Source organism: Leuciscus leuciscus, assembly GCF_965113295.1.
Source record: "Leuciscus leuciscus genome assembly, chromosome: 14".
Classification (NCBI taxonomy): Eukaryota; Metazoa; Chordata; class Actinopteri; order Cypriniformes; family Leuciscidae; genus Leuciscus; species Leuciscus leuciscus.
This window is the reverse complement of record NC_138738.1, coordinates 40,893,331-41,005,830: the sequence shown is the minus strand read 5'-3', so window position 1 is coordinate 41,005,830 and position 112,500 is coordinate 40,893,331. Positions and strand designations below refer to the sequence as shown.

General features: G+C 40.1%; 3 protein-coding genes and 1 long non-coding RNA gene across 9 annotated transcripts in view; 1 reads left to right on the top strand and 3 right to left on the bottom strand.

Annotated features, from left to right (window-relative positions):
- zglp1 (zinc finger GATA like protein 1) overlaps window positions 1-5,549 on the bottom strand; it is a 13,846-nt gene extending 8,297 nt beyond the window's left edge. The window contains exons 1-3 of one of the 2 annotated variants that reach the window (XM_082136199.1): window positions 5,262-5,549; window positions 3,681-3,866; window positions 727-1,501 (exon numbers count right to left, since the gene is read on the bottom strand). In XM_082136199.1, coding sequence (XP_081992325.1) covers window positions 727-1,501; window positions 3,681-3,866; window positions 5,262-5,316 — 1,016 coding nt within the window. In that variant the 5' untranslated portion in view covers window positions 5,317-5,549. The remainder of the gene's footprint in view (window positions 1-726; window positions 1,502-3,680; window positions 3,867-5,261) is intronic. The other variant, XM_082136200.1, reaches the window with a different exon arrangement.
- A 141-nt stretch (window positions 5,550-5,690) lies between these two features.
- Window positions 5,691-10,863, bottom strand: fdx2 (ferredoxin 2). The gene is made up of 5 exons (XM_082136254.1): window positions 10,677-10,863; window positions 10,543-10,597; window positions 10,356-10,462; window positions 9,624-9,715; window positions 5,691-7,674 (listed from the first exon to the last, which is right to left on the bottom strand). Exons 1-5 carry the CDS (start codon window positions 10,849-10,851, stop codon window positions 7,522-7,524), a joined length of 582 nt encoding a protein of 193 aa, XP_081992380.1. The 5' UTR covers window positions 10,852-10,863; the 3' UTR covers window positions 5,691-7,521.
- Window positions 10,864-20,714: 9,851 nt separating this feature from the next.
- On the bottom strand, window positions 20,715-98,011 carry LOC309473880 (NLR family CARD domain-containing protein 3-like). Of its 5 annotated transcripts, none has more exons than XM_082136124.1 (10): window positions 61,510-61,608; window positions 50,595-50,647; window positions 40,111-40,379; window positions 39,767-39,811; window positions 37,706-39,521; window positions 37,243-37,410; window positions 31,693-31,866; window positions 28,852-29,025; window positions 24,861-25,055; window positions 20,715-22,007 (listed from the first exon to the last, which is right to left on the bottom strand). In XM_082136124.1, the coding sequence occupies exons 3-10, from the start codon at window positions 40,364-40,366 to the stop codon at window positions 21,947-21,949; spliced, it is 2,889 nt and encodes a 962-aa protein (XP_081992250.1). In that variant the 5' UTR covers window positions 40,367-40,379; window positions 50,595-50,647; window positions 61,510-61,608; the 3' UTR covers window positions 20,715-21,946. The 5 variants fall into 5 exon arrangements, with proteins under 5 accessions (XP_081992250.1, XP_081992251.1, XP_081992253.1 ...); XM_082136123.1 differs by lacking the exons at window positions 20,715-22,007; window positions 37,243-37,410; window positions 37,706-39,521; ... (2 more) ...; window positions 50,595-50,647; window positions 61,510-61,608 and adding exons at window positions 22,325-22,628; window positions 91,912-92,085; window positions 93,673-93,837; ... (2 more) ...; window positions 96,657-96,922; window positions 97,620-98,011; XM_082136125.1 differs by lacking the exon at window positions 50,595-50,647 and having other exon boundaries at window positions 61,457-61,625.
- Window positions 28,849-32,483, top strand: LOC309474015. The gene is made up of 2 exons (XR_014197180.1): window positions 28,849-28,922; window positions 31,743-32,483. It is a non-coding gene; the product is annotated as an uncharacterized lncRNA (long non-coding RNA).
- Window positions 98,012-112,500: the final 14,489 nt, after the last annotated feature.

Genomic DNA, 112,500 nt, shown 5'->3' with positions numbered 1-112,500 from the left:
TCGTTAAAAGATCGTGATTTCAATTCAAACACCCACACGTTGATCTAATTCCTAAATGACAGCGATTCGGTAATGTCTACAAAACCTTTGACAAGTACGATCACAGCGAACATTCAAATCTGCGTTGTCACCCAGAGAGAGCAGATGTCATGTTTAGGTATGAAACAGCTTTTCAGTCTTTTCAACCACACAGTATCATTATTTCTGTCTTACAATAAATCAAATTATCACAGAAGTACTGGGATAAAAGTTTATAGTTCGGATATAAACACTGATGTCTATAGTAGTGATCAAAATAGAGCAAATCAACTTTTGAAAGTAAATTGATGCTTCAAATAAAGACTGTATAAATTACATTGTTACACCAGTAGGAGGCGATGTTTAAAAAAAAAAGTATTTGTCATTGAATCATTCATTCAAGAACGCCGATTCATTCAGTAATAACACAAGTGAGATCTTTATGCGCGAGTCATTGAATTATTCACCTAATCTACTAACTCTCTTGTCTGGTTTTTTTGTCAGACAAAATGGTAGATTCGGTGTTATGATTAGTCAGATCGCCTGTCAATCAAACTACTGGAGAAGGGTGAATTAACACTTTGTAAGAACCTCTAGGAAATTACATCTTATTTTGTTTAGTTGTCTATTTAGAATCATGGGCAAATCGTGATATTTATTTCAAAAAAAATTTGTGATTCTCAATTTATCCAGAATCGTGCATCTCACCTGTAATTGGAGGTGATGATGAGTCTGCTCTGATCCGTGCCGATTTCCAGTTCGGGACACATGCTGAACGTGACGCCCTGCACATCCGGGTCCTGCGGGTCGGGGCTCCGGGCGGGTCGAGGCTGTTTCCTCTGGGTGCGTCTGTGGGCGTCCCATGATGCCGTCAGAACCGCCTGCGTATCGTGGATCTCTTTATTCGGACTCTGGAGATTATTGTTGAGGTCTAATGAAGATGCATGTTCAGAGGCGTTCAGAGCAAGCCATGCACTCTCAGCATCTCGATCAGACACCAAACAGGAAGTGAAGTCAAGAGGACAATCACTTCCTGTGAACCTGACAACAGATTCGCCCGGATCCAAACAGCCCTCGTCTCTGGGCTCGTTTTCAGTCAAACAGTTTTCACTGACGTCACTCATGCTGGTCTTTATAAGCTCGACATGCATGTTTTCCGTCAAACAGTTTTCACTGACGTCACTCATGCTGGTCTTTATAAGCTCAGCGAGATCATCGCTTTCTTTAGTTTCCTCCACATCCATCGCAGGCTCTGAGCTGTAGACTGAGAAACATGCATTGGACGGGACGCTGCCGGAAGAAACAGCGGGACGCTCGGGAGGTTTGGACATTATAACGGTGTCTGACGGCTCGAGATCAACCGGACCTTCGGACTGCAGGAGCCGCTCGCACTGCTGGTTGATCAGACGCATCACTTCCCATGCGCTGCTGCGGTCCGACTCTCGCATTATAGAGAAAGAGCCCATGAACTCCGAGTCCCCTACTGAAAAAAAAAGGGTAACACTTTACAATAAGGTCCATTAGTTAAGTAAGGGATAATGTACATCCAGCCGGTTGTTATCTCAGAATAAACCCGACGGGTGATCAAGGTCAGGGGCCTCATTTATAAAACTTTGCGTAGGATTTGCGTCAGAAGTGGCGTACGGATGAAACATAGGACGTGCGTAGGCACAGAAATATTCGGATTTATAAAACCGTGCGCACGCACATCCTACGCAGTTTTCCCTTAATAAATCACAATCAATTCTAAATGTAGCGCAGCTTTTGCGGCTTCATGTCACGCCCATAAATAGTCTGTGAAACGCCCACAAGTTAATATTCATTGATTGCGAAATCATGGCAAACACAGAGAGGAAAACCAAGAAACGTAACTTCACTCAATGTGAAGTAGAAATGATCGTTGGCGAGGTGGAAAAGAGGAGTAAAATGCCAGTGTGGGCATTACTAATGCCAAAAAGACACTTAAGTGGCAAAAGGTTGCAGACGCCGTTAATGCTGCAGCCTCACAACCTCGACCGTGGCCGAAATAAAAAAGAAATGGTCGGACATTAAAGTCGATGCAAAAAAGCGTCTAGCGCTCCATCTCCAGAGTGTGTGTCTGCCACGGGTGGGGGAAAGGGGACACCGGAGCTGACCACTCTTGATGAGAGACTGGCGGCAATTATTGGGAAATCCCTATTAAGTGGAGTGGTGACTGAGGCGGAGGGGGACACTGACGCACCAGATGCACCGGATGACATAACATGCCAATATTATTGCAGAACATATTTCACTTTTCTTTTTGCAAATATGTGTTAATTTGCATTTCTGTTGTAATCTTCGTTTGATTTTGTTTGTTTTACACTGCAGATCGATCAAACGGGTGTTCGTGTAGGCTGTTAATTGTAAGACTTGCTTTGTGAAGTCTTCATGTTATTTATGAGAGGCAGTATTGCCATTTCTTTTACACAACGGTCTACAGTTTCACACACTTTCACGTGTTTCTTCCATCTGCCGACAGTGTCGCCATTTCTCATTTCACCCGTTTGTGTGCGTACGCCTGGGTCAGAGTTTGCGTGAAGGACCACACATTTTCCCGTCAAGTTTGCTTTTTATAAATACCAATTATTGCGTAGAGAGCGGCGTATGCCTTCTTTTGTGCATAAGCAACGTTTATAAATGAGGCCCCAGGTCTCCATCAGCCTGAAGGGGTTTATTCTGAGATAACAACCGGCTGGATGTACGTTATAATGATGGTTATAACAATTTAAACACTTTGTTTTAAGATTAAAGACTGTTTGTGGAACCGATGTTTATTCACAGAGCTGAGTGACTGTAACCAGCTAACGTTCTCAGAAAGTTCTTTCAATGTTACAGTACCAGTCAAAAGTTTGGAAACATTACTATTTTTAATGTTTTTGAAAGAAGTCTCTTATGCTCATCAAGCCTGCAGTTAAAAAAAACAAAAAACTTTTTTTCTTTTTAACTTTTTATTCATCAAATAATCCTGAAAAAAGTATCTCAGGTTATAAAAAAAAAAAAATTAAACCAGCACAATTGTTTCCAACATTGATCATAAATCATCATATTAGAATGATTTCTGAAGGACCATAAGACACCAAAGACTGGAGTACTTGCTGATGAAAATTCAGCTTTGCATTACAAAAATAAATTACATTTTAAAGTATATTAAAAAAGAGAACCATTATTTTAAATTGTAATAATATTTCATAATATTACTGTTTTTTTTGTTTTGTTTTTTTTTAACTGCAGGCTTGATGAGCATAAGAGACTTCTTTCAAAAACATTAAAAATAGTAATGTTTCCAAACTTTTGACTGGTACTGTATATAAGCAGACATTCTTCCAGTAATGTTAATAGAACATTTGTTCAGTTATCTGGTCTTTAATAAAGTTCTCAGAACGTTAGCACAACAACATTTATATACTGTTCATGGAACCTTTTCTTTCTGACGTAGTCGTTCGTCCCAACCCACACCAAAAGTAGTACGTTTACATGACAACAATGCATTAAAAAAAAACACAAATTTGTGTTTTTGTAGTTTACACAGAGACAATAACTGTATCGTTTAAAAAAAAACTTGCACTTTGAAACCCATTTTCAAAAGTTTGCATTTTCAGGCCCCAAAACATTGTTGTCGTGTAAATATTGTTTTTTTATACCAGAGTCTTTCGGGCCGGAGCTGCCGTCTGGATTCTCTCCCGAACTCGAGATCCCGTCATCCACAGGCGGATCGAGATTCGTGGCCTCCCGGAGCAGGAGGAGGATCGTGGACTGCGTGACCTGAGCATCTTCTGCAGGGTCACGAGGAGAACGTGCATGAGAGCTCATGTTCCCTCGTCGGCTTGCTGGAAAAGAGAAGGACATGAACTGAGATACAAGCCTTTCTGAAGCTTTTCAAATATGGAATAATAGTATTAAAGTATTAGTTCACCCAAAAATGAAAATATTACTCACCTTCAAGTTGTTCCAAACCTGTATGAATTTCTGTCTTGTGCTGAACACAAAAGAAGATATTTGGAAGATGGACCCCATTGACTTCCATATAATTTGTCGTCTTCCATACTATGGAAGTCAATGGGGTCCATCTTCCAAATATCTTCTTTTGTGTTCAGCACAAGACAGAAATTCATACAGGTTTGGTACAACTTGACGGTGAGTAAATGAAGACAGAATTTTCATTTCTGATTGAAATATCCCTTTAAACACAAATCACAAGATGTCTCTTATGCTCACCAAAGCTGCATTTATTTAAATAAAATACAGTAAAAACAGTAATGTAGTTATATGTTTTCTATGTAAATAGTGTAATTTATTCCTGTGATCAAAGCTGAATTTTCAGCATCATTGCTCCAGTCTTCAGTGTCACATGATCCTTCAGAAATCATTCTTATATGATGATTTGATGCTCAAGAATTTTTCTGGTTCAGTTCATTTTGCGGAAACTGATTTTTCCAGGATTCTTTGATGAATAGAAAGTTCAAAAGGACAGCATTTGGCAAATATAAATATTTTGTAACATTATGTGTTATGTCTTAGTCACCTTTTCAGTTTAATGCGTCATTGTTGAATAAAAGTATGTTTTTTTTTGTTTTAAGATTAAAGACTTTTTGTTTGGGACTTTTCCCCAGTCTTCTCAACAGCCAAAAAAAAAAAAAAAAAAAGTGTCCCAATCAACCACTATATTCCAGTGCTTTTCCCCCAGAGTGATGTATTTTGAGAGAGTTATACATCCGTTCACTACAGTAAAGATTGTGGAGTAAACTGAAGACGCATCTCGCCATCGTAAAAACACAGAAAAGACTGTCATACAGGATTATCCATAAGGTGCTTTATATAATAGATATGCTTCAAAATATATTTTATAGACCCACTGTAATGGCACTCTTGAATAACGGGGTTTAATCAATCTTATTTACATCTGAACTGATGCACAACTGCCAAAAATACAATATATGGAAACTGAAGATAAATTCCCTCGTAGTTTAGTTCTGCACTCGAATATTTCAGACACAGAGTAAAATTGGTCAAAAACGTCAAAACTTACAATGTAACAGATCAGCGAGTTTTCTCTCAGGAGTCGCAACAAAGTAACAGTAAAACTCCCGCGCACGGCGCGCGCTCACGTTCCTCAGCAGCTTTGAGCTGATTCAGCAACGCAAGATGTTCAGGTGGGTGGGTGGGTGGGTGGGTGTGGGTGTGTGTGTGTGTGTGTGTTTATGAACAGATGTAAATAAACTCACCACATGAGAACAAGCCGCTGTGACTCTGTAGCAGAACTGTGAGGAACGAAATCATTTCACATGTAATTCCGACTGTCACGTGACGTGATGATGAGCAGGTGTTCCGGATCTCACCTGTCCTTATTTGCAAACATGAACTAAAAATGAACACTTTCACAGCATTTATTAATCTTAGTCAATGTTAATTTCAACATTTACAAATTCAAAGTTGTATGTATGAACAAACAAAAGTTTTACTAACATTAACAAATTGTTAATATAAAGTATAATATATGCAATATAATAAATTAGACCTTATTTTAAAGTGTTTTGACTACTTTTTATGTAACATTTATTTGAAAGTGAGTTTCCACTAAAGAACACTGTGTGAAGTGGATCTTGGATTCATTGTGAAGAAGTTGTTTGTTCATCTCAGACTCCAAACACACGTAATATGACACATTACTGTTTATTTCATACATCAAAAAAATCAAACATGATTTTTATTATTGTACAAAGTTTCAACAGATTTGTGGTTTCTTAAGTCTGATAAATAATTTCATTTGTGCGCAGAATGACTTGAGCGGAGGCGGGAGAAACGTGTGTGGCGTTTGACAGGTCTGTGTGTTCAGGGTTTATTAATAATGAAATGAACTTCAGAACAGCGTTTACTGAAAAGCTGATTCATGAACTGATCATCAAACACCAGAGCAAACGAGGAGAACTCTCTCTCTACAGTTGCACACAGAAAGAGTCGGAACATGTTAATATTTATGAAAACCAGAATTCATTTGTAATGTGGAATGCTTCTGTATTCTTTGGTGAACCTCATGAAACATGTCATACTTCACCCTGGAAAAAAAAAGAAGTTATATTTTGCATGAATAAAATAAAGCCTGTTTTTAAAATGTATTTATACATCATTGCACTGCCTTTTAACTTTTACTTACACTACCACCAAAAGTTTCGGCAAAATTTTTGTTGTAAGAAGTCTCTTCTTTTCAACAAGGCTGCATGTATTTAATCAAAAATACAGTAAGAAATGTGAAATATTATTACAATGTAAAACACCTGTTTTCTATGTGAATATATGTTGAAATGTCATTTATTCCTGCGATCAAAGCTGATTTTCAGCATCATTACTCCTGTCTTCAGTGTCACATGATCCTTCAGAAATCATTCTAATATGATGATATAATAACAGCTGTGCTACTTAATTTCGTGTAAACCATTTTAACCATGTAAACAGCTTTTTCAAGATTAGTTGTTAAATACAGCCCAAATCTTTGAAAGATAGTTTACACTACCGTCCAAAAGTTTGGGGTAAGATTGTTTTTTAACAAATTAATATTTTATTAATCAAGGATGCATTATTTTGATCATAATTGACAGTAAAGACATTTATAATGTTACAAAAGATTTCTATTTCAAATAAATGCTGTTCAAAGAATCCTGAAAAATAAAATATATCACAGTTTCCATAAATATGAAGCAGCACAACTGTTTTCAACACTGATAATAATCATAAATATTTCTTGAGCAGCAAATCATCATATAAGAATGATTTCTGAAGGATCATGTGACACTGAAGACTGGAGTAATGATGCTGAAAATATAGCTTTGATCACAGGAATAAATTACACTTTATGTTCACATCGGCTGTTTTACATTGTAGTAATATTTCACAATATTTACTGTATTTTTTATCAAATAAATGCAGCCCTGGTGAGCAGAAGAGACTCTTTCACAAACATAAAAAATCTTCCAAGACCCCAAACTTGTGAACGGTAGTGCATATCAATAAAATTTGGAAAAACAAATAATTTTCCTGCAGTACAGTAAGCCATCAAGAAAAATGTCAGAGTCATGGGAAACATATGAGCGTAATTATCATAAAAACGGTCACAATGCCAAAAAACGTAATGGTCTTAAAATAGGCTAATTTTATTCATACAAAGGAAAAGAAACAGAGAGAAACAGGTCTTGGATTTTGATGTGTTCAGTGCATTTAAGCCAAAAATATACCATCTATAAATGTTCTGTAAATCAGACTGGTGGTTATATGAAGGATAATGAACGATCACACCGGAGTCAGTGTGGAAATGCCTGTGGACCAAACTCAGCAGGAGCTCAAGAGTTCTCGAGAGATTCCCCAACGGGCCGTCACGCAGCGAACAAGCCTTTAACGACTATAACCTGCTCACGTTTAGTGTCATATCCCACAGTGCTTTGCGATCTGTACCCCTGACCTCGCTTGACCTGTCCTTCGTGACCCCGGCGCTCAGTGAGGTTTGGGCACGTGACCGTCCACGTAGAAGTTCCTGGTGACCTTGGGCAGTGTGAGCTCGATGCCGTCCAGCTCCGGCGTGAGGATGATCTGGCAGCCGAGACGAGAGTTCTCCTGCAGCAGCGGAGCCATGTCCAACATATCATCCTCCCTGCAGGGACACACACACACACACACGTTACATGAATTCACATGTTTTAATAAATCCAACAGACAGGAATCTCTGAACTGCAGCCCAAACAAACATGACGGCGCCCATCTCCCGTTACAGATCGAGATCATTTAGGTTTTTAAACGACATAAACTCACTTACACGTATTTGAGAATTGGAATAGAAGATAGATGATGGTAAGCAAGTTTGTTAATATTTAAAAATAAAAGCGCTACATCTGTCATACAGCGCTATTCTGGCTGTGGTGAATCACATGACGCGTCACCATGGAAACATGGGGGGAGGGGGGTCTGCGATGCCGGCTCAACATCGTGATGTCTGTTAGCCATCGCGATGGACGATGGTATCGTCTATCTGCCCTACCCTAGAACAGACGGCTCCGTGTGTCATAAACCGATCGGTCTGCGCAGCGCCGCTTCAAGTCGAACACACCTTTCACTTGTTTTATCACTGGATGAATCAGCGTTTTTAAATTAATCTCTTGAATGAATCATTCAATGACTCACTCATAAAGGCTTTTTTAACAGTCACTTGTCGCCACCTACTGGTGTAACAATGTAATTATACAATATTTATAAGTTGCTTTCAAAAAGTGATTTACTACATTTTGATTGCTACATTAGACATCAGTGTCTTTATCTAAACTATAAACTTATAATCCCAGTATTTCTGAGATAATTTGAATTACTGTAACAGACTTAGCCAAATCATTGTCATGTAGGAATAAGAGTGCATGGGTGTTTGAATAGAGATTGCGATCTTTCAATAGGGCTGAAACGATTAGTCGACAATAAAAAATTGTCGACAAAATATCTTGTTGTCGAGTAGTCGTTTGATCTCACGTGACCTAATGTAAGGGCCTGCAATATCGCGATGTGACCGCTACGGCGCTGTAGCGCTAGAGTGTAATGCAGCCGTTACAAATGCTATTGCGGTAGAAGAAAACACAGCGCGAATTATGACGGAGTGCAAACGAATCCGAACTAGCTAGGTGTGTGAAAGTTTCACAAAACTTCAAACCAAGAATGCTGTCGTGTGCAATACATGCAAGGCGGAACTTGCTCTTCACGGGGGCGCAACATGCATGTTAAAGCACTTAAAGAGGAAACAAGAGGAGCCGGTGAGAGGTGAATGAGCTAAATAACTAGCAGTAAATCTCTTTATTAGAGAATGCAATACTACTAATAATAGCAATAATATTAACAAATAATAATATAATACAGTAATGTGATGATTTATTTTTGCATAGAATAAAGCTTGATCGAGTGTAGGACTCAGGGCTGTTTTTATTATTGTAACACTATTAGGTATTACAGTTTTATCACTTGCCTGTATTTTGTTCCATATTCATGAAGACTTACAAAAGGAAATGTTATGAAGAATATCATGTCAGTTACTTTTTCATACTGTAAATTAAAAGGCGAATGAGAATGTCTCTGTCAGCTCAGCTCAATTGTCATGTCAATTTTTTATTTTTTTATTCTTATAATAATTGTTTGCAGATTAAGTATGTCTGTAATGCAGCTGATTAATTTTTGTTTATTTTTTTTCTATTGAAAGAGAACAGAATTTTTAAACAATGCTTAGAGAGCATTTGTGTGTGATTTGAGTTGGACAGAAATCTGAGAACTTAAAGAGAATGACCTGTTTAGTTGGCTCAAAGTTCATTAAAAAAACATTTCAAAAGCTAAAGTGATTATCTTTTTTTATATTATAGTTAGAATATGTATAACTCAGTGTTTTAACTAATTGAAAAAGCTGAATAATCGTTCCAAACTTACTGATTAGTCGGCGAAATAATTGATGATTAGTCGATTAATCGTTCTAATAATCGTTAGATTAATCGATTATCAAAATAATCGTTTGTTGCAGCCCTATCTTTCAACGATTAATCGTGCAGCTCTACCATAATGTTGTATTCTACTTGCCTTTCTTCAGGATCTGGAAGTTTATCGCAGTAGTCGCTGTTCACGTACACGTGACACGTCGAGCAGGCCAGAGACGCTTCACAGGCCCCTGAGAACAGAGACACACATCTTCATTATCTTTCAAATTCTAAAAAAGGAAAATAGAGCAATAAAAACAAAATGGTACAAAAAAAGTACAGCACATGCAACAACTGTGGTAACTGGGATACTATGACAAAGATATCACTTTTTTTCCCCATGAATAAATGATTGACCCTTTAGAATGAAAGCTGTATCATATACTTGGATAATTATATGAGCAATACCTTGCTCATAGCCATGCGAAACGCCTCTATATCTCTATCAGACGGGCTGCAGAGTTAATTTTGCGTGGATAAAATCAAACACTAATTTCACATATATTGTCTTTCAATAATTCAAGTTCCTTTTCATAATTATGGCTGTTTTGAAGGGGTTTCAAGCACTTTAAGCACCTTGCACGAACCCTGCAAGTTGACAAAAAGACTGAATCCAGTATTTAGTGCTAGTATAGGAAATGTATAAGCAATTTAAAAGGCCGGTCAAGGATTTACAGCTCAACACAACAGTAATTAAAGGCTTTTTAGATGACATGCAGTCAAAACTCTATCACAAAGGCTTTTATGTCCCTTCAATATCGAAATCAAACCTATGCCCTTGCATATTATGAATATGAACCTCAAAGACAGAGTGAAGATATTTGAACTCACCTTCAAGATCAACGCCATGCTTGTGCGCCAGGTAAAGAACATTATCGCCAACTTTCCCCTTGACTGGAATCCTCTGTCCAGAACGGTCGATATACACAACATTAACACTAAAGTAAAGGATTAAATACATCAGTCAGTCCAGCAGGGCAGTTTAAGTGTATCGACACAGCAGGGTCTGTAAACTCACACATGCTCGTGTCTGTCCTCCTCAGGTGAGCTGCTGTCTTCACTCTGACACACACCTGACGCACACAAACACACAGTTACGCAAACTTCTAATACGCCATCAGCGGCTGATGTGTGTATGTGTGAAGGACGCACCGATGCTGGTCTGCAGGCGCCTGTTGGGAGATGAAAACCCGTCGACAGCTCGTCCAACAGCGACTCCCGTACAAACCTTTAACCGGTGAAGAGGGCAGATGCTGCAGACCGGAGAAACTCGGACGAACCGCTGAGTGAAACTCACGCCCGCCCGGACCGCTGCGGACGCCGCCATGACACTGTTGTGATCACGTGACCTGTGCTCGCCAATAGCAGACGAGACGTGATGAAGTCACGGTGTTATGTGGATGTTAGGATGGAATTATGTTAAACATATGAAATAATTATTGTTTTCTAGTAAATGGACAATGAAATAATTAAGAACTGCTTAGAAAAAGTATACACTTGTAACCACATTGTATCAAGATTTATCCGTTTGCATAAAGGAGCTAGAAACAATAGATCATCATTTTCTTTTTCTTTTGGGTTTTCTGAAGAGTAAATTTAGTATTTAAATTTTCTCTACTTCTCTTGCTGTTTATATTGATTGCAGAATTACATATTTTGATATAATTATTCATATATATAAATATAATTTATATATATTTTGTTTAAGGTTTGGGCTCTTCCTAACAAGTATTGGTAAATAAGGTCAAAGAGATTTCTTTTAAGCTCATTCATCGGTTAAAACTTTCATTGTGTCAAAATGTAAAGTATAGATGTGATTTGTACTTTCTGTGATTCACAACCAGAGACTCTTTTGCATCTTTTCTGGCATTGTGATCATACAAGAAAACTTTGGCAAGACATTTGCCAGTTCATTGTAAAATATATATATATATATATATAAGTAAAAAAAAAAAATATATATATATATATATATATATATATAGACTGTGAGCTTTATTTCAAGTGTGTTTTGTTTGGGTTTTTGATTTTTGAGAAGCATGAAAATGTTTATTTTCTTCCCAACTTAATTATTTTGATTGCAAAATACTTTATCCACAAATGTAAAACTATGAAAGTGACCCCCAACATTTCTCACTTTTAAGAAGACGTTAAGGTCTATATTAAATCCTTGTCTACCTCCTGTTACAAAAAGGCTACTAAAACTTTGAATGTATGCTCACTTTTTGATGTTTTTGTATAATCTTTATTTAATATTATGTGGGGAAGACTGTTATATTTATGTGATCTGTTTAATCAATATTTCCACATTTATTTATTTCATTATTTTAAATTTTAAATTTATCTTTTTTTTTTCTCAATTCAAATGTGATGTCATATTTGGCTGTCCATGAACCCCTGGTTCTTTTGTATTCTGTAAGTAAATGTAATAAAAAATAAAAAAAGGAATTAAGAAATACACAAATTAACATACCAAAGAATTATTGTTTTCAAATAAATGGACAATGAAATCATTAAGAACTGCTTAGAACAATTATACACTTGTGACCACATTTTATAAAGATTTATCAGAAAACAGAAACAATAGATCATCATTTTATTTTTATTTTGGGTTTTCTAAAGAATTATTTAGTATTTTATTTACCCCTACTTATCTTGCTGTTTATATTAGTTGCAGAATTGCATATCTGATCATTTATTTTTGTTATTTATTATTGCATATACATAGAATAACATTGGGCAAATCTTTCAATATTTTTTGAAAGAGTTTGTAAATTAAGAAGTAAATGGAATTGGGTTTCTTTGGTTTAGTGAGTTTCTGCATCTCCTCTTTGTACTAATCTTTTAAATGTTTTCCTGTAGCTCAGTGGTAAGAGCATTGTGTTAACAACGCAAGGTTGTGGGTTCGATCCCACGGGATTGCACATACCTATGTATAAATGTATAGGATAATGCAATGTAAGTCGCTTTGGATAAAAGCGTCTGCCAAATGCATAAATGTAAATGTTGAGTTTTATGACAAATTGTTTATGATGTTCTCAATTTAGGCCTATAAATCACTTTAGATAAAATACAAAGATAGTGTCTGCTAAATTAATAAATCTAAATGTAATAAAAAATATAAAATTGACATTAAATACATTTGAACATATTTGCAAATGTAATGCATTTTTGTTTAATTCATTGATGTGTTTATTTAGCCTGGATGCCAGCCGAACTTAGCCCCACCCACAACATTTGAGGTCGGGAAGTTCGGTCTGGACATGATCCGTTGTGGAGCAACTATGCTCGAACCAGAGCTGTTTGGACCAATCAAATTGTCAGGGCGGGCTTTATACGATGATGGATAGATGATCAACAGTAACGTATACATCCACGTCACCAAAGAGCGCTTGGGTTGCGATAAGATTTGTTTGCTGTATTGTCGAGTTCTAATCCTAAAAGGAGAACTTGTTCGTATATGCATTCACCTTTACTATTCCTCTCAAAAATGATGATCGTTTTGGTAAGTACTCTGTGTTTCCTTAAATTCTTTTTACAACAAGATTGTTTACACTCATCTTCTTCTTCTACTTCTTCCAGCGTGCGTGCAGTTGAGTTCTGTTGACAACTATGCATCGCTCAACATACGTCCCTTACTCCGTTGCTCTGATTGGTTGTAGGTCTATCCAATTGAGTGCAGAGCATAGACAGTATATAAACTGGACACAGCGACCCCATAGGTTTCAACGGAGAAAAGTGAAGTAAATTAGAAGCACTCTCTTCCTGATGGCTGAGCGTACTGCGCAGACTCAAACTGAGCTTGACGACGTAGATGTGACGTGAGCAACCCGTCTGTCTTCTAGTAGCTGTGCCAAGAGAAATCTGAATCATCCCCTTCCGAAACTTGCAGAGACGGAGAGTGTGAGTAGGAGCTGTCCATGAGCTAGGAGCAGGAGCAACTTTTGCTAAGTATTCTGATTAATTACTTTGTCATTCTGCCTCCATGTCCCCCTGATTGCCTGCGGGCTTCTCCTCCTGTCCATACGGTAATCTCTCTACTGTGCGACAGAGAGTCGCGTGGTTATGACGCAATCGTTAGCCTATTTTTACAAAAACTGCTTCCACGGGGCCATAACGTAAGATACAAGGTAATGGAGCCTTTTATACACTTTCGCGTTTCTTTCGAAATAAATAATGGACAAATGGAGTCTTTAAACGCCTCAGATGTAAAGTTATTCGCTGTCAAAGTGACGCCAAAATGAATGGGAGTCAATGGAATGCTAACAGCAGGTGGGGGTCCGCTAATCAATGGCGGCGCCCAGTGAAGCTTCAATGTTTTCCGAAACCCTGCCCCCCTGGTGCAGAGGCATTTTCTTTCCTGGTTCGGTTGAAACACGCCCCTTAATCTCAGCCCAATGGAGCAGTATCAGACCCATATTCTGACTAGAATCTGAGTATGACGACGTCAGGCTAGTATTTATTTAATTTTTACTATGAAATACAAACATTTTCTCGGTTTTCTTTCTTCATAATACTTAAAGCTGTCCGTAGTTTTTCTTTTTCCTCTTTGTCACCATCTCTATTCGAAATCTGCAATTGCAGATATTCACGGAATTTTCAGCTTTACGTGGGTTGTGCCTGTTGTGGTTAATTATTTCTTTTCAGGGAAATGACTTCAGAGATTTTCGATACCAGAAATATTAGACTTTATTAACAAACAAAGCCGAGAGACCCTCTGCAGAAAGACCCCTGCAGAAAGATTGTCCAGCAAACGTATATACCTACATCCTTCTCCCAAATATGGTAATACATTCTATAGGTATTTTGAGAAATAGTTTGTACCATGTGACATTACTGAAATAGAATTCTCTGCTGTAACCACACAGCTCTCAGGTTCCAAAGTCACCCAAAGACATACACAGACGGAAAGGAAATAATAGTGTACAAAAAACAGTTAAATTACTTATTTTCTAAACAACAAAATCTTCAACATGCCTCGGCTCGGCACAGCGCGGATGAATCCAATGTTTTGAGGAGAATGTACGGTTGTCAGACGCCGCCGGTGTGGATACTGGCATTCGCAATCACAGATTATACTTTTTGGAAGTATGACCAACATAGGAATTTTCACCGGAAAATGTCCTCTGAACAAGTAACATCCACTTTTGTTCTGACCAACTAAGGGGAAAAAAGCAGTAAAACATGCCGATTAAATCTATAAGGATCGCTTATTTCTTATTTGTCCAGCAGAAAAATAAGCCGTCTCTGTGTCCGTTTTAAACCCCTTCAAAACATGTAGTTCACGCCACCTTTCAAAAGCCCTTTCCGATATTATCCTTGTTTTAGCATGGGCCGGTTGCAGTCTCTTTTTTTCTGTAGCCACTCCGAAGTCCAAAGTCTTTTGCATTTTACAATGGGTGAATCTCCAGTTGACACTGGTGATTGTGGTTTGAACCTTTCTGGATCCATCATCAAATTGATAAGTTTAATTATATCCAGTGCAGTGAGAAAAGGCAATAAATCTCCACCTCCAGCATCCTCACTCATAGCCTGCTAGCCGAGACTCTTCTTTATGTGCACAGATGTGACGTAATGACGCAAACACATGCTTGAATTTCCCGCGGAAATCCACCAGTACCACAGGAATTACAACATTATTACAAGATTACAGTTTTGAGTCAAGCTAAGGCAAGCAGAGAGTTTTGAAAGGCTGGTTATGTACTTGCTCAAAAAATTATTTTGGATAATTTTTAACCCAACAAAGTTACGGACTGCAGCTTTAATTGTCATAAAAAAGTTAGAATGAGACAGAAGTTGCACTCGTCTTTTCTTCTCTATTTTGCCGTATATCCGAGTGAAACGCTTCTGGAACAAGAATAAATGATGTTTTATTAACAAAGTTCGGGAGGAGCAGGTTCAGATAATGAACCAAATTATGCACAGCTGGAGATTAATCAGTAATCAACTCAATGACAGAGTATAAATTCACAGCAGACCTATCTCTGTTCATTGAAAGTTTGTCAGCATTTGGCTGCGCCCTATCTTCCCAACATGTCCGAATCAAGCTCTCCCATCTGATGAAGGAATTTTCCGTCCTTTTGGAATATTTACCAGAATTCTCGGGTGTTATATTGCGGGCGTCAAGCCAAATAAACGGGTCCTCTCAACCCCGTTGGCTGAACTACGCGAGCGCTCCGCTCCGTGGTTAAATTTCGCATCGCATTCAGTTGTTCAGTTATAATGAGGGGAACACATTTTAAATGGTGTCGGTCCAAATTATTTTCTGTCATTAACGCGCTGCTTTCTTGTGGCTAAAACTCACAAGTAGGCCTACAGTAGCTCGCTCGCGGCCTCGTGCATTACGTGCTGAACGCATGCGTCCTAACCTAACTTATATCGTTAACGATGTCCTGCAATTTATCTGCATAAATCGCGTAGAAACTTAGTTATAGCATAAACGTTTTTATATATGGGTACAAGCAATGTGCTTCACACCAATAGTTTAGTGATCCTTAAATGAAACAAAATTAAACAAACACAAAGTGCCTAAACTAAATTCATGCAAAGCGTCGTCTTTTACGTAAGCTGTCTCCTTAGAAACGAGCAACAGATAAACGAACAATCGTTATCTAAATCAGAGTTTACTTTGACGTTGTTAATCATCAAACGTTCAATAATTGATCTTTCAGCCCTGCACAGTTTGGCTAAGCTCTGGATTCCAAACGCAGGTTAAAACCATGGGTTCAGCCTCATCGAATCCTGGCCATTAATTTGAACACAGTTGATCTCCAGTCCTCACGGCAAAAAATAAATAAATGGGACTTTCGGATCTCGTCCACCTCTCAGACAGTCAATATCGTTCTAAGCAAACTGTTATCTGTGCTCGGCCACTTAAACAACAGAAATGCATAATCCTGCAAGGATTTCATCTCTAACTTCCTCTTCATCGCGTCTTAGATTAACGCACAAAAAGATGACCATCGGCTCTCCAAGCCCCACTCTCCTCCTCCCTTTGCTCATCCACACACTGCAGGAGCTCATTTCCTGGTTTCATGTTACTCTGGCTATTTTTTCCTCTGCCACAGCAGTGATGTTTCCTCTGCTTCCACAGGTTCTCTGTAACTCTGGCTATTTGCTCCATTGCCGCAGCAGTGATGTTTTCTTCTGCTACCACAGGTTTTATCTTACTCCGTCTTTTTCTCCATTGCCGCAACAGTGATGTCTCCTCTGCTCCCGCAGGAGCTCTGTTCCCTTAGCTAATCTTGTTTACTGCCACTGCAGTGTCTCCCCTGCTCCCACAGGATTTATGTTTCTCTCGCTATTTTTCTCCCCTGCCACAGCTGTGATGTCTCCTCTGCTCCTGCAGGTTTTCTGTTACTCCGGCTATTTTCTCCACTGCCACAGCAGTGATGTCTCCTCTGCTCCCACAGGTTTTCTATTACTCCGGCTATTTTCTCCCCTGCCACAGCTGTGATGTCTCCTCTGCTCCTGCAGGTTTTCTGTTACTCCGGCTATTTTCTCCACTGCCACAGCAGTGATGTCTCCTCTGCTCCTGCAGGAACTGTTTCTCCGGCTAATTCTCCACTGCCACAGCAGTGATGTCTCCTCTGCTCCCGCAGGTTTTCTGTTACTCTGGCTATTTTCTCCACTGCCACAGCAGCTATGTCTCCTCTGCTCCTGCAGGAACTGTTTCTCCGGCTTATTCTCCACTGCCACAGCAGTGATGTCTCCTCTGCTCCCGCAGGTTTTCTGTTACTCTGGCTATTTTCTCCCCTGCCACAGCAGTGATGTCTCCTCTGCTCCTGCAGGAACTGTTTCTCCGGCTAATTCTCCACTGCCACAGCAGTGATGTCTCCTCTTCTCCCGCAGGTTTTCTGTTTCTCCGGCTAATTCTCCACTGCCACAGCAGTGATGTCTCCTCTGCTCCCGCAGGTTCTCCGTTACTCCGGCTATTTTCTCCACTGCCACAGCACTGATGTCTCCTCTGCTTCCGGATGAACTCTATTTCTCTGGCTAATTTTCTATACTGCTGTAACAAGGCTGTCTCCTCTGCTCCCGCAGGAGCCCTGTTTCTTTAGCTAATCTTGTTTACTGCCACTGCAGTGATGTCTCCTCTGCTCCCGCAGGAACTCTATTTCCCTGACTAATTTTCTATACTGCTGTAACAATGCTGTCTCCTGCTCCCGCAAGAGCTCTGTTTCTCTGGCTAATTCTCTACTACCACAGCAGTAAGGTTTTCCTTCGCTCTCATGGGTTTTCTGTTACTGGCTATTTTCTCCCCTGCCACAGCAGCAATGTCTCCGCTCCTGCAGGAACTGTTTCTCCGGCTAATTCTCTACTACCACAGCAATGAGGTTCCTTTGCTCCCTCAGGATTTCTGTTACTCTAGCTACTTTCTCCACTGCCGCAGTAGGGATGTCTCCTATGCTCCCGCAAGCTCTGTTTCTCTGGTTAATTCTCTACTGCCAGCAGTGAGCTTTCCTTTGCTCCCACTGGATTTGTTACTCCAGTTTCTCCTTTTCTCTACTGCTAGCAGGGATGTGTCTGCTCCAGCAGGAGCACTGTTTCTCCGGCTAATCTCATCTTCTGCTACAGCCTTTCTCCGTCCAGCGAGCTTCGGTCTCCCAGAGGATGCACTGTAGCATGCATCTAAGTTTTCTCTTCTGTCCAGCGAGCATTGGTCTCCCAGCGGACACTGCATGCATCCATTTTTCTCTCTTCTCTGTCCAGCGAGCATTGGTCTCCCAGCGGACACTGCATGCATCTATGTTTTCTCTTCTCTGCAAGCATCGGTCTAACAGCGGAGGCAGTCCTTCCGTCTAACCTCATAGACCGCCAAAATAATTCCAAACGCGAATTCTTCTCGCCGCTCGGACACCTAAACCATGCTATACACATAATTCCGCAAGGCCGCCCTTTCATCACACACCTCCTCACCCTAAGTTTATGGATAACTTACTCTAATCAGTGGAATGGCTTAACCTTTTTCTACGATTACATCTCTCCCCCTCGATTTAGCTCATTTCAATCGTCGTCACGGCTTTCCCAGGGGGGAAAGTGGTCAACTAACAGAATCCTGGTCCATCACGACAAACTAAACTATGCACTGCATCAACAAAGGTCGTTCTTACTCACCTGCGTTAATTGCCACTCCTCAGATGCCTCATCTGGAACTCCGCTTGATCAGTTCGTAATAACGGCCAAACACGTTCCAGGAGCACAAAATCAAATCGCTGACTCTCTCCCATTACTCTTTCCAGAAATTCAGGACGTTGGTGCCAGAAGCATAAAAAGCTTAATAGAGCTATCTAACCAGCATTCAGTTTTCAATAAATTTAGTCTACGGTAAGCCCGCCCCGTCATAAATAAATCTCAAACATCCCTGCTCATTAAAGGATTCAAGAACTTATCCCACTCGTCCGGATACCAGTCAATCTATTGCAATTGACATACTCACCAATGTATTCCAACACTCCGTCTCGCATACCATTCCACCAACTCCGTCTGCACACTGGAAGCACGTTTGTCCTAGCTGTCTTCGGTTTTCTCCACCGCTCCGAATTGGCTATCACATCTAACGTCGACTCAAATACCCATCCTTCAATCTCAGATTTACAGATCGTAGATATCGAAACCATATTTTCTTCATTAAATAAGTAGTAAACTGATCGAGCAAAAAGGTCACTTCGTTATATTTTCAATCCGCCAACCCCCATCCAACTGTACCACTCTCGTTTGATTAACTGCAGTATAAACGTTCAATGTTCAAATCCCTACTCGGCCCACATCAGAAGCGTTCAAAACCTACATCAGATCCAGCCGCTTCCACATCAAAACGCTCACCAAGCCATTATTAAATCATTAATTTCCATCACCTGCTGCGCTCCATCCATTGTCACTCGCAGTACCAAGTTCCAACCCATTTCCAGTATAATTTGGTTTGCTGCGTTCAAGCTCGATACAATAAACATCTACACTACAGCGTATTTGTTACAAACAATGGCAGGCTCCCCCGTTCGCACGCGTAACGGCTCCTCGTTCAAGGGCTGGGCTCTGTCCCCCTTCCGAAGCGCTGATTGAGCCCTCCCATTCGAATCGCAGTGAGAGTCTGCCCGTCTTAGTCGTCGTGGGACGGCCGCGCTCGTGTCGCTGTGTGGGCTCCCCATTCGTCGGGCCGCGAGGGTTCTGTTCCCATGTCCCAGCCCCCTTCGAAGCGCTGGTCGAGCCCCCCGACAGAGTCCAGCGGGCGCCCTCCCTTCCGCTGGCGAGGCCTACCCATCCGATGCCGTGAGCATCCAAGTTCCCGTCGGACGCTGCGAGGGCCCTCCCAGTTGAATGGCTAAACTCTCTCAAATCACGCTCGTAAAAATCTTGCGTCATCGAGTTGACAGTTCAACTGCTGAATGGGCTTATCCGTTCGATGCCGTGAGCATCCAAGTTCCCGTCGGATGTCGCGAGAGCCCTCCCGGTCGAACAGTCAAGCTTGTTTTTTGTAAATACCTGCTCATGCCCTGCACTTTTTGGGGGGATTAATTCCACATTTTACGATTGCTGTCCTGCGCTCACCTGGGTTTTATGGGGGGAGTACTCTGGGTTCGGGCCTAACTCCGAGCTCGGAGCCCTCCCCCCGGACAGCACGCCAAATACGCATAAACTTATTGTACTAATTATATGTAGATGTGAACTCGTGAAATGATGTTTTATTAACAAAGTTCGGGAGGAGCAGGTTCAGATAATGAACCAAATTATGCACAGCTGGAGATTAATCAGTAATCAACTCAATGACAGAGTATAAATTCACAGCAGACCTATCTCTGTTCATTGAAAGTTTGTCAGCATCCCTCCTCCACCCCATCTCCTCACTTCCAGTTCCATCTACACTTCCCAACTGGGGGGAGTACTCTGGGTTCGGGCCTAACTCCGAGCTCGGAGCCCTCCCCCCGGACAGCACGCCAAATACGCATAAACTTATTGTACTAATTATATGTAGATGTGAACTCGTGAAATGTTGGATGGTTGTGGTTTGCTATTGGCTGATCTCATGTGAGTGACAGGTTGCCCTGCCCTCATCATCAGAGAAGAGATGCTGCAAGAGGACATTATTCTGATTCAAGATTATTAAAACAATAATGGTGTGCACTGATAAATAATTTATAATAAACACTACAATATTCCATAAAAAAACAAGAATTGTCCATTTTAATTTCACAGTGACTTTATAGTTTACAAGTCTAGCTGTATTTACAGCATCATCCGCTAGAAGGCGCAGAACACAAAACAGCCAAACGTGTGAATGAAAGAGCAGGAAACAGATTTTCATCACTATTAACACACTCACTATAAGCTTTTAACCTCTGGTTTACTGTTCCCCATCTCACAAGCTCTATATGAGCAGTCACTTTGCTACTTTTGTTCTTTTTAGGCATGCCATGGTTTACAGTAGTGGTTAAACTTGGTATGAGGGACTCTGGTATGAAATTTGATATAGTTTTATAAAAATTAAACTTTATTGACAACAATAGAACAGCCTTAACTTATGCTTAGTCACCTAAAGAGCGTCTTACGTATACCATAAGCTTTTCGTGAGATCTTGCTGCCTCTTACTTTCACAGAAGAACTATTTTAGAGGCTATCTTGAAAACATTGAGAACATGATGAGGGAAATCAGCAACAGTGTGTATTATTTTTCTACATGTTGTTTTAGATCAATTACAGATCATTTTGTATTTTTAAATTATACAATAATTGTCAATAAATACATTTCCTCACACCAATACATTCAATTTTATTGATAAGTATTTGTAATATTGTAACAAAACTTTGTAATGTATTTGTGCCCATCTCTAATTACAAACCATTTCATTTTCAGACCAACTGGACCTGCTCAAATTTTTCTCATAAATAACATCACTTTTTTTTATCCACTCTTTAACTTTAACCCAAACTCATTTTGTAGTTCATTAAATTAACTTATAAACCGGTTCTAAATTATGACAACCACACTCTTTGACCTTGAATTCAACTCTGCACAGCCGCTTATGCACACACACACATAACTCTGCAACACTCTCCATCCTAACACTCACAGTACTACAGTGTCAATACTGTAAGACATCATATAAATGTTATTTTCATTGTATTATAAATACAGTTCATATGGGACAGTTACATAATTGCCTATATATAAATAAACAAAATAATAAACCATTCGATGTAATAAATTAGCTAAATACGTCAAACAATGAGGCAGGGTAATTGTATTATTATGCATATTACACAACAATATGTAACTGATATTCATTCACAGACTCCAATCAGCAATTCAGTAACAGCGTTCAGTCAGAATTTCTCTACACAAAACCTGACGACACTCATCGGATCTATCTGGATGATCAGGATATGGTTGATCCTCAAACACGTGTGTCATATTTCTGTTCTCCTCAGACAGAATGAGACGAGTGTCTGCTGTGTTTGGATCCAGTGTGAAGTACTGTATCAGTACTAGTATCTGAAGACCAGAAGAGAGAACAAATCAACATTAACCACAGATATGTGTGTGTGCTAACATACCTGTGTCATATTCCAAGATTTACACTATAAAAACACACATTTACTTAACAAGGATAGTAATTATAATAAACAAATTATAAACGTTACATTATTAATACATAAAGACATATCAGATTTCTGTGGTTTATAGATAAAGCTAATCAAGCAATATAACATGCATTGGATTGTTTTGTAATAATCTATGTTTATTTTGTATCTGTCCCTATTCAAATAAACAACAAATAAATAAAATAAAAATAAACATGAGCAAGAGTGAAAAAACAGCGAGGATCACAATGATCAAAGACGCCTGTCTAATGTTTGTTTATAAGAAATAGTGAAGACGAATGAAAGAACTGTGTGTGTAAGACCCAAAACGTGTGTTAACTTGTCAAAATGATCCCTTGATGCCGAAGACAATGGAGCTTAAGAAGAAGATCCAGAGTCAAAACATGGAAGTATTGAATGGGAGTATTTTGGTTTTAAACACTATGAAGGATCTCAATAAAAAATTCCATGTAAAACCTGTACAATAGATCACGTGTGGCCATTCAAAGAGGAAATATAACACACCTGTAAGCACAACATGACCAAATATAAAAAAATAAAAATAAAGCCTACCCTTTCTTAAAGGGACAGTTTAATAATAACTTTAATAATAATATAATAATTAACTTTAACTTTAATTATAACTTTATTTATATAGCACTATCAATGCTTCTGAGCACAAAGTGCTTCACAAAAGGCAAAAAATGCCTTACAAACAAAACCAAGATAAAAATATATAATTTTGATACACACAAAAAAATTATTCTGTCATAATTTACTCATTCTCATGTCATTCCAAACCTGTATGGATTTCTTCTGCCGAGCAAAAAAGATGATATTTTAAAGTTTTGGTGACCACTGACTTCCACTGTAAGGGAAAAAATCTTCTATAGTGTTCCACAGAATAAATAAAGTCATACAGGTTTGGATGATGTGAGGGTGAGTAAATCAAGTTTGTATTTATTTATATAGCACATTTAAAAACAGCAAACATGGCTGACCAAAGTGCTGAACAAAGTACAAGATAAAGAGACAAGGACAAACCACAAATTCATGACAAAAACTCACAATGAATTAAAAGCTAAAGAAAAAAGTAGGTTTTAAGAAAAGATTTAAAAATAGTTAAAGACTGTGCCGATCTGATGTAAACCGGAAGGCTGTTCCACAGCCTAGGGCCGGCAATAGCAAAGGCTCTATCTCCTCTATGCTTTAACTGTGATATGGGTATAGACAAAAGTCTCTTATCACCAGACCTCAGGTTTCGTGTGGGATTGTGTGGAGTAGCTCAGACAAATAGCTTGGTGCCAGATTATTTAAAGATTCAAAAACAAAGAGAAGAATTTTAAACTCAATTCTAAAATGCACAGGTAGCCAATGCAGCAATTTCAAAATAGGAGAAACATGATCAAATTTAAGTTTTCTTTTGAGGAACCTTTAAAGGAACAGCAGCATTTTGTACTAATTGGAGACGACTCCAGTAGAGTATTTGGACATGCCATAGTAAAGAGAGTTGCAATAATCCAAACGCGATGTAATGAGCGCATGGATTGCAATCTCTAAGGTTTTCTCAGAAAGAAGATTTGATCTTAGAGAGAAGACGTAGCTGGAAAAAACAAGAACTAATCACCGCATTTATTTGTTTTTCAAATTTGAGGTTCTGATCCCAGAAAACACCTATGTTTTTAATGCAGGATGAGGTAGAAGGTGAAAGGTAATATAGGTCAATGTTACTTCTCTTAAAGTTTTCATGGGGGCCAAAGACTATAACCTCAGTTTTAGATTCATTCAAAAATAAGAAATTTTGATAAAACCACATTTTCACTTAATCTAGGCATGCAAAAAGAGATTTCAGAGCAGCATGTTTGTTGCATTTCAGAGTTAAATAAAGTTGGGTATCGTCTGCATAGCAGTGAAATGATACACCATGCTTTCTGAAATTGGAGCCCAGAGGAAGTAAATACAGGGAAAAAAGAATGGGTGCGAGAATTGAACCCTGCGGCACTTCACAGGAGAGTTGAACAGGCGAGGAAGAAAAATTACCCAGTCTAACAGAGAAACTTCTATTCATTAAATATGATTTAAACCAACTGAGGACAGTTCCCTGGATGCCCACAAAACATTCTAGTCGGGATAAGAGAATTTTATGATCAACTGTATCAAAAGCCGAGTTTAGGTCTAACAGTATTAGGATCACAGAGTCAGTCGCTAACAGTATATCATTAGAAACCCGTAATAAAGCCGACTCGTGCTGTGCAGAGGCTTGAAGCCAGACTGGAAAGTTTCAAAAATTTGATTTGAACTAAGAAAAGACTGGAGTTGAATGAACTGGAGTTTTCTCAGATGCTTTAGTGATAAAATGAAGTGTCAAGATAGGTCGAAAATGATTAAAATCCCTATCATCAAGTGAAGGTTTCTTGAGAAGAGGTGTAAAAGTAGCTTGTTTTAGGCTATCAGGGATGGTCCCTGTGCATAAGCATTTATTCAGAAAAGACACCAAACATGTTCTAACCAACTTCAAACTTGAAACTTGGTGAGTAAATAATTATAGACATTTAAATTTTTGGGTGAACTATATTTTTAAGAAGGCCTACTCATTGAGATTGATATTGTAATAAAGAAAATAAGTAATCTTTTCCTTCATGCAGCTCTACTTCAGACCCTTTCGACATTTTACTCCACTGTACACTTGTAGATGGTAAGACTGTAAAACAAATACAAACAATCACAGGATGAGATGAATCTTAATGCTCAACATACTTGAGTTTGTTCAGTGTGCAGTTTGGACACTGAACAAGTAGATTAGACTCCTTCAGTAGATCAGAGAGCATTTTGACTCCTGATTCTCCCAGGCGATTGTATCTCAGTCCCAGCTCTCTCAGGTGTGAGGGGTTTGAACGCAGAGCTGAAGCCAGATAACAACAGCCTTCATCTGTCACCTTACAGCGACACATTCTACAAACATAGACAGAAATAAAGATATATGAGACATTAGAACATTAAATCTTTTGAATAATTACCCATCCATTTAATATAAACTGATAAGAGTTCAATATTTTCCATTTCATAAACTATAAGTTCTGCTGAAAGGAAAATATGGTTCTGATCACCAGTTGATCTATACAGCCATCTACCAGATACAAAGGATCATAAGCAAATAGATTTGTATCTCCTAAAAGAAATAGAACCTAAAACACAAACTTACTCGATCACGGCTGAGTAAATTAACCCTCTAGGCGCCACGGTCGAGTTTACTCGACAAGATGCGGCACTGAATAAAACGGCCGATTTTGTCAAATAGGGTGTCAAATTTCGTTCAACCTCCCCTCCACTAGATGGCAGACATGTGATACTTCATCCACGACTCAAAAAAACGTCATGCTTCTATATAAAATCTACGAGCTAGAGCGCATTGAATCAGTGCGAACAAAAGCGGAGCTAGTGTGCGAGTGAGCCATTTTATCAGAGCAATATTGTCAATGTCAGCGAGTATTTGCATTAGATTATTATTATTATTATTATTATTATATAATGACATCAATAAAGCTTACCCACAATGAAGTGTTGGGTGTTTTATTCGCGGACCCTGATTCTGAAGGGTAATATTTGCCTTCAGAAGATGACGGTGATTCTGAAAGTGAAAGTGTAGCCCTACACCAAGCACAAACGGTGAATCCTTTGCCCACTGTAACTTTAGATGGTCCTTTTCCCAATGTCAGTGGTGGGAACAATGTTTCCCGGGGTCGGAGTGTTCATCGCGAAGTTAGCAGGCGTGTTAGTGATGTGGGGAACGAGGTGGGAGATTTTTACCGCGCTAGCCATGTAACTTCCCGCGATCGCGGCGATCGCGGCGGCGACAGTATTGTGGTGGAGACTTTGTCTAATGCCACTGGGTATGTTAGATGAGGTCAAAGTATTCATAGGACAGTTAGGGGGCAACGTGGAGGCAGGGTGGAGAGTCGCAATGACAATGACAGTAGTCCGAACCAGGCGCGTCGTTAGACATGGGCATCCGGGGCTTCAGCTTCAGGATGGTTTTTTTATAGCCCTGAATCTCAAAAAAATTTATTTATTGATAATTATTATTAGGCAAAGTGGCAAGCAGCACGAGTCCACGAGCCGTGAGAGCAGGGCGTGGACAGTAGCGCGAGTGTTAATGAGTCACCTGAGTTCAAGTTCAAGCACCGGTTTCAAGTTTCTCACGGATGAACTTCGGGGGCGCGCGCGCCGCACCGGTTTAAAAAAAATAACGCAGTCAGCACCGCCGCACAGTCTTCAGTCACACCAGATGTTGTCAGGCTATATGTCAGTAAAACTCAGAAAAATGAACTTACTTACGTCGTGCCAGCCGTTTGCTCGCGGCTCAATCACGCGCAAATGCGGCGCGCCCTGTATCATGCAAAATAAACTAGCATGTAACGTCGTGTTCTGTCATCAATTAAGTATTGAAATAACCAAAAGGGAGATTAAAGCTGCGTCAAAACTCTATGTCGGGGCTTTTGTATTCCTTTGTAGGCTACATAAATGTTACACATTTTGGCGTAGCCCTACTCAATTTTCATTATTAATATTCTAACATTTGATCAATATTGCAAAGTCATCAAAACTGACTAAATATTTTGTGACCAAAAATGTGAAAAATAGGCCTACATCTAGCCTAAATGATCGTTCATGACATTCTTTTAACTATAAGCAACCCAATTTGTCTAGATCTGTATTATTTTCTTTTGTATAATGTGCTTAAATATTGCTGCGCAGTCGTGTGATTTAGTCTGCTTGATTAACACTATTACAATGTATTCCTATTTAACTCTGATATGTAGCCTATATATAAGGTCCTCGAATGTGTTCGAATATTTCACCAGCATCAGCCTTTTCACAGTTTCTATCACTCCGCTTGTCTGTGTTTGCACAACTTGCATCATTAGGCCAGTAATGGTGACAAGTGACTGTCTTTATGAGTGAACAATTGAAATTTAATTGAACTGATTTAATAGTGCCAAAAACATTGATTAACTCAAGAAAGAAACAAGTTGCTGAAACCAATCTTTAATGCTAAAAAGTTTACATCTATGCAAAATAATCCTTGAAAGATTTCTCATTTAAGGCCATTCCTGTTTGGAATATGTGGTTGTGTATTGTCAACAATAAGCAGAAACATTCTGCATTTCCATTTTATAGTGTGGATCATTCATTTCAACATTTATCCTCATTTTCATGTTTAAGAATCTGTTATCTGCTTGACAAATAATTTATGCTACTGCCCACTGACATGCTTTTAAAGCTATTGTTATCAAAAAATGTTGGCCTTCAAACACCTTAAAATGCACATATGTAGGTCTGAGAAATCAAAATTTTCTCATAGCATGCCCCCAAACCCCCCTAACTACCTCACATTTGAATGTGTGTGTCTGTGTGGTAGTATGGCCTGGTGTGGCTACAGTGCCAGGACTGAATTTTTTAACCAGTCTGCCCCCGTGCATATAGGCCTAAAATATACATTATTCTCTGTATCGAATCATGTTATCTTGTTACCCACCCTAGCCCCTGACGTTTCGGGCTCAGCCCCTGATGTTTTTAAAACCTAGAAACGCCCCTGGTCCGAACTGTGCACACTCGGCGCGCGCGCGAGGCAGATCTGGCCGCGCCCGCGCTGCTCGTAGCAGGAGCAGAGGCGGTGTGACACGGGGCTATTATGCATAGTCTATTGCAAGCTGATGGGAATGCCGGCTTTGAGTACTTGGCCAATGAGTCTGAGTACCAAAGTTGGATCACACACTTTGATCAGCCAGTGGGATATCTGGGGGATAGAGAACTCTCCAATGCCAATTCGCCCCTAGATTTTTGTATCACTCTTTCTCTCTGATTTCTGGAATTTAGTTGTAAATGTCCTTGTGATGTGTGCGTCTTTGTCAGCTAAAAAAAAAAAAAAAACCAAAAAAAAACATCAACAAAAGCCACAAAAAAAAATACTAACATTGTCTCTCGTCTTGTCTCGTCTGTCTCTCGTCTTGTCTCGTCATCTCACTCATGATCTGTGTCTTGCCGTGGCGAGTGAGCTTTTGAACTAAACAGGTCTTGTCTACTTGTGTTTGTGTGTCATATGAATAATATGTATGTGCCCCATACATGGAATCAGAGTGCCTACTGTATGTAGTAAATGGAAAATCTCTACAGCAAAAGGCCAACCGCTACATGCATTCGGTTTGTTTCTACCATTTATTAGTAATGATTTACACAGTTTGTTTACTACTTACTATTTACCTGAGCATTCAGTATTGTGCAATATAGCATACAGAAGGTGAGGGACATTTTGGGGGGAAAGAAGTGCTGCATTTTATCATTTAAACATGTGACTTTTCATGAAAATTCTATAATCCAAGATGGCCGCCACCATATGACGTCATAATATGCACATTAGATGGGAAAATGTAATCCCTACATAAACTTTGGGTCATCCTTAATATTTCTCTCATTTACAGAAAGTCTCTATCTTTTATCACTTTTAAGATATAGCCTTTTGAAATTAAGATGTCAAAATTTAACGTTTTAGGAAAAAACCTCTGGCGCCTAAAGGGTTAAGTGCTGTTGACACTCACACATTCTACACAACAATATCCTTCTTTTCATTTAGAGAGATTGACTCTTTTACATACATATACAAAATGAATGCATTAAAGAATTTACTTAACATTAAATATATCGTTATAATTTATAATACTTCAATATACTGAATGAATGAATCTCAAACCTCAGTATCTCCAGCTGACAGTTTGGGCTCTTCAGTCCATCAGAGAGCAGCTTCACTCCTGAATCCTGCAAGTCATTGTCACTAATGTCCAGCTCTATCAGACGGGAGTTTGATGATTGTAGAACTGATGCAACAATTTCACAGCACTGATCAGTGAGTTTACAGCGTTCCAACCTGAACAGAATAATAAAAAACTGGATTATTACAAATTTATTTTTTATTTATTGACAAAATTGGGATGTTGTTACGGATCTGTGAAGGAGGACTCAAATGCAGGATGACAATTAACAGCTTTATTGACAAACAGATGACACGACGAGGTGGGAGAAGGTAGCAATCCAAACAATTGGTAGAGATGAGACAGTGACAACAGCAGAGCAGCAGATGTAATGAGGTATCCGTGGGCTGGAGTGAAGATATGGCAGATCAGAGTGAGACCAGAGGTAACCAGCTAAAGCCAGACAGGAACTTCTACAGCTTGACTTCTTACAGCTTGACACTCAGGTATCTCAGGCTCAGAACAGGGCTGCTTGCTGGACAGGACAGGACTGGAACAGGGAAACAAGACAGAGCCAATGGCAGTAAACAGAGCACTAACAAACTTCTACAACAAAACACTAACGACTTAAGAGGAACGATACTGAGACACAGTAGTACTCTGAAGTACAACATTTAACGAACTGGCAAACACAAGAGGGAAAGAGCAAACATATAAAGGGAGCTAGGAACATGAGGAACAGGTGAGCACACTCAGACAAACAAGGACTTAACGAGACGACAGGTGCCAACACTCAAACAAGGACTCAACTAAACAAGGGGGCGTGGTAACAGGAAACAAGGAAGGGACAGAGGAGCACATGGCAAACATAAACAAAGACACAACCATGTGTTAAAACACAACGTAAACATAGAAACATTAAACAGAGACAAGACAGACAACGCTGCCAGGGCAGAACCCTGACAGATGTATCATTTTTTAAAGATACTTGTTATTTTGAAAATAAAGGTGAATTTTGATTGTCAGCAAAGTTATCTCTACAGCCAGATAAAGTAGTAAAGATGAAAACTTATAAATGTTAACATTAAAACACAATGTTATAAAACAGTTTAAACATAGTTAAACATAAATGTGTAAACATGAAACTGTAGTCTTATCCTTTGAATTTAAACCTCTTGTTTTCCGGTGAGGGACTAAATCTTGATACACACGCATCATGAAAAATCATGCAACACATCTAAAAGAATATACTAAAGCAATAAGCCCTACAAAGCTATGGTTTGCAGTTTTGCTTTTCTTAAATCACTGTTAACTGTGGCTTCACTGGGCTTATTGCTTTAGAAAATATCAGATCATCTGGCCCCAGTTGTTCAAAAACTTTCATCTGGATCAGAATTTATAAATTTGGAAATCCCATGTTTTGCTATCCAGTCATCTTACTTTTGGGCAGGTTTTTCAAAGGAAAATAGGACTGGATCAACCTGATCCAGATACACACTTTTCAGATTACCAAATCTGGATTAGCAGGGCTCCGAATGGGGTTGAATTCAAAATGTAGGCTACTAGCTAAAGAACAACAGGTGGAAGAGAATATATGGGTCACTTTAAGTGTTTTATTTGAAGAGAGATAAAACAACATATACAAACAAATATCCCCTTCCATTTTGGATTTGGATTTAAATAATCAACCCCTACGGAGGCACTAAATGGACATGGTGATGGGGGAAAAAATATGAAATTTGAATACAAAAACACAAAAGTTTCTATTACATTTTTATTCCTGAAATCCACCCTTCTGCTGCACCCTTCCCTTCACCCTTTTTTTTTTTTTGGATCTGGATCCAAGATATACTAGTCTTATTAAATGTTTTGAACAATACAAACCAAAGATTTTTTCTTTTGAACAATTGCCAACAATTAAACAAACAGCTGCCAACAATTAAAAACAATTTTAAGATTTGATCCAATTTGATAGCCGAAATCCTGTCTGATAACTTTTGAACAACTGGGCCCAGCTCGTTAGGAGAGACTCCGTGAACTGAACGGAGTGTGTCAGATGAGAAAGAGACACAAAATGTGCACAGCAGTGGGTCTCCAGAACCAGAGATGAGAACCACTGTTTTTAGAATAATTTAAAACAGCTTTAAACATGACTGGGCCAACTATAATCAAGGACCAAAAAAAAAAATAAACTTTTTATAATAAACACATAAACGTATAATTCTAGTCATGTCTTCTGATTGGTCAATCCAGTGTACCAGTGGTGATCTAGTTCAGTGGTTCCCAAACCTGTCCTGGAGTACCCCCAACACTGCACGTTTTCTTTGTCTCCCTAATCAAACACACCTGATTCAACTCATCAGCTCAGCTCATTAACCCATGTGATAATGAGCTGATGAGTTGAATCAGGTGTGTTTGATTAGGGAGACAAAGAAAACATGCAGTGTTGGGGGTACTCCAGGACAGGTTTGGGAACCACTGATCTAGTTACAGCTTTGATGTGAAACAGCTGTTCAGCTGCTACTGTGTTTATCCCTGCACAGCATCATAGAGATCAGCTATTAACCTTAGTGTAAGATGTCACCACTAGATCTACTAGCAGACACTTCATGGATTTGACCAGGGATGGGCAACTTTGGTCCTGGAGGGCCACTGTCCTATAGAGTTTAGTTCCAACCCTGAAAAAATCACCTGCCTGTAATTTTCTAGTAATCCTGAGGATCTTGATTAGCTTGTTCAGGTGTGTTTGATTAGGGTTGAAGCTAAACTCTGTAGGACAGTGGCCCTCCAGGACCGAAGTTGCCCATCCCTGGATTTGACTATTAAAGGAATGAATCTCAAACCTAATTTTTTTCAGCTGACAGTTTGGGCTCTTCAGTCCATCAGAGAGCAGCTTCACTCCTGAATCATGTAGGTCATTGCAACTCATGTCCAGCTCTATCAGATGGGAGTTTGATGATTGTAGAACTGAAGCCATAACTTCACAGCACTGACCAGTGAGTTTACACCACGCCAAACTGAACAGAATATAAAAAAACAGAACAACTACACATCCATTAACAGGGGTGTAAAGTAATTAAGTACAAATTCTTTATTTCTGTACTTAACTATACTCCAAATGCTCCAAAAGTGTGACAAAACAGCGATTAAACCACGCAGCTGCAGCGCTAGAGCAGAGAGAGAGAGACAGGCCTCTAGTGCAGCAATGATGAACTTGCTCTCGCCGGCCGCTCTAACCAGTGATAAACACAACGAGAAGTGTCCGACCTATTTTAATTCAAAACTCCTATAATATGGGAACCTTAAAAGCTTCTAACACTAGAAATACTGTAGATATTACTTTTCTTTTCTTTTTAGAAATCATTTGGCAAAATATCTTAAATATCTTCATTTTTAATAAACTTTCATTGAATTAAAAAATAAATTCAATAAGGAAATGCAGTTAAGACCCTGATGAAAGATCAATATCTCTTAATGTGTTAGAATTAAACACTATATAGATTACAGGAGTTCAAACAGAAGTTCTACAATTTCAGGAATCAGGAATTTTAAGTATAATTACAACTTAAATTTCAATTATAAATCATTTCAAATTTGTGGTATTTACATTTACTTTGTGTTATTGTATTACTTTTGTATTATATTTTAAAAACAGATATTAATATTACCAAGCATTACTATCTGAACCCCTGTTGGCCACGGTGGGTCACATGCAATCGCTTATTTTGCTTATTAGGTAGGGCCGGCACTGACTATGCTTGCCCATGTTGTCCGTGTTCTATATGTGCAATGTTGCAAAGATATGTCATATGTAGTCTAATAATTCAGTGAAATAAAATATTAATAAATAGAAATAAAAATACCATATAATACTATATACAGACCCTTTCCAAAAAATTAGAATATCATGGAAAAGTTTATTTATTTCCATAATTCCATTCAAAACGTTAAACTTCCAGCAGGATTTGCACCTGCCCACACTGCCAAAATAACCAAAACCTGGTTCAATGACCATGGTATTACTGTGTAATTACTGTGTGATTTCATGTAATATTCTAATTTTTTTTAATCCTGTTTTTGTGGGTTTTATGAGCTGGAAGCCCAAATTATGTACAAATAAACAACTAAATACTTGAAATCGTTTAAGTTGTGGGCCCTGAATCTATAATCTATGGAAGTTTAATGTTTTGAAAGGAATTATGGAAATAAATAAACTTTTCCATGATATTCACATTTTTTGGAAAGGGTCTGTATATATATATATATATATATATAGGGCTGGGAATCCATTAAATTTTTTTTTTAACTAATTAATTGCACAATTTGCTGTAATTAATTGCAATTAATTGCATTTCCCCCAGGCTTGTAATCATCAATATTTAAACTTAGAATCACCTAATTAAATGAAACAACACAGGAAAAAAAAGGAACAGAAAATAGCCCTATATTAAAATAATATTAAACATCAATATATCAATGTATTATTCTTTTTCAATAAATTAATCAATTTAACAGATTAAAAAAAAAAAAAAAATGTTTTACTAATTATCAAAATAAAATATAGTCCTACAAAGCTATTATTACCAGAGCATGTGATCAGAGCAGGTCATTTTACCATTGTTGCCCAGCATGGCTAGACCAGCTCAGCAAACAGAAGTCTACCACAGAGAAATTTCACGTTATTTGAGCGGACTTTGCTTTTCCAGTGCGTGATCGGTACATGATTGGAGCGTTTGGGCCGGTAACGACAGAGCAGAACATTGAGCAGAGAGCGCAGCGCCCCGACACACACACACACACACACACGGAACGGAGAGTGCAGCGGGGCACACACGGAGCGGAAAAGACCCGCTCATGAAAGCTGTGCGAGAATGAAAACTGATCGCCGAACACTGAGGGGCGGGACGGCATATTTTCGGCCTTTTCAAAAAAAAGTGCTGCGTTAATTGCGTTCTTTTTTTTAACGTGTTAAACTTCGCAAATGAATCGCAAAGATTAACGCGTTAATTCCCCCAGCCCTAATATATATATATTTGACAGGCCATCTCTCATGCGTGGAAATAATGGAGAGAAAACATCTCTATTGGAATACATGCTTAATAGACTTCATCATCATCATCATCATCATCGTAATTACGTGTCTACAGGATGAGGATCCATCTGCAGTTTTATTGAAAACCAGAGTTATGCAATAAAGGTGCAGTCTACAGCAATGACAATAGCGAGAATGAGACAAGAGCATAAACAGAAACAGGCAGTAGTCCGGGCAGGCAGCAAACCTAAAGAGTCCAAAAGCAAGCAGAGTTCAGGGCAGGTAGCAAACAAAAAGAATCCAAAAGGCATGCAGCAGAGAATCAAATATAAGTAACAGTCCAAATCAAACACGGGTATAACAATCCACAATGAATAAATGCTCAGAAAAGATCACAGAGGCAAATCAAGGCAATCAAAATGTGTGCGGGTGTGATCTGCTTAAGTAGTGTGTGTGTGTGTTTGTGTTTGTGTTTGTGTTTGTGTGTGTGTGTGTGTTATGAAATACAGGTGAGAGTGCAATCATTCCCAGGAATGAGGGCCTATGGGAAATTAAGTCCAAATGAGAAAGTCAATATTTGGGTGATGGCTCCCTCTGGTGGTGCAAAGGAGCAGTGCGGTATCCTCACTTGTAACAATCATCTAGCTTACAGTGATATTGGAGGACCAAATTTAGTCTTTTTAATAAAATATACATGTACAGGCAGATGAACCCAGAATATGAACACAATGTGCAAAGAGTCATGTAAATTGTTTTCCCATAGGGAACCACTATAAAGAAAAACAATTAACATGTATTTAGCGCACTGATTTCAAATTCTGGGTTCAAATTCAAATTCATCTGTTTGCCTGTATATATTATTGTTACGTGTGGGTATATTGAACCGTTAGTGTGTGTGATTTATTTCCTTTGAGTTCGTAGGTGGAGTTTTGAGAAGGGATTGTCCCTGCACCGCAGAAGTGAGGTGACGTCATGGGAGTTCCTGCTGTTTAACCTGTTAAGCTGCAACCCCACTTTTGGAAAATCCCCAGAAATGACATACCCAAACTGAAACGGATACAGTTCAAGAAACCTTTGTACTAAAAGCACAAGTATGATCTCATTTGAAAGCTGACACCTGGCAGTTTATTGTAAATGTAGAATTAATTATTCTCATAATTAATTTTTTTTTTTATAAATAGCTTAAAAGTTTTGTAAAGTTATTAGAAATGTATTTAATTTCCTTTTAAATTTAATTGAAGTTGGCACTGTAGCAATCTAGAAATGCACTACAGCTAAAGCCACATGTCTGACCATGTTATATGTAAAACCTGGAGATGATAAGTCTAAAACTCTGTATTTAGTTAAATGTTTTTCAAGATCATGTCATATTACTTTATTTTGATTAGACTCTAAAATGCAACTGATGTTTGTCATCATTCTATTCAGTCTATTGTCTCTATTTTTTTTGTGGTGCAAACGAGCCCCATTCAGTCTCAGTCTCTCCTGGACACATTCATATCTCTCCAGCCTGGTTATGGCTCTAAATATTTATTTTGTCTGCATTATAGTTATTAACGACTGGCTATTCACATGCTATTCAAAGGGTTTCAATCCCTAATTTCTTTTATCAAAGTTCTCACTTCAAATGCCCCTCTTGAATAAAGAAACATTGCAGTAAGCATTCCTATTTAGAAAAAACTCATAAAAGAATAACTGCTAACTTAGGTGGCAGGTGCACCTGGGCTAGCTAGCATGTTAGCTTAGCACACCATCAATACACGACCATTTATGAGATTAAAACCATGTTTGTGCTCCAAACTTACTTTATAACGCAAGACGAGTGTTTTAAATAATCTTCTGTGATCTAATTTGGCTTCAGATAAAACAATCAGACAGAAAATATATAATTTTTTAGTATTCTGCACGATGATAAAGTCTATATCGATTAGCATTACATTATAAATATAATCTATTATTATGAAAATACCTGGCATGGCTTAAAGAACACAGGTAAATCAAATATCATTGCAATCATGTTTATTGTCTTCAAAACGTCTATATCTGCATGTTACAGCGATCTCCGTAAGCTGTTTGTGTGTCCATGACTTCCTGGAATGTCACATGATTATGGCTCTTCTTCATGCTCATTATATGGACTAATACTGTGCATATAGCGCCCTCAGGCTGCTGGTTTGGATTGAAAACACAATAGATCAGAGTATGAAAGCGCTCATAATGATTACATCGACGCATTTGGGTATAAATTCAGTAAATATTATTCCTGTCTATAGAAATAGGATGTAAATCTATGAGAAACTATCAATATTTCTCCAAATCTGCACATTTTTGAGCTAAAGCCCTGAGGGACGTTGTTTTGTCAAGCGCTGTCAAGACGACAGGACAGATTTTTTTTTTTTTTTTCTGAATGAGAGAGGCTGACGGTCATAATTCATATTAAAGGTATCGACGCATTTTTCCATTTCATAACTCCTGACACAAATTAAGACATAACTGTCACTATAAGTTTCTCAGAATACAATAGTGGTTTTAATGATGTATTATGATGACAATTTTAATGATGTATAGTTTGTCAAGGTATAACATTAAATCTGATAGTAACTTTGAACTAAATAAATAAATAAAACGCTTTAGTGCGCCGACGCACTGGTGAAGCTTAACAGGTTAAGCCATGACGGTGTTGATGGCGTTCTCTCGCGCTCTCTCTCCGCCTCTCTCGCCTGATTGTCAGCTGGGGTTTCTCGCCTTGCGGCGAGATCACTCTTTGCCTCGCCTCGCCATGATGGAGCGATCCTAATGATTGTTTTGTTGATTCTAGTTTATTCTTTAAAACCAGGTAGTGGTGTTATTTTCTTAGTAGCCTACACTTTTTGTTATTTATTTAGTACAGTGAAGGTAAGCAGTTGCCCGGAAGATTCACCCGTTACAGTTCTTTTCGGGAGCTAGGTAAGATCTCTCCTGGAACAATAGGTGTAGTTAAGGGTTCCTGTTTTCTTGTAGCTGCCCTACCTGTGTTGTTAATTTATGATTATTGTTTGTCCATCTCCTGAGGTGCTTTATTGTCTTTTCATTAAAGCTTATGGATGAGGTTGACGTCAGAAACGCTACCCAATCATCTGTGATTTTTGATATGTTCGGTACTTGTCTTTTGTGTGTTTTAAACAAGCTAAATTAGATTAAGGGCCGTAACAATTATGCATCATCTATATGGTGTATACTGAATTTCATGTAATAAAATTGCCATCTATGTGCATTAAGGCACGTTAAGCATTTTCATGTTAAACATTTTAGAACATCCCAGTGTTTTTAGTGAGTGAAATACTGAGGTGGGTGTTGTATAAGGATTGAATGAATCTCAAACCTCAGTGTCTTCAGCTGACAACTCTTCAGTCCACCAGAGAGCAGCTTCACCCCTGAGTTACGCAGGTTATTGCGACTCATGTCCAGCTCTATCAGGCGTGAGTTTGGTGTCTGCAGGGCCAAAGCCACAGTTTCACAGCGTGTGTCATCAAGCCCACAGTAGGAGAGTCTGTAAAAACAGGATATTTGTCCATGGCATTTATAGTGTGTTTATCTTGTAGGATCAGTGTTTGTAGTAAGAGTGATATGTTATGTCATGTTCCTGTATGCTGGAACTGATGTGACATTCAAGTGACAATAACTTTCAAACATATGTCTATAAAATCATTGTTTAGTAAATCTTTAGAAAATACAGATTTTACTCTCCAAAATCAAAAAAAAAAAAACTTCACACTGCATCTTATGCTATCGTTTATTTACAGAGTTAAAAACTTTGATTAAACAGCTGTCAACAAGTTTCTTACTCTGCTTTTCTGTAGCATCTCACAGCTGGCAGAAGATTCATTTGGCCTCCCGGTCCAGTCCTGTACATACTCAGGTTGAACTCATCCACCTCCTCCCCTGACATCAGCAATATGTAAGCAATCAATGAGCACATGGAAGACGAGAGTGTTCTTTCTGGAGATGATCTAAAGTATCTTTGTATTTCTGTATATAATGAATTGTCGTTGAGCTCCAGTAAGCAGTAGAACAGGTTGACTGAAGCTTCAGGTGAGATGTCCTCATTTTGTAATTGTTCTTTAATGTGTTTGGTTATTTCTGTGACGCTGTCTTTGCTGTCTTCAGTGTGTGTGAACAGGCCTCTGAGCATGTTTTGATTGGACTCCAGTGAAATGCCCAGCAGAAACCGTAAAAATAGGTTCAAATGTCCTTTCTGACTTTGCATGGCTTTCTTAACAGCCTTCTTTAGTAAATGATGTAAACCAACATTTTTGGGAGTTTTGTATCTTTTAAACAGAGGGAGTAACAGGTTTTTTGTTTTTTCACTAAAAAACTCCAGTTCGTCCATGTTCTTGTTCAGGAAGCAGAGGAACACATGCACTGCAGCGAGGAACTCTTGAACAGTTAGATGCACGAAGCAGAAGACCTTCACCTCCTGATGTCCAGCTTCTTGCTTAAAGATCTCAGTGAGCATTCCAGTGGACTCAAAGTCTACACTCACATCAATACCACATGCTTTCAGATCTTCCTCATAGAACACTATGTTTTCCTTCTTCAGTTGTTCAAACGCTAGCTTAGCTAACTTCAAAATCATTTCTTTATTGGAATCTAAGAGCTTGGTGCGTTCTCTTTCTGTTTTTCCTTTACACTTCTGGCTCTTCATGTTCATCTGTATCAGCAGGAAGTGGATGTACATTTCAGTGAGTGTCGTGTTGATGTTTTCTACATTGTTCCCAACTGAGATGTCCTGAAGAACAGTGGCTGTGATCCAACAAAACACTGGAATGTAACACATGATGTAGAGACTACAAGATTTCTTAATGTGTGAAATTATTCTGGAGGCTTGAGTCTCATCTGTGATTCTCTTTCTGAAATACTCGTCCTTCTGTTGGTCAGTGAATCCTCGCACCTCAGTGAACAACCCTACACACTCCGGAGGGATCTGATTGGCTGCTGCTGGTCGTGATGTCACCCAGATGTGAGCTGATGGAAGCAGAGTCCCATTTACCAGACTTGAAAAAAGTTCATCTATAGATGATCGCTCCTCAAAGCTTTCAATTTCACAGTCAAAATCCAAAGTCAGTCGACTCTCATCTAGTCCATCAAAGATGAACGCAAGCTTACAACTAAATATCTTACATATCTTTGCTTTTTCCAGGTCCTTCAGTTCAGAATTAAATTTCTGTAGAAACTCATGCAGACTGATCTCTCTGGCTTTAATGCAGTTAATCTTTCGGAATGGAAGCAGGAAAACACAGTCTATATCCTGATTGGCTTTTCCTTCTGCCCAGTCCAGAATGAACTTGTGCACGGAGACCGTTTTTCCAATGCCAGCGATGCCTTTGGTCAACACAATTTTTTTAATTTTTTTATTCAGACTAAATACATCATTGCATCTGATTGGCCTGTCCTGTGATTTATGAGGTTTAAAGGCTTTATCAATCTGCGGAATCTCATGTTCTTGATTGACTTCTTTAAGATCCCCCTCCGTCATGAAGAGTTCTGTGAAAACATCCCTGAGATCTGCTTCATTTTCCCTTTTACACTCAAAGATGTGCTCTACTTTCTCCTTCATCTGCATTTTGTGAGTTTCCAAGAATTCCTGCAGCCAGAAATCATCTGTTATGAAAAATATAAATAAACATGTAAAGGTGTGAACAAAACAACACTGGGAATTTAAACAAAGGTTTTCACATTAGAATGAAATTCTAATCAATTCTCATCATTAAAATCAACTGGAGCAGACATATTGTATTTAAATTCATAGTAATGAAAGCAGTTTTGTTCGGTAATGAGATCAATATACATCAAACATGTTAAAATAATTTCTGATTCCACTGTAAGGATGTTTAAGGTTAATTTACCTTGTTTTCTTGGGCGTTTCTCAGCTGGCTCTAATAAAGTTTGCACTGTGAAGAGAGAGAAAAGGAGACTTTATGTTCACCATGTGACACTGAAGACTGAGTAATGATGCAGAAAATTCCGCTGTGAAATTTTTCCTGTGATGGCAACATAGGAAAAAATAATTTCTAAAATGATATTCAAATAGATAACAGCAATTTTAAACTGTAATATTTCACAATATGTTAACTATTTTTGATCAAATAAATACAGCCTTGGTGAACGTAAGAATCTTCTTTTAAAAAATCTGAATGTACATTTCTATGAATCTATGCTGCCTCTCGTTCTCAATTATTTCCTTTAATACCATCAGTGTAGTTGTTCTGTAACTCTTCGGCCAGCCGGTTCTGGTTCATCTTTCTCAGGATGTTCAGTGTTTTCTTCACCGCCTCTTCTGCTCCAAAACGCTCCATCATTATATCCACTATATCAGTGACATCAGCATTCTCCAGTTTACTAGCTCCAATGGGTCCATCTTGTTTTAAGAGACTCCTAAATCTCTTCAGATCGTCTTTTTTCAGGTCATCTAGTGTATGATGAAGCAGCTCTAAAACAGATGCCATCGTCCTTCATGGACTTTTGGGAAAATACAAAGAAATCTTCAAATAGTTGCACTTTTATAGCAGAGATCTATGCAGTACATGTACATAAATGTGCATAATGAAATGACACTGTGATCAGATCAACTATTATGATTTTTTTACTTTTAAGGTCTAAAACTAATTCTTTAGGTTGTTTTTCAGTTTAAGATTCTGTGCACACACGCACACACACACACACACACACACACACACACACACACAAACGAACACTCGCTCACACACACACACACACACACACACACACACACACACACACACACACACACACACACACACACACACACACACACTCCCTCACACACACACACACACACACACACACACACACACACACACAAACAAACACACACACACTCTCTCTCACACACAAACTCTCTCTCTCTCTCTCTCTCTATATATATATATTTTTTTCTTTTTTTCGCTATTATCCAGTGCATTGGGTTTCCAGCACCAAGTCCAAGCCTATTCATTTATACACACAATGTAAAACCAAATATAGCATTTTAATCAACAGTACATTTTTTGTTAACCTTTTACCATATGTCTTGGGGTATCACAATAATATTATATGGTGTGTGTGTGATACACTCTAAACAAAAATGGTGCTAAATAGCACTAAAAGTGGTTCATTGGCTTGTAATCATAGGGGAACCACTTTAAGTACCATATAGCACCTACCTTTGTCAAATGGTGCTATGTAGAACCATAAGAGGTGCCATATAGCACCTTAACCACCCCAAAGAACCGCTAAAGAACCGCTGAAGAACCAAACTGGGCTTAACAGGTTCTTTAAATGGTAGTGGTGCTATATAGCACCTTAACCACCGCAAAGAACCCCTGAAGAACCGCTGAAGAACCATTTTTTTTTAGTGTGTATGTATCGAATCGTGATTTGAGGGTATTGTTACACCCCTAATATATATTACAGTCTTTCTGAACTGCTAAAACACATTTCCTGAAACCATCACTCACTTTCTTGAAACCTTAAAGGGGAACTGAAACAAACAAAATATAATTTGATAACATGTTGGTTATTAAAATTGTAAACAAATTAATAAAAAATAATATTACAGTTTTTCTCGATTGTTTACACACATTTTCTGAAAGCATGCCTCATATTCTCAGAACTCTACACACAAATCCAAAAAAACACACACAATGGGAAAAAACCCTCAATTCTCCTGCAAAATGAAACTTTACATTCAGAACAATGTTATTTCTTCTCAAAATGGTATTTTGTTTTCAAATGACACACACAAACCATCATATGAATAGACATTTATAAGAACCAGTTGAACACTGATGTGCTCAATGTAAAACACTATGATGAATGGAAAACACTTCTTCTCCATTCATCATAATGACTTAGGCCTTTTTTTTTTTGTTCAGTGTTCACTTGCTACAGACAGTACATACATAAGTGTGCTGTAAAATATTTGAGAATATTGTTTTTATACTCAGAACACACAAATACATGGTAAAAAATATATTTTATTTTTCCCACAAAAACAATGTACATCCCAACCAACACAAAGTTGGACATACAGTGGTCTACATACAAAACAACAGAAGAATTGAATGTATACAGTTACAGTAAAAAAAAATTAAAATCCAATGTTGGCATCCATTGCTCTATTGAAGAGCTGACCTGTTGCCCTTTTATGCTAAAGCTCTGATTGCTAATTGTAAAACTGTGTGACGGGTGTTTGCCCATGTGATGAGTCAGTGTGCATATTTGAATGGCAGTGTGTTCCTTGTGAAAACAAGAGATTTTCTGCATGAAAATTGTAACAAAAGCAGAGAATTGTGTGTAGTGTTTTGAAAAAAGTGTGTTTTAGAACTGCAATTTGAGTGTAAAGCAGGAATTGTGCTTGTAGTTTAGCAGAATTGGTTCAGGGGGTCATTGTGTCTCAAGGACCAGAATTTGTGTGTAAACAATTGAGAAAATCTGTATAAACAAAACTGTAACCGTCACCAGCTGGAGTGCCCTTGAGAGCCACCAGAGGGCACTCCACACCAAACTATTATCACTCCCTCACAAACTACATTTCCCATAACTCACTGCCCAGACTCATCATCACTGATTGCATTCACCTGTGTCTCATCACCCTGTTAATCTCAGCCTATTTATACCATGTTGTAGCAACAATGACATCTGCTTTTCACATTAAGTGAATCATGTGATGTCGAACACATCGTCTTTGTCCAAACAGCGCTGGTTAATAATTCCCCACGGGGCAATTTACCAGCACCCAGGTGTCTGTTGCCCCCCAGTTCAGCGTGGACTCCCTGTGACTTTTACAGCCTCATGACACACACACACATACACACACACACACACACACACACACACACACACACACAAACATCCGTTGTGTTTAACTTAACATTCTTTTAAATGTGTGTAACTCAGACTTGTATCTGAACTTCCTGTATGTATGTGTGATTAATGTTGTTTTGATCATATAGTTATGATCTTCGAGTGTTTGGATCTGAAATGTATTTTTGAAGAATGTTCTCCCAGTAGAATCGCATCCCGTAACCCGAGCTCATTGGCAGGTCATAAAATTTGACCACCAAGCTCAGCCAGCCCTATGCATGAGATAACAGGGTCGCAACATTCCAACACACACACACACAAACACACTCTGGACTTTGAAACAGAAACCCCCTACAGAAAAGGACTTTTACCCATAAAGTCACTCTTAAATGTAATAAATATATATATTTGTGTGTTAAGAGGTGTGTGTAAACCATAGGAAAGCATACATGTCCTATTTGTAACATTAATAGAACTGCAAATGCCTATACAAATGCATAATAAAGTATCTTTGCATGGCTACAACGCCTATATTCTATTTTTGATATCTCTGTAATCCTCTCCAGCTAACAGAGTTGAATTCCGATAGCAGAATTCAGTGATGCGCATTGTTTTATAAGTTCATATGTCTGGAGAAAATCCTCTCAAGTTAAAGTCAATCATGACTCATTCGAGTGGGCGTGTCTAACCGGACAAAGGAATCGTCCTACACGAAGGAGGGGACGGCACATGGGACACTGATAAAAGTCCAAACCTTCAGTTTCCGCTCTCTCTCATCCAACTCAACTTCTCTTGACCCTCTTCCTCGGCGCAGCACTTCTCCAAAGGAACATCTGGAGGAGGCCCTGGCCTTCTCCATCGAGCGAGCACATGTTCGAGTCGTAGCTGCGTCCCTTGCAACAAAGACCTTAAACCTCTCCCATCCCGGGAGATGAACCTTATTTTCCGGTAACATTACATTCAGTGAGCCTTTCAAGCTTCCCGCGACACCGGAAGACGCAGCAGAAACAGGACACCATCCTCGCTTCCTGCATCAGCTTCAGCCTGACCAGAAAGAGCACTCGCAAGTATATTGATTCCTATAAAAGCTGTTCCAGGTGTCTCGTGGACTTAGGTTTCTGTATGTAATAATTACTAGCTTTTCCCTTCTCTCTATATCTTTCTTTCTCTCATTTCATTTCATTCTGATCACGCTATGTTTTATGTTTGTTTCGGTTAAATGTTTATTTGTTTGTTTGCATTTTTACGTACGTTTATATTTGTAGGTTATATAATCTCTAGTGTGTGCCATTTTATTAATAAACCCATTTATACTTTCAATTGTCTCTGTGTTTGAAAACCCACCTTATAAAGTCAATGAAACTTCAAGATCTAAGCTACAAGCTCGATATAAACTACATTTAGTGGTTCTTAATTCATAAACTCAGAAAAGTTGATATTCGTGGCCAGAAGATAAAACTTTCTCGGAGTTTGTAAAGGGATACCCCTTTCTTAACTGTAATGATCTTACATTTATTCGCTGGACGAGTTAAATGTTGGTCAAGACAGTTACAGAACAAGGCAATCTCGATAATTGATAAAATAAATGTACATGCGACTTATGAATTATGACCATGAGTCATAATTATTAATATTTCCCAAATTCCCTATATTCTTGAGCTAATTCACATTTACCCCGAGTCGATCACTCATTTACTCGCTGCGAAGTTTTGTATGTTGTTGCACTGCATTTCCGAGCAGTTTCCCTGGTTTCCTGTCTCTTGGTTTTTGGATTTCTTGCCTGTTCCGTGGATTACTCTTTTGCCTCTGACCCCTGCCTAGTGATGGCCAAATGAAGCGTTTCGAAGCATTATTGCTTTCTGATACAATTGTGTCGAAAATGGTTCATTACTCGAAGCTTCATTCAGATAGAAATTGCAGCACCATCTCCTGGTGAAGTAAATGTAATGCAACAAAGCTGACAACCATTAAAATGCAAATAGGCTTATATGTTAACGCCCCGTTTATTACGTGTTTACCGAGGCGATCAAAGCTGAAACAGTGTTAGTGCTGTGAAACTCATTTATGTAGGTGAATTTTACAGATTCTGATGAATTTCATGTGTTCACCTTGATAATAAAACATTAAGCATGATGTGTGTGTGTAATTATTTCTTTAGACAAGGACAGAAGATCAGACCAGTTGGAAACCATCACAGAAATTCTCATGGTTTCTATTAAAATACCAATAGGAACCATTGGCTTTTACCATTTAAACCACTACAGAATAATTTTTTGTAGTGTGTTTGGGACATATTCCATTAGGATTTAATGCCCCCACCAATAGAACCCAACACATATCAGTAGAGACCCACAGAGACCACTATAATTCCCATTACAACCAATAAAATTCCCATGAAAACCATTAAATCCAATAGAATTTCTGTAATGGTTTCTATAGTTTTTTTAGCAGGGCAGTATAATGTGTGAAAACTTTATCTTGTTTAGCTGTGGGAAGCAGAACTCTATAACTTGTTAACTGGTGGGACTGATATTTTTGTATGTTGAAAAGGATGTGCTTGTGTAACTGGTTGTACTTGTATAATGTAGCAGAGGGTTTTTGAAGTTTCTGCAGTCAGGTGGTTCACTACAGGAGTGAACCAGTGTGTTTGCTTCAGAAGTCATTTTCACGTGACTAGTGACGTAATGATACAAGCTCCGAAGCAGTGGTTCATTGCAAGGACCGTTCGAGTTTGAAGCAAGCTTCGGAGCGTCGGTGTCAGACGTAACATCACTACCCCTGCCTGGTTTGTTGGTTTGTTTGTTTGTTTGTTTGTTTGGATGGCCTACCTGTGTTTTGACCTATTGCCTGTATATCGGATTACGTGTCTGGATTGCCGTAGTGGTGAAACAGTGAAAAAATGAAACAGTTGAAGCAAATGTGCCATATTGTGTCGAGGCTTCGAAACAATCCGACACCCGTCTCAACGGTGACACCTAGTGGTCACTTGCAGGTGTTGATCTGAAACAACCTTGACAACGAGCCATTAAAAATGTGTTTTTTTATTATTGTATTTTTCTAATATATGAAGCTTGTAACCTGTAGGCTCCTCACTGTGCATGATGTTATTTTGGTCATGACAAATTAATATTAATAAAAGAAATCAAGCCACAATGTCTCACTTTTTTAATAGATTTTTATTCAAAAAAATTAATTTCTCTGCTGTGGAAGGACTTAGCCTACTTCTTTTTTTTTACAGATAATTTCTCCAGCCTTTGAAAAAATCCTCTCACAAGGGACACTTGTTGCAGCTGGCATGCAAAGATATTTTTTAGCAAGGACATACAAATAATTATATTTCAAACAATGCATACCTTGCTTAGATGGCCCAGCAGTGTCAGTAGCAGGCCTAGGTACAGGGGGAATGCTACCATCCTCTGCACCCTGCAAAATGGCAGGATGAGTGCTCCTCAAATGGCGCATCATGGATGATGTATTGTTGCAGTAGGCTAGCTGCCGATCACAATATACATCTCACTTTATTTGGGGTTTCCAAATGGAAATGCTCTCACACCACAGATGTACCTCTTCCGTGGAGCCTCCATTTTAATTTTTTTTATCTATTTTTATAAAAAAAAAATTTTTTAATCTCTTAATCTATCTATGTATCTATCTATTAATCTATGTTCCTATATATGTATCTATATATTAATCTATCTGTCTATATTTCTATATGCATCTATTAATGTGTCACTATATGTATACTCTGTATGTCTCTAGCCTATCAGTCAATGTATAAATTTAAATGTAAGCCTAAATATAACTAAACAAATCGCACTATAAATGTCACTATATCACCAAAAATCCGCTATCTCAAAATCAAACTCCTCTCACAAAAAACCACTAGGTCAAGATGCGTTGACTTCACTTTTATACAGATGTGCGATTGTGTGGTCTGTTCCCGATCCTGTCAATCAAACACTGATTCGGTGGACCATGCCACCAGTCAAAACACTTGTGAAACACTCCAAAGCTTAATTTAGCCGTAGTCACGTGACATGGGTGTTTTGAATCACGCTTCGAATCAGTGTTTCGAAACATCTGCGCTTCGGGATCTCGAAAAGCTTCGGAACGTCAGTTTCGCGTCATCCATCCCTAGATTGCCCCTTAATTAAAACTGCATTTGGATCTCAACCTTCGTGTCTCGGAGCAGTTTGTAACAGAAAACTTTGCCAACATGGATCCAGCAGTGAGACTTATGCGTCTCCGACAAGGAGATCACAGTCTAGAGGACTATGTACTGGACTTTGTCAACCTGGCTCAGTTGACAAACATGGATGAGTTATGCCTCATGATTTTTTTTTAGGGGGGGCTATCTGAGCCACTCAATTCAGTCATGCCATTGCACGACCCTAATTGGTCCCTCGGTTTATACATCAAACTTGCATTGCAACTGAGTGGCTCTGCTGTTATTGTGGATGTCATGGAGGAGGAACACAAAAGCCACGCTGTACCCACCATTCCAGAGTCTAGTCCCTGTACAATCGCTGTTCCAGAGCCTGAGCTTCTTCACGTCAGCCCTGCCGAGCCAGAGACTGTTCACGTCACATCTGCCGAGCCAGAGACTGTTCACATCATGTCTGCCGAGCCAGAGACTGTTCACGTCACATCTGCCGAGCCAGAGACTGTTCACGTCACGCCTGCCGATCCAGAGACTGTTCACGTCACATCTGCCGGTCCAGAGACTGTTCACGTCACGTCTGCCAATCCAGAGATGGTTCACGTCACATCTGCCGATCCAGAGACTGTTCACGTTACATCTGCCGAGCCAGAGACTGTTCACGTCCCGTCTGCCGAGCCAGAGACTGTTCATGTCACATCTGCCGATCCAGAGACGGTTCACGTCACGTCTGCCAATCCAGAGATGGTTCACGTCACGTCTGCCGATCCAGAGACTGTTCACGTCACGTCTGCCAATCCAGAGACTGTTCACGTCACGTCTGCCGAGCCAGAGACTGTTCACGTCACGTCTGCCGAGCCAGAGACTGTTCACGTCACGTCTGCCGATCCAGAGACGGTTCACGTCACGTCTGCCAATCCAGAGATGGTTCACGTCACGTCTGCCGATCCAGAGACTGTTCACGTCACGTCTGCCAATCCAGAGATGGTTCACGTCACGTCTGCCGATCCAGAGACTGTTCACGTCACGTCCGCCGAGCCAGTGTCTCCGGACAGGATGGCCGCCGCCGAGCCAGTGTCTCCGGACAAGATAGCCGCCGCCGAGCCAGTGTCTCCGGACAGGATGGCCGCCGCCGAGCCAGTGTCTCCAGACAAGATAGCTGCCGCCGAGCCAGTGTCTCCGGACAAGATGGCCGACCACAAATAACAATGATAACACATCTGTTATATCACCTTTACTTCCTATTTCGTTTCAGTTCCCCTTTAAACACAAAACGTCTCCGGTTACTATCGTAACCTCGGTTCTCTGAGAGGTGGGAACGAGACATTGCGTAGTAACGCTGCGGGAACTCCTCCCTTCTCCACTTTTGTTGAAATCTTATGGGCTAATGACAGCTTGGAGTAGCAGCTGGCCAATTGTCACGAAGTATGCAAATACGGACAGGCTCGCGGGCAGTATAAAATGCATGGGCTCGACAATTGTGTCAGAATCACGACTGAACGCTATGGGCTACGGCGGATAACGCAATGTCTCGTTCCCGCTTCTCAGGGAACCGAGGTTACGATAGTTACGAGGTTACGAACCTTCGGGCAGGTTGTGGGCTCCGCAGCGTTCCCTTCTACATCATGGGCACGCTTTCCCAGTGTTATCCAATGTCCACTGAGTGGGTCTTGCGGAACAGCAGTGTGACCTCTTCCCAGCTAAGCTTCCGCACATAAGAGATAAGTTTCAAGAAACTGCTGGCTGAAGCTTAGGCAGGGCGCTGGAAGGGGCCAGCACCATGGCGTTTTGTTAGGGATCCCAATTCGTTGGTAACTCCTACCGACATGACATAGGAGTGACCGAACGAAAGGGAACGTCTCGGTTACGTATGGTAACCCTTGTTCCCTGAGTGAGGGAACGAAGACGTCACGTCCCGTCGCCATGGTTGCTGTACCTTCGCGGAGGACCGGACACCGTTCGGCTCCTTAGCGTAAAGCGATTTGTGTATGCGCTCGCTTCCGACTTTATACCCACACTGGCAGGCGGGGCGCAGAATGCAAATGTTGCATGCCAATGTTCATTGGCTCGTTTTAGTTTCACTCGAAGGCAATTGGTCTCCCTAGCGTGATCCCAATTCGTTGGTAACTCCTACCGACGTGACGTCTCTGTTCCCTCACTCAGGGAACGAGGGTTACCATACGTAACCGAGACGTTTCCTCTCGACGTGGCCAAAATTTTTCGGCACGACTTAGCAACACCGTCACTTATGTTCACATATCACGTTTTTTGCGCGTGCAAATTCGTTATTTCAAATGCAGGCGCGCGGAAAGCATGCTCAAAATGGAAGCACATTTTTCCAGGCCCGCCTATGCCGCGACGAGATGAGAACATCTCAACTTTTCAGAATTCCGCAAGCTCGCGCAGGTCATGGTTGCATAGCAACGACAGACGCAAGCGCTTGTGGAAAGAAGGAGATAGCGGCGCGGCCACGCTTTCCATGCGTTTTTAGATGCGATATGTGAACGGCCCCTTTCACAGTACCTGCATTTATGACACGTCTTCTCTATTGAAGCCAAAATATTGCCATATTTCAGACGTACAGTTCTCTGCTGTTGTCATTTTCCTCGCTTGTCTCTACTCCCACCATTAGTTTTTATTTTCCACTCTCTGCTCTGAGCCACTAGGTTCCCCTGTGGGCCCGATCTAGCCAATAGCATAATAGCACCTACTGGGGAGGGGGGTATAAAGATAGTAAGGCCCCATTTGATTGGTCGAATTTGGATAAACAACCTATGCATGCATGCATCACACAAATGCTTGGCATATAAAATAAATGCAATTTATCGCACCTCTCTGCGATACGGATATCGCATATTCTATTATCGCAATAACGATAATTTTTCGATATATTGTGCAGCCCTAGTTTTAACTACCTTAATTTGTTTAATGTTTTACAGTGATTTCTTTGACAAATTGGTTTAGGCTATTGAGAATTTGGTTCAGAGAATTGGGTTTAGTGTTTTAGCAATTCAGAAAAACTGTAATAAACACACACACACACACACTGAATTAGCATACTAGCCCAATCAGAAAATCACATTTATTTCTAAAGTGCTTTGTGTGTGTGTGTGTGTGTGTGTGTGTGTGTGTGTGTGTGTGTGTGTGTGTGTGTGTGTGTGTGTGTGTGTGTGTGTGTGTGTGTGTGTGTGTGTGTGTGTGTGTGTGTGTGTGTGCGTGTGCGTGTGTGTGTACACACAAATGCTGTATATAAACAGGGTGTAAAGCACGTAATGTGCTTGTTGTTTTTCAAACTTGGTCTGAAGATTCGGTATGACTGGTTCCACTGAGTGGGCTTCAAGTTTCACTTTTAGTGTCTAAGCAATTTGAAAAAAAAAACTGTAATATTAAGACAACGTTTATCATGTAAACTACCTACAGTATATACAGCATGTGTGTGTGGGAGAGAGGGGGACACGGTCGCATCGCAGGAGTGTATGCTGACCAAGTGTGGCCATCAAAAATAAAAGCACATGGCAGACAGTGATCGGAGGAGAACACCGGGAAATTACAGATATGAAACTTTTCGACACAAAACTACGGACACGTGCTTCTGCACTCATATCTGTAGCGATATCCACACACCCTGATGAAATGTTAAGCCTGGATGAAAAAAAAAAAAAAATCTCACACACACACGCAAAAGGCATGATTCGGGATACCTAACTTACCTTGAAAATTACAACAGATGTAGATGTTTCTTTGTCCTCCTCTGAAATGGCACCTTGATCATTAAAAGCACTAATTTTCTTTTCACTTCTGTTATCTCATCAAACACTTTTTTGCTCTCTGCAGAACTTTTTTTTCGCGTGCGTCTAAAAGCCTGTACTGTAGGCTACTGTGGTCGCTTGTGGGCTTTCGTAGTGCTGTCGCTCTGATGTTATTGGTAGACTGCACGTCTGGCCATATCTTTACAAAATACCATCACAAGTGATATACAACTATATCATTTTAATTTGACTAGAAATTAGGCTCAAAATAAACAGTATGCTGTTGGGAGAGTGTTTTTATATTACCACAGGAGTGTTCAGTGGATTAAATAATTTACTAGATTAACGATCGAACAATCAACAAATTAAACTCACTCATACTGTCAATAAATTACCTAAACGTCATTCGAATTTGACAAATAATACATTTTCTTGTCCCTAATACTCAACATAGTGCAGGGGAAACTGTAAAATGAACTGCAGCAGTGCTAAACTTGCATCATAAAATTACAACACTCGAACTATAAATGTATGAATTAAACTCACCGACTCTTTTCCATGCATCATTTTATTATATCCATGTATGTAGTTACAGTCAAATCATATAAAACAGTGAAATCGCCCTCGAACTCTTCTGTCTTGCCTGCACTCGAGACGGTGACTTGTGCTGCGTTCCAGTCCAAAATTGTCATGCCCTTCACTCGCAAACTTCCCTCCGTCTCGTTCACTCGGATGTACGTCATTGCGAGTGCTCACTACTGGCGGAAACTGCAATGGGCTGAATTGGAACGTCCTAAGCCCTTGATCACTTGGAATCAGCTGTGGAGTTGATTTATTATTTACATTCTTTTTCCCTTTAAGAATTTGTTTAATGCAGCATCCAAATGTTTATAGGTGTGTTTGGGTTGTTTTAAATAAAAAAAATATATTATTAATATATCATAGAGTTGTCTGTTGTGGTGGTGATTAGATGAGATATGTGGTGATGTCACAATCGTACTGCATTGTGGGACATATAGGTGCCTGAAGTGTACATTTGAAGCAGACTCGCTCCCTCTGTCAAAATCGAGGGAACGAGGGTCTGTCCATATAAACTTCCCTCGTCCACTTCACGAAGTGGAACGCACTTCAAAATGGCGGCAGGGATTCCCCCAAGGGGAAGTGCTTAGGGAAGTTCGCAAGTGCGTGTCTAAAAGTGGACTGGAACGCAGCATTGAGCTGAGCTCCACCAGAGAATAGTGATGTCCGGTTCGTGAACGAATCATTCTTGTCACGGAGCGCTCAGCTACGCCTCCCTCTGGTCTCATCCGCTCCCTCTCTCCGGAATATTAGAACTGCACTTCCCATCTCTCCCTCTTGCCATTATCACTCTCCATCCCTGCCTGGTTTCCCTGATCATCCTCATCACCACCACTTGTTCTCCATCATCTCCCCTTTATCTGGACTGTCCCTTCCATTGTTCCCTTGCGAAGTCTTGTTTTGCATTGCGGATATTACCAAGCGTTTTCCCTGTATCATTCTCTGTGTTTCTCTGGACCTTTGATCTCTGCCTGGACTTTGGACTCTGTGATCCTTTTCTGCCTGCCCCGACTTCAACCTGTGTTTCACTTCGAATACTGGATATTCCCTTTGATTCTTGCCTGTCTCATTATATGTCTGCTTACCTGTGTTTCATTGCATGTGCCAATAAAATTCTGCAAATGGATCCAACCGCCTCAGCTTCAGCATTCTTTTGAACCGGTTCTTTTCAGTGAACCGGTCGAACCAGTACACTAATCGGACTGAATCGTTTAAAACAGTTCGCGTCTTGCGTCAGCGCTGATCCACAAATAACTAAAGTTCCTCACTTTTGGACATGCCTGACAATCCCTCTGACTCGAAATAAACCAATAACTATGTCAAGCCCTTTTAACATTTAAAAGCTAAGTTTGACTATCCGGAATTAACATTGTAGATATCAACAATGTCTTTCTGATTAGTCGTAAAATACATTTTGGATAGTTGGAATTGTCATTCAAGATATCTGTAACGTAATTGTGACTAGTCGAAACGACAGATAGAGATAACTGTAATTCATATTTGACTAGGCAAAACTGAATTACAGATATCTACAATGACATCATTGAAAAGACATTCAACTCGTCACACATCTTAAATGACAATTGCAGATATCTGTAATTCAGTTTTGACAAGGCAGAATGAAAGTTAAAGATATCTCAAACATCATTATGACTAGTGCAAATTATTGTGCATGACATTGCTCTATTTTAGATAGCCATAAATAAGTAATTTCCTGAATAAGTACTAGTATCTATTTAATAGGTACTAGTATCTAATGAATAAGTACTAGTATCTAATAATAAGTACTAGTAACTAATGAATAAGTACTAGTATCTAATAAATAAGAACTAGTATCTAATGAATAAGTACTAGTATCTATTTAATAGGTACTAGTATCTAATGAATAAGTACTAGTATCTAATGAATAAGTACTAGTATCTATTGAATAAGTACTAGTACCTAAAGAATAAGCACTAGTATCTAAAGAATAGGCACTAGTACCTAAAGAATAAGCACTAGTAGCTAATGAATAAGTACTAGTACTTAATGGAATAGATACTAGTATCTAAAAAATAAGTACTAGTAGCATGAAAATAGAGACTAGTCGGTTTAAATGATTAAATGTTAAAACGGCTTGCTCCCGCTTAAAGTGTGATGCGGGCCTAATTTGCATACAGATATCTGCAACGTCATTTGGCCTAGTCAAAACTCTAATTCAAGATATCTGTAATTACATTTTGACTAGGCAGAATGAAAGTTACAGATATCTCAAATTTCAGATATCTCTAATCAAAATAAATTTCAAGATATCTATAACTTGATAATAGATATCTACAATTAAATGATGACTATCCCTAACTCCAGTTTGAGATATCTACAACGCCATTTTGACTAGTCATAACTCCAGTTACAGATATCTACAACGTCATTTCGCCTAGTCAAAACTTTATTTAAAATATCTGAAAAGGAACATGTAGATATCTTGAATTGAGGTGAATTAAAGATATCTTGAACTGGAGTTATGACAAGTCAGAATCAAATTGAAGATATCTCAAACTAGAATTACAGATATCTACAATTCAGTTGCAGATATCCGTAATTCACATAGTGGATATGTGACACATAGCGCACGCCAGGAGCGGTTCACAGCCGAGGACACCGATGTTCTCGTCAGGGCCGTAAAACACAGAGAAGTGACATTGGGGATGGAGAAACCCACCCAAATTAGCTTCGGTTAAACAGGTGTATGATCATTTGGGTAAATGTGTAAGCTAGATTTATGCCTATTTTTCACATCTTCATGGACACAACAATGATTTCCCTCGTGTGTTAATATTTTCCTTGTAATAATGTATGATTTGCAAAAATTAAAACTGCTGCTTCTGTGTAGATGAGAGAATCAAAGTGTGTGTGTGTTGTGCACACGCTACATTATGAGATAAAATAGCATATGAATAACATGTGCAACATGTGCGACTTTAGACTAGGTTTTTCCTGGTCAGTGGCGGAATTGTTTTCTAAACCTGCAAAACAGCATCAGGGAACGTTTGCGCCGGAACAAGCCTCCTCTTTTCGCTGAACCGCCCCCGGGAGCGCAAGTTCACTCCTTAGTTTACGGACGTGTGTCTGTCGAGGGAAAAGTCTGTTGTGCGCGGGTGGAAAATAGGAATGACACATGCGTCGGTGTACAAAGTCAATTGCGCTGGGTGCAAGATAGGGCCCGAACAGTTTAAAGTGTAATCTTAAGTGTAAATTTAGCTGGCCATGGTCTTGGCTAAGCCGCAAATACATGTCCTCCAGTAAAAATGTAAAACATAAAAATGAATAGCCAATTTCTATCTCCACAGCTGTTTACTCAATTATATCAAATGAATTATCAGGATGGCAGCTGTCCTCTCGCACCGTTGCTTGGCGCTAGGAGCGGTGATCAGGAACACGTGGTTGCGCAATTAGGAAATCCAACGAAGGCTACATGGTGCGTCCTTCGAAGGATGCAGCCTTCACATTGGGACACAGCTGTTATCATCTCTGGCAAAGGGAAAACCCCTAAAGCAGATCCAGCCTTGACAACATTCTCCACACCTGCTCTTCCTCATCCTCATCCTCTTCCTCCTCGTTCACCACCTCTTACACACATACTCTTCTTCCTCTTTTACTCATACTCTTCTTCCTCTACCTCTTATATTGTTTCCATCCATTGTTGGTATCAACATTCAGTGCAACATTTTGAGTCAGTACTGAACTCTGAACTGACTTGTATTATGTACAGTTGGTTTGGTCATGTAAGAATTGAGAAATTAGGAGATGCCGGACAGTCTGGTTGAAGAGCGACCAGACCCTGAGAGGACAAAAGGACCTCTCTGGAAATTAACATTTGAACTAGCCCTCGTGCACTATCGAGACAAAAAGTCTCACCTCTGAGTCATCCTAATCTACATCTCTTTCCCCCTTCTCTCAGCCCCTCTCTCTCATGCTCAGATCACCTGAATTCACCCAAGAAAATGTATAGTTTAATGTGAATGATTATCATAGAGTATTATACATATTTAGTATAATTTGAAATGTCTCATTGCGACTGGTACAAATGTCTCATTTCCAAATAAGTAAATCAAAAGGTAATAAGGTTTTTAAGAGTTTATGAATAACTGGCACACAAGGAGGGGTTGGCCTCTACACTGTAAAAAAAAAAAAAGGTGTAATTTTACAGGTAATGGTCTGTATTTTTTGGCCTGTAAAATAACAGGCATTTGCTGTAATTTAAAGGTCCACTGTTAAATTTACAGGTAATTGCTTGTATTTTGGTTTTACATCGATTTTACGTTTTTTAAAAGGAACTTGTCTGTATTTTTACAGAGTTATGTGTAATTTTACAGAAATTATTAAGTAATATTTTACAGATTTTTTCTGTGAAATTAGAAAACAAAGAAAAGAAGGTATAACTGCAGAAATCTGCATCTATTCAATATGTTTTCCTTACTTATTATTAAGCATGTGGGGGTTAAAGTGAGTTTTTTTAAGGTTAAATAATAGTATTTGTACATACAGTACCCTACATAGGCTACAGTTGAATTATTTTTTATTGCATAGGCTAGTCTTTTAATCTTGTCTTGCAAATAGATGCTCATTTTGATCATTATTTCATTGTCTTATTCTCCCATAATTTCATGTATATTTTATGAATATTTTTCCAAATTTTCCGTTGCTGCATATTCAGGGCTTTGTGTGTGTGTGTGTGTGTGTGTGCGCGCGCGCAATGACACAGATTCAAATTCGCACCATTACTTTTCCGCTGTTTAGTCCCGCCCACAACGGTTAGCTGATCAGTCGAGTTTGGATCTGTATCAAGGGCAAGCGGGAGATCTGAATTCAGTCTACTACTCTCGTGAAGTGGCTTGTGAGATCAACAGTGGTTCGAAGCAATCGTGTTCGTCGTGAGCAGGTGCTCTGTGAGCAGGAACCCTGTTGTCAGTCAGTCCGTTTGGATTCTTCGGAAATAACGCGCCCTTTTCAGTGAGCCTGGTTCGTCACAGCGGACATCATGCCAACCGATCACCGGCTGAGGTAAGAGTCTCATTATACTACATATTTTATATACTACTTTTATATAATATATTTTATATTACATTTGTGTTAAGTTTACAGTTTTCAAGCTAACGTTAGCATTCTTAAATGATGTTCAGTCATAACTGGCGAGAGCTGGAGGGCAAAACATTGAAAATGTAGCATGCGTCTTTACATTTTCCATCTGTTTTAAGAAAGATCAGCTGAACCCACACCCCAAAAGACTTAAAACAAGCTTTCGTAGACTTGTTATACATATCAAAGTCCGTTTAATTGTGTATAAAATCTTCGTTAATACGCGATAGTATCTGTCAGTAACGTTAAATCAATCTCTTAAATGGCAGGACATTTTTAAACACTGTCTGGAAGCTGAAAACTCTTCTCTTAAAAAAATATCCTTGGTTTTATTATAGTATAATTATAGTAACCATGTTTTTGGCGGATTTTTATTACCATTTTTAATAACCATAGTTATACTACAAATAGGCCTACCATGGATTTGTTTGTTTGTTTTTTCTTTGTGCTTAAACCATAGTTAATTTTCATATGGGTTAATGTGGCTATCAAGACTGTTAAGAAAACGAATTCAGTAAATACTGTACTTGTTGATGATACAGGAAAGCACATGAGACTAGAATATGAACACAACATGATAAATTGCATATTCTGGCTGCATCTGCTTGCCAACACGTAGCTATAGAATGCATACATGTGCATATATTAGGGTTATAAAATAAATGTTGATAGAATGTTTGTGTTCTGATGAAGAAATGAACTTATCTACATTTTGGATGGCCTGGGGTCATCATAGTAGCCTTTTTCATAGGATACTTTTGATCATTGGTTCTGAAAATTGCATTGATCCAGATGAACAAACAGTTACAGCCCTAGGTGTCTCAGCTCAAAACTTCACTGTTAGCCTTTCCTGCTCAGCTTCCAGATCATAGTCAGTTGAGGTTTTGTATTGTGCCAGTGGAACATATTCTGACATGTGTAATACTGAGTTGGTAAAAATATTATATAATTTTTTTTCTGATTTCAGGTTCCAGTGGAAAGCAGAATGATCATGGCAAACAAAGTATGGGAAGAAGTAATTTAAAATATCGTAATCGCCGAGTCTTCTGATTCCATATGATTGCACTAAAAGTGGCAGAAAATTTAATTTGTTTTATACTATATTTTCTCATGTGAATATTCATTTGATCCTTGTGAGGCCCCTGGAGCTGCACAAGGTTTGGTTTTGCTTCAGTAAGACCACGATTGTGTTAGATTCCACCCATCTATTTTTTTTTTTTTTTGTATTGTAACTAGGCTCTGTCATTTAGAAACATGGCTTTTCCTACCACTTAATGACACATATCTCTACCTTTCATTCCAGCCAGAGGATCTGACGGTTGCTGCTCGCATCTCAGCCTACCTGATGGAAAATTCTTGCTGGATGAATGACCTTCACCTTCAATTCAACCTTGCCAAGACAGAACTGCTTATGGTTTCAGCCAAACCATGCGATCCTGCTGATTCTGACAACATCAGAAAGATCCGGCCCTTCCTGTCGGAGCCACACAACTCCTTGTCTAAGCTCTTGTTCTATCCAGACTGGACTATTGTAATGCTCTCCTGGCAGCTCTTCCAGCATCAATCAAACCTCTGCAACTGATCCAGATGCTACAGCAAGACCTAAACTCACTGCTTCAGATCTATGTGTCTCCAGAAGCTTGTGTTCTGCAAGTGAACAGCGCCTTGTGGTGCCATCATCCCAAAGAGACACAAAATCACTTTCACTGACCTTTCCCTGGGCTGTTCCCTGCTGGTGGGATGACCTGCCAAACTCAACACATTTTCAAGAAACTGCTAAAGATCCATCTTTTCATAAACACTTGACCCAATAATACTAAATCTTTGTTTTAATAAAAAAAAGAAAAAAAAAGTGCACTGTGCTACACTAACTGGGACTTGTCACTGCACTTGTTGTTTCTATTGTTCTCTTAATTTTAAGTCACTTTGGATAAAATGTAATTGTAAATGTGTAAATATTAGAGTATAAAGGTATACAGCAATTTAATGTTTAATGAGTAATACTGTAAATGTGCAGGTATTCTGTACTTGTACGTTTAGTTAATTTAACAGAAATTGATTGTACATTTGCTATTATTACAGTTTTTCTCGATTGTTTACACACATTTTCTGAAAGCATGCCTCATATTCTCAGAACTCTACACACAAATCCAAAAACACACACACACAATGGGCAAAACCCCTCAATTCTCCTGCAAAATGAAACTTTACATTCAAAACAATGTTATTTCTTCTCAAAATGGTATTTTGTTTTCAAATGACACACACAAACCATCAAATGAATAGACATTTATAAGAACCAGTTGAACACTGATGTGCTCAGTGTAAAACACTATGATGAATGGAAAACACTTCTTCTCCATTCATCATAATGACTTAGGCCTTTTTTTTTGTTCAGTGTTCACTTGCTACAGACAGTACATACATAAGTGTGCTGTAAAATATTTGAGAATATTGTTTTTATACTCAGAACACACAAATACATGGTAAAAAATATATTAAATTTTTCCCACAAAAACAATGTACACAGTGTACATCCCAACCAACACAAAGTTGGACATACAGTGGTCTACATACAAAACAACAGAAGAATTTACTGTATACAGTTACAGTCAAAAATAAATAAAATGTTGGCATAAATACAATGTTGGCATCCATTGCACCATTGAAGAGCTGACCTGTTGCCCTTTTATGCTAAAGCTCTGATTGCTAATTGTAAAACTGTGTGACGGGTGTTTGCCCATGTGATGAGTCAGTGTGCATATTTGAATGGCAGTGTGTTCCTTGTGAAAACAAGAGATTTTCTGCATGAAAATTGTAACAAAAGCAGAGAATTGTGTGTAGTGTTTTGAAAAAAGTGTGTTTTAGAACTGCAATTTGAGTGTAAAGCAGGAAATGTGCTTGTAGTTTAGCAGAATTGGTTCAGGGGGTTGGTGAATGAGTTACATGTTGTGGTCATTGTGTCTCAAGTACCAGAAAATGTGTGTAAACAATTGAGAAAAACTGTAAGTACTTAATTAGAGATTGGTCAAAGTTGTGAAATTGGATCTGCAAAAATTAAAACTGTAAATATACAAACTTTGTATTTGAATGTATGTACTTATTACATTTTTATACATAACTTCATAGTTATTATACACAGAAAAACTATATATTAAAAGATAATTACTGTAGATAGACAGCATTATTATAAAATAACTTTATAAAACCCTAAATTTACAGTTTAACCTGAAAGTTAAATGTTCTTTTTATGTAATTTGACATCATTTATCCGTTTTTCCATGGTTTAATAAGCCATTATCAACAGTAATGTACTGTAAGAGTTGTGTACAGTAACAGTAATGTACTGTATTTTTACGTTTTTTGCCTGTAATTTTGTGAAATGGTTATTTGCTGTAATTTAACGGTAAGTGGTTGGCAACTTTGCTGCCAGACTTTTTACCGTTATTTTACGATTTATTTATTTTTACAGTGTAGACAAATGGTCACACACCCCCAAAAGGTGTAACCTCTGAATGCAAATTTCTTTTGTTAGTACATGTTTCCAAGTGAAAGAGGTCCTGACTATATAATGAAATGCAGCGGGGGATTCGGGGCCTTTTCTGTACTTCAGATTAGCCTGTGAGGCTGAGAGCGGCCAAAACTCTCAGCCTCGTGTATCTCTTATTGTTGGGTTTGCATCTCTTCTCATTTTCCAGAGTATTTGATGTTTTGTATTGATTATCTTTGAATTGATTATGAAATTGGCATGATACATTTACCTGACATAATAAATTGTTACATTTGATTATTCTAACTGACTTTGGCATTATTTGCATTAAAGAGTTAAAAAGAATAGTATAAAGAATAGAGTGAACATTCACTCACATTTAATGATGCACAGATATCATTAAAACCTTTTCATTTATGGAGTCAGACGAAATAACGAGAGAATACATATTCAAATGTATTGCATTTAATTAAAAAATACTTTGCCTCGAGAAAAGGACAGTAACACGTAAAGACCTGAAGGCACTGGTCGGATGCCGGCTTTGGGCCGATAGAGCGCGAGCTTACAGTCACATCATTTGAAATAAGTGTGAACAATTTTGAGTCGTTGGGTCTAAACGAGGACAACTGTGTTGTAAGTTGTGATTAACTTTTGCCTGCCTGTGTTTAGCGTTTTGAAACATAAGTGCATTACATTGCGAAATGTGTTTTAGTGAGTGAGAATGAGTTTAGAGTTTTGAGCAAACAGTGTTTTAACTACCTTAATTTGTTTAATGTTTTACAGAAAGAGTGATTTATTTGACAAATTGGTTTAGGCTATTGAGAATTTGGTTCAGAGAATTGGGTTTAGTGTTTTAGCAATTCAGAAAAACTGTAATAAACACACACACACACACACGCACACACACACACACACACACTGAATAGGCATACTAGCCCAATCAGAAAATCACATTTATTTCTAAAGTGCTGTGTGTGTGTGTGTGTGTGTGTGTGTGTGTGTGTGTGTGTGTGTGTGTGTGTGTGTGTGTGTGTGTGTGTGTGTGTGTGTGTGTGTGTGTGTGTGTGTGTGTGTGTGTGTGTGTGTGTGTGTGTGTGTGTGTGTGTGTGTGTGTGTGTGTGTGTGTGTGTGTACACATAAATGCTTTTTTCAGCAAGCTGGGTGTAACACACGTGATGTGCTTGTTGTTTTTCAAACTTGGTCTGAAGATTCGGTATGACTGTCCACTGAGTCACTCAGTCTGAGTGGGCGTAAGTTTCACTTTTAGAGTAAAAAACAAAACACAAAAACTGTAATATTGAGACTACGTTTATCATGTAAACTACCTGTATACAGCATGTGTGTGTGGGAGAGAGGGGGACACGGTCGCATCGCAGGAGTGTATGCTGACCAAGTGTGGCCATCAAAAATAAAAGCACATGGCAGACAGTGATCGGAGGAGAACACCGGGAAATATAACAGATATGAAACTTGTCTTTGCAGGGCACTAATTTCCTGACACAAGCACTACGGGCTCGTGCTTCTGCACTCGTATCTCTATGATATCCACACACCCTGATGAAATGTTAGGCCTGGACAAAAAAAAAAAATAATCTCACACACACACACACACACACACACATTCGGGTTAACTTACCTTGAAAATGACAACAGTTGCAGATGTTCCTTTGTCCTCCTCTGAAATGGCACCTTTTTCATTAAAAGCACAAATTTTCTTTTCACCTATCTCCGCTACTGCACTTCTGTTATCTCATCAAACACTTCTTTTTTCTCTGTAGAACTTTTTTCTTCGCGCGCATCTTAAAAGCCTGTGGTCGCTGTGGGCGTTGGTAGTGCTGTCGCTATAATGTTACTGGTAGACTGCACGTCTGGCCATATCTTTACAAAATACAATCACAATTAAGTGACAACTATATCATTTTAATTTGAAAAGGAATTAGGCTAAAAATAAACAGTATGCTGTTGGGAGAGTGTTTTTACATTACCACAGCAGTGTTCAGTGGATTACTGTAAATAATTTACAAGATTAACGATCGAAATTACCTAAACGTCTATCGAATTTGACAAAATTAATAAAAAAAATCTTCCCTAACAGTCAGCATAGTGCAGGGGAAACAGTAAAATGAACTGCAGCAGTGCTAAACTTGCATCATAAAATTACAACACTCGAACTGTAAATGTCAAGTCAAGTCAAGTCAAGTATATTTGTATAGCGCTTTTCACAATACAGATTGTATCAAAGCAGCTTCACAGTATTAAATTAAAATAATACAACAAAGTTTGTTTCAAGAGGAATTTATTGATTGATAAAATTTAATTAAATATCCCCAAAATATCCCCAAAATATCCCCAACTGAGCAAGCCAAAGGCAACAGTGGCAAGGAACCGAAAAACTCCATCAAGTAAACTAATGGTGTCCTAAAACTCCATCAGGTGACCTAATGGAGAAAAAAAAAACCTTGGGAGAACCCAGGCTCAGTCGGGGGCCAGTTCTCCTCTGGCATTTATGAGCTAGAGGCCGGATTGTAGTTTGAACTGTAAGATTATATGAATGCCTGGCTGAAGAGATGGCATTCTCTCATTTAATTCATAAATGTATGAATTAAACTCACTGAGACTGTCGACAGTTTCTTTTCCATGCATCATTTTATTATATCCATGTATGTGGTTACAGTCAAATCATATAAAACTGTGAAATCGCCCTCGAACTCTTCTGTCTTGCCTGCACTCGAGACGATGACGTGAGCTGAGCTCCACCAGAGAATAGTGATGTCCCGGTTCGTGAACGAATCGTTCTTTTGAACCGGTTCTTTTCAGTGAACCGGTCGAACCAGTAGGCTACACTAAATATGACTGAATCGTTTAAAACAGTTCGCGTCTTGCGTCAGCGCTGATCCACAAATAACTAAAGTTACTCACTTTTGGACATGCCTGACAATCCCTCTGACTCGAAATAAACCAATATCTATGGCAAGCCCTTTTAACATTTAAAAGCTAAGTTTGACTATCAACAATGATCTATATCAACAATGTCTTTCTGACTACCCAGCAAACACAGAACTTTGGCACAACGTACCCAACCTTCTAACAACGTTTTATCAACATGGCCAAAAGGTTGCTGTAACTACGTTGTGTGGTGAAGGTTGTTACAGCGTTGTCACAATGTTGACATTGAACCACCTTTCAGGGCCATTGCTTAAGGTTGTGCCAACGGTGTCTTGACAACCACTGGACTACATATGAACTCGTCACTGCCCTGAAGCGCGAAAATCAGACTTTTAAATTTCAACCCATCGAGCAAGGATAGGCATACGTGAGTATTGCGTTTTATTTACCTCAGCTAAATAAGATACGTAATTAACACAACCTACAACTTCATTTTCTAATGTGACTAATGTAGCCTCGCTTGCACTGTTTAGTTTTTCATTTGTCTGCTATTTAGTCTCATTCGTTTCTTTGCTCCTCTGGATTTGTAGCCTGGAAATCCAGACCTAAATCTAAAAGATTAATGGTCTGGCGTCGACTAATGAAAATCGCCCAGCTCGAGGGGCGGCACCGAGCATGCATTTGAAAATCTCACTACACGCAATAGGATAACACTACGACCAATCACAACAATAAGCCCCATACGCTTAGCTACCTGCGGAGCTAACTGGTAGATTATACTCTTACCGTATCTGGTCGGCAAAACAGCAAAAACGTCCTTCTTGCAAAGGAACGATTCGAGCGGCGTCTTCTGTTCCTGTTTTAGATAAAAAGCCAAGTCTAACTCGTTCATTGTAGCGGCCAAAGCCGTTTCAAACAACTGGTGTTCCTCCAGAGCCACCTTGCAATGTTTACTAATGACTTCGACGTCACAGCGCTGTCGTCTTCTGTTTAGCTCGCCTCTGGCCTGCCTATATCAGATAACCCGATGTGATTGGTGCAGCTCGGATCGAGGGGCATATTTAATGAGCATTGTTACTCGACACCAGAGTAGCTCGCTGAGCAAATTCATCTTGTGCTCTCGCGAGAACGCTCGTTTACCAGGGTACTGGATTTGTGGATGTTTTCTGGACTGATTCCGTTTACCGAACTTTATCGTCCGGTAAATTTATGACTTTTGGAAGTGCAATTTGATTACCATATATGCAGTTAGTTTTAATAAAGTTGAATTAACGTAACCTTATGTCATTTTTACTCTTCAAAGTGTACACTTGCAGGTGTTGATTATAATTAGGCTAATTTACTGATAGCCTCATTAAATAATAATAAGGATAAACAATATTTAAAAAAAACCATACAATTATCTAACATCTGACTAATTAAAAATGAACCTCAAAAATAAAATGCCAAATGGGGGATATCTATAGGCCTATCTAGCATAAAAACAAAAAATTGTCAGAATGTCATCTCTCAGTTGCTGAATGTCGCGCAACAACGTTGCTACAGCCCTGGCGCGTCTTACAATTCTACGTTGTTACAATGTTGCGAGCACGTAGACAGCGACGTTGCCACAGCGTAAATGTGTTTGCTGGGTAGTCGTAATTACATTTTGGATAGTTGGAATTTTCATTCAAGATATCTGTAACGTATTTGTGACTAGTCGAAACGACAGATAGAGATATCTGTAATTCATATTTGACTAGGCAAAACTGAATTACAGATATCTGCAATGACATCATTGAAAACGACATTCAACTCGTCACACATCTTAAATGACAATTGCAGATATCTGTAATTCAGTTTTGACTAGGCAGAATGAAAGTTAAAGATATCTCAAACGTCATTATGACTATGACTAGTGCAAATTATTGTGCATGACTCTGGCAAGCCGTTTTAACATTTAATCATTTCAACCGACTAGTATCTATTTTCATGCTACTAGTAATTATTTTTTAGATTCTAGTATCTATTCTATAAGTACTAGTATCTAATAAATAAGAACTAGTATCTAATGAATAAGTACTAGTATCTAATGAATAAGTACTAGTATCTATTTAATAGGTACTAGTATCTAATGAATAAGTACTAGTATCTAATGAATAAGTACTAGTATCTATTGAATAAGTACTAGTACCTAAAGAATAAGCACTAGTATCTAAAGAATAGGCACTAGTACCTAAAGAATAAGCACTAGTAGCTAATGAATAAGTACTAATACTTAATGGAATAGATACTAGTATCTAAAAAATAAGTACTAGTAGCATGAAAATAGAGACTAGTCGGTTTAAATGATTAAATGTTAAAACGGCTTGCCATAAAGAAATTAAATTAGATTGAATGGAGGATTTTAACTGTGACAAGATGATTGACAGGGCAGTTTACGGTGACAGGACGCACGCGACAGATCTGTCCGTTAAAGATGACGGAGTAGTGTGTCCCAAAGCTGAAAACGACATTCAACTCGTCAAACATCTTAAATGACAATTGCAGATATCTGTAATTCAGTCATACTATGTAATTATCTTGAATTGAGGTGAATTAAAGATATCTCGATCTGGAGTTATGACTAGTCAGAATCAAATTGAAGATATCTCAAACTAGAATTACAGATATCTACAATTCAGTTGCAGATATCCGTAATTCACATAGTGGATATCTGCAACTGAATTGTAGATATCTGTAATGATAAACCCCATACAAATGAATGGCAAAAGTGACGTCATTTGTCCTAGGAAGAATGTCTTTGTGGATATCTGAAATGACAATTATGGATAGGAAGAATGTAGTTGTAGTTGAATGTATCTGCAACGTCATTTGGCCTAGTCAAAACTGAATTACAGATATCTGCAACACATATCCAGTCTAGCTGTTAAATGTTGAAATGGCTTGCCATAAATATCCTGGAGTATATGTTACTCCAGTAACTCCAACAGTTTACTGAACTGAACTGAGACATGTTGTCCTGAGAGAAGTGATGAGCACGAGCAGCTGATACTGAGCATGCGCGCACTATTATGATACTGATTGTAATGATACTGAGCATGCATGTGTGTCATTGCGTGACATCACATGTCATGTACCCCGAAGGTAAACACAGAGGTTGGCCCTGTCCCAAATGGCACACTCCGGACTTGTGCACTTCCTCAAGAGTCCACACTTTGGTGACGTCATGTAGTGCAGACCTATAGGGCCCTTGGCGCGAGTCCACAAGGGCGCATTGAGAGATATTTTTGGGACAGACTCGATCGTCTCACCGGAAACAACGGTCTGGTTGTTGTTGGACAGGAGAAATCACATTTTTGCGCACAGCCTAATTTTACAGTTCTATATTTTGATATTGTGCATGCCACCTGGGCATTAGACAATAGATACATCATGCTTATTTAAATTATGTATACAGTTGTACATAATAATACATAATGTTCCATTTGAACTAAGATTACAATTTTAACTCATAATGAAAATGTGCATGAGTTTCAGATGAATTTACAGGTTTCAATATTCATACTATGTTTACATGTGACTCAGTAAAGCCCTGACATTCGGTTCTATTTATTTAATGAATCATAATGCGATCGTATTATTCAACGCACTATTATTATGTTTGAGACATCAACCACTGCTCGATGACCATAATGTTTGTATAAACTGTAGGTAACAACTGGTAAAATGTACATCTAGGTCATAAAAACCGTAATATTTTCTTCTCAGCCATGTCAACAATTGTCCGTGAGTGAAATCTCCTCCCATCCATTGTCTGATTGGCCTTTCGCAAGGATTCCTGGGTAGTTAAAGTGTGTGGAGCCTGCATCTATGCGGGCTTCGCGGAAGACCGCTTCAAGGGTACAAAGGGGGCGCTGCTGAGCACACTTCAGAGCGTTAAAATGCTGAATGGGACGGCCAACGGACTCATAGACTCGGCGAGCACGCGCTATTTAAGTCCACGAGACTTAAAGTCCGCATGAAGTGCGCCATGTGGGACAGGGCCACAGAGGTTTTCGAAAGAGGCGTGTTCGACTCGGTCAGTGTATGACATAAAAGTATCGCGAGAGCAATTACAGAGCTGAAGGCTCCATATGCTTTCTAATCGCTCTCGCGGTATTTTGATTTCATAGAGCGCTCGGTCAGTCAGCGTAGCGCCGGCGCCGCCTCTTACAATGCAGGCTGCAGCACGTTTTTCGAAATCGAATCACCAGTACACTCACTGACTGAACTGAAAACTGTTTCTTTCGGATGCGTCCGACATACTGAGAACCGATGAGCTGGAGATACTGAGCATGCGTGTAATTATTTTCCCCCGGACGAAATACATGCTACTTTATTATTGTGTTGCAAACCAAAAAGGGTTACAAAATAAAACATATTGGAAATGTTTATGACTTAATTACTGTATTATCACTGTATGAGTTTTTGAAACAACTGGTGGAGCGAAAGTATTAAATTGTTTATTTAAAAAAAAATCTTGACTGTGCATTGTTTTAGTTGAAGGCTAAATGAAGGTTGTTTTATGATCTCAATAAGGGATTTTGGACAAAAATAACTGAGTTACAGTAGGCTGTTTTAACAGGAAGCAAGGGTGATTTATGAAATTCCTGTACTGTAATTATAGTTAATGACACATTCACAAATTTAGTTTGTATTAAATAAACTGTTTTAATAAAACTGTCAAAGTGTTTCAAACAATACACTGTGGTGACCCACAAGTAAGACTGAAAGAGACATTCACCAAGGGACTGTACCTTTAAGGGAGAGATGTTATGATATATGAGTTCCGGGTTAACGTTGTGTGTCTGTTTTGACCTCACTCGCTGTACAGTGTATGAGATCTATTGAAGTGGAGAGTAAAGCTGACTCAACGCATCTCCGTCTCTTGTCTCCTCACTTATTGCACTCCACAACACCATTAAAATTTAACAAAGAAGAATTGTTGAAAACTAGTGCACACTACACTGTATTTAACTCAGGCAATTCCTGTTATTATCTTGCATTATATAAATAAAGTGCACTTGCATATTTAACTCTTCAGGCAATACCCGTTGTTATCTGTAAATAACAAATGTCATCTTGCATTATCAAAAAAAAAGTGCAAAAACAGTTTTAAACCAGTGCAGTGAAAAGACAATAAAAGATACACAAGTAACAATATGCAACTTAGTCATTTGACCCTCTCTTTGGTGTGTTGTCTTACAAGGGTAGGTTTGCATTCAGAAAAACAATCTGCCTAACTCTGTTTCGTCTTTCTGAAATAATCTGACCTGTTTTGGAAAACACTCTCTCTGAAGGCACAGATGTAGCTACTATGCAAAGTCTCCTTTTCATCACTGCTGTTAACCCTTCATACACTGCCTGCCTTGCTTTCCACCAGGCCAGTGTGTTTTCATTTCTTGGAATCAAGGTCTCTGCAAGATACCCTCTCATTGCTGCCAGTGCGGTGGATGTTGGGTTGCTGATGCTGACTGCATCAGCCACTCTCTCATCAAAATCCTCCCAGATTGAAGATGGCTGTTCAGATGAAGGAGGAGCTGGGAGGGTTGTGCGCTCAGCTTGAGTTTGCTCTTCTTCACTGGACCGAACCCTTGCAGCAGCTGCAGTTATACTTTTGGCAGCTTCATCTGCAGCTGCTGCATCACGAAAGGCCCTTTGTTTAAATCTGGGGTCAAGCAGGGTAGCCTCTAGCCTGGATGCCAGCCGAACTTAGCCCCGCCCACAAAATTTTTAGGTCGGGAAGTTCGGTCTGGACTCGTTCCGTTGAGGAGCTATTATGCCCGAACAAAAATTGTTCGGACCAATGAAATTGTCAGGGCGGGCTTTATACGATGATGGACAGATGAGCAACGTAACGTAAACATCCACATCACCAATGAGCGCTTGGGTTGAATTCGTTTACAACACAGATGACTGCCGCTGGAGAATTGTTATTTCACGAGTTCACACTTACAAATAAGTCAGATAGAATAAATGCATATTTGGCGTGCTGTTTGAGGAGAGGCTCCGGGCTCGGTATTCGGCCCGAACCCAAAGTGCTCCCCCCGTATTCCAGGCTGTGGAAGAACAGGCCGAGAGTGAGTGGAGGGATGAAAACTGTCAAGGAATGTTAGGTGAGTTGACAAAGTGAATAAATATATGCTTCCTCTCATGCTGATAGTGTAGACCAGACGGTCATTGTTTGATGACAAGTTGATTGGATTGATTATTTGAACGTGCTCCTCTCGAACTTTGTTTATAAAACATTATGTGTAGATTCAGCCATCGCGTCTGTTATAGAAGATATCGACAGCACATTGATTTTAAAAGAGGAACAGAGAACCACGATCAAGACATTTGTCGATCGAAAACATGAATAAAAAACATACGTCACTTACTCCGTTGCTCTGATTGGTTATAGGTCTATCCAATTGAGTGCAGAGGCATTTTCCTTCCTGGTTCGGTTGAAACACGCCCCATAATCAAAGCTCAATGGAGCAGTATCAGACTCACATTCTGACTAGAATCTGAGTATGACGACGTCAGGCTAGGTAGCCTCAGAAAGCAGACGAAAATGCTCTAAGTTGTGGAAACGATTTTGCATGTCCTCAGCCAGTGAGTCCATCATTAAAATAACTGGGGCATGGTTAGACACAGCACCCCATAATCGCTGGACAACTTTTTGCAGTCCCCTTGCAATCAAAATGACCTTGGATGCAGTCACAAATCTGTTTCAATAAAAACACAAAAGAACTAAGTCAGATCTAATAAGTTATTATTGTTTATGAGAAGAAAAATAAAAAGAGGATTGAAATATGACAAAATCATTCACTTATTTCAAATATTTCACTAGTGGAAGCAGTTCTATGTTAAATTAAATTATACATACCTTTCACCACTAATTTCAACAGTGACTTCTTCAAAGGGCTTCAAAATCTCACAAACATCCTTAATCATGTCCCATTTGTCAAGTGTCAGGGTTGGAAGGCTGGGGTTTACCAGTGCAATTGTAGCAATGATTGCTTCCTTCTGCAGCCAAAATCTGTTTAGCATGTAATACGTGGAGTTCCATCTTGTAATTACATCCTGCTTGAACCTCAGCTCTTCAAGGCCCGTTTGTATTTGTGTTGCCTTTAGTCTTTCTGTTGCAACAGTGCTACTGTTGACATACTCAACAACACTCTTGACTTCTGTCACTGTCCCTTGAATATGTTTTAAGCTTTCCCTCACAATCAGATTCAATGTGTGGGCAAAGCATGCAAGTGCTTCCATTCAGCTTTCCGGACAGCTGCTTTAATGTTTCTGGCATTGTCAGTAACACAAGCAACCACTTTGCTTGTGATTCCCCACTCTTCACATATCTTTTTAAGTTCGGCTGCCAGGTTGTCAGCAGTATGTCGGTCAGTGAATAAAAAGCAGTCAAGAAGAGGTGATGAAAGAGTAAAATGTTCATCGATAAAATGACAAGTGACTGCCATAAAACTTGTAGTTGTCCGTGACGTCCAGGTATCAGTCATCAGACACACAGCAGAACACACATATAGCATTATAGCAAACATAATATATACTGTACACACAAGAAGCTACATATGCAACATGAACATAAATAATTGAACAGATTTAATTAGGCTATCTAACATTCAGAAATATGAATGTTGTTTATAAAGCATTACAGCAAAATAATTAACATGAAAGCACAACTGCTACATTTTAAAGGTTTGCAACACAATTAATGTTTTGTAAAACTGTCAAACTAAACATTTAGGCTATTTGTGTTAAATTAACATTAATGCATGATATTTTCAGGAACAGCTTATTTCTAAATAAGTTCATTAAAGTACAGCGAGAGCGGTTCAAAAGCATATGGAGCCGCCAGCTCTCTCTCTCTCTCTCGCACGATCAGCGCCGTTTTGCTACAGCGATTCTCAAGAATTGTTCAAATCACCAGTATTTAATTAAAGCATAATTTTCAATTTTATAATTGTACCCATAAAAAATTATAATAATTATAGTCACCAGATCTAGTTTAATAACTAAAATAATGAAATGACCAAGGGGATCCCCCTCAGAAAATAAAATGTCCCCAGAAATTTTGTTTTTTAAAATTGCAACACATGTACGCTCAGACCCATGAGCAAACCAAACATCATTACCCCATTGAGCTTTCCAGAAATTTACATCTTTAGGAGTTGAATGAACTTCTTGAAAGAAACAAGTCAGATTTCTGCTGTTTCACGAGTTCACACTTACAAATAAGTCAGATAGAATAAATGCGTATTTGGCATGCTGTCCGAGGAGAGGGCTCCGGGCTCGGTATTCAGCCCGAACCCAGAGTACTCCCCCGTATTCCTGGCTGTGAAAGAACAAGACAAGAGTGAGGAGTCAGGGTGGTGGAGGGATGCTGAAAACTGTCAATGAATGTTAGGTGAGTTGACAGAGTGAAAATATATGCTTCCTCTCATGCTGATAGGGTAGACATGGTAATTGTTTGATGATGAGTTGATTGATTGATTATTTGAACGTGCTCCTCCCGAACTTTGCTAATGAAACATCATTTCACGAGTTCACACTTACAAATAAGTCAGATAGAATAAATGCGTATTTGGCGTGCTGTCCGAGGAGAGGGCTACGGGCTCGGTATTCGGCCCGAACCCAGAGTACTCCCCCAAAAGCTGCAAAAAAATGCAGGACAGCCGCCAGAAGGATGCTGATGACCCCCCAAAAAACTTGCGGAGTGCAAAGCTTAAGGTATCAGACGTGGAAGTTGCTGGAAGGCTTCTTGTAACATCGGACGGGAGTTGGTTGTCATGACATTGGATGGGTGTGCCTCTCAGGTGGTAGGCTGGGGATGGTCGTACGTGATGTACTTCTGCGGAAGAGAATGGTATAACCACTGCAGTGGAAACAAGTTTGATGGAGAACTAGCTCCTGCAGGAGCGGAGGAGATGACACTGCTGCGGCAGTGGATCAAACTTGCTTTCGAATTGCTTTCCAACTATCTGATGCAAAATGATGGAGAATTGAGTACTTGTGGGAACAGGAGAGGAAACACTGCTGCGGCAGTGAAAGCGAGTTGGATGGAGAAACGGAGCTCCAGCGGGAGTGGAGGAGATGACACTGCTGCGGCAGTGGAGCAAGTTTTGACGGAGTAACGGAGCTCCTGCGGGAGCGGAGTAGATGACACTGCTGCGGCAGTGGACCAAACTTGCTTTTCAACTTGCTTTTAAATATCCAAAACAATTTTGGACATAGAACTGAGCTCCTGCGGGAGCGGAGTAGATCACACTGCTCCGGCAAAGGACCAAACTTGCTTTTCAACTTGCTTTTAAATATCCAAAACAATTTGGACATAGAACTGAGCTCCTGTGGCAGTGGAGCAAGTTTGGACGGAGTGACGGAGCTCCTGCGGGAGCTGAGTAGATTAGTTGTAGTAGAAAGACTTGGTTTTGACTTGCTTTTAAATGTCCGATGAGCCAGTTGGGTGGAGAATGAGCTCCTGTTGGAGGAATAGATGATGCTGCTGTGGTGTTGGAAACAACTTGCTTTCAAACTGTGATCCGAAAGGTGAGTGGGACAGAGATCTGAGCTCCTGCTGGAGCGGAAAATAGCACTGCTTTGGCAGTAAAGCGAGTTAGGGTGGGGAACGTGGCTCCTGCAGGAGTGGTGGCCTGTAGGGTTGGGTGTATGAGAAGTTGACAAAAAGAATTTAGCTGATGAGGGTTCGTTGGGCTTCTTTGATATGGAAGCGATTTGAGCGGATGTAACTCTCGAAGGCCTCCGATGACCAGCAGCCAAGTGCTTGGATCTGCTGCTGAGAGAGGCCTTTTTGGGCAGCTGTGGTTGCTGCGCCTATGCAAAATGAATGGCTGGAAAAGTGATCTGCTGGGATGCCTGAATGGAGCAAAACAGATTTAAGGTGTTTTTGAAACCAGAAACGTCTGACGGGGCGGTTGGAGTCGTCTGCGAAAGTGGGTCGGAAGGGGATTTAGTCTGTGAATTTCTGAAAAGCAAGTAGGCTGAGAGAGTTTGGTATGGTTGGATGGGTGATGAGAGATTGAAAAGGTATATGAAATGGCCTTTCCTGGTTTGATCTGTCTTACTTTGCTTTATGAAGTAGGAGATGGTTTTGTTGTCTAGCACTGAAAGATCTGAGGTTGTGGGGTGGACTTTTGGGTTAACCCTCTGAGGTCGGAAAACGCGCCCCCGCGTTTTGCTGGATTTTCTTCACATTGTAGTACAATAAACTTAAATTACTCCGTCATTTATGGTTATACAGAAAAAAGAAATATAAAAAAAGAATCTGTGATATTTCTACTTTTGTATGTGTCCACTTACAATCAAATCAAAACATTGTGCTTTTGTAAAATAAAGAAAATAAACAGGGTGTGCGTTCTGCCTCTCCGTCGCGGTGAACTTTTTTTTCTTGAGCACGTCTATAAACTGAAACAAAACTCAGCGAATCCTTCTCACACATTTATGAGCCATACACCTTTATACACATTTAAGTGTGTACTTTTAAATGATCGGATTCAAACTGAAAACAAATATTCTCTGTTTAAGTAATTTGTATAAAACCAACAGGATGTCCAGTATCTCAAACGCTTGCTAATTACTTTTAATTCGGCCACGCCCACTCGTGCAAAAGAGATTCACATGCAAATCTCCACATGGGACGCGAACGCCCTCGTTACCTCAAACACAAAACACCAAAACACTTCACAAGTCTCTGCTTTTCGTCGAGTTTGGAAGACGCGGTGTGAGCTTACATTGGATTTACATCAGAAGAAGAAGAACGCGATTTGAAGACAAGAAAGATGTAAGGTAAGAAATTCTTACTTATTAGTTTATGGTATTGTTGCATAAACTTCACATTGCAGTTGAACTGTTGCTAGATATATGGTGAATATTATACTATTTAGACCCGTGTTTACTGTTAAATACTGTTTGTGGATATCTGCTCAAGCATAGATATGTATAACCATAATGTTTAATATTTTGGAGCGCGATGGCGTTTGAATGTATCATATTTTGGAGCGCGCTGTGGGTTTGAGTATCATATTTTGGAGCGCGCTGTGGGTTTGAATGTATCATATTTTGGAGCGCGATTGCGTTTGAAAGGAAAAATGCACCAAACATTAGGCTTTATGTTTTTACTATTATCTCATTTCAAATCATCATAACGAATGGAAACATTTGAAGTAACATAAGATAATCAATATATTTTTCTCTAGCATTGTTACTGAAATCTTTTGGAAGATTTATAGGCTGCTTTGTAAAATAAAATTATTTTATGCAGTACTGCACATAGCTTATGCCTACAAGGCACAACAAATATGGTGTTCTTTATATTATATATTGTTGGAAACATTTGTGTGTGTGTGTGTGTGTATTCTGTGAATTTTAAAAAGCAATTTTAACCAGAAAAATCTCAAATGTATTCCCAAAATCGTGCAGGCCTAGTTTCTCTTGATACCAGTATGTTCACTTTTTTTCTTTTCTTTCAGGGACCAGATGCAACTGAGTCCTGCTGACTTCAACATTCACATGAGTCTCTGTACTTGAACATGGTAAAGTGAAAATCAAACACCTTGGAAATGGTATGTACAATGTTTTTAGGAATGGCACAAAGGTCTCTGTCTTTGGATCATTGTTTTCAATGTGCTCTTTTGTCATTTGTTGTGTATTTTTGGATTATGTTATGTTGTAAATAAATCCAAACAATCTAAAAGCCATTCTTTTTTAAATCTCCTCATTCTTTGTGCAAGGTTGCTCTGAATGACAGGGCCTGATCGCTCCTAATAGGGCAGTTAGGGGAGTGTCTTTGTCTTTCTCAGGTGTTAAAAGCTTACATATTCATGAGATGATCACGCCTCTTCGAATATGGCTTTGTCACACAAAACACGTATTAGAAATTTTAAATCAATATATTGTCTTATCTGAATGAGCAGTCAGGGTGATTTGCACATAGTTTTGGAGCAAATATTCTAGGCTACGTCATACAATTTTCAAAAGTCTTGTGAAGAAATAATCAGTATGGGTTTCATGGCCTTATTTCAGTGACATTTTTTTTTGTATTTTCACAAACCACGCATAAATGTCATTATCTCAAAACTACAAACTTTTACATACATGCTGCTGATGTATTATTGTAGCAGAGTTTGTGCTGAATACAGTGTAATTAGACTTTAGCCATGAAAATGTCACTAGTAACAGAAAAAAACACAAATGTCAGAGCATGTCAGAACACCTCCAGGCCCAGAAAACAGCTCAGACCTCAGAGGGTTAAAGTTGAATTCTGAGCATCTGAGGAAACCGAAAAAAGCCACTATGAACATTGCGTCCAGTGTGCGGGCAGTGTTGGTGGAGTGGTAGCCTCGGCGGAGGGTGGAGATGCATATAGTAAGTATGTCTAACGTTATTGGTTGTCTGGCATCTGGGCGAGTAGGTTGGGTTATGAGGTTAAGTGCTCACGGAAGAGATGGGTTTTCAGTTGTCTTCTGAATGTTGCCAGGGATTCTGCATTCCGAATGAGGGTGGGGAGAGCATTCCACCAGCATGGAACTGTGAATGAGAATGTTCTGGAAAATGATTTTGTGGCTCTCTGTGATGGAACCACGAGACGTCGCTCGTTGACCAATCGTAGGCTTCTGGTAGGGATGTAGACTCATAGGAGTGAGTGAAAGTAGGAGGAAGCTGAGCCTGTGATAGATCTGTAAGCAAGCGTCAATACCTTGAACTTGATGCGAGCAGCGAGAGGTAGCCAGTGCAAAGAGATGAACAGAGGAGTGACGTGGGCCCTTTTGGGCTGGTTGAAGACAAGACGAGCTGCAGCATTCTGAATCATTTGTAGAGGTTTAGTTGCACATGATGGAAGTCCAGCCAGAACAGCATTGCAGTTCTCGATGCTGTTGAGATAGGATATGAATGAAGTGATGGCGAGCAGAGAAAAATTGGGAAAAGGTAGGTTGTATGTGAAGTGGAAAGACTTAAAATGCTTCCATGCGGTTAAGTAGGATTGGAGGGTGCTGGGTGAAACGGCTTGAAGAATGGGATTAAGAGAGGCATCAAGAAGTGGTTTCAATGGGTGGTTTATGTGGATATCAGCTCTGAATAGTGAGGTTGGGAATGGGTCCGCGTCTGGTGCCAGCAACCTGAATTTCTGGAAAGCAAAACAGAGAGAGTCAGCTATTTGATTTTTGGACCCGTGAACATGTTCAACGCATCAACGACTGAAGCGATGCGAAATTTAACCAGGGACATTAAAACGAGAAGGTTTTGAGCTGAGCACTCACAGAGTCGAGCAAGCGAGGGTTGAGAGTGTGAGCTGGCCGGCCGGGACTGAATCTGCGGCGCGGCTTACTGAGAGCCTGCTGCGGCGGCCTGGTCCTGGAGGAAGGCCGTTTCTTTGTGTGAAGAGGGCGGCATTGCCCGAGACACGAGCGTGGTGCTCGGCGGGCCTTATTTTCCATTTCTCTATTGCAGGAATTATTGAATGGTCCGGTTTAAAGAAATGCGCGGAAGGAGATCGCGGATGTTTCTCCCGTGGCAAGGACCCGTTTGTTTCGGCCTGACGCCCGCGAGATAACACCAGAGGATTGCGGCAAAGATTCCTGAATGACGAAAGATTCTTCATTGGACGGGAGAGCTCATTTCGGAAATGTTAGGAAGGTAGGGCGGGGCCAAATGCTGAAAACTGTCAAGGAATGTTAGGTGAGTTGACAGAGTGAATATATATGCTTCCTCTCATGCTGATAGGGTAGACATGGTAATTGTTTGATGACGAGTTGATTGATTATTTGAACGTGCTCCTCCCGAACTTTGTTAATGAAACAGCATTTAGCAACAAAAAAAAAAACAGCTTTACATTTAACATTAAACCCCTGACATTAAGTGTAACTAATGAACACGACATGAATTATGTCCTATATGAGGAACAAAAGAAACAAGAACAGTATTAGAAAAACTTCCATCCCCTTCGAAAAGTAAAATGAGAATCAACCTGGTTATGAAACTATAAATGTTACAGAAAACATTAACCCAAAATTAACTTGCATTAGGCAAGTAATAAACACAAGTACAAAGTTGGCCTAGAACAGGTCAGAGGAAAAAGTGTTCACATGACGCAAGATGAAAATCACGTGATTTAACGAGGGTGCGTGCACCTCTTTCCCATCAAGGAGTACGCGCACACTGATAAAGAACACTAATTTTCCTTCCTTCCTCGCAGCTTCAACCAACGGCCACCTCTTCGTCCTCAGTGTCTTGTCTGCTTGAGACAAATCTTCGGTGAATCTCAGCTTGTGACTCCTCAGATATTGCCTCCAGATCAGGTCCCGCGTAGATCTTCTCACGAAGAGAATGATCACTGGTCTTGGTCTATTGCTCCTTCAGCTTTCCCAGTTGATGCACAACATCTATGTTATAGATGCGGAAGCGATAAATAATTATTTATTATAAATTTTTAAGGTCAGACAAGTAGTTTGTTGAGGGTTGGTTTGTAGGGAAGGACTACACGCCTGCGCACATATTCAAGCACGCATACCTATAGATTAAACACGTGATGCACATGTGTGCACACCGAATAATGTCAAGTCAAGTCAAGTCACCTTTATTTATATAGCGCTTTTTACAATACAGATTGTATCAAAGCAGCTTCACATTGATAAAATGAAAATAATACAACAAAGTTTGTTTCTAGAAGAAAATTGCATCATCGTCCACCTTTAATAAGGCAGATCAATAATATTGTTGAATATTAAATGTCCCCAACTAAGCAAGTCAAAAGCCAAGGCAACAGTGGCAAGGAACCAAAATTCCATCAGGTGACAGAATGGAGAAAAGAAAATAAGTTCATATTCATTTATAAATGACACAATACTAATGTTTTAACCTAGGAAGAATTCAGAAATCAATATTTGGTGGAATAACCCTGATTTTCAATCACAGCTTTCATGCGTCTTGGCATGCTCTCCACCAGTCTTTCACATTGATGTTGGGTGACTTTATGCCACTCCTGGTGCAGAAATTCAAGCAGCTCGGCTTTGTTTGATGGCTTGTGACCATCCATCTTCCTCTTGATCACATTCCAGAGGTTTTCAATAATAATAATAATAATTAATCATTTGTTACATTTATATAGCGCTTTTCTGGGTACTCAAAGCGTTTTACATAGAAGGGGGGAATTTCCTCAACCACCACCAGTGTGCAGCTTCACCTGGATGATGCAACGGCAGCCATATTGCGCCAGAACCCCCACCACACACACGCTTAATGGTGGAGAGGAGCCAATCAGTATATATGCAATGGGGTTCAGGTCTGGAGATTGGGCTGGCCATGACAGGGTCTTGATCTGGTGGTCCTCCATCCACACGTTGATTGACCTGGCTGTGTGGCATGGAGCATTGTCCTGCTGGAAAAAACAATCCTCAGAGTTGGGTAACATTGGCAGAGCAGAAGCAAGAAAGTTTTCTTCCAGGACAACTTTGTACGTGGCTCGATTCATGCGTCATTCACAAATACAAATCTGCCCGATTGCAGCCTTGCTGAAGCAGCCCCAGATCATCACCGATCCTCCACCAAATTTTACAGTGGGTGCGAGACAATGGACCTTGTAGGCCTCTCCAGGTCTCCGTCTAACCATTAGACGACCAGGTTTTGGACAAAGCTGAAAATTGATGAAACTTGCACGGCACAGCATGGATTAATGCAATGTTTTGAGGAGAATGTGCGGCTGTCAGTCGCCGCCGGTGTGGATACTGGCATTCGCAATCACAGATTATACTTTTTGGAAGTATGACCAACATAAGAATTTTCACTGGAAAATGACATCTGAACAAGTAACATCCACTATTAATCTGACCAACTAAGGGGAAAAAAGCATTGCAGTAAATCACGCTGGTTCGCTTATCATATCACGTCAAACTGTTAATAACATCAGCATTACGTGACTACATTTGATGCCCTTCTGATATTATCCTTGTTTTCGCATGGGCCCGGTTGCCGGTTGCTTTTTTTCTGTAGCCACTCCGAAGTCTGAAGTCTTTTGCATTTTACAATAGGTGAATCTCCAGATGTCACTGGTGATTGTGGTTTGAACCTTTCTGGATCCATCATCAAATTGATAAGTTTAATTATATCAAGTGCTGTGAGAAAAGGCTATAAATCTACACCTCTAGCATTGTCACACTCATAGCCTACTAGCCCAGACTCTTCTTTATGTGGACAGATGTGACGTAATGACGCAAAGACATGCTTGAATTTCCTGCAGAAATCCACCAGTACCACTGGAATTAAAAACATTATTACAAGCTTACCGTTTTGAGTCGAGCTAAGGCAAGCAGATAGGTTTGAACACTGGCTGGTTATGTACTTGCTCAAACATTTTTTGGGGGATAATTTTTAACACAAAAAAGTTGCAGCTTTAAATAATTATTGTTTTCCTGTTAATGGAAATCACTAAGAACTTCATAGAAAAAAAGATACTCTTGTAGCCACACTGTATCAAGATTTATCATTTTAGATCATCTTTTTATTTCTCTTTTGGATTATTTTGAAATAATCATTTAGTATTTTATTGTCCTCTATTAGCTGCAGAAATACATATTTCTAATGATAATTTATTATTTCATATGCATAGAATAACATTAGGCAAATCTTTCAATATTTTCTGAAAGAGTAAGTAAATTAAGAAGTAAATGGAACTGGATTTCTTTGGTTTAGTGAGTCTCCTAAATATATATAATTCCTTTTTTAAGGTAAAAGTTCTCACTCTCTTCTTTTCTGCATCTCCTCTGTGTGCTAATCTTTTACTATAAATGTTGAGCTTTATGATGTTTATTCCTCATTTAGGCCTATAAATCGCTTTAGATAAAAGCATCTACTAAATTAATAAATCTAAATGTAATAAATAATATTAAATCGACATTAAATACTATTGAAGATATTTGCAAATGTAAAAAATGCACTTTTGCTTAACTCAATGATGTATTTATTTAAGTTCTATTATGAAATTCTATATGATTTTTGTTGTTCATAGTTAATTGTCAGCAAAAAAAAAAACTTTACAATGAAATGGAAGTACAAATGTGGGCAGAGAAGAGAAATCGCTGTTATTCTGATTCAAGATTACGAGGCACATAAAATTAATACAATAATGATGTGAACGGATAAATCATTTATATTACACACCGCAAATATTCCATTAAAAAAAAACAAGAATTGTCAAATTTGATTTCATAATAGTCTAGTGTTATTTGCAGCATCATCCGCCAGAGAGTGCCGAACAAAGAATAGCCAAACGTTTGAATGAAAGAGAGTGAAACAGATTTTCATATTTATATCAATATATCCTAACCAATTGAATAGCCCTAATAATGTTTATTCGCCTGAAGAGCGTCTTACACGGTATACCATAAGCTTTTCTTGAGAACTATTTTAGAGGATATAAAATATTGAGAAAAGAATTAGCAAAATCAGCAACAGTGTGTACTATTTTTATTTTTATTATTTTATTATTCTCACTCGTCTCTGTGAAGGACCTAATTAGACGACCCATTGAACACTCTGCATGTATTACAGATAATTTTCTATTTTTAAATTATACAGTACGTTTATTTTTTTAAATAAATACATTTCCTCACACCAAACTGATACATTTGAAGAGCAAGTACAGTATTTGTAATACTTTAACAGAACTTTGTAATGTATTTGTGCCCATCTCTAATTACAAACCATTTCATTTTCAGACCAACAGGACCTGCTCAAATGATGCTCAAGCTTTTCTCATAAATAACAACACTTTTTTGACCCACACTTTAACTTATTTAACGAGTTGGTCTCAAACTCATTTTGTAGTTCATTATATTAACATATGAACATGTTCCAAAACATGACAACCACGCTCTCAGGAAGAAAAAAAAAGGTACAAAAACTGTAAAAAAGCACTAATATGTACCTTTCAGAGGTAAATAAGGTATAAATGTTTAACTTTTGAAAGGATTCTTCCCCAGTGACAGATTTTTTACCTTTTTTTTCTGAGGACATAAACAATATATCGTTTCATATTTTACTTTTTTGATTAAAAAACAAATGCTAAGACATTTATAAATGAGTCATTGTAGCTTAAGTGTCCAAATACTTTGAGACCACTATATATGAACATTATTTAAATATTTACATTTCACCGGAATCAAAACAAAATAATGCCTCACTGTGGTGGTCAAGGCCAAGAACAGGCAGTGAACCGATTAGAAATGTTATTTTCTCCAAACAAAAAGGACCAAAAATAATATACAAAAGACATCTTCAAACAAAGTCCATTAAAAAAAGATGGAAGTTAACTGAAACTAACAAAATTAAACATAAAAATAAATCTCCCCTGTTAACAAAGTAACAACAAAACAAAAACACTAAGGTTTTTGTTCTTGTAAGCTGTTCTTCTCAACACTGCTATAAATACCCAGTTAGTCTCTACCAAACCAATAATAGAGGTTAATATCAAATAATTACTTTCCAAAATAAACCACAACCAATAATACTATTTACAACACAATATACACTTTCTCCAAACTAACATAATACACTCAACTACTTAAAGCACAATATATCAAACTACAAACAAACTAAACGAAAAGATAAACTAAACGAAATAAATTAAAAGATCCCCCTATGAATCGGATCATGATGGTAAAGTTCAATTTTCTCTGGAACAGTATAAATTGGGAAACTGAAGCGCCGCCTCTCCCTTTGTCTGCGGCCGTCACTCCATGGACCAGGGTAATCTAGGGTAATAAAGTTAAACAGCAAAGAGAGATATAAAAAGTGTGCACCCTTCTGTACATTCAATATTTTACTAAACTGCTAACTCATTAACTTGTCCTGTGTTTTTCTTATAAGGGGATTTAAATAAAGTAACAACCCATAATAAAGGGATTTAATTAAAGTAACCATATTAAGTTAAACTTAACAATAACCAACCTAAACCATGGTAAAGGCCAAAATATGTGAGTTGGGCTACGCATCCGTCACACTCACCAACTATGAATGTCTGTATGACAAATAAAAATGTCAAATTTAGCGCGTTAGCCCTCTGGGGTCTGGGCTGTTTTTGGGGCCCTTGAGATGTTCTGACATGCCCTGACATTTGTGCTTTTTTCAGTTGCATATAAACATATTAATGGCAAAGGTGTAAATTCACTCTATATAGCACAAACAGGGCTACCATAATATGTGAGCCACGTGTATGTACATGTTTTCATTTTTGAGAGAATAATGTTTATGCATGGTTATTGAAAAAACTAAAAACAAAAATTTCTGAAATAAGGCCACAAAACACATAGTAAATATGTGTCAATAAGACTTTTGACTAATGGATGTCCTCGCCTAGAGTTCTCTTACGAGAGGTCTCTCGTACTGCGTAAGATATCTTACGCTAGGGGAAAATCCTTTTCCGCGAGATATTGAAGCCAAAAATTATCCTTAATTTTGTAATAATGCAAAACGCGTTGCAGCAGCAATGCAGACATAGGCGAGACAGCTCGCGCGCCTATTGGCTGCTCTGCGGCAACTGCAGCAGCCTATCGAGCGAGGCCTGGCGTGACGTCAGACCCAATCAGGGCACTTCGCGCCCGCTGCGTCACGTCCCGCCGAAATGGGCGTGGTCTAGGCCTATAAATATCGCTCGCAGGCAGCTATTATCTGATTTTTCATCCTTCAAGCGAAGCACACGCATCGCTGGAGCTGGATAAGAAGCCGCGCCGTCTGAAAGAGAGCACCTTAAGCGGGACGAGTCACTGAAGTCGCTGGCCGCGCCGCCTTCCTTGCCTTCCTGCTGCGCTTTCCGGCATTATATCCTTTCTCTGCTACTGTGTTTATGTATGTGTGTGTGCTCGCCGCCGCGACACACACTCCCATTGCACTAAAAGAGCTGGGCGTCTTTTTCAAGACGCCCCTTTTCCTGATCACGCAGCTCTCGCACTCGCTGACGGCGACTGCCCTCACTGCGAGTTAGGTACTGCCTATGGTGACTCTGAGGACTCACCTGGCATCCTTCTCCGAGACTGCTCCTCCGCCCCCCCCCCAACCCGCAAAGCTTGCCGGTTCGCCCGCTTGCCTTGCCTGCTTGGGGGACGATACCTGTTCTCCCTCTGTTCGAGCCGCGCACACCGCGCCGCTCACAGAGGATGTCAGGAGCGGGCGGTCACGGGGCTAGCTTTCTCTCTCCCTCTGTTCAAGCCGCGCAAACTGCGCCGCTCACAAGGGAGGCTGGAAGCGGACGGTCGGGGTTAGTTTTTCTTTACGTTATAAGAAAGCTACCCTGCCTTCTGTGCCCCATTCATGCGTCACTCACCGGCGAAAGGAGAAAGATGTGTTTTTTAGTCCCTCCGAGGATGGACTGATCTTCAATTTCTCATACATATTCCCAGTTCCCTGATCATGCGACTGGAAATATCAATATTGCAGCAGGCGAGCCTGTTTTAATACAAGCGCGCCTGCAAGCATACGCCGAAGAAAGCATGTGACGCTCTTATATGCTCGTGCATCCGAAAACCTTTGCGTTCCCCCCTGTGGCTCAGTGGCGGAATCATTGGTTTTTCTCACGAGAGACCGGAGTTCGAATCCCGGTCTAGCGGCAGTTAAAATTATGCCGCCAATGCTTCGCTCTGTCAGTTCCCTGAAAAGCGACTGCAGACGTGCATTTTGCAGCCAACGAGCGCGTTGCACAACCCGCTCGCCTGCACCCAAACACCGTTTCTATGGTTTCCGTGCGTCACTGGCGAAAGGAGAAAAGAGCGTTTTCTGGTCCCCCCGCGGACGGACCGACCTCCTCTTTCTCGTACATTTCTCATTCCCCTCTGAAGTTCGGGCGACTGGAAATGTCTGTATTGCAGTGAGCAAGCCTGTTGTAATACACGCATGCCTGCAAACAAACGCCAGCACGTTGACGCTCTCTTATAATACTCGGGCTAACTGAGTTACAATGTGTCTCCCCCTGTGGCCCAGTGGCAGACTCTCAGGTTTTTGCACGCGAGAGACCCGCGTTCGATCCCCGGGTCTACCGGCAGATAAAATTATGCCGTCAATGCTCGCTCTGTCAGTTCCCTGAAAAGGCGACTGCAGATGTGTATTTTGCAGCCAACGAGCGCGTTGTACAACCCGCTCGCCTGCACCCAAACACCGTTTCTATGGTGTTCCGTGCGTCACTGGCGTAAGGAAAAAAGGGAGTTTTTCTGGTCCCGCTGCGGACGGACCAACCTCCTTTTTCCTATACATTTCCCATTCCCCTCTGGAATTCAGGCGACTGGAAATGTCAATATTGCAGTGAACAAGCCTGTTGTAATGCACGCAGGCCTGCAACAAACGCCAGCATGTTGACGCTCTCTGTTTCTATGGCAACTTCTCGCTCGTTCAGTTCCAGTAAATGTGACTGTTCCAGTGTATCCTGCAGTAAACAAGTCGGTTCTGTCACCCGCTTGCCTGCACACAAACGCCGTTTTTACGGCTACCCAGATAAATCCCATAAGTGTGAATTTTTTCTGGTGTCCCGGCCACGGCCGATGGTGCTTTATGTGTAAGAAGAATGCCCACTGCCCAGTGCCCATCTCTACACACAAGCACAGCCCGTCACACAGGGCTCGCGCACATGAATCGGCTCAGACCGATTGCGCTTCAAACATGGTGAATGTGCCCACTAACACCACGTTATGCATGTCTCACGGTTTCTGTAAAAACGAAACCAACGTGCACTCGCTTCACGCAAGCGAACGATGCTTTCGGTGTGATAAATGTCCCCTCTGTCCCGCGCCCACATCCACACATAGACATGACAGTTCCCACGGGAACCGCCCAGCCCTCCCCCTCGCGGTTAACCACCGCAGAGGAGTCGAGCGCGGGCAATCTGCCCGCTGTCACCAGCGCGCCCCATGCCTCAAATGTCACGAGCGACACGCTTGTGTTACAGCACACCGAAGCTTCTCCATCGCTGAGCGAGCGGAGCGCGCTTCGTATTCGACCCCTAGCTATCCATGCAGACGCATGGGCAAAGCTACCCGGGGTTTCGAAGTGGGTGCTGAACATTATAGAAAGAGGCTATTCGCTGCAGTTTCGCCGACGCCCTCGCCGCTATGTGGCGCGCGTCGAGACCACGGTAAAAACAGAAGTAGCACATCTACTTCGAGCCGAAGTGACGAAACTATTGAGCAAAGGGGCCATAGAACCTCTCTCTCAAGATCAGAGCGAGGGAGGGCTATACAGCAGATACTTCCTGGTACCGAAAAAAGACGGGGGTCTCAGACCCATACTAGATCTAAGGCAACTGAACAAAGTGCTTGTGAAGCGACAGTTCAGGATGCTCACGACCAGGCAAATCCTTGTGCAGATTCGCCAAGGAGATTGGTTTGTGTCAATAGATCTGAAAGACGCGTATTTTCAAATACAGATAGCGTCACGTCACAGGCGATATTTGAGATTCGCCTTCGAGGGCCAGGCATATCAGTACACAGTCCTGCCGTTCGGTTTGTCCCTAGCACCCCGTACATTTACGAAGTGCATGGATGCGGCGCTCGCACCCCTCAGAATGAGAGGCATGCGAGTGCTGAACTATTTGGACGATTGGCTGATTCTAGCGCAATCTCGCGCAGTGCTCATAGAACACACGACCATTTTACTCGATCACCTCGAGGATTTGGGTCTGAGTGTCAATTGGGCGAAGAGCTCCCTGTCACCCAGTCAGAAAATATCTTTCCTGGGCACAGAACTGGACTCACTATCCATGATAGCGCGACTATCACAACAGCGCGCGGTAGACATTCGACGCACAGCGAACTCTTTTCGCTGCGGCGCGTCTGTCCCGCTCAAGAGATTTCAGAAGATGCTAGGTCTCATGGCCTCAGCATCGTCAGTGCTCCAGCTGGGTCTGCTCCGCATGCGCCCGCTGCAGTTTTGGCTGAAAGCGCGAGTCCCACGCGAAGCGTGGGCACCCGGTTTGCTTCGCCTCAGGGTCAATCAGAAATGCGTTACAGCTTTGAAACCCTGGAAAGCGAACGACTGGTACCAATCAGGTGTAAGCCTGGGGACTTCCTCGAGGGTGAAAGTGGTGTCCACGGACGCGTCCACCTCGGGATGGGGAGCGCTGCTCGAGGGCAGACCGTTCTTCGGCCAGTGGTCAGAACGGGAGAAGCTCCTGCACATAAACTGCCTCGAAATGCTGGCAGTAGACAACGCGCTGACGCGTTTTTGTCCCCAAATAAAAGGTCACCACGTCTTGGTCCGTTCGGACAACATGTCTGTGGTGTCCTACATAAATCGCCAGGGCGGCATCAGATCCGAGAAACTGTACAGGCTGGCAGAACGCCTCCTGGTATGGGCTCAGTGCAACCTGCGCTCGCTCAGAGCAGCGCACGTGCCAGGGATCATGAATATAGGACCAGACAGACTGTCCAGGAACAATGTTCCGGCAGGCGAATGGTCTCTACACCCACAGACAGTCCAACTGCTGTGGAAGAAATTCGGCAGAGCGGAAGTGGACCTGTTTGCGTCTCAAGAAAACGCTCACTGTCAAGAATTTTTCTCCAAGAGCAGGAGCGCGCTGGCCCATGTGTGGCCCCGCCGCCCGCTCTATGCTTTTCCCCCCGTCTCTCTCCTGCCTCAGGTGATAGAACGGATCAGGGAAGAAGGATGCTCAGTACTGCTGGTAGCACCGTTCTGGAAAAACCAACCTTGGTTCCCAGCCGTGATGCAGTTAGCAAGTACTGCCCCGTGGCCAGTACCAGTGAGGAGAGATCTCCTCTCACAGGCCCGCGGCTCGATCTGGCATCCTCACCCGGAACTATGGTCCCTTCATGTCTGGGCCATCAACGGGTACATGTTGGACTCCCTAAAGGAGTATTAAACACGATCACGCAGGCTAGAGCTCCGTCTACAAGACGACTCTATTCTTCGAAATGGTCAGTGTTTTCGGGCTGGTGCACAGCCCGTGGTGTGTCACCCACAAACTGTGATGTGACGGAGGTGCTTTCCTTCCTACAAGAGCTGTTGGATGGGGGCAGGGCCCCCTCCACGCTCAAAGTTTATGTGGCGGCTATAGCAGCGTTCTCAGAAACAACGCTTGGTCAGTCAATAGGAAGGAACGATTTAGTCATCCGCTTCCTTAGAGGAGCTAAGAGACTGAATCCTCCCAGACCTCCCTCAGTCCCCGTATGGGACCTTTCTACGGTTCTGGAAGCCATGAAAGGTGCGCCATTTGAGCCTTTACAGTCAATCGATTTGAAACACCTGTCTTTCAAAACGGTGTTTTTGCTGGCTCTCGCTTCAGTGAAGCGCATAGGGGATCTGCACGCGCTCTCTGTGAGCGCGGCGTGCATGGAGTTTGGGCCCAATGACTCAAAAGTTATACTCAAACCTAAGCACGGTTATGTTCCAAAATCCCTCAACACACCGTTTAGGGCGCAGATTATCTCTCTGTCAGCCCTACCGGTCCCTGATGAGGAAAGAGACGCGAGCCTCCTTTGCCCAGTCAGGGCATTACGAGCTTATGTGTCTCGCTCGTCTGTTTTCAGACAGACGGAACAGCTCTTTGTTTCGTTTAGCGGACGTTCTAAGGGACTAGCCGCGTCGAAACAGAGCCTATCCAGATGGATAGTTGATGCTATAGCGCTGGCATACGCCTCCAAGGGCATGCAGTGCCCTTTGGGTGTCAGAGCGCATTCCACGAGAGGCATGGCCTCTTCGTGGGCCTGGTCAAGTGGGATTGCCTTGCAAGATATTTGTATGGCGGCAGGCTGGGCCTCCCCGTCTACATTTATAAGGTTTTATAACCTAGAGGTTCCCGCCCTGCAGGCCAGGCTGCTGTCGGTCTAAACTACCAGTATTATCTGACCTGATGCGCTCAGCTCAGAATGCTGCGTTTGCTGAGCACAGCTCAATGTTCGACAGTTTAAAGCTGGGCAAACTGTGTAAGACCCACATTTTTCCCCATCAGTTCAGGCCGTACCCCGCCCTGTCTGTATGATGAAATTCGCGTCCCATCGACGCTACTTTATGTGGAAGAGTGAGGCTGCACCCCTCCTTCTTCCCGGACTCTCTGTGAGTTCACTGAGTGATTGTGCACTATATGTACCCCGGGCTTTCGCCCTTGGGTCTTTGGTGTCAGATCTCAGCATGCACGGCGTTTTACATTGGGTCCCCTAGCGTAAGATATCTTACGCAGTACGAGAGACCTCTCGTAAGAGAACGTACTCGGTTACTAACGTAACCTCGGTTCTCTCTAGAAGAGGGAACGAGTACTGCGTATCTTGCCGTGCATGCACACGCTCTGGTTGCTTCGATGATGAAAAACCAGATAATAGCTGCCTGCGAGCGATATTTATAGGCCTAGACCACGCCCATTTCGGCGGGACGTGACGCAGCGGGCGCGAAGTGCCCTGATTGGGTCTGACGTCACGCCAGGCCTCGCTCGATAGGCTGCTGCAGTTGCCGCAGAGCAGCCAATAGGCGCGCGAGCTGTCTCGCCTATGTCTGCATTGCTGCTGCAACGCGTTTTGCATTATTACAAAATTAAGGATAATTTTTGGCTTCAATATCTCGCGGAAAAGGATTTTCCCCTAGCGTAAGATATCTTACGCAGTACTCGTTCCCTCTTCTAGAGAGAACCGAGGTTACGTTAGTAACCGAGTACGTTTTTTCTTCAAAATTATGTGAAAATAGTATTGCTTTATCGTTCACATAAAACCATACATTGATTTAAATTGATGTAAAACAGGTTTTGCTTGGAAAGCCAATATGCGAGGGGGGCGTGAACGAGGAGTGGTTTACACCTTAGAATACAATGTCCCACCCACTCTGCATAATGATGAGCCATTCACTCAGGTGTGACACTGAATGAGCCACAATGCAAGGACAAAAGATATATTTAGAAGAAGACTTATATTGACCATTTAAGATGTTGCTTACATCTATCTTGTAAATATGTTTTGCTATTTTATTAAAAAGGTTACAATTACAACAATAATTACAATTTCAACAATATTTCAAGTGTACTCTTTCTTTGTAAAAAAAAAAGATTATAGGCCTACATTTTATCTATGTATTCGTTAGTTTGAATATAGTCAACATTGGAACAGCTAACATCTTAGTTGATGACTTTATTTTTGACAAAAATAGATATAGAAATTGCTAAACAAAAGCTTATTTGACGTGGCAGTATATTCTACAGTAAAAACTGTACCCAAATCTAGTCAACAAGATGTTGTCTTTCATATTTCGCCTGACTGTAATGTTGTTTTCATGAAATATTAGGGCATATTGTTAATTTGCAGTTTAATACGTTGCTTATACAAATAGCCTACATTTTATTTCAACATATTTCAGTTGATTTTTACTCATCTCAGTATAGCAATACAGTTTGCTAAAACATCATCATTCATTCACACACGCAATTTAAATTTAACTTCTGGCAAAGATGAAGTTGACGATAGGCTATTGACTCGCGATCTTCGCAGTAGGCTAGTGAACGCACCGGAGAAATGCACATTTATTAGGCTACATAGTTTTTTGTTTTGGATGGTTTTGTTTAGAACCAGCTTTCTGTAAATATATTTCACATTTTTTAGACATGTGAGGCGAGTAGGCTACGGTCTGGTTAATGATGATCTCCAGTTCAAGCACCTTATGTTGTGATTGCTAGCCTATATTTACTTTAAATCCAGGAAATTTGTTAATGAAAAAATTATTAAAATTAAGATACAATTGATACAAAACGAAATTCGTTTTAAAGAAAGGATTTGTAGTTTCTGTTTTGAGGTCTCTGTGAAAGTTTGAAAGTCTTTTAGTGCGCTTTCAGAGCGCTCGCGTCCATAATGGAGAACTGTCACGTAATATTGTTTTTTCCTCATAAATGCGAATAGAAAAATAAAAGACAAAAGACTTTTAAGAAAAACCTACTCCGAAATTGTGTCCTCGGTCCTCTTCAAAATGCTGCCGTTCGTAGTCTGAGTTACAATCTTCCTCTGAGGAAACAACCCGGTATCATGCAACCTCGCTGTCCAGAATCATCTGAAGGGCGTCTTTACTGGAGAAGCGTGCCATACTCAAAACGCGATGAACTATCAGTAAGTCTGATGAAGAAACTGTGTTTTTATGGCATTGATCGGGGGGCGTATGCGATGCATACTAGATCACCTAAACTATTTACCATTTGAATAGCGCCGGGGGCGGGGCGGCCTCAACTCATTATAGAGATAATAGTTTTTAGTTTTTTCAATAACCATGCATAAACATTATTCTCTCAAAAATGAAAACATGTACATACACGTGGCTCACATATTATGGTAGCCCTGTTTGTGCTATATAGAGTGAATTTACACCTTTGCCATTAATATGTTTATATGCAACTGAAAAAAGCACAAATGTCAGGGCATGTCAGAACATCTCAAGGGCCCCAAAAACAGCCCAGACCCCAGAGGGTTAAAGCTACTATTAAAGTTATCAGTCAAGAGCAGTGAGTGATTTTCTCTTTGCATTTTGTTGTTTTATTCAAATTATCATAAATTCAAATTATCATAATTTACTCTCTCAAGTTGTTTTAAACTCGAATAAGTTTCTTCTGTTGAAAATAAAAGTTATTTGGAAGAATGTGGGTAACCAAACAGTTGATATACCCCAGTGACTACCATAGTATATTTTTCTCCTATGGAAGTCAATGGGGACCAGCTATACTGTTTTGATAGCCACATTCTTCAAAATATTAATATTAGAAAAATATTAGAAACTATTAGAAGGAAATTAAAACAGGTTTGGAACAACATTAAAGTGCGTAAATGATGAGATAATTTTTATTTTTGGGTGAACTATCCCTTTAAGGACAAGCGGCAGCGTGTTTACTATTGCTACTGTCTCTTTAAGAGCTGCAGGCGACACGTCTAATATACACGCATTTGACAAGCAGATTTTCTCTCAATTTTCTCAAGTTTGCTTTCACTTTAGACATAACCGACTTTGTTTATGTAAACCTTGTGTGTATTTAACAGTATAAGCACAATAAGACTCGAAAGATAACTTAGTCCAGTATCCAGGCACTGGTAGACAGGCTTTTAGTGCATGTGAGCTTCACATGTACGCGCTGAGAAACGCACACGTTAGAACAGCGCATCAGCACGCGAATTAAATGTTTAACCGACAAGGCATTAAAGAACTTTTGTGAACTGCAGTGTCCCGTTCCGCTGGGTAACATTTTATGTGAATATACGTCGCGTTGTTCAGTATGTTGGGACAGGCGCCAGAACAGATATAATGCACGATTCTACGATATTTCTTCAAAAGCAGATCGTGGAGACATTTTAATCGTCCACGATCAAAAATCGTCATATCGCACACCCCTACCTCAAACATGTGTTAGCTTGTAAAAATTATCCCTTGATGGTGAAGACAATGAAGCTGCAGAAGATCCCGTGTCAAAATATGGAAGCACCTCAATTGCATGGGAGTATATTGAATTACATTTCACTTTACTGTACACTTGTAGATAAGACTGAAATACAAATACAGGACAAAATGAATCTTACTGCTCAGTATCCAGTTTGTTCAGTGTGCAGTTTGGATCATTCAGTAGATCAGAGAGTATCTTGACTCCTGATTCTCCCAAGTTATTGTAGCTCAGATCCAGCTCTCTCAGGTGTGAGGGGTTTGAACGCAGAGCTGAAGCCAGATAACAACAGCCTTCATCTGTCACCTCACAGTGACACATTCTACAAACACACAAATAAACAATGAAGATCTGAGACATTAGAACTCTCTACAAAATCTTGTTAAATCTTCTGAATAATTACATATCCATTTAATATTAACTGAAAAGAGTTGAATAGCTCTTGTTTCATAAACTATCATTTTGGCTGAAAGGAGAATATGGTTCTGATCACCAGTTGATCTATAAAACCATCTACCAGATACTGAGGATCATAAGCAAAACATTTGTATATCCTAAAGGAAACAGCCGTGTTCAAGTAAGTTTGGGTTTTAGGTTCTGAGTAAACGAAATGCTGTTGACACTTAATACATTGTTTTCTGCAAAACATAGTTTTTCTTTCCTCTTAGAGAGAGTGGCGCTTATACATACATATACAAAATTCACGCATTAAAGAATCTACTAAATATTAAATGTATTGTCATAATTTATAATGCTTCAATATACTGAATGAATGAATCTCAAACCTCAGTATCTCCAGCTGACAGTTTGTGCTCTTCAGTCCATCAGAGAGCAGCTTCACTCCTGAATCATGCAGGTCATTGCTACTCATGTCCAGCTCTATCAGATGGGAGTTTGATGATTGTAGAACTGATGCCATAATTTCACAGCTCTGACCAGTGAGGTGACACCATGACAATCTGAACAGAATAATACAAAACTGAACAATTGCACATCCATTAACAGTAATGTACAAATACTTTGTTTCTGTATTTAAAGGAGAACTTGGTAACTTTTTTAACTTAATAAAACTGTCTAGAAATCATTTGGATGGTTAAACAACCTGTTCTGGTGATATTGGTGACTTTCCCCGCTCCCCCCAGCGTTCCCAGGCGGAAAACCAACCTTGCAACTTGCGCACTGCCGTCCCGGCAAAGTGAAATTGGAAGTCTCGTGAGAACCGAGAACGAGAAGAGAACGAGCGCGAAACACAAATTGCTTTACGGCAATTCGACATAAACACACACGCATGTATGATGTATTACCAGATGACCCACCTCGGTAGACATAGCTCCACACGATACAGTTGGCTTGCTCCGATCAAAACTAACGCACATGAGCAGCGGTAGAGAGGGGGAGGAGGCCGCCGCAAGTGAGTTTTTTACGACTGTGTTGTGAAATATACGCCCCCCCACAGCTGTAGGGGGAGCTCGTGGGGAAAACATGCGACAACAAAAGGGAAAATCAGCGAAGAAGTGACTAGAGTTCGCTAGAGTTACAGAGTTCTCCTTTAACCATACTCCAAATGCTCCAAAAGTGTGACACAACAGCGATTAAATTGTGCAGCTGCAACATGAGAGAAGAGAGAGACAGGCCTCCAGTGCAGCGATGATGAACCTGCTTGTGCCGGCTGCTCTAACCAGTGATAAACACAACAAGAATGATTCGACCCATTTGAATTCAACACTCCTATGATACGGGAACCATTAAGGCAGTTTCTAACACTAGAAATACTGTAGACTAGAAACCATTGGCTGCGTAACAAAAGACCTAACAAGACCTGGTGTGTGATCCAAGATGGAGGCTTCTAGCTGCCTGCGAACAAGAATCAAACACTCTCACTTTCACACTCTCTCACACACAGCTTACGTCGACTGTGTTTACGTGAATTCACCAAGGCAGGCATTTTGACATATTTCTGTGGGTCTTTTACCGTTTAAGTACACAACCAAAGACAAAGTCTACTAAACTTGTCCATGTTCTATATATGCAATGTTGCAAATATATATCATAACATAATATAATAATTTAATGAAATAAAACAGTTATATATACACACTATTTGATTTTCTCAATTTGTTATGACGTACTACTGTCAGATTATCAAATAACAAAAAGATGGCAGTTTAATTTGTTTATCTAAAAAACGTACAACAAGATTTGACAAGCCATCTCTCATGCGCTGACAATGGGGAGAAACATCTCTATTGCAATACATGCTTCATTGACTTCATCATCATTATCTTACTTACAGTGATATTGGGAGGACCAAAAATGTTGTATGTACCTTATTAATAAAAAATATTATATGTACAGGCAAATAGATGAACCCAGAATATGAACGCAACATGCAACAATTTACATTCATGAAACCATTATAAAGAAAAATAACTAACATGCAACTTACCACAATGAATACAAATTCTGGGTTAATCTGCTTGCCTGAATGTAAAGCAGACTGAATTTAATATATTTAAATCAATGAATTTGATTTATGAATCTCAAACCTCAGTATCTTCAGCTGACAGTTTGGGCTCTTCAGTCCATCAGAGAGCAGCTCCACTCCGTAATCATGCAGTTCATTCTCACTCACGTCCAGCTCTATCAGATAGTTTTGTGTCTGCAGGGCCAAAGCCACAGTTTCACAGCAGAAGTCAAAGAGTCCAGGTAGTCTGTAAAAACAGGATATTTTTCCAAGAAATACTGTGTGTTTATCTTGTAGAAACAGTGTTTGTACTGACAGTTATAGGTAATGTCTTGTTCTCTGTGAACATTCAAGCTTTCTAGAAAAAAGTCAAGTGACTTTCAAATGTATGTCTATAAAGTCAGTGTTTAGTAAATCCATTTTATTAAATGCAGATTTTACTCTCCAAAATCATTCCAAAAACTTTGAATTAACAGCTGTCAACAAGTTACTTACATGGCTTTCCTGCAGCATCTTACAGCTGGGAGAATATTAATTTGGCTTCCCAGTCTATGATTGTACATACTCAGGTCAAACTCATCCAGCACCTGCCCTGACATCAGGAGTACGTAAGCCATCAATGAGTACATGGAAGGTGAGACCTCTATTTCTGAAGATGATCTGATGTATCTTTGTATTACTGTATATAATGAATTGTCATTGAGCTCCAGTAAGCAGTGGAACAGGTTGACTGAAGCTTCAGGTGAACGTTCCTCTTGGTCTTGTAATAGTTCTGTAATGTGCTCAGTTATTTCTATGACGCTGTTTTTGCTGTCTTCAGTGTGTGTGAACAGGCCTCTGAGAAGGTTTTGATTGAACTCCAGTGAAATGCCCATCAGAAACCGTAAAAATAGGTCTAAATGTCCTTTCTTACTTTTCATTGCTTTCTCAACAGCTTTCTTTAGTAAAACATGTAAAGCAGTATTTCTGTCTGGCCTTGCTAAGAGAGACACACACTTAATCTTAATGTTCATTGTTTTGTACATTTGATATTCAGGGTGATGGAAAAACAGACCGTCAGGCTGGACCTCATTTGTTCCTTTAAAGAAAAACTCCAGTTCGTCCACGTTCTTGTTCAGGTAGCAGAGGAACACATGCACTGCAGCGAGGAACTCTTGAACAGTTAGATGCACGAAGCAGAAGACCTTCATCTCATGAAGTCCAGCCTCTTGCTGAAAGATCTCAGTGAGCATTCCTGTGGACTCAAAGTCCTCACTCACATCAATCCCACATGCTTTCAGATCTTCCTCATTGAACACTATGTTTTCCTTCTTCAGCTGTTCAAACGCTAGTTTAGCTAACTTCAAAATCATTGTTTTATTGGACTCTAAGAGCTTGGTACGTTCTCTTTCTGTTTTTCTGTCATGCTTCTGGCTCTTCATGTTCATCTGTATCAGCAGGAAGTGGATGTACATTTCAGTGAGTGTCGTGTTGATGTTTTCTGCATCGTTCCCAATGGAGATGCCCTGAAGAACAATGGCTGTGATCCAACAGAACACGGGAATGTAACACATGATGTAGAGACTACGAGATTTCTTAATGTGTGAGATTATTCTGGAGGCCTGAGTCTCATCTGTGATTCTCTTTCTGAAATACTCCTCCTTCTGCTGGTCAGTGAATCCTCGCACCTCGGTGAACAACCCTACACACTCCGGAGGGATCTGATTGGCTGCTGCTGGTCGTGATGTCACCCAGACGTGAGCAGATGGAAGCAGAGTTCCGTTCACCAGACTTGTAAACAGTTTATCTACAGATGATTGCTCCTCAAAGCTTTCAATTTCACAGTCAAAATCCAAAGTCAGTCGACTCTCATCCAGTCCATCAAAGATAAACGCAAGCTTACAACTATATATCTTACATATATTTGCTGTTTCCAGTTTCTTCAGTTCAGGATTAAATTTCTGTAGAATCTCATGCAGACTGAACTCTCTGTCTTTAATGCAGTTTATCTTTCGGAATGGAAGCAGGAAAACACAGTCTATATCCTGATTGGCTTTTCCTTCTGCCCAGTCCAGAATGAACTTGTGCACTGAGACCGTTTTTCCAATGCCAGCGATGCCTTTGGTCAGCACAATCTTTTTCTTTTTTTTGTTCAGATTAAATACATCATTGCATTTGATTGGCCTGTCCTGTGATTTACGGGGTTTAATATTTTCATCAATCTGCAGAATCTCATGTTCTTGATTGACTTCTTTAAGATCCCCCTCCGTAATGAAGAGTTCTGTGAAAACATCCCTGAGATCTGCTTCATTTTCCTTTTTACACTCAAAAATGTGCTCTACTTTCTCCTTCATGTTCATTTTGTGAGTTTCCAAGAATTCCTGCTGCCAGAAATCATCTGTTATGAAAAATATAAATAAACATTTAAAGGTGTGAACAAAACACTAGAAAATTTAAACACAAAGGTTTTCACATTAGAATGATTATCATTAAAATCAACTGGAGCAAATATATGGTATTTAAATTCATAGTAATGAAAGCAGTTCTGTTCTGTACTGAGATCAATATACATCAAACATGTCAAAATAATTTCTGATTCCTCTGTAAGGATGTTTAAGGTTCATTTACCTTGTTTTCTTGGGCGTTTCTCAGCTGGCTCTAATAAAGTTTGCACTGTGAAGAGAGAGAAAAGAATGAGACTTAATGTTCATCAAATTATCCTGAAAAAGGTTCTGCATCGTGTTTCAACACTTCATTAAGCAGCACAACTATTAAACTATTAACAAAATCATATTAGAATGATTTCTGAAGGATCATGTGACACTGAAGACTGAGTAATGATGCTGAAAATTTTGCTGTGAAAGACTTCCTGTGATGGCAACATGGGAATGTTTTTTTATATATATATATATATATATATATTCAAATAGAAAAAAGCTATTTTAAATTGTAATATTTAATAATATTTTAACTATTTTTGATCACATAAATGCAGGCTTGGTGAACATAAGAATCTTCTTTTAAAAAATCTGAATGCACATTTCTATGAATCTATGCTGTCTATCTATTCTATCTTTCCTTTAATACCTTCAGTGTAGTTGTTCTGTAACTCTTCGGCCAGCCGGTTCTGGTTCATCTTCCTCAGGATGTTCAGTGTTTTCTTCACAGCTTCTTTTCTAAAACGCTCCATCATTATACCCACTATATCAGTGACATCAGCATTCTCCAGTTTACTAGCTTCAATGGGTCCATCATGTTTTAAGAGACTCTTAAATCTCTTCAGATCGTCTTTTTTCAGGTCATCTAGTGTATGATGAAGCAGCTCTAAAACAGATGCCATCGTCCTTCATGGACTGTTGGGAAAAGACAAAAAAAAATCTTCAAATAGTTGCACTTTTATAGCAGAGATCAATACATGTAAATAAATGTGTGTAATGAAATGACACTGTGATCAGATCAATTATTATGAAACATTTTTTTTTTTTTAAGGTGTAAGATTAATTCTTCAGGTTGTTATTCAGTTTATGATTCTGTGCTCATTAGTAGATCATTTCACACACACACACACACACACACTTATCTTTGATTAATTTCTTAAAACTGAATAAATTCCCATTATCAAAATTAATCTGTATAATTAAATAAAGGTTTTAATGTTGAATCAGTATGTTCATTCATGAGTAGAGAGCAGGAGGTAAAGTAAGTTTAGTTGAGAAACAGAGATTTTTAACAGCTTTAGTGTCATAGACCTAAAGCCATATTTAATGTTCGACAGAAATGAAAACGAGGGAAACAGTAGAAATAGTGTGCCAATTGTTCAGCTCACAAAACATCTTTTATAAAACCGTTTTGAAAGTTATATGTTTTGAAAATGACATGTGATCTAGAACTTTATTCATTCCACTGTAAAGACTGTAATCTAACACTCAGAGCTTCATTTCAGCTGCATAAAATTCAATAAAGGTCTATTAGTTGTGCGGCATTAATCTCCTGTGATTACTGGAAACATGACACTTAAAAATTGGTCAGTAACTTAATTTACTAACTTACCTAACTTAAATATTGACAATATTTGTAGATGTTTCTTTGTCCTCCTCTGAAACGGCGACTTGCTCAACAAAAGCACTGATCTTCTCTTCACTTCCGTGTTCTCATGAAGAACTGGGGGGCGTTTCTCTTTTTTCAGGAGTAAAACGACATGAGATGAAACTAGAGAAAAACATCCATTCAAGCAAACAAACACATATTTGTATCTTAGTGGAGTCTTTCCATTGATTTCTATTGTTTTTATACTGAGCTAATATTTCCTACCCTTTACCCCTTCAAACGGTTATGCTCAGTTTTGTTTCATTTTCACTGTTCTCTTCCTGGTTTGCCTGTCTTATTCCTGCTTCAGACTGTGCGATTTCAGCAATCATAAGATCATTCCAAATCACACTGTACGACATGGATCTAATAATCTTCGGTACGACATGTATTTAGACTGTACGATGATGACACCTATCGAATCATAGGCTACGACGCAAGTTAGGCTGCGTTTAGCTCCTCTTTTACATACACTTGTAAAGTTCCCTGAGCACTTCCCCTCGGGGGAATCCGCACCGCAATTTTGAAGTGCGTTCAACTTCATCAAGCGGACAAGAGAAGTTTACTTCGACAGACCCTTGATCCCTCGATTTTGACAGAGGAAGCAAGTATACTCAATATGTACACCTCAGGCAGATCCATCCCAGATAGCAGACGGATGTGGGCCACTTCAGACAATGATCCGGCAACGCAGGCCTTCTTATGGCCCGGAAAAAATATATGTGAGCCTAAAGTGGCCCACATGTAAAATGGCAAATATGGCCCAAATATTTTAAATCACTTGTGGTCCTTTTTAGGCAAAGATGCATTAAAACATCATTACCCCGTTGAGCTTTCCAGAAATGTACATCTTTGGGAGTTGAATGAACTTCTTGAAAGAAACAAAAATCTTCTCAGTTCTCACGTCATGAACTCACTCAGAGGCCCACACGGAAGAAAATTAATAGTTGAATAAAGTCGTGTTCCGAAGATGAACGAAAGTCTTACGGGGTTGGAACAACATGAGGGTGAGTAAATTCTGACAGAATTGTAATTTTTGGGTGAACTAACCCTTTAACGATCGCCAACTTAAGGAGGAAATTAAACCAACTTAAATAGAAAGTTACTACGCTAAAACAAAATAGAAAAATGGCCTAATGCATAATCGAACGATATAACGCGTCCGGGTTTAAATAGAGTTAAAATATAGAGGATGGAAAGTAAAATTGGATCGACTGCATGAAACTGCGACCGCACCGGCCGCCATCTTGGATCGCCTCCCTGCTGACTAATATTTAAATCTAGCACGTTTGGATCCAATGATGCTGGTATAGTGACAATTCTCTCTGGCCAATCAGTGATCTGCAGTGTTTACACGTCACATTTTCGTATCGGTACGAAACCTCAACTGAGGTGGTACTAATAAAAGTACCAGGTATAATACATGTAGTTGATTAATATTACTCACTTAAATTTATATTTAACCATAACAAGGACCAAACAGTGACTCCCCTCACAAAGACTTTTTTACATATTAATTAAAATATTATTTAGTATGTTTATTCAAAATGCTAGTGTGCAGAACCGCTTCTTTCTGACTGACAGCTTTTTGGACGATAAAATCATTAAGGATTTCATAGCAAAAAAAAATGGGTAACTTTATTTTAAGGTGTCCTTGTTACAGTGTAATTAATAATTGTACATTTAAGTACTGAGAATTTATTTTAAATTAACTAAATGTAGCCTATTTACTATAGGCTATGGTTACGATTCCGATTAGGTTTGGTTTAGGGTTAGTTGCATGTAATTATGCATAATTTTAGTAATTACTATAGAAACTACATGTAATATGCATGTTACCAAAGTGTTACCAAAAAATTATACACTTGTAACCATATTGTATCAAGATTTATCATTTATAAAACATCATCTTTTTTTCTCTTTTGGGTTTTTCTAAAGAATTAGGGTTTTATTGTCCTCTACTAGCTACTTCTGTTTATATTAGCTGCAGAATTACACATTTCGACTGATCATTTATTATTTCATATACATAGAATAACATTTGGCAATTTTTTCAATATTTTTTGTAAAAGGAACTGGGTTTATTTATTTATTTATTTGGTGAGTCTCTTAAATAATTTCTATATAATTCCTTTTATAAGATAATAGTTTTTTCACTCCATTCTTTACTACACCTTCTCTGTGTACTAATCTTTTACTATAAATGTTGAGTTTTGTGAAATTGTTCCTCGTTTAAGTCTATAACTTGCTTTAGATAAAATCGTCTGCTAAATTAATAAATCTAATTGTAGGCTAATAAATATTAAATGGACATTAAATACATTTGAATATTTGCAATGTAATAAAAGCATTTTTGTTTAACTCATATGTATTTATTTAATTTTTACTAAATACTACGATTTTCTCTGTTTTCTTTGTTTATATTAGTTCCTCTAGTGTTTTTTACAGCATCATCCGCCAGAGGGCGCCAAACCTCAAATATGTGAATGAAAGAGCGGGAAACAGATTTTCATGTACAACACTATTAATGCACTCACTATATGCTTTACTAAACGGGCATTTTTTGTTAAATAGACACTAAATATCACACATTTGGCTGAGCTTGTTTTTGGTTTGGATTTTGTGAAATGTTTTTAATGGATATATAATTTTATTTTGCGCTCATGAATTGCCTTTTATGAATATAGGCCTATTTATATATTTTATGCACGTGAATTATAGGTTTCATGCATGTTTTTGCATGAAATAGGCCTATTAGTGAGATTGATCTGGCTCCACAGATGGAGTCGTTTTAAAGCATTTGCAAAACCATGTGTAATTTCAGGCGTAGGCTATGTCATTGCAAACATTCACAGACATCACACTGAATTTCCTCTGATAATAACAGACCTGTGATTGGCCTCTTTCAGGTCACACAGGAAAATCCCAAAGACATTCCAGACGTGCTAGGACAGATCATGATCAAAAATCATCTGATCCGCAGAAACCAACTACATGGACCCAAATAATCAATTTATAATCAGACTAGTCCAGTCCGGATAGAAAAGTCACATGTACTGTAGGCTAACCTCGTCAGTCGGAATGAATTGGCCAGATCCGTTTGAACTCTCATTCAGATTGTAAGAGGTGCTTTAAACCGTTTCTAATCCGTTCAATAGGACAAGAAAATCAAGTTTGAAAACTGAAACTGGAAAGGTCTGCACATGTGCAATGACATTCAAATGGCGTAATGACGTACCTGTATGTAATGAAAAATTATGTTCTTACTCAGTATTTTTGTATTTTTTCCCAGTAGGCTACAAATATCTACCCGGCTAACAAAAATATGTTCTAAGAACAATTAGCCATTAAGCTATGAAAAAATGATTCCTGGATGTTCTCTGAATGTTCAAAACGTCCAGTTTTTTTTTTAAATGTTTTTTTCTTGGTTATGCAAACATTCCATTTAGCAAACATTATGGGAATATTACTTTTAAATGTTCTCTGAACGTTCTGAAACAAGAGTAGACCAACAGAGTAGTACCGTAAAACTTCAAATAATAGCCCGGGCTTTTATTTTACTAAATAGCCGAACTGCACCGGCTTAGGCTATTTGAGACAGGCGTCTATGAGACAGGCCTTTAATTTAGTGTTGAGAAGAGCATGACAGAAGGAGGTTACCATATCTGTGTTTGTGTTTAAAGGAACCGTTTGTAAGATTGTGGCCAAAACTGGTACTGGAATCACTTTCAAATTACTGTAGAGCGGTTGCCAGATAAGCTGGCATTTTTTATCCGACACGTTTGTAGCTGCAGCTGTGGTAACTAGAGCAGAGCTGGCAACCTGGATGCCGAAACACTACTGACTTCATGATTGGTAGATAGGTGGAGGGTGGAGCTTCAGGCCAAAACACAACATGACAACATCAACATCAGTTGAGGGCTGCAACTTCACTTTTAAATGACAGTATCCTGGCCGGACTACTGTTGTCAGTGATATAAGTATTTGAAATGAACATGATTTCTTAATGTCTAGTGACATATCAGGGCCATTTTATGATTAATTGAAATACATTTCTTACATACGGTTCCTTTAACAAATCAGTGAATGTAAGAATTAGCCTACTATATTTCCGTATGTCTAAAGGCAGTGTTGGGCAAGTTACTTCGAAACTGTAATGCGTTATTTATTACTTGTTACTGTCATTTCAAAGTAATTCGTTACATTACAATATTACTGTATTTAAAATGTAAGGCATTACACTACTATTGCATTACTTTTAAGTTACTCTCACCAAAATAACTGCAAATATGGATTTGGCAATCTAAATGTAGCGTATGATGCTCAATTAGCTCATTACACATCCAGTAGAAGGTGATGTGGTATCCGACTGAGCTTGGACCCATAAGAAATGTTACCATGATGTACTATAGTACATACCATGGTATACCATAGTAGTACCATGGTAGTACCATGGTACCTTACATCTAACCATGGTACATACTATATAGTACTTCAGATATTATCATGGTACCATGGTACATTGCATGGTACTGTAGATGTTACTATGGTACATAGTATGGTACCTCATATTTACCATGGTACATACCATAGTACCTCAGATATAACCATGGTACATACTTTATAGTACTTCAGATATTATCATGGTACCATGATAATATCTGAAGTACTATACTGTACAGTATGTTACTATGGTACATAGTATGGTACCTCAGATTTACCATGGTACATGCCCTAGTACCTCAGAAATAACCATGGTACATTCTGCCGTACATATTACCATGGTACATACTACCTCAGATATAACTGTCACGTACTGCTCAGAGACTCGAAGGTTCAGATCCAAATGCAGCTTTTATTTAAGGCACAATCCAAAGGCGTAATCCAAAGTACAGGCAATGGGTCAAAACACAGGTAGGCAGTCCAAACAAACAAATAAACAAATAAACAAACAAAACAGGCAGGGGTCAGAGGCAAAAGAGTAATCCAGGGAACAGGCAAGAAATCCAAAAAACCAAGAGACATGAAAACAGGGAAAACGCTCAGAAATGCAGTTTGACACAAACAAGACTTTGCGGTGAGTGAATGAATGAACATGGTATAAATAGACAGACTAACAGGATGAGACAGGTGAATGCAATCAGTGAATGAGGTACAGGTGAATGTGATCAGTGATGAGTCCGGGCAGTGAGTTATGGGAAATGTAGTTTGTGAGTGAAACATGATAGTCTGGTGTGGAGTGCCCTCTGGAGGCTTTCAAGGGCACTCCAGCTGGTTATCGTTACATAGCCCCTCCCCAAAGAGCGGCTTCCAGACGCTCCAAAACTGTCCAGGTGGGAGGTGGCCCGGAGGCGGATCCGGGGGCGGGATGGAGGGCCAGGTCCGTGGAGCGGAAGAGGACCTTGAGACTGCGGTAATACGGGAGGCCAGAATGGAGCAGGCAGAGCAGGCGACCAGGGCGGAGCAGGCTGTGCAGGCGACCAGGGCGGAGCAGGCTGTGCAGGCGACCAGGGCGGAGCAGGCTGTGCAGGCGACCAGGGCGGAGACGACCCTTCAGGCGGCCAGGGAGGAGACGACCCTTCAGGCGGCCAGGGAGGAGACGACCCTTCAGGCGGCCATGGCACAGGAACAGACACCGGCTCAGGGACAGACACCGGCTCAGGGACAGACACCGTGGTAGCGGCTACTATCTTGTCCTGAGACACTGGCTCGGCGGCGACCATCTTGTCCTGAGACACTGGCTCGGCGGAGACCATCTTGTCCTGAGACACTGGCTCAGCGGTGGCCATCTTGTCCTGAGACACTGGCTCGGCGGTGGCCATCTTGTCCTGAGACACAGGCGTGGTTTCGGCCATCTTGTCCGAAGACACAGGCGTGGAGTCGGCCATCTTGTCCGAAGACACAGGCGTGGAGTCGGCCATCTTGTCCGAAGACACAGGCGTGGAGTCGGCCATCTTGTCCGAAGACACAGGCGTGGAGTCGGCCATCTTGTCCGAAGACACAGGCGTGGAGTCGGCCATCTTGTCCGAAGACACAGGCGTGGAGTCGGCCATCTTGTCCGAAGACACAGGCGTGGAGTCGGCCATCTTGTCCGAAGACACAGGCGTGGAGTCGGCCATCTTGTCCGAAGACACAGGCGCAGAAAGAGGAAGAGGAACAGATTCATGCTCAGTATCAGGATCAGATTCAGGCTCAGGAACAGATTCAGTCTCGGCGGGACGAGACTCTTGATGGGCGGACGTGATGTGAAGCTCAGTCTCTGGATCGGCTGACGTGACGTGAAGCTCAGTCTCTGGGTCGGCAGAAGTGACGTGAAGCTCAGTCTCTGGGTCGGCAGAAGTGACGTGAAGCTCAGTCTCTGGGTCGGCAGAAGTGACGTGAAGCTCAGTCTCTGGATCAGGATCAGCGCGCTCTGAGCTTGACGGGACCAGTGACGGCGAGGGCTTTGAGCTGGGCAGGACCAGCGGCGAAGAGGACTCTGAGCTGGACAGGACCAGCAATGAAGAGGGCTCTGAGCTGGACAGGACCAGCAATGAAGAGGGCTCTGGGCTGGACAGGACCAGCGGTGAAGAGGGCTCTGAGCTGGACAGGACCAGCGGCGAAGAGGGCTCTGGGCTGGACAGGACCAGCGGTGAAGAGGGCTCTGGGCTGGACAGGACCAGTGGTGAAGAGGGCTCTGAGCTGGACAGGACCAGCGGCAATGAAGAAGGCTCTGTGCTGGACGAGACCAGCGGTGAAGAGGGCTCTGAGCTGGACAGGACCAGCGATGAAGAGGGCTCTGTGCTGGACGAGACCAGCGGTGAAGAGGGCTCTGTGCTGGACGAGACCAGCGGTGAAGAGGGCTCTGTGCTGGACGGGACCAGCGGTGAAGAGGGCTCTGTGCTGGACGGGACCAGCGGTGAAGAGGGCTCTGTGCTGGACGGGACCAGCGGTGAAGAGGGCTCTAGCTTGGCGGGCATGTCGCTTGCGGTCTCAGGGGCGGCGGGCATGACGCATACTGCCTTGGCTTCCGCTGGACTGGCGTGAAGTGCGGGCTCAGGGGATGCTGTGAGATTGTGGGACCCCTCATCCACAAAGCCCACAGTAAACGACGAGCCGCTTATCCGAAGAGCGAGGTCGACATATTGTATAAAAGTCCATTGAGGGGTGTTGTCAGGCATGAGGTACTCTAACATGTCCTCAAGCCCATAGCGGAACATGTCTTTTAAGACCGCATCGTTGAGGTCCACCCCATGGCAGAGCTCACAAAACTCCTCCACATAGTTCTCAATCGGGCGGTCACCTTGGCTTAGACGGAAGAGACGGATTACTGGGTCCATGGTTTGCATCGCTGCTGGATCTTGATGTGGCGAAGTCTTCTGTCACGTACTGCTCCGAGACTCGAAGGTTCAGATCCAAATGCAGCTTTTATTTAAGGCACAATCCAAAGGCGTAATCCAAAGTACAGGCAATGGGTCAAAACACAGGTAGGCAGTCCAAACAAACAAATAAACAAACAAATAAACAAACAAAACAGGCAGGGGTCAGAGGCAAAAGAGTAATCCAGGGAACAGGCAAGAAATCCAAAAAACCAAGAGACATGAAAACAGGGAAAACGCTCAGAAATGCAGTTTGACACAAACAAGACTTTGCGGTGAGTGAATGAATGAACATGGTATAAATAGACAGACTAACAGGATGAGACAGGTGAATGCAATCAGTGAATGAGGTACAGGTGAATGTGATCAGTGATAAGTGATGAGTCCGGGCAGTGAGTTATGGGAAATGTAGTTTGTGAGTGAAACATGATAGTCTGGTGTGGAGTGCCCTCTGGAGGCTTTCAAGGGCACTCCAGCTGGTTATCGTTACAATAACCATGGTACCTCAAATATTACCATGGTACTTTGCATGGACGCATGGTACAGACATCTTTTTACTTTAAGCCTGGGGTAAACTTTAGGCTTAAACTTTAGCAAAAATAAAAATAACTAATGAATAATAACTAAGCCAAATATTTTTATTTTATTTTAATTATTATTGTGAGTGACTGCAGTAGTGTGGGCATAGGCCATTTGGTCTATGAACGAGTCATAGATCTCCAAAATCAGTTTTAAATGTATAATTTAATATTAATGAGATTTTTATTTAAGTAATGTTCTAATTCTAGATGTTTGTAAATGCTGCATGATTTTGACGTGGTTTAATCAATTGCCGTGCGCGTGAACTTTGAACATTCATGTCGCTTTCAAACACTGGAGCGGCCGCGGCGCAGAATTGCCATGGAAACGGCGCTGGACCACTGCGACTGGTAAGCAGGAAACTCCCTCTCTCGCTGTTGAGAATGTACTATCCGCTGCAGGCTCACTCATCTCGGCTCTGTCTGATTAACGTACTACAGGAAGTGAAACATTTTGCGCGGACGTTTCTCCTCTGCTGATCTCGCGGTGATTTTGGCGAATTTGTATGAAGAAAAAAAAAAACTACCACTTTATTCCAGGTTAACTAAAAATGCTTGTAACGCGCGTTACTGACATTTGTACCGAGTAAAATATTACTTTTTTTCCCCCAGTAATGCCTTACATTACCACGTTACAGCAAAAAGCAATGCATTACAGTAATTAATTACTTTTGTAACGCGTTACTCCCAACACTGTCTAAAGGGGGTCGCAGTCGCACACCAGACGAGAAGCAGCGCCATGTCTTTAAAATTCAAACACATTATTCTCTCTGAGTGTACATTGTCTCAAATCGTCGTTAATGTATAGACTTCACCCTGTGCTGCAATATACATTGTTTTACATTCATTAACAGAAATCAGCTGCTTGAATGAAAATAGCTGATGTTATCGGATTTTCAGGTGATATTCTCAATTCATTCAGTTAACGGACGCTCTGAGGTAAAGTGTTCAGACTGCAGACTCAGCAACTATTGTATTTAATTGTACAGTACAATCATAACATAGTACAGACATGATCTTAATTCCATAATATCCTTAAACATAACTATATTGCTGGCCATAAACTGACAAAGTGCGCGTCCGGTGTGCGATACCTCGAGTTGTCATAGACGCGGTGCGGCGCTGCGCTTCTCGTACGGTGTGCGACACCCTTTAGATTATTGGCAGCATAAATAAACGAAACGGTGTGACTGCCATGGGCTGAACAATACAAGTTACCGGTAATATCCATCGAGCCTATGAACTAGTTGCCCGAAACACATCCACAAGAAAGAATGAAGGCTACCCTGTAAAACAACTGCAATCATGTGATACAAAAGGACCCTATTCATCACTATCATCATCACCACGATCCTCAACTACAAGTTCATTGGCGAATTCCTCCTCCTCGTCGCTCTCCTCCACTTCTCCCTCTTCGGCCTCCGCTAACTCTGATCCGCTAACTCTGACTCCGCTAACTCTGATCCGCTAACTCTGCCTCCGCTAACTCTGATCCGCTAACTCTGCCTGCCTTGCTTGCGCTAACAGCTCCGGCCCAGATGCGCAGGGCTCTCTTGCGTGCGCAATCTGCTCCATTGAACTGCTAAAACAGACGATCTGATAAGTTTTAGAAGATTAAATACAACCCGAAACTAAAAAACAGACCAGGCCTCTATTTGAGACCTGCCTTTATTTATCCAAACCTATAGCCACACCAGGCGTGTAAAAGAGACAGGCGTCTATTTGGGACTCGGCTATTATTTGAAGTTTTACGGGTATGTCAGAAATAGTATTAGGAAAACAGAAGGACACTTTACTATCCCATGAGGCCACGGGAGAGGATTCAACTGATGCTATAGATCACATGACAATAACAACATAGTGAACGTAATAGCCCGGATTCCATTCATACTAAATAGAACATACTTTTTTTACAGTAGCAAATTAAGTTAAAATACTAAGAGACAGTATGCGATTTCGGACACCGATGTAACATTTAAAGAAATGTTAGACGAACATCCAACTGAAACTTTTCAGGAAAAAAAAACATTCCATGAACGACGTATAAATAATATTTTTGTGCTAACATTCCCGAGAACATTATTAAAGACCAGATAACTCTGAACAAACATTCTATTGCAGTCTTTCACAATTACTAACAAGCGTTTATCAATACTTTTTCTATGTAACAGCAACACACCTACAGTACATAGCCAAACTGTAAATTTTCTGGCCCAAACCACATTTTGTTAAATAAATACAATCTCTACATTTCAAAATGCTAAAAACCTTTTTCTTCATATACTATCTCTATCAAAACACTAGCACTAGTTTTCTATCACACATGAACACACAGTCAATCATAGCGCTATGACTCTCAAAATACTGACACTTATGAAAACTGCATTATGGGTCATATGGCCTTTGGTTTTTGTTTCACAATTATTTACAGTTGTGAGATGTAAACTAGGAAATTGTGATATAAAAATGTCACAATATGTTCAAATATTTTTGTTTTTTCCATTACATAAATAAGCTTTCATAGGTTCCACATGTGTGAGGGAAAAATCATGAGATGCTCAATCCAACACACATTCTTCCTCCTCTCACTGCAAAAAAAACTATTTCCTTACAGTATTTATGTCTTGTTTTCCAGTAAAAAATAAATAAAATTATATATACACACAGTGGGGAGAACAAGTATTTGATACACTGCCGATTTTGCAGGTTTTCCCACTTACAAAGCATGTAGAGGTCTGTAATTTGTATCGTAGGTACTCGAAGTGTACTGTAAGTGTACACTGTAAGTGATGGAATCTAAAACAAAAATCCAGAAAATCACATTGTATGATTTTTAAGTAATTAATTTGCATTTTATTGCATGACATAAGTATTTGATACATCAGAAAAGCAGAACTTAATATTTGGTACAGAAACCTTTGTTTGCAATGACAGAGATCATACGTTTCCTGTAGTTCTTGACCAGGTTTGCACACACTGCAGGGATTTTGGCCCACTCCTCCATACAGACCTTCTCCAGATCCTTCAGGTTTCGGGGCTGTCGCTGGGCAATACAGACTTTCAGCTCCCTCCAAAGATTTTCTATTGGGTTCAGGTCTGGAGACTGGCTAGGCCACTCCAGGACCTTGAGATGCTTCTCACGGAGCCACTCCTTAGTTGCCCTGGCTGTGTGTTTTGGGTCGTTGTCATGCTGGAAGACCCAGCCACGACCCATCTTCAATGCTCTTACTGAGGGAAGGAGGTTGTTGGCCAAGATCTCGCGATACATGGCCCCATCCATCCTCCCCTCAATACGGTGCAGTCGTCCTGTCCCCTTTGCAGAAAAGCATCCCCAAAGAATGATGTTTCCACCTCCATGCTTCACGGTTGGGATGGTGTTCTTGGGGTTGTACTCATCCTTCTTCTTCCTCCAAACATGGCAAGTGGAGTTTAGACCAAAAAGCTCTATTTTTGTCTCATCAGACCACATGACCTTCTCCCATTCCTCCTCTGGATCATCCAGATGGTCATTGGCAAACTTCAGATGGGCCTGGACATGCGCTGGTTTGAGCAGAGGGACCTTGTGTGCGCTGCAGGATTTTAATCCATGACGGCATAGTGTGTTACTAATGGTTTGAGACTGTGGTCCCAGCTCTCTTCAGGTCATTGACCAGGTCCTGCCGTGTAATTCTGGACTGATCCCTCACCTTCCTCATGATCATTGATGCCCCACGAGGTGAGATCTTGCATGGTTCCCCAGACCGAGGGAGATTGACCGTCATCTTGAACTTCTTCCATTTTCTAATAATTGCGCCAACAGTTGTTGCCTTCTCACCGAGCTGCTTGCCTATTGTCCTGTAGCCCATCCCAGCCTTGTGCAGGTCTACAGTTGTATCCCTGATGTCCTTACACAGCTCTCTGGTCTTGGCCATTGTGGAGAGGTTGGAGTCTGTTTGATTGAGTGTGTGGACAGGTGTCTTTTATACAGATAACGAGTTCAAAAAGGTGCAGTTAATACAGGTAATGAGTGGAGAACAGGAGGGCTTCTTAAAGAAAAACTGACAGGTCTGTGAGAGCCGGAATTCTTATTGGTTGGTAGGTGCAAATTAATTATTTAAAAATCATACAAAGTGATTTTCTGGATTTTTGTTTTAGATTCCGTCTCTCACAGTTGAAATGTACCTATGATAAAAATTACAGACCTCTACATGCTTTGTAAGTGGGAAAACCTGCAAAATCGGCAGTCAAATACTTGTTCTCCCCACTGTATGGACTTATCTAACTCTGGGGGATACGGTGAATAAGCTAAAGTCCCAAAAAGTCGTTGTGTTCCTTTAAATCAAGATAAATTACTTGAGATGCAAAATTACATTATTAATCTCAAGGTATTAAGTCTTTTTTTCTGAAAATTAGTGAAAATTAAGTGAGTTAAAACAAGATAAAATATCTGCTAATGGGGTCAGAAAAATAAACGTAAAAAACTACACTGACATTTGTTCTTGTTTTAAGCATGAACTCACTGCTGGTCACTAGCATGTAAGGTATGTTTTGTGAAGTAAGTGAAAATAAACTAAATTCACACTATAAGTGATGACTCAGCATTAGTGACGACACCTGTGGTTAACAAGCTGAATCACTGAAGATAAGAGTTGTTGTTGTTCACAAGAACAGAAAAGAGAAGAAAAGAGCAGAAACACAACAGCTGACTTACAGCCTTAGAGGAAATCAACTTCAAATAAAATCAATATCTCACCAGAGGATGATTAAACAACCATATTTGCGTATTACAAACCAGTTTGGCTTTTATTTATTTCATATGGCACATGTACAAAGGTTGTTGAGGTCACCATTGTGGTGATCAGGGTTCCATTTAGTTGCGCACTTGGCCATTGACTTGTTGAATGAATTATCTTTCAGATCACTATTTTCACAAATATGATGCTCCTGACCAAGGTTATTTTCATAAACGAAAACTGAAACTAAGACTAAAACTATTGGTCAAAAAGCATTTTCGTGAACTGAAATAAAATAAGAGATTTCAACAAATGAAAAACTAAAGTAAACTAACAACAGTTACTGAAAAACAAAACGAAATAAATTAGCAAAAATAGATCATTGTTTTCGTAATTAATAAGCTCTCGTCCTTGTTTCCATTCCACTTTGCTACTTTATTTTTCTCGCGCATGACACTACGTTCTGGCAATCAAGTTAAAATAAGTTAAAGTTGTTAAACTTTTATAAGACGTGTCTCGAGACCTTGCGCTTTTCCCCCATTCCACTGCCCACGTCTGGCACAGATGGCCAATGTCTGACGTTAATGCAAATACAGCCGTTCTTTAATTCCAGGTAAGATAACCATCTCATGCGAAACTTAATAAACAAGACATATTAGATAAGACATTAGACAAGATACCACACAGAGCCGAAAACGGAAAATCAAATAGCATGACTAGCCCACAAATAGGAAACCCCATATTTTCAGATTAAAAGTAAACTAAATGTCATGAATATGAGTATAACTGTAAAGTAAGTCCACTTAAGGCAAGTTTGTAGAGAACCCAAGTGCTGAAATGAAATGAAATGAAATGAGCTGAAATGTGTGTGTGTGTGTGTGTGTGTGTGTGTGTGTGTGTGTGTGTGTGTGTGTGTGTGTGTGTGTGTGTGTGTGTGTGTCAGGGCTGATTTGTTGGCATTGGTGTTAGTGAGGCTCTGGTTTCAGTGTAGATGTACAACTGGTGTGTTTATCAAACTGGAGCTGTCACAGGACTCCTGACCTTTGACCCCTGATAGTAACTCCTAAAAAAAAAAAGTAAAAAAGTCAAACACCATGAAACTAGAGAACAAAACAAAACACAGGAGCGGCAATGAGACTGTTGACACAAAAGACTGGCAGTGTGTGTGTGTGTGTGTGTGTGTGTGTGTGTGTGTGTGTGTGTGTGTGTGTGTGTGTGTGTGTGTGTGTGTGTGTGTGTGTGTGTGTGTGTGTGTGTGTGTGTGTGTGTGTGTGAGAGAGAGAGAGAGTGAGAGTGCGTGTGTGAGAGAGAGAGAGTGAGTGAGACTCTACAGCTATTATTTAATGTACATAAAGTGAATAAGGCAAATTTGTGATTAAACTACTTCATGTAAACACAATTCAATAATCAAATTAATACCATTAAGCTCATGTAGTAACCATAATCAATAATCATAATCAAAATATGTGGCACATGCAATAAACAGCATGTAAACACTTAAATGGCATCTCTTCCACTCTGACTGAAGCTTGCATGTGTTTGTGACGAACACGGATGATGTTTTCATGCACAGATTCGTAAAGGTAAAAATCATATTTTTGTGGAGAAACTGAGTTCATGTTGACAACGTTGCATGACATGAATATAATTACATTTACATTTATTCATTTAGCAGACGCTTTTATCCAAAGCGACTTACAAATGAGAACAATAGAAGCAGTGAAACTAACAGTAGGACAACAATATACAAGTGCTATGACCCTTCTCAGTTTAATCTAACGCAGTACATGTTAATTTTTTTTATAATAGAAGAGAATAGAAAAGAATAGAAGAGAAGAGAATAGAAGAGAAAGTGTTAGTATTACTGGATCAAGTGCTGTCGAAAACGAAGCGTCTTCAGCCGGTTCTTGAAGGTGACCCCGGACTCAGCCGCTCCGGACTCAGCCGCTCCGGACTCAGCCGCTCCGGACTCAGCCGCTCCGGACTCAGCCGCTCCGGACTCAGCCGCTCCGGACTCAGCCGCTCCGGACTCAGCCGCTCCGGACTCAGCCGCTCCGGACTCAGCCGCTCCGGACTCAGCCGCTCAGGACTCAGCCGCTCAGGACTCAGCCGCTCAGGACTCAGCCGCTCAGGACTCAGCCGCTCCGGACTCAGCCGCTCCGGACTCAGCCGCTCCGGACTCAGCCGCTCCGGACTC

Coding starts and splice junctions, on each gene's coding strand:
- LOC309473880 (XM_082136123.1), bottom strand. CDS start 96,909: ATGGCATCTGTTTTAGAGCTGCTTCATCATACACTAGATGACCTGAAA. Junction 95,968..96,197: donor GAAACGCCCAAGAAAACAAG/GTAAATGAACCT, acceptor TTTTCATAACAG/ATGATTTCTGGCAGCAGGAA. Junction 31,867..91,911: donor TGTCAGCTGGAGATACTGAG/GTTTGAGATTCA, acceptor TATTCTGTTCAG/TTTGGCGTGGTGTAAACTCA.
- fdx2 (XM_082136254.1), bottom strand. CDS start 10,851: ATGGCGGCGTCCGCAGCGGTCCGGGCGGGCGTGAGTTTCACTCAGCGG. Junction 10,463..10,542: donor GAGGACAGACACGAGCATGT/GTGAGTTTACAG, acceptor CCTTTACTTTAG/TGTTAATGTTGTGTATATCG. Junction 9,716..10,355: donor GCATGGCGTTGATCTTGAAG/GTGAGTTCAAAT, acceptor CTCTGTTCTCAG/GGGCCTGTGAAGCGTCTCTG.